The sequence below is a fragment of the Thermobia domestica genome, chromosome 10, assembly GCF_964235325.1.
Source record: "Thermobia domestica chromosome 10, izTheDome1.hap1.1, whole genome shotgun sequence".
Taxonomy (NCBI): Eukaryota; Metazoa; Arthropoda; class Insecta; order Zygentoma; family Lepismatidae; genus Thermobia; species Thermobia domestica.
The window spans coordinates 128,505,802-128,649,980 of NC_137463.1; the positions used below are offsets into that span (position 1 = coordinate 128,505,802).

General features: G+C 35.2%; 1 protein-coding gene across 1 annotated transcript; it reads right to left on the bottom strand.

The window, feature by feature from the left end:
• Positions 1 to 16,809: 16,809 nt before the first annotated feature.
• LOC145662705 (uncharacterized) lies at positions 16,810 to 106,606 on the bottom strand. Its single transcript, XM_081728556.1, has 7 exons — positions 106,462 to 106,606; positions 91,098 to 91,281; positions 84,528 to 84,676; positions 57,909 to 58,025; positions 49,374 to 49,511; positions 40,952 to 41,044; positions 16,810 to 22,557 (listed from the first exon to the last, which is right to left on the bottom strand). The coding sequence occupies exons 1-7, from the start codon at positions 106,514 to 106,516 to the stop codon at positions 22,052 to 22,054; spliced, it is 1,242 nt and encodes a 413-aa protein (XP_081584682.1). The 5' UTR covers positions 106,517 to 106,606; the 3' UTR covers positions 16,810 to 22,051.
• Positions 106,607 to 144,179: the final 37,573 nt, after the last annotated feature.

Here is a 144,179-nt window from a genome sequence, read left to right on the forward strand (position 1 = left end):
TCACCCTAAATTGGATCCACCTGGGCATGTCCTAGCAGTAGCCAGAATATATTATGAGTAATTAAAGCTCATCTGCACTCTTACTGTGACATTCTTTCATATTTTATTGGATTTTCAGTTCTTTAAAAGTAAATGAGATGTTATTTCAATAAATTAAAGAATTACAGAAAAAACTTTAGAATGCAATTGACAATTGAAGAAAGAAACAAACACACAATTTAATTAGGGTGTTCACAGGCACATACCACAGCTACGCACATGATACTGTTCCTTGGATTTTATCCGCTTGGATTTTGTCCGACTTACCAGAATCTAGCTTGGATTTTGTCCTCTTGGATTTTGTCCGCTTGGATTTTGTCCTCTTGGATTTTGTCCACTTGGATTTTGTCCTACACTCGTGTTCTATTACGTACGTGCCAACATGCCAACATCATTTTATCTTTCAAAAACTAATATCGAAGAATTGAGTAATATTGACCTTAAGCCTGTCCCTTTTGTTGGAGTGAGTAAACAGAAATAGAAAGATGTTCGGTCTTTAATGAAGTTCTTGTCAGCTGAAGACAGCAACTGGATTGAATATATATTGAATGAGTATGAACAGGACTAAATCCATAATACATCTAGTGCCATGGATAATAGCTCATATTTGCTTTATTTAGAATAAAGACATCATTGTGATGCATTAATAGTGAGCTATTTCTTCAACCAACAAGGATTTTCGAAAAAAGGGCACATAAGATTTTATACAAATATGTTTATAAATATTTAAAATACAATATTTTTTCATTTAATACAAGCTATTGATTAGGCAAACAGATCATTTATATTAAGAAAACGTGTAACAGGTATTTGCAAGCTTATGTTATTGCTATATATTCTAATAAAATTTTTAAGGCTCTTTTTCTCCATTTACGAAAACGGTCTATGTATCCTTCTTCCGGAATAGGCCTCAATTGCTTCCCTGCTCTCCTAAATGACGGCCCTGTATTAGAAAGTCATTACTCGCTATATTTTAGTTTGTGATCTACGGTGATCAAATTTTAAATCGGAAGAAGTAAGAAAAATGAAACACTTCCGGTTTTGTAGAGTGCTACGAGCGCAAATGATATGATTCCTTGAAACGCTGAACCGATTTCCAAAAACCGTCTGTCCCTATCTATTACCGTTTTTATGGTACGGCTATCAACGTTAAAATTAGAAATTGTTGATATTAACACTGACGGTTTCAATAGAAGGTTAACGGAGTAGATAGCATGTATTGTTGGGACGTTTAATCGATTCCAGGAAAACATTTCTCGGTATCTCTCGCCGTTTTTGCTTGATGGAAATCAATAATGAAACGAGAGGTACTAGTAAATTTCAACAATGTTCGGTTTTAGCAGAATGTTAAGAGTAGAGATGATATAATTTATTGAGATTTGATTCAATTCTAAAAATACACATTCTAGCCATGTATTATCGTTTTTGTTCTATGTCAATCAACGTAAAGCCCTAACTTGAACGGTCATACATTTCTACACTTTTATAAACTATTCCCAATGATCAGCAGTAAGAAATTCAAAGCAAGAATATTTATTTGAAACATATACTAGACAACTTTAACTGAAATAGCAGTGAAGTTTGGAGATTCATGTATAATTGTGCCTTTATATACCTCACTACCTGTGAAATGGAATCAGTATTTTAAAAATGAACTACTTAGTGATTTCCTGTTATTTTTAATGCGTGAGAAAGAATCACTTCCTTGGAGAATGTTTATAGTGATCTTAGAAGAAAAACGCTGATCGAAAGATAACGAGAAGTGTTGGGTCCACGACTGAGTGGACATCTGCACAATTTCTTATCTGATTGCTTCCAACGACATTCCTCGGTTGGATGAGCACAAGGAAGACTTTTGCTTTCTTTTTGAAGATTGAAAGAGATGATAAAATGTGACCCCTTGAAATGCGATATACCCGAAATGCGTCAGTGTTAATATCAACAATTTCTAATTTTAACGTTGATTATAACCCAATTCTAAATATGGTCCGTATGACCTTATTTATTGAGCACTAGTTCTGGGATCAGTTTAGAAGTAAATGCAGAGAAAACTAAATACATGGAAGTGCGTCGGGACCGTAATACGGCAAATTGTGGATGCGTTAAATTTAAATAATACTTTTGATAAAGCGGATAATTTCAAATATCTAGGATCAAAAATAACAGGCGAAAATCATATTCACGAAGAAATTAAATGTTGACTAAAAGCAGGGAATTCGTGTTACTATTCGGTTCAAAATCTCTTATCGTCGCGAATTCTGTCGAGAAATTTGAAACTTAAAATACACAAAACGATAATCATGCCTGTTGTTCTGTATGGTTGCCAAACATGGTCGCTTACTCTGAGGGAAGAACATAGACTGTAAGCATTTGAGAACAAGATCCTTAGACGAATATTCGGACCCAAGAGGAACGAGAATGGAGAATGGCGGAAACTTCATTACGAGGAACTACATAATTTATACGGTTTACCCAACATTGTTAGGGTCGTCAAGTCTAGGAGGCTTAGGTGGGCAGGTCATGTAGCTAGAATGGAAGAAAGTAGAAACGCTTTCAAAGTCTTGACTGGAAGACCAATCGGAAAACGAACATTAGGAAGACCTAGGCGCAGATGGGAGGACAATATCAAGATGGATCTCGCAGAAATAGGAATACAAAGTAGAAACTGGATCCAATTGGTTAAGGATGGGAGTCAGTGGAGAGCTTTTGTGAACGCGGCATTGAACCTCCTGGGTCCATAGGCCATAGAGTTAGTTAGTTAGTTAGTGCTAATTAATCACTACTTCGTGACATGAAAATTTTTGATTACTTTCCAAGTGGTTAGGCCAACTTCACATTTACCCCAAACATATATATGCCCTGTATACCCTTATTTATTTAGCACTAATTCTGGGACCATGTGGGATGAAGAGCACTAATTAAGCACTAATTACCTATATAGTTTAATTTGAATTTTGAAACAACTTTCAGAAAACGTGAAGTTTGCCCAACCATCTTAGAAATCAATATATCTTAAAAATAAATGGAGCACTAATTCGGGAACCATGTGGGATTTAAAGCAGTAATTAAGCACTAATTCGTGAGTTTTTTTTTTTTATTTCTTTCGAACTGGTTGGGCCAACTTCACATTTACCCCAAACATACATATTAGGGTGGACCGAATTTTTTTCTTTGAAACGCTATACTGCGGAAAACTCGCCTCTATGGTAGAGAAATGAAATGCAAAAGAAATATATTATTTTGTGTACGTCTGGCGGTAGGGCAACCACCCTAAACTTTGTGAAATTATACGATTTTCGTAACTTTTCCAATACATGGAGAAAATTCAAATAACTTCTATAAGTAGTAGTTATAAACATATTTCAATAGAGAAAATTATAGAAAAGATAAATAAATGGAAAAGGAATACATTTTACAATTTATTAGTAGCGTATTACATTTATATATATATATATATATATATATATTTATTTACAAAAATTGACATATGGAAATATATGACTGATTGAAACAAAAAGGTTTTTTCTGATTGTGTAACATTTCCGTCACTACCTCTGGTGATGGACTCTGTGTCTACTGTGTCTCTGTGTGTACTGTCTCTCGCACACCGCGGTGCACCGGAATAGACTGTGTCAACCACCGGCGCAAATTTGTCTTCAACATTGGAGGGGACGGGAAAGACCGTTCCCATATTTTTTTAAAGCGATGTTCAAAATATTTATGATGTTGAAAAACAATGCTTAATTCTCTTCAACAATGGGAGGTGGGCAGATTTGAGGTTTATCAATTTCATCTCACTTTCCTTTGTGGCAATCGGACACAAATCATCACATTTCTCCACAAAAAAACACATTTCAAATCGGATTATTGGGGGGACAGTCTCCCCAGTTCGAAGATGACATGTCCCCCTTATCCCATGGGATTTGCGCCAGTGGTGCCAGTCTACAATGAACTGTGCGTACAATTCCTTTCGTGAGCTCCGTGCGAAACAAAAGTTTCTGCCAGTAACGAGACTGGCTGTGTGTTGTTCATGTGAGTTTCTGTGGTGTTTGTTTAAAAACGTTTAGTAATTTGATTATACGTATTAACCACTGTGTCATGGCTGTTTCAAAGAAAATTACTTTCAGCCAGTTTAACTGGCGTTACTTGATAACCCAAAAGAGTTATCATTGAATAAACTTTCTACTTATGAAGACGTTCTTAACTAATTTTTCCATAGGGCTAAACATTACAACTTAGCAGTGAAACCAAACAATAGGTCAGTTAGTTTTTCTCAAGTTTCAAATATTGTGGCACGACAAGTTAAATATGTGTTTGATAAAGCTTCAATACCAACAGTAACGCCTTACAGAATTGTTCAGTTAATAAATGTATACCATGTCAGTTATCGTAATCTTTGAAGTCCTTTAAGCCGGATAAGGAAAAGTTCAAAAAGAGAGTTGAAGATTTCAAAAGAAAATCTTTATGTAAGTGCAAAATAACACTGCAATTGCCAAAAGGTCACTGATAGTGAGGTCTGTGAGTGCCCTGTGTCCTATCTGTAACTGCGAAAAAAATAAACAATAATAAAGATTCCCATCATTAACTAATATTCTTGTACTCCCAAAGAAAGTTTGGCATAAGTAAAATTGGAATTGTGGACGTAAAAGAAACAAAAAAGATTACCCAAAGATATGAAAGGAAGTTGATTGAACATAAAAGAACTTAGTCCAATGCTAATTTAATATCACAGCTATCTTGTTCAAAATATACAGATACAGAAACTCTCCTGTCAAAAGAGGTAGCCAGTGATTCGTCTGGAGAAATAGGAGATAGCAACGATGGAGTTTCGAAGAATTTAAGCCTGAGAGGAAGTCACCATGGTAGATGCGCATTAAATTGAAAAATACTGCTCTGACTAGCGATAGTTTTGGAGTATCAGAGAGAGCAACGGCAGCTATCGCTTCAAGTGTGTTGCAAGATTTTGGTGTTGTAACTGATGATAACCACATTCATGTTATTGACAAAAATAAACTTACCAGGGAACTGCACGAATCGGGCACTCGAGTTGCCGGACGAGGTGCATCACATGTGAAAGAGGATGTAAAAAGATGTCCATATGCAAAATTGTAGCGGCTGAGGGCAACATGGACGAACGTGAGAGGCGGAAGAAGTGGGGCCTACAATGGGACTTAATAACACAGAAATATGCAGAATCACACGTTTCGCTCCCGAATGGTGAAAGAAATGCATGCCAAATATATAAGAAGTGGAGCATGAGAAGAGGTGCTATATTGTGGGGGATATGAACATCATGGGCACTATCTTGAAAGTAGCCATCTTGAATTTGAATTCAAAATGTTAAATGAAAAGTGAGGCATGTGGTATATCAATTAAGACTGAAATTTTACCAGAAATTCGTTGGTGTGAATAATTTTACAGTTTCTTTATTGTGAGTTGAGAAATACGAACATGCAAAAACGTCTGGAGGGGATATATGGACATAGGCAACATAACCAATGTTTCATTTGAGTCCTGTTAAGGTACAAGTCAATTGCCCAGCAAAGAATACATGACAAAAAGATATACTATACGTATATGACAATGATCGTGTGGAAAACCATATTATCTAAACCATTCGCAGAATGTAGTCACTGGATGCATCTCTATAAGAAGAGTACAAAAAGTGTGTTCACATGCAATTCACTGGGAATGTTGCAGGGGATAAAGATTGCTGTCTGTGTGTGAACAATATACGTACTTGCCTAAAACACGTTTCATTACACCATGAGTCGTTTGAAATACAATAACATGAATCATAACATAGGCAATTACAAGTAAATATAGGGGCAAAAAGATACTGTACCAGTCTATGAAACACAGTTGATGTGGAGGGTGTCGATAAGAATGTGCTGGAAGCAAAAGACATTTTCGCAGTGTGCACACCTGACGAAGCTGGGATTAGTACACTGATCTTCCTGACAATCTGCTGCTATGTCAGAATCAAAACAATAGGTCATTTGAGTTTGGAATTTTCACGGATGTTCTTCAAGATATCCAGCTACGTAGAAGACATGCTTAATGAAATTAATGAACCGGGAAGCACGAAATTGAAAATGAGTGTTTTAGGCAAGTACGTATATTGTTCACACACAGACAGCAATCTTTATCCCCTGCAACATTCCCAGTGAATTGCATGTGAACACACTTTTTGTACTCTTCTTATAGAGGTGCATCCAGTGACTACATTGGGAATGGTTTAGATAATATGGTTTTCCACACGATCATTGTCATATGCGTATAGTATATCTTTTTGTCATGTATTCTTTGCTGGGCAATTGACTTGTACCTTAACAGGACTCAAATGAAACATTGGTTATGTTGCCTATGTCCATATATCCCCTCCAGACGTTGTTGCATGTTCGTATTTCTCAACTCACAATAAAGAAACTATAAAATTATTCACACCAATGAATTTCTGGTAAAATTTCAGTCTTAATTGATATGCCACATGCCGCACTTTTCATTTAACATTTTGAATTCAAATTCAAGATGGCTACTTTCAAGATGGCGCCCATGATGTTCATATCCCCCACAATATAGCACCTCTTTTCATGCTCCACTCCCTATATATTTGACATGCATTTCTTTCACCATTCGGGAGCGAAACGTGTGATTCTGCATATTTCTGTGTTATTAAGTCCCACTGTAGGCCCCACTTCTTCCGCCTCTCACGCTCGTCAATGTTGCCCTCAGCCGCTACAATTTTGCATATGGACATCTTTTTACATCCTCTTTCACATGTGATGCACCTCGTCCGGCAACTCGAGTGCCCGATTCGTACAGTTCCCTGGTTAGATGAGAAAAAAAGTGTTAACCGCTCAGAACTCCAAATGCAGAAAAAGGACAAGCATAACTCACTTGAAGGTCTATATTTTGATGGAAGGAAAAATGACACTCTCGTGATTGAGAAAGTAAATTCAAAGCAGTTTCGACAAACTATATAAGAGGAACATTACTGAATTTTACAAGAACCTAATTCTGTGTTCGTTGGTCAGGTTTCACCCTCTTCTGGATCTGCTTAAAACATCGCCAATAACACTCTTTCTTCTTTGACTGAAGCTGGATTTTCATTTCATGAACTCGATGTAATTGGTTGAGTTGAGTTGATTTTAGTTTAGCGTCCCTTTCAGCAGCGAGGCTATATGAGACGTGGACCTACTGATTAACGTGGAATCCGAACCACATGAGCACCCGCCGGGAATTCGATGTAATTGGATGTGATGGTACTGTTGCCAATACAGGGTGGAAAATGGGTATTATTTGCCAAATTGGAGAACAAATTAAAAGGCCACTACAGTGTGGTGTGTGTTTCTTACACTTTAATGAATTGTCATTCCGGACTTTGTTTTTGCACTTAGGAACACTGTTACACTTTCACCACCGCCTTTGCTGCGAATATTTACCGATCAACAGATTCGGTTACCGTTCAACAGCTGCTGAGTGGAACTTTGACAAACTCCCATGTCACACCCAAGCATTGGAACGATGCATGAAGCTGGTGACTGAGGCATCACAAAAAGTTGTCAGGTCCAATTCCAGAGATGGTTTTATAAGAAATACACTTTTGTTAAGATCTTCAATGCCAAGTTTCTTAAGCAAAACATTTTTCAAACTGCCAAAGGCTAATTCCATTTGTGACTTACACGACAACAGACGTCAGACGGCAGTAAATATTATGTATTACAAAAATTATAAGATATATTCATGGGCAAGTTTTAGGTTATAAATAAGGGGCAGTAAGTCCTTTATTCATTTTTATTTGCAGCATTTAAATATGTAAACAAAATGACTGAAACAAGTCTCTAAATATATACGTGACTTACACGACAGTAGGAGACATCGTGTTTCGAATAACGGTTAACTATATGAAAATTCTGTTCTTCTATTGCTGCAAGAAAACTAAAACTTTTCACATATATTAAGTAGATACCAAGGTATAAGACCGAAAGAAAATTATTATATTTTCTGTATTTATTTTAAAATATATGCTACAAATATAACGTGACTTACACGACATAAATTTGTGACTTACACGACAAGTCTAACATCATGTCTTCGTTTAATTACACTTTCAAAATCTTTTGGCGGACAGAGTGGCACTAATGATTTAGAGAGATAAAAGGAAGTTAACCGACAAAACAAGAAGTTAACATTCTTTTATTGGAGCAAAATTTGTCAAATTCTAATTTATGTCTGTGATCGACGTCTGTTAATGCAACATAGGCCTAATCTTTCTGTTGCGGCCAATAAAATTCTTTATCTTGATGGTAATGGCGAAGAAATGTTACATACAGTTGTTCTGATTCTTTTCTCCACATCTAACAAATATTTAATAGTTTTTTTTCGGCGAAGTGTAATAATATCCTGTCTCCAGTAGAGTATTCTTCGCTGCGTTTATTCCCTTCACATGCGCTAATGAACAGTTCTGGAATGAAATCGAACTTCCTTCGTGGTGAAGAAATATCTTAGATGAGACAACATTCAATAGTATACGCTGAAACACAATGAAAGTAGTGCTGGTTTCGTGTTTTTGGAATATTACATATTTCTTTCTTATGAAGTTTCCATTGGCTCATCAACTGAAATTTTTGAAGTAATACTCTTTACTGCAGTATATTACATTTATGTTCGGGCATAACTTGCGTGCTCTCTCAATAAATTCTAAAACAGATTGAGGATCAATTTGTCTTTGAGAGCCCTTTCCATAGTTCGTAGCCGAAAAATGCCAATACATTTCAACTTTCTGCAATGGTATTGAACAAAGTGAATAATGTTGTGCACCATCATCCGACTGATAATTCACATTGTTGATCGGAAAACCCGGATGACACCCTTCAAAATCTTCCGTAAGTGTAGACTTGAAATAAGCAAATGGAAACATATCTTGATGCATACAATCAGATATTACGCACGAATCATGTTCTGTGGTTTCCTTTTCTTCAGGAAAATATATTATTGCAGTTTATGTAGTACAACTGTGTGATATCCAGTGACCGGTTTGTATCTTTTCTTGGTACATAAAACAGTAATTTCCACTAAAAATCCATTTGATGTAATATGATTCTTTTCAACTTCTCTATCTATTTCCGCTTCCATTCAGCTTCTGAACTAGGCACATCTGAAAATGCAATAGAAAAGACAAGTGTTACATATTTGACGTCCTAATTTCATAATCTTCAAAAAAAAAAAAAACTTTGTTGTGACTTACATATTTTCGTTTGAGTAAGCATGTTTTCTACCAAGGAAGCGTGACAGAGTAGTAGCGTGCTAGATTTGGCTCGGTAGGTTGGGGATTTAAAACATATAGCTGGCAATTCTGACTGAGGTGTTCCTCATTCACACCAGGCAAATGTCGAGATGATATACTTTCAATAGATCTGAACGAATCCTTTCCCACATGCCCACCTCCGTCCTATACCGACCTAAGCTTTAGATGCCTAAAGGCAATAAATACCAATTTAGAAGCATGTTTCCAAAACAACGAAAGAGTACGAGAAAACCAATATTGGTATTAAAAGTAGCTGGGCTAGAAACTTCGGAACCACATATGCCGACATTGTTCCAGAGACAGTAGATACTTCCTGTCACGTTTTTAAAACTTATTTCTAGATCACATTGATTCATATTGTTTAACTTTTCATTCATTTGTTACATTTATAGTCCACTCAAGTACATTTTACATCCATACTTCATAATATTGCTTTTATCCTCCTTATCTTTCATTCTCTTACACTAAACATGGCACTTAATACATTAATTGAGTTATCAATTCACTATTTATACGTTTTACTGCAGTTAGCTACTATTGGCAGTGTGGTAACACTGCAACAAAATGTGACTTACACGACACGCATAATGTGACTTACACGACAGGGAAAGAAATGTGACTTACACGACATATTATATTTTGTATTTAAAAGAGTTACACGTATTATTTCAGGACTTTCTGCACGGCCTTTGATTACCGTCTGTCCAAATGAAGAAAATTTAGAATAACAGCTTTTTTGTTTAATTATGTATATAAATACATAAAGTTATTTATGTTTTCTTGTGACTTACACGACAGCCTACTTGAATAAATCAATTATTATAATTTTCATGCTATTATTAAATTATGTGCAAAACAATGTCACTGATGTAAACACAAACATTACCTTAATAAATGCCATACGCGATCTTCACTTACCTACAGGAATTAGCAGGAAAAAACTTCGTGTTAAAATCCAAACGTAGGTACGATATTCTGCGACATGAAAGTGGCCATATTTTACCTCCTGCAGAGCCATCTACAAATCAATGTTGGTATCATCTTGTTCATGTATGAAAAATTCAGCATTCTTAAAAAATAATTTTAATACTTATGTAGGCTAAGGTGAAACTTCAAACTTTTCCTTCGTAGGGTCACTTACCGCGGAATTGACCCAAAATAAACTAAAGACAAGTAAAACACTGTATTTCACTACAAACTGAAGTTTTACACAATCAGAAAAAAAATGTTTCAATGTAGATTTGTCTTCTTCGTTTTTTTTTAAAAAAAAGAAGAATTTTTATAAGTGTAATACGCTACTAATAAATTGTAAAATGTATTTCTTTTCCATTTATTTATCTTTTCTATAATTTTCTCTATTGAAATAAGCCAATAGCTACTTGTTGTAGAAGTTATTTGAATTCTCTCCATGTATTGGAAAAGTTATGAAAATCGTATATTTTCACAAAGTTTAGAGTCGTTGCGCTACCGCCAGACGTTCACCAAAAAAAAAAAAAAAAAAAAATCTTTTACATTTCTTTTCTCTACTATAGAGGCAAGTTTTCCGCACTATATCATTTCAAACAAAGAAAAAATATTTTTTCGGCCCACCCAAATACATATGACCCGTATGCCCTTATTTATTGAGCAATAATTCTGGGACCATGTGGGATGAAGAGCACTAATTAAGCTCTAATTACCTATACCGTTTAATTTGAATTTTGAAACAACTTTTAGAAACCGTGAAGTTGGTCCAACCATCTTAGTAATCAATATATCTCGAGAATAAATTGAGCACTAATTCTAGGACCATGTGGGATTGAAAGCACTAATTAAGCACTAATTCGTGGCATGAAAATTTTTGATTTCTTTCGAAGTGGTGGGGCCAACTTCACAGTTACCCCAAATATATATTATGCCCCGTATACACTTATTTATTGAGCACTAATTCTGGGACCATGTGGAATGAAGAGCACTAATTACCTATACCGTTCAATTTGAATTTTGAAACAACTTTTAGAAAGCGTGAAGTTGGTCCAACCATCTTAGTAATCAATATATCTCGAGAATAAATTGAGCACTAATTCTGGGACCATGTGGGATTGAAAGCACTAATTAAGCACTAATTCGTGGCATGAAAATTTTTGATTTCTTTCGAAGTGGTGGGGCCAACTTCACAGTTACCCCAAATATATATTATGCCCCGTATACACTTATTTATTGAGCACTAATTCTGGGACCATGTGGGATGAAGAGCACAAATTAAGCACTAATTATCTATACCATTTAATTTGAATTTTGAAACAACTTTTAGAAAACGTGAAGTTGGCCCAACCATCTTAGTAATCAATTTATCTGGAAAACAAATTGAGCACTAATTATGCGGCCTTGAGCACTAATAAGCACTAATTAAGCACTAAATCTTGACATAAAATTTTTTGTATTTCTACGATGTGGTTGTGCCAACTTCACGTGACTGTTTTCGAGATACATTTGGATTGAGTGCTTTTACCCGATGCCTCTCCAGAGGGGTGCAAAGTTGATGGGAGGGATTTCTGAAGGAATTTTCCCCCATATTCTCCCAATTTTCCCTGTTCAATTACGTTATGGACCCCAATACATAACACCTTTGGAAAGCTTATTTTATGCTGAAGAGAATGAACTATAAACCATAACTTTCCAATGAATAGTGTTGATGTAATAGCTATTTCACTGTGAGTCTACGAATTTCTTTATAGTAACAGGGTTAGTGGACCCCAGGGGCTTACTTCTTTGTCCATGGCACCTATTTTTTGTGAATGAACATATCTTTGTTATGTTTATCGAATGGACTAGGTTTGATTCGGAAATCCGAATGACATGTTCATGTCCCTTCCTTGTGAGAACATAATAGTCAATGTTTACGTAAATGTACTTTCGCTCAGAATTACACGAGTGAAACAGTAATAGAAAATTGAGTTTTCATAATTAGAGTAAATTTTTGATAGTTATTTAGTAGCAACTGAATATAGGAAATGTACAATTTTAAATAAATTTATAATGTAATATATTTTCACTGAACTGTTACATGACAGTCTCGTGTAAGAACTACATAACTTGAAGAACTTAATGAGTGCGGGGCAAGGAGGACTCAGAATAACACACACACACACATATATATATATATATATATATATATATATATATATATATATATATATATATATATATATATATATATATAACGAGGTCCTCTAAAAGATTCTTCCAATTTTTAGAACTATGGGGCCATGCCCCCTCCCCCCGCCCTAGGAAAATACCCTAGTTACGCCAAAGGAGTTGAGTTGATTTTGAGTTTAACGTCCCGTTCAGCAGCGAGGCTATATGAGACGTGGACCTACTGATTAACGTGGAATCCGAACCACATGAGCTCCCGCCGGGAATCGAACCCGGGTCTCCCACGCCAAAGGCGGATACGCTAACCGCTTAGCCACGGAGGAGCTCTTTACGCCAAAGGACATAAGGACTGAATGACTGTAGGACATTTAAGGGCGAAGCTGATTTTGTCTGTGGTAAAGTTCCACGGTGACATTTTGACGACACGTAAAGATCACCCGACGTTTCCTCTTTGATGTCACACACACACAAATCGAGAACAAAATCATTGGAATAGAGCTATTGAGGAGATTTGACGTAATATTTTCAAAAAGATACTTGGAGTAAGACCGTAAAGAGAATAACCAGACTGAGAGAGATAATTTTAGACTTCGTCTAGTGAGATGAAACCATAATTATAGTTGCAATATCCATTTATACCTTATAACCTTTATTAACTGCTACCTATTACTTTATTTTTGAAATGAGTTCATTCTATTAATGAAATTATACCACCTTAGGCTCTATATATTTTCAGTCTTACGGTGGTAACACTACAAAAATTGTATCAATCTATTCAGTAGTTTTTATACTATGAATAATGTTAACACTAAAACGGTAATTGAAATCAACGATTTTGGTGAACCAATGTTGCCCACGAGACTTGTGAACAAGGCACTTGATTGTTGGCAACACTATTTGTGAATATTAGGATGGTACCGTTAAATATAGACCATGTCGGTTTCCTTCCAGAATTCCTTTCCAATCTTTATACCTAATTGCATTATAGATCAAATATATTTCCAGATGACCGTGAACTTTGTTCATAAACGAGTACTAGGCAAATAATTATTTAAAGGACTTTTCTTTTAGAGCTGCAACTATAAAAATCAATCTTCAGAAACAAATTCCTGACGACTCGCTATTTCTTGCTAAATAATGAAAATCTTTCAGTTTAACGTACAACAAAGGCTAAGGGAAACGTATAAATAAGGCAAGTGAGTGATGATAGAAAAATTGGTGGAATAAGAATGTGGGAGGAAATTTGAATACCGCGAGAAAACCCATGGACACGATATTGTCCACCACAAACTTGCTTGACCGTGGATCGAACCAGAGGCAAGCACTTTACCACTCTACCACTGAGTCACCGTACCTCTCCCCTTCTTGTTAAATGAAAAACTACTATCGTACTTCACAGTAACGGATTTATATCGCAAAACCTGCTTCTGCTACCGACATGTATTACTTCCGTGGCAGCTTTATATGCACCATGACATGAGCATAAAAATAGTAGCTGAACTTGTATCATCTTTTTCGTTACAGTTTTGTTAAAGGTTAGTTTTACAGTACATACGTTAAGAATTAGGAATTATATTTCTAGGCACTCGGCATCTATGACCATTTTACCCCGTCACGTAAGGGAGACATATCTTGATGATCACACTAACCGGGGAAGTGGGGAAGGACGCGCCTGGATCCTTTTATAGTAAATACATTCCCGGAACTTTACTGGTGTGAATGACGAAGAAGCAGGAAAATCATCACTCAAAATGGCTTACCTAAAATAGCTTTTACACCTTTCCGACCGAGTCTCTCACCGAGAATCGAAGTCGGGACCGCTCATTTTATGTACGTAGTAGAAATGTTTCCTTTGATTAATACTTTCTTTTTACCTATTGTAAACTCTACAAACTGCATGCTCTCCTAGGTTCGATTTCAAATGTGGATACGATGAATAAATATTTTTCATGATCTACCTTAGTCCAAAATATCAAAATTGTCAGAAGCCCTCCCTTACGAAGGGATAAAGACAGGTCAAACAAAAGCTGTTCATACACTAAGAAAACTAGCAATGGATAAGAAATATTTTCTACTGGCAGTATGCAGGGCCGGATTAAGACCCTCAAAGACTCCAAACACAGAAAAAATTTTGGTGCCTCCATATATGTAATTCAAAATACAAACAATAATATACCATAGATTTTTTTTTTTTATCAAATTGAACAACATTTACAATAAGATGGAAAATAATGTATATTTTCCTATACTTCCACTCTATTTACAGCAGGTTGTCTAAAACCTATTATTCCTCCTGCAACATCATAATCCCATCGCTATAGAACTTCTGTGGTTCTGGTCAAAACATTGTGACATGTGGTTTCCACAGATCTCTTTTGAAAACCAACTAAACACCACTTAGGGAGTTCTGCAGAGACTAAAAGAAATGATAGTCTGCTGGTGCTAGGTTCGGGCTATACTGCGAATTCATTGAACCTTCCATCTAAGTTCTCGCAATTTCTGACGGGTCCTTAAAAATGTATGTGATTTGGTGTTGTCAGCGTTGTATACGACACCATTTCTGTTGACCAATTCCGGCCGCTTCTCTTGAATTGATAGTTGCACTCGCCCTCATTGTCGGCAGAATAAATTCGAGTTCATTGTTCTGTCCGGTTGCATCATTTTGGAATGTAAAACTCTTCTAATCCCACCAAATGCACAGTATAACTCTCTTGGAAGTCAGTGTGAGCTTTGCCACAGACTGACTGTGGAGTTTTTCTTCACTTCAATCACGAGATTTTTCACACATTGTTGCCGTAGATTATCTACTTTTCATCAATAGTGATCAATTGTTCCAAAAATGGATAGGGTTCGAAATGACTCAATAGAGATTTACAGACGGAAATTCGATCGACTAAATGTTAAGTCAAATCATGTAGTACCCAAGCGTCGAAGTAGCCAGCCTTCCCAAAAAAGTTTAACATGGTTTATGATAGATGGTTGTGTCATTAGTACTGTAACCGCTTACACATAACGGGCTTGCTCAACTTTTGCCAGATTATATTCAATTTTTGCTATGGTTGGTCGCCCACCGCAAGGAGTATTTTGGACATCGAAACTCCCAGAACAAAAGTGGCGGAATTATCTTTTTGCAGTTGCTTTTGATATGCCTTGCTCATAAACGACACAAATTTCTTCGCGAGTCTGCATTTGCGCCTTTATCTAAATAAAATTGTAAAGTTTAGTGCAGTATCGTAGAAAATTCATTCATCTTTACGACACAGTATCTTACGTCAAGTTATAAGAATTCCAACACTTTCTGCACATCTGCTTGCTTCAATTATCAGCTGTCAAATGACGTGACACCTGTCTCGCTGCGATTTTGGAATATTAATGCCATCTCATTCGCAAAAAGCTTAAAACGTTTTAGAGTACCTGGTATTTGGAAAGATTTTTTTTCTATTTTTTAAATTGCCAAGTCTTTGAGCAGATTTCCAATCATTACTGGTATCAAACATTACCTCTGTCATTATTATTATTTTTACTTGAGCAAAGATTTTTTTTTTTTTTTAATGATGATGATGTGTGTGTGTTTTTTACTAATGTTGTACAGAAAGTACACAAATTTCACAGACTGCATACAGTTCCCCCTTCTTTTATTTAAGCTATATGGGGATTTTTTCCCCTTTCAATTTCATGACCCTTGTGTGATGTTATTTCATATTTATAGTAGGAAAAGTTTAAGAAAAACATTTCTTCTAATATTTATTATTTAGCATAAAATGTTTATTTAGCCCTCATAGAAATAGAAGGGCTATATTTAGAAGAGAAACGTGGATATTCTATATTGGATTCAAGCCTATGTGACCAGCATAAAATGGGAAGTTATAAAAACGCAGGGAGAAACAGTGAAAAAGTTTACATATTTCTAACGGGTTGGATTATTCGCTTGAGCTTATCTTCGTGGTCTATCCTTGCAGAGAAGACTACTAGCTAGTCACTAGGCTTGGTGCAAAACATCGATTTTCATTTCATTTTCAGTTTAGCGTCCTTTTCACCAGCCAGGCTATATGAGACGTGGCTCTACAGCTTAATGTGGAATCCGAACCATATGAATTCCCGCCGGGGATCCAACCCGGGTCTTCCATGTCAAAGAAGTGTATGCTAAGCGCTTAGACATGAAGGAACTTGTGCAAAACATCGAGTACTTCATATAAGTTGTAAACTGAGGATACGAGAAAAATAACATTTTATTAACACTGCTACATTTTCTCATTAGAGTTATGGTCAGTCATCAGGGGAATTTCAACGTATCAGGGGAATTTATATGGAAATAAATACTACAGTTCTCACAGTCGAATGAAATATTTATTTACTATCCATAAAAAAATATTTTGATATTGCATTTCTGTTATTTTTATTACTTCAAAGCACACTGTTTTAAGATTTTATTATTCTCTTAAATTTTATCATATATTTGAACTACATTGAAACTTCCGTTAAAAAATAAAGTTTCACTACGGTAGTAAGTATTTTCATATCTGAATTCTTTCTAGTCGTTTTATTTTTCACTATAAAAGATAGTTTGCTAAAAAAAAAAATTCATACAGTCATTCTAAAACCTGTTACACAATATAGGTTACAAATAATTTGCTTAACAATACATCAAGCACAATTATCGAAATTTCAATTCAAACTGCAAATTAAATCCAGTATCTTTACATACTACCGGTACAAGTAGGAACATAGTTCTATAATGTTAAGTACATACTGGGCCCTATACTATTACAAGAAAACTTGCAAAACATAATAATATCAATATTAATATTACAAAGCAAAAACAAATAAATTCGTTCTAATTTTTTGTTAAATAAGTTATATACATGTAAAACAAAATCACAAAAAAAATATATGCCAAAAATATATGTATGTGTATGAGCAACGTATCTTAGTTAAAAACAAAATCAGTGATGCAAGAACCAACAGCAGATCTCTGGGCGTAAAACCTCCTCAGTTCGTGAATCAAACAATATATCTGAACTATGAAAACAAATGTTAACAATGGTATCTATTCCAACTATAATATAATATTTTTGTTTTTAAAAAATGTAGTTCCACGTGTTCCAATAACACTCCCACAAAAAGAAAAAAATCTGGAATGTATTCATGCACCACTGATACGACACAAAGGTACATGAGTCTTAACATTACTGAGTGCAAACAAAACTGCAGGTAATACAAAATTATTTAAGATTTAAAAAATAAAATATAGCTGCATCTCTCGTTCATCATTAGAAACAAAAAACACTCCGATATTAAAACTGTTAGTTTAATTTCTTGATCAAGTAATTTGTTATTATCTCAGGTAGCGTAATTTAAATATAAAATACAAGTAAAGAAAAACTTATTATCAGTGTGTGCTTAATACACGAAACAAAAACCGTAGTATACGCAATAAATATATATATATATATATTTTAAGTTTCATTATTAACCTCTTTAACTACACTAGTTGCACTGGGAAGAACACTTAATATAATTGAACAGCAGTATTTACTTATTTAAATCTCACAAATTCTCCTATTAACCTCATTAACTACATTCGTTGCACTAGAGAAAAATCTTAAAGATAGATGAATAACACTGTTTATTCACTGAAATCATTGAAATAAATCTCACAAGTTAGCAATGATGAAATACCCAGTTTAAATTGTCCCATTAAGAATTCGAACTCTCATTTTACGACTATCCCAGTAAAATATTTCATCAAGATTGCAGAAAAATAATATATCACTACCGGTATCATATTTCTTAGTTCTTTCTAGTAATAATACTCTTTTGGGAGTAATACTGAACAATATAAATTTACATACACAAATTAACAGCTTTTTGAAAACAAAGTTTAAGTAAATGTTTATTTAAAGAACCGCAAAACACATTTAATGTTACGGCAATCTCCTGCTTTAAGTGGGCTTTAGTTTACGTTCCAAAATGTCACCCCACGAATAAGAAAGCGGTATGTATTTCCTATAAATCTTTATTTGTAACAGAAAAAAAATTTAATATTTTTATTACATCATTGTCTTATTTGCTGGGCGTTTTCAAGGGTTCTATGGATAATTTCTCAGACCAGCAGCAAACTATATGCGCTACGCAATGAAAAGTACGATTTTTGTCTCTACCTGGAATGTAGTAAATGTGCTATAATAACATGATCCTATAACAAAGGTGGCTGACACTAAATACTAGAGATATTTCTCGTTTCGATGAATGACATATTTCAAACCATTCTATAACATCATAATATACATCATCGTGTCACCCTGATTTCCTCTAATAGAATTCTTCATTGTCCTTTTCAAGAATTTACGATAGTAGAATTGTGTTGTACTACAATATAGTGCTCATCTAAATCACATGTTATTTTCTTATATAATATCACTGCCTAGTTTTTTTCTCTAATTACAACTAATTGACGGTACAATGTGTGTATTATTACTGTAATTACCTATCTATTAATTACTAATATACTAACATTCCTGCTCTTATACTTCTCGAAGTTGTCAACACAAGCTCATACCGTCTCATACTATATCATTTCCCTAATGACCGAGACAAATAGACAATTAAAGTGGTTTTCAGTAGCCTGATTGATTTGTGCCGACTATACTTCATTTTTCACGCTAATGCCAAACATAAACATTACATTACGTTTACGAAAATTACATTCCAATTTAAAATCTGATGTCAAACATTCGTTGCAATTATGTACGTAATGGCAGTTACGAAACAGCACATGCTTCAATAATTCCTTAGAAAGTAATGGGGAATAATTTTGCTAGCGTAATATGTATATTCATGGAATTGTGGCTGATTAACTCATGCTTCATTTCACATACTTGAGTATTTATTTATGTTTCAGCACCAAAGTACCGTATTTACGCGTGTATGCCGCGTACCCCCAATTTCTGGAAGGTTAAAATTTAAAAAACTCGTGTAAGCAGAGCACATCAATTTTCTCAAAAAAAAAAAAAAAAAAAAAGTGCAATGTATCATTAATCATTAAAATCGTTATACACAGAGACAATCCAACAATACTGTGATTATTAACAGAAATCACTACCGTGTCTAGCTTTCTTCGTTGCCGTCATCTCCCGAGGAGCTGGAGCACGTATCACCATCGGACTGAATAAAGTCTTCGCTCCCATCTCTGGCATTGGAAATGCAGCATTTTTTAAAACTGCGGACGACAAGATCCTCTGGAATTGAATTCCATGCTTCAATAATCCATTCGCACAAAAGGCGAAGTGCAGTTTCTTAATTCGGCCAGTTGGCGTAGTTTCGTGTACTGCAGTCGCCATCATTCAGTATACAGTCGCCGCAAGTGGTTCTTGAAAGGCCGGTTGATGCAATTAGGAAAGATGAGCTCTAACTTGTCGTTTTATATTAAAACTTTTCTACTTTTGTAAAATTACTCACAATATTCCAGTATTAGGTTAATAAAAACTCACCGTGATTTTAAATGTTTGGTGGCTCAGTCAATTCTATATTTCCTTGTGTATGCCGCGCATCCTGTTTTTGTACAGAAAAGGTGCGCGGCATACACGGATAAATACGGTAGTTTGTAATTTAGATATTACGATTGATACAAATACATAAGATCTTTCACAGTAAGAAAACAAAATAAAGAAAACTACTGTTAAGTTAAATATTTCATTGCCACTTATGAGATAATCAAACTTTCAGTGTTCCTGGAAGTCTAAATCACCGTCTTTCACTCCAAACACTCAACAACATAAAAACAACATTGATATGTTACCATCAAGCGCAATGCCACCAACTGCCTTTATTTACGTCTCACAGTTGTGATTATGTAATGGTTTTACAACAAATAAACGGATACAAAATTTTATATGCAAATTTCAGTTTAGCTCTACTCTATATGTGGTAATACTCGTTATTCCTCATACTGAATACCAGTCTACTACCAAGAAAGTGAATTTGTAAGGCAATGAGTTATTATCTAATGGCAAAATGTTGTCTTCCTCTTTTAAGATACTTAACAATTCTTGATTATCTATTATAACAGAATTAGAAACTGTGTACACTCCGCCCATTTTCTACAAAAAAAGAAAAAGAAAAGTAAAGTAAAGTATGATGTTAAGCGTGCAAAAAATAGACGAATACAAGCATCAAGTCAACTAGGCTGAATATATAGGTGGTCGAATATATTTGTAAGAGAGATTTTAATTATCTTCATTACATATAGCATAACAATTTATGCAACTAAACGAAAGTATCTGTATTACGAAATAAAAGACTTCCTAAAAATGCAGCTATAGAACATTCACATAAAAAAAATAAATAAATTCTCCTGGAAGCATCATATAAAGATATCCTATCAAATGATGGCAGAGTGAACACATTTGTTAATTCTATCCTCTCTCTCTTCAGTTGCTAATTCATGATACAGCAAGTAGTCATGTCGTATCGTACTAACATATCCAGAAATTATTCTTTTCATGGACCCCAAAAATTCATAAAAGTATTAAAAAGATATAACAAACTTCGAGAGAGTATTCTCCGGGAAATGGAAGAGAGTAATGGAAGATACCGAAAAAGCCATAACGCTTCGTTTTATTTAGCGTAGATAAAAATTCACGTTCATCCTAGCTGTACTCTTTTATTTTTGACTTTTCTCAATTACTTTGTTCCTTATAACGCATTCTGTTATATATTAAAAAAATAAATAAATAACGTGCGTCAACTAGTTAGAACAGATTTGTACATCTACAATGCGGTAATTTCGACGGTCGATGATAATGAACTATAAAGCCAATAATATTTAAAATTATAAAGCTTCATTCACGAGTTAATATGGAAAAATTATAAAGCTCCTTTCACGAATTTTAATCTCAATTTTTTGCAGTAAATGCTTCCGAGATACTTTCATTGTTTATTTATTCTTGCTTTCAAGATACAGCTTATTGTTTACCTGTTTTTATTGTTTACATGTCCTATCATATATATAAAACATTTGAAAAGTTTGTCGTATCTTTCTAATAATACCCTGAATATTTTAACAGTATACATCGCGAGTATTATAGGCAATTATGGAACATAAAAATACAAAATACACATTTACCATGTAAAATTCTTATGTTTTATTTAGTAACAGTATTTTCTATGGTCAATCATTCGTTAGTACGTAAAACAACACATTTAGGTGTGGCAGTGCGCATTACACACATAACTAGGAAGACATCTCTCTAACATCAACAAGCAGTTACAATACGCATTTTTCTTATAATGAATGTATTACTTGCTACATATATAATATGTTCTTAATAGTCTACAAGTTTACATATACAAAAATAAACGTTCCGTTTTAAGAAGAAAAATGCTTCCTAACATCAACTGTCATGGTTGATAAACTTCAGAGATTCATATTCAACATTTGTAATATTCAAGGTTGTATGCTTCACTTCAAACAAGTAACACTGAGCATTAGGGATGATGTATATATATATTCACATACATTAATATGGCACACACAGTATCATTTCATATATATAGATAGTAGTTTTTCTACCTTTGTGTCTGCAAGGGCGTGTCTTCCCTGAAGCCATTCTCTCCACAATGCACAGCAACAGCACCCTGTCTACTGTGTACGTAACCGAGTAAGGCATCTGTAGGACCGCCCTCTTCTATTTCCGGCCCTGAAAGTTCGTGGGCAATGTTTTCCCGTGAAGTATATGGAGGAGGGGGTCCTTCCCGCGGGGGAAGGCTGACAATTTCAGAGTAAGGTGGAGGGTCTATTGGTTTGCCTACGAACTGTACGCCATTGTTGATATTGTATGTCACCAGTAACCCTGACGATGGGGTTGCATACGAAGAAATAGTCTGAGGGAAATCGCTCCCACTTGCTTCGCCAACTGGACGGTTCACATAAACATCTATATCATAGAATGGCAACTGCTGGTGATGAGGTGGGCGATTTCGTGGACACCTGGACATTACTGATTTCTTCATATGCACTCGGCAGATAGCGATCACCAAAATCGTAACGATTGACATAAAGGCCATAGCACATCCTGCAAAAACATAGAGAAGACTCAAGATTATTTTTAAAAATACAGAAAGATATGAGAATATATTTGCCAAACGTGAACTAACATCATGCCTTTCTTTGTTGCTAGATGCCTAACTACCTGTCAAATGTGTCTTTTGTCAAAGAACACAAGAAGAAACACAAATTCATTGATTGTTTAATTTACAAGGTAATGCATACTTCAATAAAAAAGATTTTACATATACAGTTCCTTATTTCCATACATTTACATACTTGTGTGCCTTTCAAGTATCGTATGAGTTCTGTAATAAGACAAGGAACCGTAAGATGCCAGCTTGTCAGACTTTATGGGTAAAGATTTTAGTTTCTTAAGCAATGAAATCCAATTGTTATGGATCTGCCTCTTGACTATATAAATAGTCTTGCATCAGTTGAATATACTTTGGCATGCACAAGTGAATCTTTGGATAATGTACCATTAGTATGCGGGATCAGTAATCCAAGTCTCACTCTATCTTTCATTTCAGCCTTTCCGTTAAATATAGTAGCTACCCTAGTACTGCTCTACTGGACTAGTGATCGTCCTACCTCTGTTAGCTAAATGGGAATTCGGTTTAGTTTTTGTTTAACGTTCGAAACCAAACCTAATTTTGTAATAATTTATGTAAGGTTTATAAAATAAATAGAAATATTATTTAAAAAGTAGTAAACAAGGAACATAGAGAGCATGATAAGTCATCAACTACCGTTGAGTTCATTTTTCCAGTCGCTGCCTTTACCTAGATTTTTGAGTAATTCAAATTCTGGTCATACTGTAATTTCTATGGTTGGCAACACTGAAAATTCTTCCGATTCGTATTTTCGGGAGTAGAATAACATTATCTATTACTATGGTAAGTTACATTTTATTACCTCTTTCCACTTGCGAAAAACGGGCAAAAGAAAAATTATTAGTTTTTCAAAAATATTTAGTAGTCTGCAGCCTTAAGAGTCTCTTTACAGCACCTACGCTATGTAAAGCGTGAACCTACAGTTAAGGTGGAATTTGAACCATCATAATGCGTTCATATTTCAGTGTTCTGAATCGAATCCGGGACCATATGCGCTAGCCACTAGACCAGCGAGGAGAGCTAGCAAAAATGTTTGTTTTTGAATTAAAGATAGGGGTGCTCCAAGAGGAAGCTGATCTTAACTTTCAAATTACTATTCCAGAAGAAGATAAGACGAGGAATTGACTTTAAAAAAACACAAAAAAAAAAAGCAGAGACGTAAGGGAGATATTCTCTCAATTCTCATAATGTGATTTATGTGCCAAATATGATACATAATATTTTGCAGTCTTACACAATTATCCCATCATTTTTCTGCTTTAAAATTAAGGACTTGAAAAAACCAACTAAAACATAGCCCATTTTTTCATTTATATAGATCCATCACGTACGAAGTAACCTGAAAATGTGAGTCATTTTCGAAATTTTGTTAAGAAAGGTCTTGTCCGTCTAATTACAGTATGTCAGAAACAAATTTCTCAGCCACGAACAATATCCGAGTATTTCTTTTCTCACTTGTACTTTGTGGAAAGCTAAAAGCAATTATATACTATTTTCCTTGTTTTGCACATCCTTTATTTTGAATTGAAGAAAACCCTATGGATAATTATTAGGCCAAAACTTTCTGTGTACGACATCACTGTATTCAAAGGAACCGTGGATGCCATACTTAAATAGATTGTACTGTAACGGCAATTTTATCATTAGAAATTACAGAAAAGCCACAAAAAAAAATAAATAAATAAAAGTCTGATATACGTTTCAAATGAGTTTGAGGGTTTGTGTTTTACGTTCTTATGCAAAACTGATTTTACTCAGAGAATCTGAACCATGACCGGGCCTTGAACTCAGTGCGATGGCGGGTGCAAACCATTATGCTAGATCAGTGATTTTCAACCTTTCTAGACCGACGACACACTTTACTGAACGTCCAGGAGTACACTTGTTTGATATTTTTATTATAAATAATAATAATAATCATCATCATACTGGTATCTATTATAATAGTGAAACCTATTAGTTTTTATAATGACTCTATATACCACTGAGCATTATTGTTACTGCTGGAGGTGTTGACTGGTACAGTCTGTCTCCATTTTAACAAACTATCATTAAATTCTTCATGATTTTTAAATTCTAAAATTTCGCGACACACCTTAGGGGACTGCTTGATACACCAGTGTGCCGCGACACATCAGTTGAGAAACAGTGCTAGATCAACTCTCCAAGCATAGGCCGTTCCGCTGGCTTACTGAATCATGCCAATAGTCCAGAAAAGAGGTTTCCAAGTTCAAGTTCCATGATTTTAACTACGCTGCTTCCATCCCTTTTTAATTTCATGAATTCTAAATAGCCTTTTGAATAACTTAGTGATAAATAAATTGGAGCTCATCTGTAGTTGTCAGAATACAAAACTCAAATAATTTAATGTTAAATTAGTTCATTGTTTGGAGTAATTACTAAATAACAAGAATTGTCAAGCTAAATCTGACAAAATTATACTTAAGTGCCTAATGAGTGTACCATTCAAAAATTGGTGGAATAAGAATGTGGGAGGAAATTTGAATACCGCGAGAAAACCCATGGACACGATATTGTCCACCACAAACTTGCTTGACCGTGGATCGAACCAGAGGCAAGCACTTTACCACTCTACCACTGAGTCACCGTACCTCTCCCCTTCTTGTTAAATGAAAAACTACTACTTCACAGTAACGGATTTATATTGCAAAACCTGCTTCTGCTACCGACATGTATTACTTCCGTGGCAGCTACAGTATCTGAACGTTTCATGACATGTCCATAAAAATAGCAGCTGAACTTGTATCATCTTTTTCGTTACAGTTTTGTTAAAGGTTAGTTTTACAGTACATACGTTAAGAATTAGGAATTATATTTCTAGGCACTCGGCATCTATGACCATTTTACCCCGTCATGTAAGGGAGACATCCCTTGATGATCACACTAACCGGGGAAGTGGGGAAGGACGCACCTGGATCCTTTTATAGTAGATAACATCCCGGAACTTTACTGGTGTGAATGACGAAGAAGCAGGAAAATCATCACTCAGAATGGCTGACCTAAAAAGGCTTTTACATCTTTCCGACCGTGTCTGTCACCGAGAATCGAAGTCGGGACCGCTCATTTTATGTACGTAGTAGAAATGCTTCCTTTGATTGATATTTTCTTTTTACCTATTGTAAACTCTACAAACTGCATGCTCTCCTAGGTTCGATTTCAAATGTGGATACGATGAATAAATATTTTTCATGATCTACCTTAGTCCAAAATATCAAAATTGTCAGAAGCCCTCCCTTACGAAGGGATAAAGACAGGTCAAACAAAAGCTGTTCATACACTAAGAAAACTAGCAATGGATAAGAAATATTTTCTACTGGCAGTATGCAGGGCCGGATTAAGACCCTCAAAGACTCCAAACACAGAAAAAATTTTGGTGCCTCCATATATGTAATTCAAAATACAAACAATAATATACCATAGAATTTTTTTTTATCAAATTTACTTATTGAATTTTTATCAATTTTATTAAACATGCCCATCACTTATATCATTCTTTTTCAACAATCAGATCTATCAATTATTAAATGTTTCATCTTCGGGCATGTTTCTTTTTATTTCTTTTTTTGCTGCTGAATGCCAATACGTAATATTGCAGAATATCTAGTACTTATTGTATGATGGTTTCATGATATTGGATTTTCCTTTACTTTCAAATGTACCAATTAGTTAGGAACCTTATCATTACCCAGAAAGTACACTTCCTTTCCAGAAGCCAACTTCATCACTAATTTATCTCGTCAATGGCGATCGAAAAACAAAATCACATTTCTAAAGTGCAACTCAGAAATTACAATAACTGAAGTAAATACCATGGTTGGCAAAAACCATGGTTTTTATTGAAAAAAAAAAAAAGGTTTTTTCGTTTAAACTTTTTTTTTTTTTTGTTGTTGTTGTTGTTGTTGTTTAAACCAGGTTCTTTTGGTTTAAATAATTTGCTCTATGTATTTATCTCACATATGGATAGAAATAAGTTTGTTTCGCCTTGGTGTTGTTGTGCAACAAGCGGGTTATGCTGAAAGGGGTCACATAAGTTTAAAGCGGAATCCAAACCGTTTCTCGGCTTACATCCGAGAGAAATTTTCCTCCATTTGAACTCGAAACCGGGACTAATTGGGCACAAATGCGATACGTCTGCCGACTCACTCAAGAAGGACTTCTGATAAAAATACGTTGTACTGATCTTTACATACTTGTTAATATACTTGTCAAGAGTCATTTCAGAATGACAAAAAGATAAACAGTTACACAAGTGAAACCATTTTACAGAATTACATATGGACAACTTCAAAATACTAGAGAGTACTGAAGAACTAACTTAGTCCAAGTTGGTTCGCTACGACTTTTAATTGTTCAAGTTAAAGAAATACAAAAACTTAATTTGCATATCAATAAGAAAAGTGAATAAAGATACGAATTATTTGAGTCCACTTTGGCTCTGACACATTTATACATAAATAAATACCAAATATACTTCTGAGATTTCAATAAACGAATCTCGTGGGATTTGTATGCCCCTCATCCCACACAAAAAAATACAGCCAGCATTTCGATGTATTTTATCAATAGTAAACATTAAAACAAAACAATATTTAGAATTTGTATATATATATAAAACATATATATGTATAAAATTGCTCTTGTAGTATAATCTCTTTCTCTTTGAGTAATGAATGGGTAATTTAAGTCTGAATATAATACGAATAATATACGGGAGTGAAACGTGATAACCTACAAATGTGTTTCATCAAGGGTTTACGAACACACAATTTTACGAACATTTTTCGTTTTTTGGTTTAAACCACCTAACCAACCCTAGTAAATACATTGTAAAGCATGTAAAAATACGAAATTAGACGGTGGTAATATTTGTGATCCATTATCAGAAGAAGAAATGGAATATTCCACGTATAATAGCCCGTTTCGGTACAGAAGTTTTCTACCTAACAAACAACCTTCCAGATGATATGTTATTCTTCCTTGTTAATATTATTTATAGCTTGTGTATTCTGTTATATATTTATTTCATTCCACTATGGTATTGTGATTCTAACAGTTATTGCTTTGAGTTCATGGTTTATGTAGTTATGCTGTCATATTTTTAATATGTGTATATTGCATTTGGAATTATGTAGCCTACTCTTGAACTAACTAAAATGATAGATATTATGGAATTCTAACTACAACAATTATAAAATACTAATTACTCTGTAAACATTTATCCATTACTTAAAGTTTTGGAAAATATACACTAACATTGGCGAAAATGGTGAAAATCGACTTAATATAACCAAATGTCGCAAAATGTTAAGGCAGTATACTTGTAACTGTTAGAAGCAGGGTTGGCAAAAACCATAGTTTTTATTGAAAAAACAAAAAAAGAGGGTTTTTTTTAAGTTTAAACCAGGTTTTTTTGGCTGAAATAATTTACTCTATGTATTTATATTAGATATGTGCAGAAATTAGTTTGTTTCGCCTTGGTGTTATTATGCAACAACAAGGTTATGCTGGAAGGAGTCACATAAATTTAAAGCGGAATCCAAACCCCTTCTCGGATTACATCCAAGAGACATTGTCCATTTGGACACGAAACCGGGATTAATTGGTCACAGATGCGATTGCCAACTCACTCACGAAGGACTTCTGATAAAAAATACGTTGTACTGATCTTTACATAGGCCTACTTGTTAATATAATTATTAAGAGTCATTTCAGAAGGACAAAAACAGTTACACAAGTAGAAACATTACACAGAATTATATATAAATCGGGAAACTCCCGCCTTAGCCATTGGGAAAATACTGTCATTACTTTAAATGCATTTGTATGTAAAATTTTAAGGTCAACGTATCATAATCACTACGCTAAAACTGAAATATTAAATTACAAATTTGGTACGTAGATATCATTCAATAAAATTAAAACAAAGTCAAATCCAACCTGATGTTGGAAACTACGTAGGCAGTTGATAAATGTTGCCAAATTTATATCAATATATTTAAGCAACCTTGGCTTCTTTATAAGACAACAGGCATTCATTCAAGTAGAAATATATAATTTGGTTTCATTTCGTACGTTTAGGCTTAACATCCTTATGAAATACCAAAGTTATCATGGAGAAGACTTTCGCTTAAAGGGACACCTCGAATCGTTACTTGGTTTACACTTAAAAGATGGGTTATGCTTTGATCGAGAATTGAACACGGGACCCCTTAATTAAAAGGTGAAAAGTAGATAAACGTAATGCGGATAGTTTGATATGTGGAAACGTCACCATGAAGTTCACACGATTTAAAGCATTTTTTTTAAACCAGTTGGTTTGAAAAAAAAACAGCTGGTTTAAACCAGCCAACCCTGGTTAGAAGTATGGTATCACTGTAAAGAGAACACACATCAGAAAATAACCTTAAAGGATGTCAATTTGTTAAACACGATTTATCTATCAACCGATACATGAATATTTTAATTAAATAGAAATTAAAGTTTAACAGTTAATCATACAGTAATTTTGGACTACATATCATCAACCATACTACGTTCTCTCATCGTATTAGTGCCATAATGAAAATTTTTAGAGAATATACTTCAGTGTTAGTCTCATCTTAATAGATGGAGTGGTTTTCGTTTACCATCAATTTTTGGGTTTGCGGAATAATTTGTTTTTCTCAATTTTCTCGAGAACTTATGGATGCGTTTTTACAATCACACATGTCATTTTGTTTAGCTTAGTAAGTTCTATCGAATGGTATATGTCTTATCTGTGGACATTCTTCCCCATTAAACGCTAATAGTAATGTAGCTTTTGTGTTTGTGTAAAATATGTATTTATTTTAATGTCTGTGGTAAATTAACATTGATTAACATGGTATGCAACATTATACGACTATTCATATTATGCTTGGTTCATATTATTATTTGGTTTAAACATACCAACGAGGAACTAAAAACCATTTTTGAGTTAACTATAACTTTATATATGCCTCAAGTTGTTATACTTTTTCTGCAGCCGATGGATCATCATTGACTAAGAGCGTACTTCGATTTGTGTGGAGCAACTAGTTCTTCAGACATGAATCAAAAACACAATTCGGTGAGCTCTACTCTACAATGAAAGTTTGATTTGATTTGATTTTGAGTTTAGAGTCCCGTTCACCAGCGAGGCTATGAGACGTGGATCTACAGTTTAACATGGGATCCGAACCACATGAACTCCCGCCGGGAATCGAACCTGCGTCTTCCACGCGAAAAGCGCGTACGTTAACGCTTTGTCACGAGGGAGCTCGGTACAATGAGTGTTGTGCACCTGAACTAAAATGCTACTTCCCAGAAATCAAGAGTGAAAACACACCACACATATGCTACGCTGAAACGTAATAATGTCCATCCAGGAAGATGAGACAACACATCATTTTTTTTTTCACTGCCCCGAAGTTATTGTACTTAACATCAACATGAATATTGTTATATGACTTACATTTTATTAAGTATTAAGTGTTAGAATATTTCCCAGATTATTTATACCATTGCTAGGAGATTAATTCTTAACATAAAGCAAACAACTTATAACAAACATTTTCGTTTGAAGTGTTGGGAAACTATAGCTATGAACCATAAGAAAGAACCGTTAGCAACTTTATAGACTATTAACAAATTATCATACAATAAACGAAATATTTATATATAAACTAGCAAAGCTGAGTGTAAACTCAGATACTATAAACTACCAAATTCAAATGTTACTGAGTGATGGGGATAAAGAAAAAAAGAAATACATATATATATATATATATATATATATATATATATATATATATAAACACATGTGACAATAAATATGATGAAGCACACACAGCAAAGTGAAACATGTCACACGACGTTCAAAAGAAAATTAAAAAAGAACTGAACCGAATAGAAGGAAATACGAGACTCGGACTTTACTCTCCGCAGAAAACAAAGCAGCAATATGTATGTGATTTATTGAAGAAGAAAGTTTGACTTCTAATATTCATAATAGATTAGAAATGCGCACAACGAGGAAATAGGTTGATTAGGCCAGTTGAATTAAGTATCGATGATGAACATAAATAATTTTTCCATTCACGAGTTTGTTGTAATGATCCTTCTCAGATGTACTAAAACTTCTTACTAATCTGACTTCTACTAACACCGCCATCTTAGTAAAATGGCGGACGAAGGAATACCTTCATTCAGTTCTGGCCAATTTCTCAAAAACAACTAATTTTAGAAATTAAATGAACTGGACCAACTTGAAAGAGCAGAAAATTTCCTATTAAAAACCTCACACATTTTTCCTAAAACTTACCTTATCATTCTCCACAAATAAGTGAGTTTCCGGAAAACTAAATTAAAAATTACGTGATAAAGTGTTTTTTAAAAAAGAATAAATTACTATTATTCTACTTAATATGTTTTATTATGAAGGGCAAATTTTGGGAATTTCTTTTTCTTAACGAGTGGGAAAATGTTTTTCCCTCATCTGGAACCACCTCTACTAACTAACTAACTAACTCTATGGCCTATGGAACCCGGAGGTTCAATGCCGCGTTCACAAACGTTCTCCACTGACTTCTATCCATAGCCAACTGGATCCAGTTTCTACTTTGTATTCCTATCTCTGCGAGATCCATCTTAATATTGTCCTCCCACCTGCGCCTAGGTCTTCCTAATTGTCGTTTTCCCATTGGTCTTCCAGTGAAGACTTTGAAAGCGTTTCTACTATCTTCCATTCTAGCTACATGACCTGCCCACCTAAGCCTTCTTGACGACCCTAACAATGTTGGGTAAACCATATAAATTATGTAGTTCCTCGTTACGAAGTTTCCGCCATTCCCCATTCCCGTTCCTCTTGGGTCCGAATATTCGTCTCAGGATCTTGTTCTCAAATACTTTCAGTCTATGTTCTTCCCTCAGAGTAAGTGACCATGTTTCGCAGCCATACAAAACAACAGACATGATTATAGTTTTGTATATTTTAAGCTTCAAATTCCTCGACAGAATTCGCGACGACAAGAGATTTTGAACCGAATAGTAACATGAATTCCCTGCTTTTAGTCGACATTTAATTTCTCCGTGAATATGATTTTCCTCTGTTAATATTGATCCTAGACCACCTCTACTACTGAACCTATATTTTGTATTCCGCTTTTTCTTTTTTTAAATGAAAACGAATGTTATTAATGTTTGTTTAAAATGTCTATACAATCATGCTTTTAATATTTTGGGTCGTGCTCGAAAGGGATCCAAGAGGTCAGAAACCTCCTCTCAACCAAATGATATTTTTAAGATGGCCACATAGCCCGGAAATGACGCGAAGATTACCGTAACACTGATGATAAGACCAGAATTAATACTGCTACGATGAATTAACTATCCTGTACTTAAATTAGTATATAAAGTTCAGGTATGCTCCCCTCGCAAATAGCCTGAGTAAGTACCTGACTTCTCGCCCATCAAAAAATTCCTGGATACGGTCGTGGTTCATATAAATTTTCACTTCACTTCACTTGTTTTTACTAAAACTCGCTAACCGGAGGACAACTTGCTTTTGCGTTGATGAGAGTTTGCAAGAGATTCAAAGAACTGTCGTCGCATTGACGTTTATACTGCGTTCGGAAGCCACTAAGTTATCACCATCCATTGAAATGGTAATACGAATTTAGTCCAAATAAAGTGCTGACAAGCGTTTGACGTAAGTCACTTCATTTCTTATTGTCTAAGTGCCAATACCTTTACCAAATTACTTCCGAATGCACTCAGGGTGTCTATTATTTCAGACAAAAAAAACTTCCCTGACTTTCCCAGGTTTTCCGGCAGAATACAAAATTTTCCCGACAGAAATGTTCTAATGAAATTAAGTAACCACCGTTAACCAACCACTCGTACTTTTAATTCGCAAAATATATTTGAGCTCTTTTAGATGCAACAGCTGTTATAAATATGTGAACAACGTTTAAATTATGTACTTATCTCCAGCAAGAACAATTTGTTAAGTATAACGTCCTTTTTAATAGCTTCCCCTCTCTCCTTATAGCTACTCCTATCTGCTCCTTGCTTTGATACAACTAGTATTATTTTCAAATACAGAAAGTATGAATGATAAAATATACATGACAACACATACAAAAATGCGTATGAAGATTTTACATTTCTCATCACGTACTTGTGAGGTACACTCAATTACATAAACTGAATTATTAAACGATTTACTTATACTGGATTTTTAGTATTCTCGGACATGAAACAGGCCTAACACATGCACACGACAATACATACATTATACATACAAATCCTGACAAACATTGTGGAGTTTAGAACTCTAGATTATAAAGGTATTCTATATTTTATATATCAGTGCTTGTCTCTTTTAAATTGTGTTAACCATTAACAATAAAATTATAAATTGTTAAATGTTATTTCGCATGAGATCTCCTATTATGACCACATTACTGCATCTTTTTCTCAAGATTTTTCATGTGTTCAGCAATTCCGTTGATTTCTTTTGCTGCCTTCTCAACGGTTCTTTCCTTCTTTTTCTTCAGTTCTTTTAACCCTGCAGCAGCTCTTTTTCTTTCTTTCGAACGATTTTTCTCTCAGTTGTTGGGCTCTTCCTCCTGAGAGCCTCTTTCCACTTCGCATTTGCATTTCTTCTTGCATGAATTAACTGTTTCGAGATTGACATTACCTAAACATCTCTGTGGAATGTGTCAGTGTCGTGTACTATTCTTTGCGAAACTAAAGACTACATGTGTAGATTATCAACAAGAAACTCCTTACTCACAGAGAAACTGCGTTCAACAGAAACGTTTCCCTGCGATAATACCAGAATTTTGTTTATAAAAACTGGAAAGTTGTTGCTGGTGTTAGTGCTGTCAAGAAAGAACCACAAGTGATCTAAACGATCGACGGTCACGTCAAAATTCTTCATTCTTGTGGTAACTGCATCTTGAGTACAAATTTCACTGCAGAGTCGTTTACTTCATCAGCAGCAGGACCAGACAAAGATGATTCTCTACAAGCACTTCGAGTGTCACGTTTATTCGTTCTTCAGTAAGCTTCTAGTTTAAAACTGAATCACGAGAGAGACATGCAGCACCTTAAGTACGGGTGTATTTCAATATCGATTTACAAAATCTTCTTGCACAAAACTGATAAAATATGCAAACAATTCCCCCGAAAACGAGGGTATGCAGTAGGGTGTATCGAAAAAAACTTTTTTTCGAAATCCGGTTACGGCTAGTGCGGATTTTTGGCCAAATGGCATCAATAAAACGTATAAAAAATCTCAACTCGATCAGACAACTCCTTCTGCTGCCGAGTAGAGCCCAAACATTAGAAAAATCAACAAAAGATTCACTTTTCAACTGATTTTCCAAAAAATATTTTTTAAATATTTCCTATATTTTTCGGTCTTTTAAATTATTGAAATAGCATTGGAAAGGAGAAATAAATACTTAAAACAAATTTATTACGGTTATTTCTGTACACCACAAGCATAAAAACCTAGTTAATTATTTGTAACTGATTTTCTGGCGTATCGTACAATTACATTTTAATATAAAATTATTGAAGTCTCTTGAATAACGAAGAAAACACTTTAGTGCTAAATTCTAAGAGCAGTAATAGTATAAATAATTTGCTCCCAATGCCATATGCATCTGCTTATCACACTAGATCACCTGCCGCCCATCTCTCCCCGAACGCCTCTTCTCTTGTACTTTCCCAGCTGAAAGGATATGTCTTATCAGTCGCCAGTAGTCAACCAGCTGTGTCGAACGTGATTGTTGCTGCTTGAGTTATTTATTAGTGCTGTAGGAAATTTTAACTAAATAATTTGTTTTCGTGTGAAGTGCAGTATGTAGAAGTGAGAACAGTGTTTCAGTTGTGTTAAGTACTTTTTATTAGGAAGAGAGTGACAGATACGCTGACGTTATGGCATCGACAAGTTTGTTACGGTCTGACGTTAGGAATAGCATTATTGGGACACCCAAGGAATTGGGTAGAACACAGCTACCAACCGTTGAAATGTATTGAGACAATACCGATGGGAGCGAGAAGAAAAAATTAGAATTTCGGGATCCCGGAAAGAGCCTTCAACAAAGGATTTACTTCTATTGTCGCCAGGAAGATTGTAGAAAATTGAGGTTACGCCTCAATCAGCAGCGAAGCAATTTTCAGTGTCAGAAGGATTGTTGCAATGATATTGAAGTACCATAATATTGTTTGTGACTTGCAAAACTCAGCAAAGTCCGGTTTCCAAACTTCTGCGAAACGAATTGCTGATTTTCAACAGTCTGCCAAATATATTTCATTTGATATAGCCTTTTGTAAGTGTTCCGATTCTCTTGCCTGCAACTGCGAAAAAGGAAGAAAAGTGCCAGTGATAGAGGCGCCTTTTCTTCTAGATCAAAGAACCACAAGATTGAGGCGTAACCTCAATTTTCTACAATCTTTCTGGCGACGATAGAAGATAAATCCTTTGTTGAAATCTCTTTCCGGGATACCGAAATTCTCATTCTTTCTTCTCGCTCCCATCGGTATTGTCTCAATACATTTCAACGGTTGGTAGCTGTGTTCTACCCAATTCCTTGGGTGTCCCAATAATGCTATTCCTAACGTCAGACCGTAACAAACTTGTCGATGCCATAACGTCAGCGTATCTGTCACTCTTTTCCTAATAAAAAGTACTTAACACAACTGAAACACTGTTCTCACTTCTACATACTGCACTTCACACGAAAACAAATTATTTAGTTAAAATTTCTTACAGCACTAATAAATAACTCAAGCAGCAACAATCACGTTCGACACAGCTGGTTGACTACTGGCGACTGATAAGACATATCCTTTCAGCTGGGAAAGTACAAGAGAAGAGGCGTTCGGGGAGAGGTGGGCGGCAGGTGATCTAGTGTGATAAGCAGATGCATATGGCATTGGGAGCAAATTATTTATGGTGCCTTCCATTTCAACTCAGGCAAAAAAATATAAAATTGTACCATCACCATCTCAGATATTGTTGAAACTTTTTTTATAGCAACTAGACATGTTTTTAAGAGACCCATATTTTTTTGTTTTGTCGAAAAAAATTTTCCCGCCAAGTAATGGGCCATCAAAGACGGGGAGTACAATTTATGAATTGTAGAAGACATGGAAAATGGTCAACTTCGGAGCCTCACCATTCGGCTATGGAGACAGGTAGAGTTATAATTCTTGTTGTGGTATGTACATAGGGATATAAATAAACTATATTTTATTATAGTTTGGTTTGCGCATGCGTATCTTTTTGTACATAAATTAACAAATGAACGTCAATTTATCTGAAAAGTCGAAGTTTGCGAATTTTTTTCGAGCACTTCCGGTTCGAATTTTAAAATTCTGTTTTCACAGTTGGTAAGACCTGGTTACCCGCTTTCCGAAAAATATTTTGTATCGCTTCTGTGTGCAACCGTTTTGTCGCAAAAAATTCAAGAAATTGTAAAATTTTCAAAAATCGCCATTTTTGGGCGCCATTTTCTCGAAAACACCATCTTTTAAAATTCTGAAATTTTGTCAGATGGTTCAACTTTATATGAATAATAAACACACCAAATACCATTCTCGACCAATGCTTCATGAATTAACTGCAGCCTTTTGAAGTTAGCGAAGTTTCGTGAACTTTGATGTCACAGTTAGCAACACTGGGAACAATAAAAGTGCAATGATTTGATGATGTTTGTGGTTCACATTCATTAAATGAAGAATAAAAGGTTTTCTTGACTTTTTTTTTTTTTTCATTATTTTGATCAAGAAGGCTCTCTGAAATAGTAAAATGAGCCTCCCCCTACTCCTCCGTTTTCTTAAACCGAAATAATCTGAGGTGGAAATTACGATTACGAAACGCAGAAATTTCAAGTTCACTTACTTAAAATGGTCTTCGGAAACAAAATTTCACTGATTTTTTTTTTTTAATTTTTTACATGGACCAATCATTTGCTTGATTGGTGTCTTCTTCGCTAATAGCATGTAACCGCGCAGGTGCTCTAATAGGTGTTGGCTCACTCACAACTCGTCCAGGAGTGGATCTAGGGGGAAGAAATTTTTTTATTTTATATATAAATAAAACCGATCTCAGAGTTTGGAGCTCGTAGCTCTAAGTAGCAGTATTACCCTCCCCCCCCCCTTTCAGAAGTCCGTCCTGGATCCGCCCCTGCGTAGCACATTGTCGATAGTCACAAATACTGAAGGTCCATGTGGAAGTATAAACAGCACTTCAACTTCATGTAATTCATGATTTATTCATAATATTTCTGCTACGTACCACTGGTTATCATACATATAATATGTAACAAAATTCCTTTTTTGCAGATTTCTTAAATCTACACTTTGAATTGCAGAAGTTCGATTTTGGGGGAAGCATGAAGTTAGTTCATGGTGACCCGTTACTGCCATAGAAACTTCGCTATTTTCCGAAAGCCAAAGATGACTTCGCTGAATACCAGTTACCGGTCGCATACTTTCCCCTTTTTTCTTCCGGAAGTCGTCGAATTCAGTTCCAGGCAACAAAACGAGAGTAATACCCGGAGTTTGTACTTGCACTATACTCACGAATTCTTCTGCGGTTTTAGGGGGGCGCGGTGGCTCAGTGGTAGAGCGTTCACTTCCGGTGCTTGGGGTCCTTAGTTCGATTCCAGATCGCGCCGTGTGGGCTTTGTGGTGGACAAACACCGTGCTCGTGGGTTTGCTCGGGGTTATTCCGTTTCCTTCCACTTTCTGCATTCCACCATTTCATTCATTTCTCACAATCACCGTCTCCTTTAGCCTAACCGGCATATTCGTAAAACTTAAAGATTTCATTTTTTTTCTTCTGCGGTTTTAATACTGTGTATTTGTATTTGCCTAAGGTTATGCCGCGTTGCCACATTCTTTACCCCCCCCCCCCCTCAATACCGTCGCAGATATGCTTGCATGGCCGGTTTCACTGCAAAATCACTGCTTTATCGGACCTGTCTGCATTTCGAACATCTGAAAGCGATTTTTAAAGTGGGATGCAGCACCATCAGAAATCACTGACACGGTTTGGGAAATTGTAGACACTTTTTTTCTTGTATTCAAACCTTTTTCTATAAAATATATTTTCGCTTTTCTTCGAGTATTTTTAGAATCTTGTCTATGGCTATGAGTACATGAGCCGAATCGTGTGTTTTATCATCGTTTATTACAACAAAACTGTCCGTTGTTTCATATTCCGGTGATAACTCTGAATTTCACTTTGCAGAATAACAGTCCAGTTTTCAGCGAAGCCCACATGAAGTAAAATAGAATTTGTATCTTGAAATTTTATACGGTGCTTTTCGGTAGCAATTAATTCTCTTTGGATTTTCTTGATGTAGTCATGAATTACAATTCTTAGTTAAACAAGCAATGTACGATACGAAAACAGAAAGTGGCACAGTTTTTTAACGAGATTATTGTTTTTCCATATGGCATACGTAACACTTTCATTTTCATTAGGATCAATAATTAAAGACTCTACACTTATTCCTTCCACTCCAGGACATTCACCACATTCTTGAAGAAGACAGTTGTCATTTTCTACGGATCATACTACTAAAGCAAATAGGTCACTCATGACAGCTTCAATATAGGCTGTACCTTTGATTTGTAGCAACGCAGTAGCAGCTAACTTAAAATTTGCACAATACACACACACACACACTTCCCTCGCAGGTTGCGGACTGGCCCACTTTAGTCGAATACTGTAAAATTCCGAGTGACCCATTCTTATGTTGGGATTGTTCTGTTTAAAAAGTCAGTAAATTTCTTTGGAACGCGTACGAAGACGTTTCGATTTTTTTAACTTTTTGTTCTTTTTCGATCACTGTAATGACATCGCACTTAATTGAGACTTTGCCTGGAGCATTCCAAATCATCACTGAGGTAATATTTTAGGCTTTTTGTAAATCATCAGAATTTTTTGAATGGCCATTTCAAGTAAACTTAAAATTTGTGTGTTTCGTAATCGTAATTTCCACCCCAGATTATTTCGGTTTAAGAAAGCGGAGGAGTAGGGGGAGGCCCATTTTACTATTTCAGAGAGCCTTCTTTATCAAAATAATGAAAAAAAAACAGTCAAGAAAACCTTTTATTCTTCATTTAATGAATGTGAACCACAAACATAATCAAATCATTGCACCTTTATTGTTCCCAGTGTTGCTAACTGTGACATCAAAGTTCACGAAACTTCGCTAACTTCAAAAGGCTGCAGTTAATTCATGAAGCATTGGTCGAGAATGGTATTTGGTGTGTTTATTATTCATATAAAGTTGAACCATCTGACAAAATTTCAGAATTTTAAAAGATGGTGTTTTCGAGAAAATGGCGACCAAAAATGGCGATTTTTGAAAATTTTACAATTTCTTGAATTTTTTGCGACAAAACAGTTGCACACAGAAGCGATACAAAATATTTTTCGGAAAGCGGGTAACCAGGTCTTACCAACTGTGAAAACAGAATTTTAAAATTCGAACCGGAAGTGCTCGAAAAAAATTCGCAAACTTCGACTTTTCAGATAAATTGACGTTCATTTGTTAATTTATGTACAAAAAGATACGCATGCGCCAAACCAAACTATAATAAAATATAGTTTATTTATATCCCTATGTACATACCACAACAAGAATTATAACTCTACCTGTCTCCATAGCCGAATGGTGAGGGCTCCGAAGTTGACCATTTTCCATGTCTTCTACAATTCATAAATTGTACTCCCGTCTTTGATGGCCCATTACTTGGCGGGAAAATTTTTTTTCGACAAAACAAAAAAATATGGGTCTCTTAAAAACATGTCTAGTTGCTATAAAAAAAGTTTCAACAATATCTGAGATGGTGATGGTACATGCTCTGCCTGAATTGAAATGGAAGGCACCTTATACTATTACTGCTCTTAGAATTTAGCACTAAGTGTTTCTTCGTTATTCAAGAGACTTCAATAATTTTATATTAAAATGTAATTGTACGATACGCCCAGAAAATCAGTTACAAATAATTAACTAGGTTTTTATGCTTGTGGTGTACAGAAATAACCGTAATAAATTTGTTTTATGTATTTATTTCTCCTTTCCAATGCTATTTCAATAATTTAAAAGACCGAAAAATATAGAAATATTTAAAAAATATTTTTTGGAAATCAGTTGAAAAGTGAATCTTTTGTTGATTTTTCTAATGTTTGGGCTCTACTCGGCAGCAGAAGGAGTTGTCTGATCGAGTTGAGATTTTTTTATACGTTTTATTGATGCCATTTGGCCAAAAATCCGCACTAGCCGTAACCGGATTTCGAAAAAAAGTTTTTTTCGATACACCCTAGTATGCAGTTGTCGAAGAAACTGTACTATCTTTCGACAGAGATCTGGGCACACTTATCGTCCCAAGCCCTTAGTAGGGCGTCAACGCTTGCAAAACGCTATCCTTTCAGTTTGAGGGTGTTGACTGTATAGACATTTTAAAGAACAACATAAGTTAACATTCGTTTTCATTTAAAAAGAAGAAAAGAAATGACAGAACATAAATATTAGTTTAGTAGTAGTATCAGGTCTTTTCTCTGCTCGTGACATTTCAGGATCCATTCTTTACGTTACATTTATTAGTGGTATGTATTCCTTGTTTTACACCTTTTATCTCCTATCCGTTTTTATCCGAATTATCTTGCCCCTGAAGAAGGAATCAGCGTGGCGTTTGAAACGTATGAAAAATATTTAGGCTTCCAAGGGAGAAATTCATTGGTAAGTAGCCAATTTTTTGTTAATTTGAATCATCCTCTCATGCGATCATATAATGTTACATAAATTGATAATCACTTATGGAGAATGGTAAATCTTAGGAAAAATCTGAAAACTCGATATAGATGTTTAACAGGAAATTCTCTCTTCTTTTAAATTGGTCCAGTTCATTTCCTTTCTAAAATTAGCCGTTTGAGAAATTACCCAGACGCTGAATTAACGGTGGCTCTTCGTCCGCCATTTTAATACGTGGTGCGCTAGTACAAGTCGGACCAGTACGAAATTTTAATGTGCCGATGAGGAAGACAGAATAATCCTATGAAATTAATTATGTCCATGAACACCATGTAAATGAGTTCTAATTCGACTGATCTACATGATCAAATAAAAAAAAAAAGCTATGTTCAGTCATGATAGCTATCAGGTTAACTTTATACCTGTTATTAAAAATGTGTCAAATGCGAACATTATATCTGAACGTTCTTTTCTTATTTATTTCTCATTCAACACCACTTACCAATAACAGTGTAGATGGTAGTTTGTAGAAATCCCATGTCACTATACTGCTGCTGTGAAAGTGAGGTAAGCTCCAAATCACCAATCGAATTAACTGTAGAAAGAAATATATAAGTTAATGAATAAGCCTTTTATGAATTATCTCTTATTTGAACATTTTTAAAAAAGACCATCTATTGTCACATTTTCTTGTACAGGGTCCAGCAAAAAAAAAAAAAAAAAAAAAAAAAAACGTAGTTTGCCAATTGAAATTGAGACTAGACTGATATTTTCACAAATGATATTTTAGTTACGAACTGAATTATAATTCAAAGTGTTGAAACATACTGCTCGTACTTTTTGAAAATTACATTTTTCTAAAGTTGTATCCATTAAAAATATTCAAAATGTAACTGCAACGAAGTTTGCGAATTCTCTTATCAGCGGCACTTAATGGCTGTACCACAAAAGTTTGTATGGATGGAAGTTAAGGTCCATATGAAATATTCTGCGTACGGAGCGGTCAAAAATTCCAAGGGCACTAGCAAATTTTACTGCAAATCGCTATGAACTTTGCAGAACAGAGCAACGCACACGCTTAATATTCTTTTGAGTTCGAACGGTACGCTGTTTTCCTAAAGGTCTCTTCTTTACGGCTCAAGCTTCTTCCCAAAATTCCCTAACCCACAACAATATGATATTCTGTCTTGGAACAATGTGATTCTGATAAATGGAACTGCCAATGAAATGCACGCTGACTAACAATCACTGACACATTACAAAAAAAAATCTCCAAGATGAATGCTCGATGTTTTGATGCACAACGCTACATGGCGACTAAAGTGTCACGGCAGGCTGGCTACAATGTAACAGTCAACCTCAACAATCAAGTCTGCGCAGAATTGACCTTAGAAAAAAAATTAGTTACACCATTCATACGGCTACCAGACACGGGGAAAATATCTGAAAAATGTAAAAATGTTTTTCAAAATGTAGAAGTGGTGTTTCATGCGTAAATGTTGTAAGCAAAACACTGAGTTAAAGTTCGATTCGGAAGTAAAATACTATATGTGAAATAATCAATCTGGTCACAATTTGAATTTGAAAACCGTCAGATTATTCTCCCGAACCCTGTATTATGATTAGGTACTAACTTTTCACTTTAAATAAAATTTAGACTATTTTCCTTACTCTTTCTTTCAGCTGAAAGAGAGAGATAAAGGAAAAGAGTTTAGTTTAACGTCCCGAGGCTATATGAGATGTGGACTTGCAGTTTAACATTAAGATCTGAACGACATTAGTTCCCATCGGGAATCAAACCTACGTGTCCCGTGCCGAAGGTGTGTATACTAAGCATATAACCACAAGAGAGGTTGAATGTATTTATTCCCGCATTAGGTGCGTGCTGATTTCATATTTAAGAGTCATATCTATGACTGAGCTACTTACAAAATGTAAAATAGGAATAAATTTCTTTTCCGATTTTAAACTTCTATTTTTACCTATATAGAATATTTATTTTCTTCAAATATAATGTTATTATGATTTATGACAATTTTTAACACATATCTTTAGTACAAATAGTCCTTAGTTCGATTTCCATAGTGGATAGTTTTTAGGGGTTGATAGTAAAGTGTGACGGATAATTACATGGATCAAGAGATAAGGAGCCGCCGTCTACAAAACCAGAAAATAATGACAATGCAAGTTGATGCGTTTACCATGCATCACCCAGCTGATTGTGTATTACCTAGTCACTCATATCTCTTCGTAGGCAACTGTACCAGGAAGTTTTAATTTAATTTATGGTGGGTATATTATGGGGTGGGGTGGGAATCAAGTGACACACTGCTTTCAGGGATCCACAATTTCGACAGGTTTCGGAATAGCTGAATTAGGTCAATATTGGATTTCAAACAATTACTGTTAGTTTTGAAGAACATGCCAAGTTTGGGGTTGCTCGGTTACACTAAATCCAGTTGGAATGTTATGTCTTCTACTCAATAAAATACTTTCAGAGTTTCAACCACGAGAGGTAATCTGCTTTGAAAGCATGAGCTTTTCTCACTAAATCAAAAGACATGGAACAAGGCTAAATGTTCAACGTTTTCGCTTTCTGTATGTAAGATTGAGCTCGATTCCCAACGCGAGCCAATAAGGTTCGGATCTCACGTTGAGCTGTACGTCAATGTCTCTAAAACTGGAAAGTGAGTGCTAAATTTCAAGTAACTAACTAAGTGGAAATTAAACTGACCCTTGTGGTTAATTCAGAATTTGCCTGAAGTGTCTCAAGCCACTGAAAAGTCAGCAAAAAAATTCTGTCAGAATGTCACCAGGTATTAAACCTAAATCTTCGGAATACGAAGCAAATTGTTCAGTGGAAGTTTCTGCATAAATATTAGTTCCTCACTACTCAAGGAACAGATGACAAAACGATTTTCTGAGATTAGTTTTAAATTACTACCGAGAAAGCGTAGGCTAGCGGTTAAATACTTGCTTCATAATTTCGAGATTTCGAGTTCGAATCTGGTGATTGGTCATCTTTTTCCATGATTTTTCGTCAGTTCCACCAAGCAAATGATGGAATAGTGTTTTCCAACATAGCAAGGAAGATATCTTTTTTACTTATTTTTCCACTGTTATTGTTATTGATTCCTGTGTTAATTGGACCCACAGGCCGTATCTTATATATATATAAATAAATAAAAATAATTATCACTTTTCCTCTAAAATCATACATCTTCTATTTTCAGTATTTACTTTGCTTTCTTTTTATTCTCTCGTTCATTTGTTTTCCTGCTTCCACGTTTAAAATTTCACTTAAATTTAATTAATACTTTAGCAGCGACTGAAGATAAGTTTAAAACATCATGCAATCCAAGAAAATGCAGCCATACGCAAGTACCAAAATAAGTGGTGAAAGAACAAACTCTGCCTCTAATTATTAGTTTATTTTGATAGTAGTTATGAAGTTCAAAACGGCATGAGCGATGACTGCTCTTATAAGCGTATCACGAGTGATAAACTTTTCTTAGAAAAAAAAAATCAAAATTCAGAAATCACGCACATGTAGAATCAAATATTCTAGAGCTTGTGTCCATTTATGAATATTTTGTCAGTAAATAACAATAACTATAATATTCAGGACTATACCCTGAATAACAACCAGTGTCTCGAAAGCACTGATTATTTTACACAACAATAATTTCTTTACATTCTTCAATTATACAACATTTGTCTATTTTAAACTTCTAATAGGGAAGATAACATTATAGAATGGGAATCAACTCTATACACTTGTTTATGATTGCACCTAAAATAAATCCTCGTGTTGGAAACGGAAGCTATAAACATAAGCAGCAACTTGCTTTCCAATCTCGACTGTGCAAGGATTTTAATAATAAAAAAATATTATAAATCGTCTTTTGTAAATTGTTACCTAAAATTCTTTAGATACATATCTTCTATCTTCCAGAACAAAATGCCACAACAGAAGAGGTAAGTGAAGGCTTCATTTGCTAAATTGATATTTCATTATTTCTCGTAAGCAGAAGCACTGTGAAGGATCTAGTTTCTTGACACTAAAAGAAGTCTAGTTTTCAATTTTTTTTAAGGATAGGGAACCTGGCATCCAATCTCTGTTTAACACCTTTGATAGTTTCACCTACTTACGTCAGAAGAATGTACAAAACTCACCTTCAGGCAAAATATTTAGAAAAGACACAAAAAATTATTTGTCACAAGATGTGAAATAAAAAAAAAACAGGAAGAAAGTATCATCATAGATATTCTGCCCTTACTGGCAAGTCACTTGCAGCAGCTGAGAAGCTTCCATGCTCCACGGTCCTCCGCTAACCTCTTCGTCTTCACGTATGATCTTTCTGTTTTTATATCATCCATTAATTGTAATCTCCTTCGCCCTCTGCCTCTTTCCCGCCACCATACCCTCTATGACGTCCCTTATGATACAATTTCTTCTTAGGCAATGTCCCAACTAGTTTCTCTTCCTCTTCTTAACAATATCTAAAAGTGTTCTTTTCTCCCCCACCATTTCTAACACCCACTCATTCGTTTTCCGCTCGACCCAACTAATTCTTTCCATCCTTCTCCACATCCACATTTCGAATGCTTCCAGTCGTTTTTCATCACTTTTATGTAATGTCCACGTTTCCGCTCCATAGTACAACACTCCACACAAAGCATTTTATGAGGCTTTTTCTCAACTCTCCATTAAAGGTCCCACAAAACAGACTTTTCTTCCTCCTAAAGGCTTCTTTCGCCATTCCTATTCTTGCTTTTATTTCACGTTCGCACTCATGTCATTACTAAGAATAGTACCCACATATCGAAAACTATTCACTTGTTCTATTTGCTCCCCTCCCACTTTTATATTTGACACAAACCTCTTCGTTCCACTCACCATGTTTCTTGTTTTTCTAACATTTATTTTCATTCCATATTCTTCAAAGCCCATCCTCAGGTTTTCTAACATTTTATTGATTTCCTTTTCAGATTCTGCACCAAGCGCTATATCGTCTGCAAATCTTATGCCTCTAATCATTCTACCTCCTACCGAAATGCCGTCATCATCATGTAAACTCTTTTTCACTATCTCTTCTAGATAGACATTAAATAGTGTTGGCGAGAGGCAGCATCCTTGTCGAACTCCCCTTCCAATTGCACTCTCTTCCGTCAGTTCTTCCCCTATCCTAACACTTACGTGTTGCTTCATGTGTAAGTTTCTTATGAGTCTTCGATCTTTCCATTCCAACCCTATCTTCTTTACAACTCCCAACAACAATTTCCAATTCACACGGTCAAAAGCCTTTTCTAGATCGATAAATACAACATACACCTCTTTCCCTTTTTCTATAAATCTTTCACCGATAGCCCTTAATAATTCAATAGCATCTCTTGTGCCCTTACCTCTTCTGAACCCGAACTGCTGCTCCTCAACTTCTTCATTTGTTCTTCCATATAACCTTCTGTTCAGTATTCGGAGCAAAATTTTAGCTGCATGAGATATGAGACTAATAGTTCTACATCTCTTTGGGTTCGATTTCTTAGCCATCGATATTATGATCGTCTTCAGAAAGTCTTTTGACCACTCTCCTGTCTCATGTATTTCATTGAACAGTCGGAACAATGCTTTCTTTCCCTTGTCTCCTATATTTTTAATGAATTCGATTGGTATATTATCTATCCCGTTTGCCTTTCCATTTCTAATCTCGCATATAGCCTTTTCAAACTCATCCTAAAGAATACTAAATCCTTTATCATCCTCCCCTACTTCATTTTCTACTTCAACATTTAGGCTACACGGTCTCTCCCTACTCTCATGTAAGTCTTCCACGTATTCTTTCCATCTTTCTATAACCTCATTTCTGTCGCTGACTACCTTCCCATTTTTATTTTCTACTGCCATCGGAAGAAAGTATAGAGTATAATAAATACTCTACCAGAAAAATAATCACAAACAGCAATGAGTATATATAAGTTGCAAATTCTCTCTTATCCTACAAGTAAGTTACATTTAATCGTTTGAAAATGAAGGTTCAACGTACAATAATCTACTAGCCCTATTTAAAATTTTGATTTTTCTCCATACGCGTCCTACTGAAAAAATAAAGGCAAACTGCATTTCACTGAAATGCCAACCTAACTACATGTTCAGTATCATGCTATATTTTTATGCAACCACTTCCATTATTATTCTTATTTCGATACGTAAATGAAATCTTTAAGTTTTACATCCCACGGTTATGCCGGTTAGACTAAAGGAGACGGTGATGATGAGAAATGAATGAAATGGTGGAATTAAGAAAGTGGGAGGAAACTGGAGAACCCCGAGAAAACCAACGAGTACGGTGTTTGTCCACCACGGTGTGAGCGGGGATCGAGCCAAGGACCCCAAGCACCGGAGGTGAACGCTCTAGCACTGAGCCACCGCGCCCCCTCGAAACTGCTACGTGTAAGTATGGAATGTCTTATACGAACGACTCTGTCTCTCGACAGGTATCTCAGTAAATGGGCACTTATTTATTTATTTATCTGTCATATAAAGGTAAACAATGAAGTTCTGTCGCTTTTTGTAGAGGTTTGTGTTCAATTGGCTCTCACACCATGGGTTGAATGCGAATGGAGATAATGCGAAAATCAGTTGTTGGTGTGGGTATATCCAGCCTGGTTGTGGCAGTTCAGTTGCACCGTGAACCTGTGTATGGAGAGAGAGAACATGGGACATTCACCGAGCGTCATACGGGCGAGTTCAAATTGGGGTTAAACGCCGCTGCAGCTCGGCGGAAGATATGCCAGGCCTTTGGTGAGGGTGTTGTGACTACGCAGACAGTGAAGCGGTGGTTTAACAAGTTTAAGGACAGTGACGAAACACTCGAAGACGCACCATGTGCCGGAAGACCAACACACGTACAAAGGGAAAATCTGCAGGCAGCAACTGAGGCGAACAGTGGTTAGACATGTGAGGAACTGGGACTACAATTCAGTGTGAGTGGAGAAACCATTTGGCAGCACCTCCATCAACTTGGGAAGCACTACAAGTTGGGTCAATGTGTTCCACATGATTTGACTTCGGGCCAGAAGACAAGGCAAACACACACCTGTGTTTATTTGCTGCCTTGTCTGAGAAAGAAGACATTTCTAAACAGGGTAGTGACACGTGACGAGAAGTGGGTCCTGTACGAAGCTACACGGTGCCATCACCATTGGTTAGCATCCCGTGAACCGGTTCCAAAACAGCCGAAATCAGCACTGCACCAGAAGAATGTCCTCCTGTGTTTTTGGTGGACAGCTCTCTGAATCGTGCATCGGAAATTGCTATCAGCTGGTCAGAGCATCAATACAATTGTGTACTATCAGCAGTTGAGCCGTGTTCAAGAAAAACTCAAAACTCTGAATCGCAAAGGGGTCCTCCTGTTACAGGACAACGTGGGTAGGATGACCCGGGACACCATTCTACGCCTTGGATGGGAAACACTATTGCATCCGCCATACTCCCCGGATATTGCACCATCCGATTATCACCTGTTCCATTTCTTGGACAATCATCTTAGAGGACCAGTAAAAATCCCTAGTAGAGGTGCAAAATAGACTTGGACTCTTCGCTTCACGGCCCACCAAGTTCTACCGCGATGGAATCCATGGCCTTCCAGAACACTGGCAGGAGGTATTCGATACCGATGGAGATTATCTTTGATCTTCCAGGTACATCTTAAGTGACATATCGATGTTCGAAGGTGGCGAGTGAAAAAGCGACAGAACTTTCTTGGTTACCTTTATATTTTATTTAATGAATTCAGCGTCCCAAGCATAGATTCCATCTCTGCCCTTATTCTTCTATTAAAAACAGAAGTGGTGGATATTTCGATTTCAATACTATCGTAATTTCGGATAATTTGGAAGCCTATCGTAGTTTCAAAATGTGAAACGAAACTCATTTGTAATGAACTTTTCCGATCGCCTGTCAAGCTTCTGAACTGCAAGGAGGGAAATAAGTTTTATACTGGAAATGAAAAGAAATCTTTTAAGTTTTACGTCCCACGATTATGCCGGCTAGGCTAAAGGAGACGGTGATGATGAGAAATGAATGAAATGGTGAAATTAAGAAAGTGGGAGGAACGGGAGAACCTCAAGAAAACCCACGCACACGGTGTTTGTCCACCACAAAGTTCACTTGGGGGGAAGCGGGGTTTGGACCCGGGACCCCATGCACCAGAGGTGAGCGCTCTACCACTGAGCCACCGCGGCCTCCAAGTTTTATACTGGGTACACATCATCTCGAATACTACATGTGTTTTAACTTAGGTTCATCTTTCTGCTGCCTTGATCTCTTTAAAATTTTTCTTCCTTCTAAGATACTTTCCCTTTACTCAGAGACCTTGCGTTATATTGGTGATTCATTCTTGTAACAAACGAAAGTGACTTTTGCAGCTGAGCTTTCCTGGTTTCCTCTTTTTAATGTAGAAGCTTTCGAACTCTGGAAAATGTACAATGAAACATGCTGACTACGCAGAAAATAAGCACCATATGAAGACTGCATGAAAGGGTTGCACCTTAATAGAAGAGAATGGAAAGATATTTATTGAAATCCCTTCGTAATTTATAAATGTATATGTTGATGTACTATTAAGAAAATATAAAATCAAGATGAAAAAAGATCAAGATCAAATCTTACGATTTAAGTAACAAGAAGTTTTACACACGCGCACAGAAATTTAAACCTTGGTTTTACCTAAGGAAGAAAGCACATCCCACATACAGCAAGAGTAAAATAAATCAATGAATCCCCAAGGTTGCGCATAATTCTAATTTACTGGGTTCTTTCCTACCAAATCAACAACTGGTCTCTGTACTTTTAAAGTAAATACGTGTAACATAATAAAGTAACAATACATTCACCAGTAGAATATTTCAGCTATTACACTTACATTTTCTATTCTGTTGGCGGCAACAGTCCATTTCAACTTTTACTGTACAATTAGGTTCACGGAAAGGATTGCAACACCAGTGCTTGGGTATGCATCTTCCATCGTCACACAGAATCTTACCATCACACGGATCATCACCTGAAAAATCCCAAAAATTAAAAGAACGATTTAGTATGTAGGTAAGGATATAAAAATTAAGATTTTGATCCAACCATAATCTACTCGTAGCTTAAGCTACATACGAATCAACAACTTCTTTTCCATGAAATATGCTTTATATTGGGCATCTGCAAAACCGTAACTTACCCAAGATTGTTCATAATCGTCACATAATCAATGATTTCTTGCCATTTTGCTGGTAGGAGGTGAATTACACATTGATATAAGTCCTAGAACTGTTGTAAGGCAATTGTAAGGCCTCCACATCATCAAATATTTTGCGAGTAAAGGCGTACCTCAACGCGAAACACATAATACGGGGTTTGTCCGTAAAGTAATGAGACTGGCCGCCACGACTTGAATATTACCAACTTCTGGCCTCTAAACTGACAGCAAGGGGTGATCAAAGTAACTTTCCACTGATTCAAATTATATTTTTCTTAGTTGCTGAACTGTTTTTCTTTGCAGTTGACATTCAGGGTTGATTACTATCATCACCATATGCACTCGGATCTGCAGAAGTATTACATGAACAATCGTCACTAACGTCTAATTCAAAAGAATTACCTAACTTTGGTGTGTAATCTGAAAAATATATATTAGGGATGGCCAAAATTTCCCGGAATCCGAAATTTCACTTTCCGGATTTCGAAAAAGTTCCGGAACTGGCCATCCTTAATATATATATATATAGATAAGACAGATAATTTTTTAAAAAAATACAGAAACGAGGAGTTCTGCAGTGACACAAAGACGTTTTCGTGCACACTTTCATACAAAATGAGCTCCATGTAAACAAACTATTCAGATTGTATCGTCAATTTGAAACAACTGGCTCTGTGGTAGAAAACACTCAAGGGCGCGAACCAAGTGTCCGCACCCCTGAAAACATTGAAGCAGTTCACGTTGCTCTGACACGAAATCCTAGCAAATCAGCAAGGAGGACGGCTGCTGAGTTAGGAATATCTCGTCGGTCCATACAAAGGATCTTGCATTCTGATCTTCACATGTTTCCTTACAAGATAACAGTTGTCCATAAATTAACAGCAGAGGACAAGCAACGAAATATCAGTACGCTTCATGGTGAGCGCAAGAGAATCACGTTCTGCACAACACGTGGTTTCCTGACGAGGCGTATTTTCATTTAAATGGTGTAGTGAATAAGCAAAATGTTCGTTTCTGCACAAGCGAACATTCTCACATTCTGCACGAAAGGGAAAATTATGGACAAAAGGTCAGTATATGGGCAGCAATTTCATCCCATGGAATCATCGGACCATTTTTCTTTGATAAGACGGTAAACAAAGATCGATATAAGGACATGTTGGAAAAAGATTTATTCAAGAACTCTTGGCAACAGGTCTCTCATTACAAACTCAATGGTTCATGCAATATGGAGTCCGCCCACGCACTGCGAATGTTGTTCTTGATTACCTATTTGACATGTTTGATGGGCAGGTAATGTCACATCGGCTTCCTGAGCGTTCCCAAGGTGAGAGACAGTGGCCCCCACATAGACCTGACATCAATTCGTGTGATTTCCTCTCGTGGGGCTACTTGGAAGATAATGTCTTCGCAAGGAAGTCTGCAAGTGCAGCTCAACTCAGGACTCTCATCGTGCAGTTGTGCCGTCTAATTTCGGAAGACTTGTGCAGGAAGGTTGTAACAAGTGTAAAGGTTCGCTTGCAAAAGGTTATGAAACAAAATGGTGATCACATTGAACACATACTACATTGAACTAAATTTCCATGCTCATACAATTAATTTTGCACTAATTTTGTAATATTTTGGTGGTAAATACATGTGTAATGAACAAAACAAATGGTATGACATTTCGTGCGTCACCCTGCATATATATATATATATATATATATATATATATATATATATATATATATCAATATATATATATATATCAATATATATCAATATATATCAATGTCAATCTCACACTTGCACGACCACACTGAAATCAAGTGCACCTATTACGTCATCATCGCTATATTCAAGAGTTGCTGCGCCAGCCACCCTCCGGTGTTACTCTAAGAATAAGCAACTCTTTCTTGATGTTAGAGTACACGATCGGTTGCTCGAAAAAATTTAATAGCGACAGTTATAACCAATTTTAATTACTTATTAATTATTGCTTCATATGCCTACCAGTATCATCTGTTGAAAACAATATTCAAGAATTTGCTTACATGTATGGGATATGGGACAAAGATAGCTAAAGCTAAAGTCGTCCTTACCCGTTAATACATTAATGGATTATTTCCATTAACGAACTAGGCGAGGAGAGAATCACTATACTTATCTGTTGCGAAAAACAGAATTAAACAATTCGCTCTCATGTATGGATATGGGCTATAGACAGTCACCGTTATCCGTTAAGATGTTAGCGGATTGACTCCATTAACAAACTAGATCGACATGATCGCACTACCCATCGATTGCGAAAATAGAATTTAAGAATCATTCTCATGTATGAGATATAAGCTGCAGACAGCCACTGCTAAAAGTCGCCGTTATCTGTTACGTTGTTGACGGATTTACCCGATTAACAAACTCGGCCCAGATAATCGCTCTGGCTATCTGTTACAAAAACGGTATTCAAAAATTTGCTTACTTTTATGGGATATTGAATATAGCTAGCCACCATCCGCTAATTCTTTAATGGATTGGCCGCATTAATAAACGTGGTTGAGGTAACTGCTCCAGCTATCTGTTCCAAAATACACGATTCAAAAATTCGCTTATATATATAACTAACTAACTTCGCTTATATAACTAACTAACTAACTAACTCTATGGCCTATGGAACCCGGAGGTTCAGTGCCGCGTTCACAAAATCTCTCCACTGACTTCTATCCTTAGCCAATTGGATCCACTGTCTACTTTGTATTCCTATCTCTGCGAGATCCATCTTAATATTATCCTCCCATCCGCGCCCAGGTCTTCCTAATGGTCGTTTTTCGATTGGTCTTCCAGTCAAGTTTTTGAAAGCGTTTCTACTTTCTACCATTCTAGCTACATGACCTGCCCACCTAAGCCTCCTAGAATTGACGACCCTAACAATGTTGGGTAAACCGTATAAATTATGTAGTTCCTCGTTATGAAGTTTCCGCCATTCCCCATTCCCGTTCCTCTTGGGTCCGAATATTCGTCTCAGAATCTTGTTCTCAAATACTTTCAGTCTATGTTCTTCCCTCAGAGTAAGCGACCATGTTTCGAAACCACAAAGATCAACAGATATGATTATCGTTTTATATATTTTAAGCTTCAAATTCCTCGACAGAATTAGCGACGGCAAAAGATTTTGAACCGAATAATAACACGAATTCCCTGCTTTTAGCCGACATTCAATTTCTTCGTGAATATGATTTTTGTGTTAATATTAATCCTAAATATTTAAAAGTATCCACTTTATCAAAAGTATTATTTAATATTTTAAGGCATCCACAATTTGCCGTATTACGGTCACGACGCACTTCCATGTATTTAGTTTTCTCTGCATTTACTTCTAAACCCATGTCCCTGCAAGCGTTCAATAAGTTCTCTGCATTTCTTTTTATTGTTCTCCTATCATTCCCTATTAAATTTACATCATCAGCATATGCCATAACCTGGTGAATACCGTTCAACTCTAGGCCCTGGTTGCTCTCTCTGATTTTCCTTATAGCGTATTCCAGCACAAAGTTAAATAATAATGGCGACAACGCATCTCCTTGTTTCAGGCCATTTTCGACGTGAAAGCTCGTGGACAAAAATTTTCCTACCCGGACTTTACTTTGGGATTCATTTAAACATATCTTAATTAATCTAATTAGCTTTCTCGGTATTCCAAGTTCTCTAAGAACGTTGTAAAATGTTTCTCTCCTAACCGAGTCGTACGCCTTTCGAAAATCAATAAATGAAGTACCGAGGTACTGTATTCCCACTTTTTTTCGAGTATTTGACGAATGGTAAATATCTGGTCGATAGTTGATCGATTTCGTCTAAATCCGCACTGATAATCTCCAATAATTTCATCTGCGTATGGAGTCAATCTTGCTAATAGAATATTTGAAAGGATTTTATAGGATGTTGACAGAAGAGAAATGCCTCGATAATTATTGCAGTCAGTTTTTTCGCCTTTCTTGTGAATTGGAACAATGATTGGTTCTTTCCACTCTTGTGGCAATTCTTCCTTATTCCAGATAAGGAGAATGAGTTTGTGTATCTTGTTCCACAATTTTTCGCCTCCAGCTAAAATTAACTCAGCCGGAATTTCGTCTAAACCCGAAGATTTGTGTTTCTTTAATTTTTTATAGCGGTTTCTATTTCTATTTGGTTGGGTTCTAGAATATACGTTTCTGCGGTGTTTATCTCCTTTTCTCCACGCACATTAGTTTTTGGCTGCGTGTTCAGCAAATCGTCAAAGAAATCTTTCCATCTATTTAAGATGCTATCCGTATCAGTGAGAACTCTTCCGTCAGATAGCTCGAAGTTGATAGCTTTTCTTAAATTCGTTGATTCCCTTATACATGTCCCGAATAGTTTTATTTTTACTATCATCTTCGAGTTCCTTAATTTTAGCTTTCAAAAAATCGCGTTCCTTTGTTTTAAAAGTTTTGGAACTTTCCCGCCTGATATTTGCGAAAATTTTGTGTAGTTATTTCATTCGGATTTTGTAGCCAGAGTAATTTTGGCTGTTTTCTCTTCTCTGCTAGTTTAATGCATTCCTGGTCGAACCGTGGTTTGTTCCTACGTACTTCCACGTGTCCCAATTTTTCTATTGCTGAACTTTTAATACTATCTTTAATTTCAATCCAAGTATCCTCAACACTAGTACACTCCGAATCTTCTAAAACCGAGAATCTGTTCGAAACTTCAATCTGGTATTCCTCTCTTACCTGGCTCTCTTCTAATGTCTTTAAATTAAATCTTTCCGTTTTCGGACACTGAATATTACCTTTATTCAACGATAATATCTCTCGGATTATCGCTACTGCCAGGTAGTGATCAGTGTCCCAATCAGCCCCTCTAAACGACCGGACATCAATCATGCTAGATTGCCTTCTTCTATCTACTAAAACGTGATCAATCTGATTATGTGTTCTTCTGGTTATGTGATTATGTGTTCTGATTATGTGTTCTTCCGATTTCCGTCTGGTGATGTCCAAGTGTATTTATGAACGTCGCGATGTGGGAATTTTGTACTCTTCACGATTAAGTTTTTGGATGTTGCAAAGTTCACTAGGCTAACACCGTTGTCATTACTTTCCTTATGCAGACTTTCGTTCCCTATAATCGGTTTAAAAATATCCTCTCGTACTACCTTCGCATTGAAATCCCCTAATAGAATTTTCATATGGTGTCGCGGAAGTTGGTCAAATAACCGTTCCACTTCTTCGTAAAAACTGTCTTTTATATCGTCATCCTTATCTTCAGTTGGAGCATGTACATTTAAAACAATAATATCACACCACCGTCCCTTAAGAGTAATAAAAGCAAGTCTGTCAGTAAGAAATTCATCCCGTTTAATTGCTGGTAATATTCGTTTGTGAACGAAAAACCCTGTTTTTAACTGGTGATTTTTATTTCCTTCCCCGTAAAAAAAAAAAAAAAAAAAAAAAAAAAAAAAAAAAAAAAAAAAAAAAAAAAATCCGGAATTCACAGGTCTATTTCCTTCCCACCTAACTTCCTGAACTCCCACTAGGTCCACCCTGCCTTTGGCGCGGGAGACCCGGGTTTGATTCCCGGCGGGAGCTCATGTGGTTCGGATTCTACGTTAATCAGTAGGTCCACGTCTCATATAGCCTCGCTGCTGAAAAGGGATGTTAAACTCAAAATCAACTCAACTAGGTCCATCCTGTATTTCTCTAACTCACTCGTTACGGATTTTAACGCACCTGCCCTATACAGACTTCTAATATTCCATGTTCCAAATCTCATGTCCATTTTCTTTTGCTGAGGTCGTGCCAAGTTATCAGTCCTTGTCCGAGGCTTTTGTGAATGTTTCTGAACAAGTGCCTTTTTTTTACAGGATGAGGTTGTCAGCCTTACCCAAACCCCCAAGCTGGAGGACCACTCCTAGTCGTCTGTTCGCGACTGCTTATTCAGTATATTCGCAGCTAACCTCTATATCTAGAGGCCTTCTCCTCGATCCGCAACCTGAGGACGCGCCATGCCGTGGTGACAGGAACCCACGTTACACGATACAATATATATATATATATGATATGAGTTGTAGATGGCCACCGTTCAAGTCGCCGTGATCCATTAATACGTTAATGGATTAACTCCACTAACGAATTCGGCACAGACATCGCTATATCTGTTTGTTGTAACAAAAGGAAATTCAAAAATTCGCTCATATAAATGGGTTTAAACAGCCACCGTTAAGTCTTCGTTATTCGTTGACGAATTGACTCCATGAACAAACTCGGCCGAAATAATCGCTGTTGTCATCTATTGCAAAAGGAAAAAAAATCAATTTTTTCACCATTATTCATTTATACTTATCTTTTGACTAGTGTACCCTACAGAATTGCAACATGAGAAATTATAGTATCTTTCATTTTTCGTACCAGCATAATTATCGGAACACGGAGGCTCAGACTCTTTCGGCCCCCCTCCCTTAATACTGTCGTTGAGGGGACTGAGCTCCCCAATGTTTCAGTATTGCTCTTTTCTCGTGTTCCAGGGCTCATAGTGGTCTGGTCCCTTCTAAATAGTTGAAAAGTGACCAAAAGCACATGAAAAAGTGACCAAAATCTTATAAAATGTAACTTTAAACCTTGATGCCAAACTTGGGCATAAATTCAATTTTGGAATTTTTTTCTTCAACCAAAATACGCTGAATCACAGCTGAAATACGTAATGTTTTAACATGTTAAAATTGAAAATTATTTTACTTAAGTTTGTCAGCTAATAAAATAATTGGATTAGCTGTATTTAGAGGTTCATTATTACATACTTTGCACGGTTTGTATTTCAACTTTGATCTGGATGGGGTAAGGCCAAATTCCTATGTCCAATAGTACAAATTAAAGCACTGCAATTAATACATAGCATCTAGATTGCCATTAACTGGTAATAACATTTTGTCTCTCTCAAAAACTCACCTTGAGAGCTTAAGCACCCACCAACTACCCACTGTGCTTTAGAAAGAATAAAGGCTGAACTGAGAATAAAGCTAACTTAGTTCACATGTGGCAACACAGCTGCACATGGCAACAAGTACTGAGGTTTTCAGAAGAGTAATAAGTAACAAGTTTCTGCCTTTTACCATTTATTTTTATGATATTTTTCTGAGAAAACTGCCAATGCAAAACATAAATCACACGAAAAAATTACTTTCCCCACAAAAAAGTAACTTCTAGTGACAAATTTTAAAAAAAGTAACTATTAATGACCAACTTGAAAAAAGGTAACTTTTAGTTTAAAAAAGTGACTCGCTATGAGCCCTGGTGTTCTTATTTCTTCAATATAATTAATGTCCTGGCTAAGTTTTAACACGCGGCTACTAAGATGCATTTTTAATCTAAGAAGCTCCTATTTACCTTTCATAGTCATCTACTTCAGGTTATTTAAATAATATTTGTATTCTCAGACAACTATTTTCTTTCTTCCAGAATTTCTATCGACAGGTGCTGTTTCCCTGCTCTCAGCTTCAATTATCTAATAGTGACTGATAAGCACTGTTAACAAGTAAATTACAACAACTCAGTTGTATTTCGCTACAAAAGACTGTGTTAAAGATTTCTTTTCCTTCCGGCATTTCAATTTGTCAGTAATGAAATCCAGTGTCAAGCCTTTGCTATGAAAAAGTAGTTCTTCTTTGCTCCATACAAATCTGAACCAGGATAAAAGAATGTCAACTGAAGTACAACTTAGTTTAGACTTACACTATTACACTTGTCTATTACGTATAATGAAAAAATTAAAATTTAGTAGAGTGATATCTATTCTACAAATAAAATATAGGCAAAGGGAGTCTTGTGTCCATGAAGAGTTGAAATATAAATATTTACACTTGGTAAAATAAGCGGAAACCATTAAGCGATAAACTAAAGTTACTGATTTACCCCCCTCCCTCCCCAATAACATTCTTCCGATCCTTCGTTAAAGATCTCGACTTTGAATGTTTCAATAATCTAAATTCAGCCACGCAACAGGAGGGAGGAGGAGAGGAAAGAAATATAAAAGTGATTAAAAATTACCGATGTCAGAGAGCGCTTTAGTAATAGTAAAAGGATTCACGGATTTTTTTTAATTATTATTATTATTATTAACCCAGTGAAGCGGGTAATTGATGCTAGTGAAGAATAAACATGAACACCACTGACTGTGAGTAAATTTAACAGTTAAGAACAAAATGTAACTAGCACTTACCACATTGATCCTCATCTTCATCGGCACCTCCTGGACAATCATCATAACCATCACACATGTAGCGTCGCGCAATACATATACCAGGGGAACAAAGAAACAAACTTTCAGAACACACTCCTATAAGAAATAAAGAAGTAAAACATAATTTAAATACTCAATTTACTACAAATATATTACGAGCCACATGTCAGAAAAACAGTCGTTTTAAGCAAGAAAATGATAATGGAAGAAATTTATTGTGATTGATATACAAGTGCTATTTTTCGACGTGATCACCATAAACCTCCAGATATTTCTGACAGTGTGGCACAAGCTTCCGTACACCCTCTTTGCAAAGGAACCAGTTAATGATGTCTCGAGCACTTCACTGTCGTTAAAACGCTTCTATACAAGCAACTTTCAGATGAAGAAAAAGAAAGAAATCGCTGGAGACAAAATCGGGGTTGTAAAGGGAATGAGTGAATAGGTTCCACCGAAATCTTTAAATTGTCTCAACACTGCGAGCAGCTGTGTGTGGGCGGGCGTTGTCATGGATCAGAATTCGAAAGCGTAGCATTCCTCTCTGTAGAGGAATTACACTTTTTGGTCCCAAAACACAGATGCCATGATTTTGTAAACTGATGGTGTTTGTTTGAATTTCTTCACCTTAGGAGAACCAGAATGCCACTATTGCACTGACTGCTATTTCGACTACCTAGCGTACGATATTCACGCTTCATCTCCCTATACTATATGAGAAAAGAGGATTATGATTATGATTTAGATTTCTGGGCTTTCAGCATCTACGGCCATTTAGCCCGTCACGTACGAAGTATAAGGTCCCTCGGTGAGCATACTATCCGTAGAAAGGGAAGGAAGAAAGGATGGGAGGGAACGAAGCGGCCCGGGATCTATATGTTAGGTACTATCCCGGTATTTGCCTGATGTGAATGAGGAAAAACTCATTCAAGATGGCTGGCCTGAAAAAGCTTTTTACTTTTTCGACCGAGTGCCCCCACCGGGAATCGAACCCGGGGCCGCTCGCACCTATATGATAAACGAGATCATTCTCATCCTCTTCCCAGCAGGTCAAAAAATAACACGCAGCAGCCATTCTTTGTAAATGTCTGTCAGCATTTTTGGCACCCCTTCTCGCATTAGTTTGTCAGTCACAATTCGATCAACTGTTTTCGCAATACTTCTGTAAACTTGAAAACACTTTGACAAGTTCAGTTATTGTGAACCGGCGATCGGACTGCACTTTCTCGTTAATGTGTTCTACCAGATCGTCCGTCTGAACATTAGGCCTTCCGCTACGCTCGTCATGACATTTCAACGCCCTTCCTGAAACTCTCTGCACCACTGCCTGATCATCTCTTTATTCATTACTGTCGGTCCACAAATGGTACACAATTCCCGATGGATGTCAGCTGCTTTCTGTCTTTTGGAGCTCAGAAATTGTATGATGATCTCACTTCACATTTGGCGGGATTTTATATTATGGTACCCATTTCACCTTACTGCTAATCGCATGTACGCAACTCCATTCGTAATTCTATCTCTGTTGCAAAACTAGGACATGTTAGTTTTCTAGGTCCGGTCCGGTCTAGAAAGCCAGAAATACCAGCGATATTAGTCGATGTTGTCCACTCTTAAATAGCTAAAAAAGAACATTTATCCGGCCATAGTCTTTTTTGCCAGATTGTTAAATGTACTAGATACACAAAAGTGTCGATTTTCAATTTAAAATATTAAATAACAATTCATAAATATATAACAATTCAGTTGCTGAACATCAACGACTTGGTGTCGCTACTTTAGTTCTATATAGGCCTAACTTGAAAATACACATTCCCTGGAAATATATGCTACATATGAAATTATCAAAAACAAAGGAGCTGTACTTACATTGTATCAATAATTTTCTGATACTATCTGGACATAGATATTATCAGTGAGGATTCAGAGGAAATCGACCAAATATTTACCATTCGACAAATACACGAAAAGAAGTGGGAATACAATACCCCGGTACATCAATTATTTATTGATTTTAGAAAGGCTTACGACTCGGTTAGGAGTGAAACATGGTACAATATTCTTACAGAGTTTGGAATACCGACAAAGATAATTAGATTAATTAAGATATGTTTAAATGAATCTCAAAGTAAAGTCCGGGTAGGAAAATTTCTGTTCACGAGCTTTCACGTCAAGAATGGCCTGAAACAAGAAGATGCGTTGCCGTCATTATTATTCAACTTTGTCCTGGAGTACGCTATAAGGAAAATCAAAAATAGCAACCTGGGGCTAGAGTTGAATGATATTCACCAGGTTATAGCGTATGCTGATGATGTAAATTTAATAGGGGATGATAGGAGAACAATAGATAGAAATGCAGAGATCTTATTAAACACTTGCAGGGACATCAGTTTATTAGTAGAGAAAACTAAATACATGGAAGTTCATCGGGATCGTAATACGACGTCTTGGAACTCACAGCTGGTTTCTTCCTCAGTGGTAAGGTGAAAGGGATTAAAACGGATAGGGGATAAAAGGTGTAAAACAAGAAATACATACCACTAAATAAATAAATGTAATGTAAAGAGTAGATCCTGAGATAAACGAGCAGAGCGAAGTGCAAAAGGAGTGGACTGAATTAAAGAAAGCTCGGTGTCTTTGTTACGTCACTATGGTCACATTCAAAGTAGGCATCAGAGGTAAATACTCAAGTTCTATCAATGTTACCAGTATCAAGGTTCAATGCAGGTTTGTATTTACGAATAAAGAATTATTGTTTAATCTCCCGTTGTTCTTTTGTTTTTGGTGAACCTATTGCATTAACCTGTTTTATATTATGTATATGTTGTTTTAAATGAAGCGCCAAACCCGCATGCCCTCTTCTTATGACTTTTTTTATTTTCTAACATGTTCCTTAATTCAAGTGTTAATATTGCGTTTCGTTAGGCCTATACACGAGAAGTGACATTCTAAATGAAAGCGGTAAATGCCTGACTTATTTAGTGGATCAACAAAATAACTTTTAAATCCGGTGAGATGTTTTTGTAGACTTTTTGGGGGATACTTGAAGCAGATATGTTACGCTTTGCAAGAATAGTTGAATTTTTGTCGATAATTGTGGAAAATAAGGAATTCCTATCCAATCATTTGCTTCTTTCGAAGTGACTGTTTTGGGGCTTGCAACGATCTACGTGTTTGATTAAACCACTTTTGTAAAATACACAACTTATAACCGTTTTCTTGTCCCATTTTGTATAAAAACTGTATTTCGTCAGTAAGATCTTTTTGACGATCACAAATTAATAATGCTCTGCGAAAGAAATTCTTCCATATATTTGCTTTGTACAGTGGCGGATGAGCTGACTGTCGATGTATGTAGGTAGTCCCTGCATTAGGTTTTCAACATACTTTTGTTATAAATTTGTTATGTGATCGGGTAATCAGTAAGTCTAAAAATGGAAGACAGTTATCAGATTCACGTCAGCTTAGGATGCTGATTGTTGAATTGTTCAAATATTTGTACAAGTGTATTTTCGTCACGTACAAGTAGTAAAATGTCATCAGCATAACGGTAATATCTAATATATTTAAATGTATCCTGCTGTAAAACAGAAGTTTCCATCTGACTTAAAACAATATTGGACAATATTTGGAACCCATAGCTGTTTAATTTTGTACTCCATTCGTAATCTCGAATGCAATATGTTCTGTAAAATATGTGTGTATAACGGGTCAGTACTAGGGATGGCCACATTTTCCGGAAAAACGGAAAACGGAAAATATTTTTTTTCCGGAAACCGGAAAATCGGAAAATTTTCCGGAAAATCTGAAACAGAAAATTTTCCGGAAAATCGGAAGGCGGAAAATTTTCCAGAAAAACGGAAACGGAAAATTTTCCGGAAAATCGGAAACGGAAAATTTTCCAGAAAATCGGAAGGCGGAAAATTTTCCGGAAAATGAAAATGTTCACTTGGAATAGTGACATTGGTCGTCTTACATTAAGAAATATAACGAAACATGCTACGCGAAAACAACCTGTAAATGAGGCAATGCTCTTCACCATCTAGTGCTAAAGAAACGCAACTCAAACTTAACATTGGACAGGAGAGAAAAGGTCGAGTAAATCAGCGACGAAACATTCCTTCCTCCTACATCTATTTGTACACTTGCTTAATCATGTACTTTTTTTTGTTTGCGTGAGGGCTTGCAGATCATTCGTTTGCACCGGGAAATTCCCATCATTCGTGTGTTTCGGGGAATCCCCGATTATGCGTGTACCTGAGGGCAGAACTCTGGCAGTAGAGCTGGCAGTGTGTTATTAATACAACTGGTATGTTTATATTCCAACCATTTCTTCATTGCTTATCGTGATCACTGTGATCTATCAAGGTCACAGATCCTGGGGGGCCGGGGGCAGCCCCCTCAAAGTTCATGTGGACCCCGCATTTTATTTATAAATATACAATATTTTGCACAATTTGACTTCAGTTTGTCTTAAAACCCTCATATATACCTTCTAGGGATGGCCATTTCCGGAAAAAGAGTTTTCCGGTTTCCGGAAATCACATTTTCCGTTTTCCGTTTTTCCGGAAAATTTTCCGTCTTCCGATTTTCCGGAAAATTTTCCGTCTTCCGATTTTCCGGAAAATTTTCCGTTTCCGTTTTTCCGGAAAATTTTCCGTCTTCCGATTTTCCGGAAAATTTTCCGTTTCCGTTTTTCCGGAAAATTTTACGTCTTTTCTTTCTAATTTTCCAGTTTCCGGAAGAACTATGAAGAAAGACTATGAAGAATGAATATCAATTATGTATGACGCAACAATACTCTTTGAGCAAGAATTATATTCCGTTTTCCCTGAAAATGTGGTCATTCCTAGTCTGTAGAAAGTTTAACCTTTTTAAGAGTTCGGTATATATATATACTATGGCGTACTATCGTCTTTGACCGCTTATTTAGGTTCTATAACAGGTATTTAAGCCGGGATTTTTTTTTTTATTTTTCAAGTCAAGGATGGACCAAAGAACACCGCAGATGCGGTTTGGAACCGGATGGTCAACTTGGCGGCGCCAAGTGGTGCGAAGGGACGTGACTTTTTTTCTTAAGGCAAATTTCAAAACTTTTTACGCCTTTAGTTTTCAAGATATCAGATTGAAACTTGCATAAAGATTGTGTGTACCTTTAGGTATTTATCAATTTTTTTAGATCCCTACGTAAAACCGGGGACGGGCCCGAGGGGCGGAAGTGTTACGAAGGGGTGATTTTTTCAGAAAAATTCCGGTTTTTTTTCGATTTTTCCGGTTAAGGTTTATGATACCGACACGTGGTACCGTTGGTAAGTATGCTCTATCGTGAGAAAAACGAGGTATGAACCATGATCCTACGATAAATAGTAAGGAAGCAGTAGCTGTTTGAGTGAAAGTCTAAAATTTTGGATATCCTTAAAGGGTTAAACTTTTGCAATCTGACGTCTTTGTTACATTTCTATCTGATAATTCATTGTTAAGAGCTCTTCTTTGTTCTATCAATCTCTCAAGCATTTCATGTATGCTGTTCCACCGAGTTTTAACTTGCTGTATAAGGAAATGTACTTCCAATCCTAATAACCTTTACTGTTTTTCCAGTTCTGACGTTGCCAACGTACTATATTTAAAGTGGGAAACGATCCGACTAACAACACATTACATTTTCTCGATTTTCTCTATTGCAAGACCCTTATTTATAGAGAGTTGTAGGGTCTGAGCAAAACAACATATGCTTGCATACGGAAGTTCTCGTACCGCACTTGTGATATTACTAGCATTGTCATAGACAATTGCATGTATGTTATCTAAAATGTTCCACTACTCTGCAACATGTGCTAAGTGCTGAAGGTTTACCCTTGTGTGCCTCACTTCTATTTCAATTACTTGAAGGACTGAACTTATTGAACTTAGATGGAAGCATATAGTGGGCTGTGATTGTAATATAACTTTCCGCAGCCTGCGAAGCCCAGCTATCTGTTGTCAAATCAATCGATTCCGCAGCCACACTTCTCCTTAGAAAACAAGGCCTCAATACAGCGTCAACATTTGTAAAACATTTTTTCTGGGATCTTTCTGTTAGTTTAGATACATTTGAGCGTGCGCCAGGTGAAGCGATAATCTGAGATATAGAGGTAGCAGCACCTAGATTACCATCTATGTTTATGAAATAATAATAATAATAATAATAATAATAATAATAATAATAATAATAATAATAATAATAATAATAATAAAACACTTTGATTGCATTAGGAGTTCACAATTTAGTAACAAAACATGAATGTAGAATAATAAGTAGAGCAACCCACATTATGCTTTATTTTTTTTCCAAATTATGCTTTATTATTAATTTCAATCATTGTTTTACATTAATCGTGTGTAACGTATAATATTTACTATACATTAAATATTCTAAATATCTTGATCTATTTATTAATATTTCATGCAACCAGTTTCTTTCATAATTAATGAACTTTCTACCTAATGCACTGTAAAGAGAGGCTTTACTCGAGTCAGTTTTTTTAAAAATCACTTGTGTGCGACTTAGAGGTGCATATATACAGAAAGGGAAAGTAAAAGATGCCACCAAAAAGTACAGAAAGTGCTCAACTTCAAGAGGTACACAGTATAGTGTGGAGTTCTTGTGTACTATTCATTGTTGGTGGAAGTTTTCTTCTTTTTGTCCTTTATTCTTTTCTCCACGTCAAAAGATTAGACCAAAAAGTTTACAGAAATAAAATAAGCTTTTCATTGTTGCATTGTTATGTTCTCAATGATTTTGCATTGTAAATATTGTTTCTTAAAAATATTAATACAGTATGTTAAACTTGAAGTTAAAGAGATTTTTTAAAGAATTGTGCTATATCTTTTAAATTATGCTTTATGCTTTATTTTCTAAAATTATGCTTTTAAAATTAGTTTCTTCTGGATCCTTAGACAGCCACAACCATGTTCAAGGTACCAACCATATGTGTAAATAGCTATTATGCTTGGGTTGCTCTAATAATAAGAAAAACTTTCAAATGCATACAGAAACATAGATAATAAGTCAGCATTGAGAACTGAATTGATGTATCGATGACTAGGTGTAATCGTCTTTCAGTTTAAGAGAAATTAGCGGAAAAAGTTACGAAGAGAATTATGTGGAATAGATCATTATATGAATAGCTGGCGCTAGTTTCAAGTAGTGCTACATACTATGGTATTTATAATCAATAGTACCGGTATTTGGAATTCGTGACGCCTATAATTGCAAGATGGTAACATTAGGGTAAAATTGAATTACATCAGTAAAATTGAATTTATCTTAGGGTTAAAAAGTCTATGGCACAGGTCGGATGTAACTGAGTAATAAACTTACAGAAAAAAAAACAGTCGGGACGATAGGGCGCTCGAATCGAACATCGGCCTTCTGAATGTTAATCCGATGTTCTAACGCCTGAGCTCAGTTGGAATACGTAGTGTACTTCCGCCAATACTACTGCGTGTGGATTCTATAGAATCTAGGGCGCCGATTTCTCTGTAACTTTGGGGATCCATTCAGATGCAGAAGGTATATATGAGGGTTCTAAGACAAACAGAATTCAAATTGTGTAAAATATTCTATATTTATAAATAGAATGCGGGGTCCACATGAACTTTGAGGGGGCTGCCCACCAGGATCTGTGACCTTGACAGATCACCGTGGTCACGATAAGCAATGAAGAAATGGTTTGAATATAAGCATACCAGTTGTATTAATAACACACTGCCAGAGTTCTGCCCTCAGGTACACGCATAATCGGGGATTCCCCGAAACACACGCATGATGGGAATTTCTCGGTGCAAACAAATGATCCGCAAGCCCTCACGCAAACAAAAAAAGTACATGATTAAGCAAGTGTACAAATAGATGTAGCAGGAAGGAATGTTTCGTCGCTGATTTACTCGACATTTCCTCTCCTATCCACTGTTAAGTTTGAGTTGAGTTGCGTTTCTATAGCACTAGATGGTGAAGAGCATTGCCTCATTTACAGGTTATTTTCGCGTAGCATTTTTCGTTATATTTCTTAATGTAAGACGACCAATGTCACTATTCCAAGTGAACATTTTCATTTTCCGGAAAATTTTCCGTCTTCCGTTTCCCGGAAAATTTCCGTTTCCGTTTTTCCGGAAAATTTTCCGTTTCCGTTTTTCCGGAAAATTTTCCGTCTTCCGATTTTCCGGAAAATTTTCCGTCTACCGATTTTCCGGAATTTCCGTTTCCGTTTTTCCGGAAAATTTTCCGTCTTCCGATTTTTCGGAAAATTTTTCGTTTCCGTTTTTCCGGAAAATTTTCCGTTTTTCGTTTTCAATTTTCCGGTTTCCGGAAAAAATATTTTCCGTTTTCCGTTTTTCCGGAAAATGTAGCCATCCCTAATACCTTCTGCATCTGAATAGATCCCCAAAGTTACAGAGAAATTGGCGCCCAAGATTGATTCTATAGAATCCACACGCAGTAGTATTGGCGGGAGTACACTACGTATTCCAACTGAGCTCAGGCGTTAGAACATCGGATTAACATTCAGAAGGCCGATGTTCGATTCGAGCACCCTATCGTCCCGATGTTTTTTTTTTTTTTTTTTTTTTTTTTTTTTTTTTTTTTTAAAGTTTATTACTCAGTTACATCCGACCTGTGCCATAGACTTTTTAACCCTAAGATAAATTCTACTGATGTAATTCAATTTTACACTTTACCCTAGTGTTACCATCTTGCAACTATAAGCGTCAAAATTCCAAATACCGGTACTATTGAGATAAATACCATAGTATGTAGCACTACTTGAAACTAGCGCCAGCTATTCATATAATGATCTATTCCACATAATTCTCTTCGTAACTTTTTCCGCTACTTTCTCTTAAACTGAAGGACGATTCCACCTAGTTATCGATACATCAATTCAGTTCTCAATGCTGACTTATTATCTATGATTCTGTATGCATTTGAAAGTTTTACTTATTATTAGAGCAACCCAAAAGCATACAAAAGCATAAAAAGCATAATAGCTATTTACACATATGGTTGGTACCTTGAACATGGTTGTGGCTGTCTAAGGGTTCAGAAGAAACTAATTTTAAAAGCATAATTTTAGAAAATAAAGCATAAAACATAATTTAAAAGATATAGCACAATTCTTTAAAAAATCTCTTTAACTTCAAGTTTAACATACTGTATTAATATTTTTAAGAAACAATATTTACAATGCAAAATCATTGAGAACATAACAATGCAACAATGAAAAGCTTATTTTTATTTTTGTAAACTTTTTGTCTAATCTTTTGACGTGGAGAAAAGAATAAAGGACAAAAAGAAGAAAACTTCCACCAACAATGAATAGTACACAAGAACTCCACACTATAATGTTATGTGTACCTCTTGAAGTTGAACACTTTCTGTACTTATTGGTGGCATCTTTTACTTTCCCTTTCTGTATATATGCACCTCTAAGGCGCACACAAGTGATTAAAAAAAAAAAACTGACTCGAGTAAAGCCTCTCTTTACAGTGCATTAGGTAGAAAGTTCATTAAATATGAAAGAAACTGGTTGCATAAAATATTAATAAATAGATCAAGATATTTAGAATATTTAATGTATAGTAAATATTATACGTTACACACGATTAATGTAAAACAATGATTGAAATTAATAATAAAGCATAATTTGGAAAAAAAAAATAAAGCATAATGTGGGTTGCTCTACTTATTATTCTACATTCATGTTTTGTTACTAAATTGTGAACTAATGCAATCAAAGTGTTTTATTATTATTATTATTATTTCATAAACGTAGATGATAATCTAGGTGCTGCTACTTCTATATCTCAGATTATCGCTTCACCTGGCGCACGCTCAAATGCATCTAAACTAACAGAAAGATCCCAGAAAAAATGTTTTACAAATAAGGGAACATAGTAGTACGTAAGAAACAGAAAAGAATTCTGTCTTATCTCAGAGACCCTAAACCTCGTTCTTCCGCAAGAGCAGAGGTGCTTGATAGTAAAATAAGTAATACGGTACCAAAGGATTCTTCTTCCTTTGTCTTTCGTTGAAGCAATTCGGTTTCTTGAATTTATGAATGAAGTAGAACCAAGTTACCACTCACCATCCAGGCAAACTGTAACTCGCCGTATTGAGGCCTAGTTTTCTAAGGAGAAGTGTGGCTGCGGAATCGATTGATTTGACAACAGATAACTGGGCTTCGCAGGCTACGGAAAGTTATATTACAATCACAACCCACTATATGCTTCCATCTAAGTTCAATAAGTTCAGTCCTTCAAATAATTGAAATAGAAGTGAGGCACACAAGGGTAAACCTAACTCAGCACTTAGCCCATGTTGCAGAGTAGTGGAATATTTTAGATAAAATACATGCAATTGTCTATGACAATGCTAGTAATATCACAAGTGCGGTACGAGAACTTCCGTATGCAAGCATATGTTGTTTTGCTCAGACCCTACAACTCTCTATAAATAAGGGACTCGCAATAGAGAAAATCGAGAAAATGTTAAGTGTTGTTAGTCGGATCGTTTCCCACTTTAAATATAGTACGTTGGCAACGTCAGAACTGGAAAAACAGTAAAGGTTATTAGGATTGGAAGTACATTTCCTTATACAGCAAGTTAAAACTCGGTGGAACAGCATACATGAAATGCTTGAGAGATTGATAGAACAAAGAAGAGCTCTTAACAATGAATTATCAGATAGAAAGACGTCAGATTGAAAGAAATTTAACCCTTTAAGGATGTCCAAAATTTTAGACTTTCACTCAAACAGCTACTGCTTCCTTACTATTTATCGTAGGATCATGGTTCATACCTCGTTTTTCTCAACCAACGGTACCACGTATCGGTATCATAAACCTTAACCGGAAAATCGAAAAAAAACGGAATTTTTCTGAAAAAATCGCCCCTTCGTAACACTTGCGCCCCTCGGGCCCGTCCCCGGTTTCACGTAGGGATTTAAAAAAATTGATAAATACCCAAAGGTAGGTCTACACATAATCCTTATGCAAGTTTCAATCTGATATCTTGAAAACTAAAGGCGTGAAAAAGTTTTGAAATTTGCCTTAAGAAAAAAGTCACGTCCCTTCGCACCACTTGGCGCCGCCAAGTTGACTATCCGGTTCCAAACCGCATCTGCGGTGTTCTTTGGTCCATCCTTGACTTGAAAAATAAAAAAAATCCCGGCTTAAATACCTGTTATAGAACCTAAATAAGCGGTCAAAGACGATAGTACGCCATGGTATATAAATATACCAGAACTCTTTAAAAGGTTAAACTTCCTACAGACTAGGGATGACTACATTTTCAGGGAAAACGGAATATAATTCTTCCGGAAACTGGAAAATTAGAAAGACGTAAAATTTTCCGGAAAAACGGAAACGGAAAATTTTCCGGAAAATCGGAAAACGGAAAATTTTTCGGAAAATCGGAAGACGAAAAATTTTCCGGAAAAACGGAAAATGTGATTTCCGGAAACCGGAAAACTCTTTTTCCGGAAATGGCCATCCCTAGTCAGTACGAAAGCTTAAAGACATCCACATCAAATAGCAGTCATTATTAAGCCTGTTTTCTAAAAAGTACTTTAATCTAATGATCTGATTTAGTACTCTACTCTGTGCATTGTAAACAATGTTATGTAAAGATTAATTAAAGTCTAATACTTTCCATTTTAAAAATTTTTGGATAAATAGAGTGAATCTTGCATGACTTTAAAAACACTAGGTCAAGAACTGCATCTTGTAATTTAATCCTTACACTTTCAAATGAGAGTCAATCCGCCAGTTTTGGTGGACAACATTATAATTATATGAGCGCATGAGATGATGATTCAAATTAACAAAAAATTGGCTACTTACCAATGAATCCTCCCTTGGAAATCCTGAACACTTTTTTTAGACGTTTCGGAACACAGCTGATTCCTTCCTCAGTGGCAAGGTGAAAGGGATTAAAACGGATAGGAGATAAAAGGTGTAAAACAAGGAATACATGTTACTAAATAAATAAATGTAAATATTCTTTTGTTAATTTGAATCGTCCTCTCATGCGTCCGTATAATTATAATGTTTTAACACCAAAACTGGGGGATTGGCTCTCATTTGAAGGTGCAAGGATTAAATTACAACATGCAATTCTTCACCTAGTGTTTTTAAAGTCATGCAAGATTCACTCTATTTCTCCAAAATTTGTGGACAAACACCGTGCTCGTGGGTTTTCTCGGGGTTCTCCCGTTTTCCTCCCACTTTCTTCGTTCCACCATTTCACTCATCTCTCATCATCACCGTCCCCTTTAGCCTTACCGGCATAATCGTGGGACGTAAAACTTAAAGATTTCATTTCATTTATTTCTCCAAAATTTTTAAATGGAAAGAATTGGACTTCAATCCATCTTTACATAGCATTGTTTACAATGCACAGAGTGGAGTACTAAATCAGATTAGATTAAAATGTCAGCAAAAGAAAAATTGGAAAACAAGGAAATACATAGGAACAAACCACGGTTAGACCAGGAATGAATTAAACTAGCAGAGAAGAGAAAACAGGCGAAATTACGTTGGCAACAGAATCCGAATGAAATAACTACACAAAATTTCGTACATATCAGGCGGGAAAGTTCCAAAGCTTTTAGGAAAAAAAAACGCGATTTTTTGAAAGCTAAAATTAAGGAACTCGAAAATAATAGTAAAAATAAAAACATTCGGGATATATATAAGGGGATTAATGAATTTAAGAAAGGCTATCAACCTCGTGCTTATATATTACAGAAAGCTGACGGAACAGTTCTCCCGGATACAGATAGCATCTTAAATAGATGGAAAGATTTCTTTGACGATTTGCTGAACACGTAGCCAAAAACTAATATGCGTGGAGGAAGGAAGATACACACTGCAGAACCGTATATTCCACAACTCAACCGAATAGAAGTAGAAAACGCTATAAAGAAATTAAAGAAACACAAATCTCCTGGTGTAGACGAAATTCCGGATGAGTTAATTTTAGCTGGAGGCGAAAAATTGTGGAACAAGTTACACAAACTCATTCTCCGTATCCGGAACAAGAAAGAATTGCCACAAGAGTGGAAAGAATCAATCATTGTTCCAATTCACAAGAAAGGCGAAAAAACTAACTGTAATAATTATCCAAGCATTTCTCTTCTGTCAATATCCTATAAAATCCTGTCAAACATTCTATTAGCAAGATTGGTCCCATACGCAGATGAAATTATTGGAGATTATTAGTGCGAATTTAGACGAAATCGATCAACCATCGACCAAATATTTACCGTTCGCCAAATACTCGAAAAGAAGTGGGAATACAATACCCCGGTACATCAACTATTTATTAATTTTAGAAAGGCATAGACTCGGTTAGGAGAGAAACATAGTATAACGTCCTTGCAGGTTTTGGAATACCGAAAAAGCTCATTAGATTAATTAAGGTATATTTAAATGAACCCCAAAGTAAAGTCCGGCTAAGAAAATTTTTGTCCACGAGCTTTCACGTCGCGAATGGCCTGAAATAAGGAGATGCGTTGTCGCCATTATTATTTAACTTTGTCCTGGAATACGCTGTAAGGAAAATCAAAGATAGCAATCAGGGTCTAGAGTTGAACGGTGTTCACCAGGTTATGGCCTATGCTGATGATGTAAATTTAATAGGGGATGATAGGAGAACAATAGAAAGAAATGCAGAGATCCTATTAAACGCTTGCAGTGACTTGGGTTTAGAACAGGGTTGTTGGAGTTTTCCTCAGCCCAAAATTCCCCAGTAGGTTTTATTGGGTAAAACTAACATAAAAAACCCACAATAAAACCTAAAAAAGCCCACCTCAAAAAATACACTTCAAAACTTGGATTGAAAAATTAATCGTAATATGATTATAATTAGTTCCTTTAATCGTACTTCTTAGTGTATGCCTCGATTCAAAATTGGCTTAATATATGTATTTACAACCAGAACAGAACTGAACACCATTGAAAACAAAAAAGATTTGGGAATCATTCATAATGAATGTTATTTGCGCTCGATCAAATTCGCCGTAATACTGTTCAACTGTAATCTATTATATAAAAAAGAAAAGAATTTTGTTTGTGCGCGCAACACGGGAAAACGGTTGAACGGTTAGGAATGAATTTTTGGATGCAGCTATCACGTACTTCGAACTAGGTGTTTAATCAGGTTACTTTGATTAAAATGAGGGGAGCAGATGGTCAAAATCTATGCGAAAATCTTAGTATCTCTCGATCCTGTCAAGTTAGGAAGATGACATTTTTTTATGTAAACTTCCCACTAAAAGTCAGTGAACCCGTGTTCCAGTACTTTTGAGAGTTTCCATTTTAAGTAGGAAAGGGAAGCATTTTCTATCATTTGAAAGCGATTTTACCTGTTGTTTCTGATCGCATCACACGGGAAAATGGTTAAGCAGTTTGAAATGAATTTTTGAACATAAAGTAGTAGTTAGTTCCTACTCTGAGCTGGGATTTTTATATTACTTTAATTCAAGGGCGAATCCTAGGAGAAGTTCAAAAGTCATGTAAAAAAAAAAGTCACGAGCTCGCCAATTTAGAAAGATTAAACTCGGTATATACACTTTTCATTAAAAGTAAGCTGGCATGTGTTGTAGTGTTTCTGTAAAATTTCCGCTTTAAGGGGGAGGGGTGATTTTCTATGATTCCTTTGTTGACATTGAAAGCGATGTTGTCTTTTGTGATCACGTCACAGGAAATACTTGAACAGTTTGAAATGAGTTTTAGAAGATATTTAGTACCTTCCTCAAGCTGGGATATTATTATGTAACTTTCCTTAAAGGGCGTAAGGGAAGGGGAAGGTAACTTTCCTAAGGGAAAAAGGGGTTAAAAATTCATGTCAGAAATATAATATTTTACTACACTTTCATTGACATGCATATCCTAAGGGGCAGACGAGGCTCAAACATTTTCCCTGAGCCTAATTCTCTCCGTACAAAGAACGGGCACTTCAGCTAGTATGGAATCAAAAGTAATGCAGCCATATTTCCTTTGTTTCTGTTATATACTTGGGTATTAATATAAAGAGATAAAATGTCTTTCTCCATGTGTCAGTTAATTACAAATCGAGAATGCTTCACTTGAAAAAGGAAATTACTAAAGATACACGTCTATCTTCTCAACACTAACGGCAATCTTCTCAACACTAACGGCAATCAGATCGTGGAACTCCCTAATTCTTCTTGCGTATCTGATGGAGTATGTGAAACACAGTACAATTATTGTATGCTACAATACCCCTTTAATCCTAATATATATCGTAAAAAACCAAACTGGCAACTGAAAATGAGAAAAAAATCCATTTCCATCAGTTGAGAAAAAAATCCATTTCCAACATTTCAGTTTTTAAAAAAAAATCTAGAAAACCATCCATTCAATAAAGTCATTTTTTTTATCTCTAGCTCCTGAACTTGAGATACTATCCCAGTATTTGCCCCGCGTGTTTGAAACTCAGGACGGCTGGCTCAGGGATTTGAATCATAAGTGTAAGAGGGGATTTTATTCCTATTCTGTATTACGTAAATCTATCGACCTCTTTGTTACTCTAGAAAATTGTGTACTTCCTTCTTTCTAGAAATAGAAATATAAGCGAGTGTCAATGGCACAAAGTGTGTCTCACGAAACGCGTATGGGACTTCACGGATTCCTTGGGCATTATTATTATTATTATTATTATTATTATTATTATTATTATTATTATTATTATTATTATTTGTTATTTCTACGCTTAGTTCAATGTCTCATGATTATGTACCACGGCTAAGGGAGACTGTGATTATATGGATAATAATGGTGGCATGACGAAACCAGCCCGAGAAATCCATGCACAGGATGTTTGTCCACCACAAAACGCACTTGGCGGGAACTGGAATCGAATTAGGAACCCGCGCCAAACGTGAACTACCGCAGTCTCAGGGAATTCCATAGTTTCATGTGTACAGTAGAACATATATGCTTAAATGGTGTATTAAGTACGAATATGGCTTTAAATATACGTACAGAATTTAAGAAAACCCAATAGAACCCACTGGGCTGGGCTTTTAAAAAAAAAAAAAAAAAAAAAACTGTTTTTCACAACCCTGGTTTAGAAGTAAATGCAGAGAAAACTAAATACATGGAAGTGCGTCGGGACCGTAATACGGTAGATTATGGATGCGTTAAAATATTAAATAATACTTTTGATGAAGTGATACTTTCAAATATCTAGGATCAATATTAACAAACGAAAAAATTAAATGTCAACTAAAAGCAGGGAATTCGTGTTATTATTCAGTTCAAAATCTCTTGTCGCGAATTCTGTCGAGGAATTTGAAGCTTAAAATATATAAAACGATAATCTTGCCTGTTGTTCTGTATGGCTGCGAAGCATGGTCGCTTACTCTGAGGGAAGAACATAGACTGAAAGTATTTGAGAACAAGATCCTTAGACGAATATTCGGACCCAACAGGAACGGGAATGGAGAATGGCGGGAACTTCATAATGAGGAACTACATAATTTATGTGGTTTACCAACACTGTTAGGGTCATCAAGTCTAGGTGGCTTAGGTGGACAGGTCATGTACCCATGATGGAAGAAAGTAGGAACGCTTTCAAAATCTTAACTGGAAGACCAATCGGAAAGACCAAGGAGCAGTGGAAGGACAATATTAAGACGGATATCGCAGAAATAGGAATACAAAATAGAAACTTGATCCAGCTGGCTAAGAAGAGAAGTCAGTGGAGAGCTATTGTGAACCTTCGGGTTCCATATGCCATACAGTTAATTTAGCTAGTTAGTTATCTCAGGCTTTCCAATGCTAATGGGGAAAAAATATAGGAAATCAAGTCGAAAAAATATGAAAAAGGAACATTTCATGAAGCTATAAAAAAGGAACATTTCAATTATCCAATAGGTAGAAATACAAAACACATGAATCACAAAACACATGATACAAAGAATTGGTTTGTTAAGTATCTAAATTCACAACTGCATAGAGAACTTTGTGCATCTAAGGAAATATATACAACAGTAAAAGTATTACTATTATACGAGCCATACACTGACGTATTTTCCGCCGTAGCCATAAAATTTCATGCGCTAGTCTTGTTAGCAGCTGTCAATACGTTAGTGTATGGGACCTGGCGTAAGTTTACGTACCGAATTTTCATACGCTGGAAAAGTCTGGCTGCTTTTAACTTCGAGCGTAAATACGGCTCAGATGAAAGGGTTTTCGAGTAGCAGGTGGTCTCTTGCCTTCTCCCTGGTCTGGTCTTATTGTTTTCAGAAGAGAAAACCGGTTCTTGTGTTTTCCTCGCGAATCGTTGCTGAGGTTTGCTGGTAGACTCACCAGAAATCATCATTCCAATCTAGTTTGTCTTTCCATACAAGATACGGTTTCAGCTAAACTAATATTTCCTATTGCACAAAACGATACATTATTTCCTAACTAAAATTCATAATTAATTTTGAGTGCACAGAGAAAAAGGTATTTAAATCCAATACTTCCTAATCTGAATTCGCAAATTATGAGAGCTCCTCCGTGGCTATATAGTCGGCGTACGCGTCCTCTGTGCGGGCGCCCTGTTCGATTCTAGGCGGGAGCTCATGCGGTTCGGGTTCTACTTCTCATATAGGCTCGCTAAACTTATCGAACCTGATGCCTTTCGACTAGGAATTTAAGATTTAATTTAATATTTGGACATTAGTTTTTTTTTTTTTTTTTTTTTCACACAGGTAAAGGAGCATATAAAGATGAAATCACACCTTCATAGTTACCCATGTTGTGATACTGAAATGATATCTTTGAGTTTAACTTCCCACGTTTATGCCATTTAGACTAAATAATACAATAATTAAGGCAAGTGAGTGGTGATGAGAGAATTGGTGGAATGAAATGTGTAAGGAAACGAGAGTACCCTGAGAAAACCCACGGACATGATGTTGCCCACACACACTTATTTGCACGGGGGTTGAATCAGGGACCCCATGCACCAGAGATAAGTGCTTTAGCACTGAGTCGCTGTGGTCCTCTGTTGTGATATTTTAAAAAAAGTATGACTGTCAATAGCATTTGACCAATTCTTGCCGAATTAAAAATTATCTATATATCATATGTTGCTCCCACTATTAAGTATTGTTCTCCTATCTGGTCTATGGCCTGTCCTACTCATTTAAAAAATTAAATTCCGTAATTAATTTCTTTTTTGCCATTGTATCCTACCGAGTGCCTCACCTCCGAACACTTCCAAAAAATAGCGTTTTAAAATATCTCAGTATCAAACCTCCCTAGTGACAAACAAAATTGCTGACCTAATATTTTTGCAAAAAAATTGTAAATGGCCACATATGTACAGTTGTTAAGTCAGATCAATTTTCGCGTACATTCTAGAACAACATGGTCTAGTGATCTCTTTTACACTCGAGCGGTAAGAGTTAATATTGTCCAAAGATCCCTTCTAAACAAAATTATCAGTACCTATAATCAGTTACCAGAAACTGTAGACGTTTTTTCAAGTGAGTATACTTTCAGATCATCTATAAATAAGATATTTTTGTAATGTCACTGTTGTCTTGTACCATCTTGACCTCAAATTGTTATCAAATTGTTAAAATTTTTCAGAGTAAAATGGCCTAGTGCTGTATCTGAAACCTGTTATAAATAAATAAATAAATAAATGATGCCACGCTATTTACAAAAACGAAGAAGAAAGAAAGAAAAGAAAAGAAAAGTGAAAGATAAGGTTAGCGCATCCAGCAGCAATGTTTCTTCCAGCATACTTGCGGGAACATGGTTGCCTCCGGCCGAACACAAATAAATCTGATCCCAATAACAAAGATAAATTACATTTCATTCTTGTGCAGGACACTCCTTCACCAACTAATGCATTTTTTTTTATCCGACGCTTCCCTGAAAAAATTATTCGAAGAAAGCATCACCAGCATTAAAGCTATAGCTACCTACGAAGTAAGTTTAAATAGTAGCCTAGTAATCCTGACCTTGAACAATATACTATCCGATATTTCCCTGATAACACAGAGCAAATAATTGAGTTCGAATATCGAAATTCGATGACGATTCTTGCCATTTTGACAATGTGCTGCTTGTTATTTTAAGTACTTTCTCAACTTTACAAGAATTTATAGCGAAATAGGTTCAGAAAGTAACTATTTTTTCACGTGATCTTGACATTACTCCGGTAAAAAAAGAATTAATAAACCACGAGATATAATGTTTCTTTCTTCGTATATTATTCCAAACCTCAGTTTGTGCAAATATTTAAATCTAATAATAATCTTATTTCACCATTAATGCTTACATACTAAAACAAATAGCAAATCGTTGTACAGCTTTTTTGTGTGTGGTTGGTTCCCAGCCGTAAAAGTTCTGGTTCAATTCGAGGTACCGGCCATGTTGAATATTTTTCAACATTGTATTATATCTCATCATGATGGGGATATGTTTACGAACACTTACCTGAAAAGTACAATAGATGTAAGCCCAAAAGAGATCATAACTAAGACCAGAATTGAAAATTACACCCATTTACAGGAAATACACTCATAAATTTATATTAACTTATTAAAGCATTTCTCAATCTCAGTGTTGGGAGTACTATCAAACCTTCCTAGATAAATGTCAACTTGGTATATTGCCATAAAATATTATGTAACACTTAATACTTGTCATTTAAATAATTTATTTCACTAACAACTCAATCGTTTTACTATGTTTGTAAGTAGTATATGCATCATTATTAGATCTGCTACTTAATAGTGTATATTTTTCATAGATATTACATATTGAACATAGTAGAAACTCATCTTCAAGACTGCTTCGAGTGGATGTTTCCATATTGCAGGATAGTAATTAAACATTTATTTATGAAATATGAACTATCACCTAGGCGTTTTTCAGAAATTTGAAACAAATTCTCCCTCAAGAGTAAACTACCCGTTGTGGATCTTTTCAGGAAAAATTAGTTATGTCATATTGTACGGTTATTAATAAACCATTTATTTATCAATTACGAACAAAATTAAAATTTGAGAAAATATCTCGAAAAAACTCACAGGCAAGAGTAAACTAACCTTTTTGTATTTTTACCACAGAAATAACTTATGCCAGATAATAAAAGTGGTAATAAAATATTGATGTACGAGCAGAATCGTTAGAGTCATTTTCGATAAAATCGCGTTTGTCTTTTTATTTTCATCTATCAGTGAACTTCCTTTATTTTGGGGGATAGAAAGAAAATTCGAAAACCTTCCCTTGGAAAGCTGATAAAAGTATTAAGTTTAGAAACTTATCACTCGAATTTAAAGAAAATTATCCGATGTTGAGTTCGCCCTTACTACTACTCAATTGATTTGTATGTATATGTGGAAACCCTCAAGTTCGGGTGGATTTTACCCTCCTGTCACATACCCGAGAGCAAGAGCGAAGAAAAAAGTCATTAAGTGTTTAAAACATTTTTTAATACAGTAAATTACTAAAGACTACATTTAAAGAAAACATGAAAATAAACAGTGATAAACTGGCAATAAACGAAAACCAGAGTAGAACTGAATTTAACCTAACCCCGCATGCTAACACCGGGCGGCGGTAATTTTGTCACCGGAATATTTATCACGGTAATTTCGTCACCGGTAATTTTGTCACCAAAATATTACCATATAGGTAATTTCGTCACCGAAAATAATGTCACGATAATTTCATCACCAGTGTCTTTTAGAACATAATACAAGTACAATGAATGAACTTCAAAAAGGTTTTTGAAATTGTTTTCTTTAATCTTCAACTGAAGCAAAACTATGCAGCATAATCAAAATAGATTATTATTATTAAATAAAGAGTTACATATTTTAGATATCGTATTTGAGACAAGAGATAAAAGTTTCCAGTAATTCTATCTCAGAAAAATTGTCATATAGGAAATTTTGTCGGTTATTTCTTCACCTTTGTTGAATTAAATAGAGACAAAGCAAACGATCAAACAGCTTATGTTATTTTAATAAAACTTAGAAAACAATTCAGTTGGTGTTGAACTCTGCAAAATTGAAGTTTCTGGTACTCGACGCAAGAGCAAGCACCAGTACAAGAAAATAATGTCTGCTTGACCAAATGTTAAAAACACAGGCAACATGGGGTACTAATGGATTCATTATTCACTATTTACAATTATTAAATTTCGCGAATTTCAAAATTTCAGAACAGAAAATAGCAAACAAATATGGGAAGATACGCCAATCTGTTAATTTTCCCGCAGAATAGACGAAAATTTTCATCGTTCTAGTACCGTTCTCTGAGCCCAAACTCTTGGACTTTCCAAGTTAATAGAGTCATTTGAAAAGAGTGGCTTTTTTTTAGGAGCTATTAAAAGAATTATATTATATTTCAACTCTGAGTAAACATTGGCGAATTGTTATTGGATATACATATGTGAAGAGAACAAATTTCTATAAAGGAAGAAAAAGGTATAAATATTTCTGGATGTTTCCTTTAAATATAGCCTTATGAAGCTATTAAAAAGTGAAACATGGATGGTGAACGCCAACTTTTCAATGGCTTAAAAAAAAAAAAAAAAAAAAAGGAGAGAGAGAGAGAGAAAGAAAATAGTGTATGTTATTTGAGGTGAGACTTCCTTTACTAGGTATACGCCCTAATGTAGACCGACTCAAAATTCATATGAAGAACTGTTTCGTGCGGTGGTGCATCAGTGTAGTGAATTTAGTGAATATCCGGACCTGTAACTATGGTAATGGATTTTGATATAGCGTAAATGCTGGCTGTAAATGCAACTTTTGGAGATTCAACTCGTTTATAGCGTTACTTTTTTCACCTGACTCAGTCGACATGGAGGAAGGTCCAAGAGCTTGGACTCTTAGAACGGTACAAGAGCAATGAAAATTTTCGTCTATTTTGCGAGAAAATAAACAGATTTGCGTTGCTTTCAATAGCAGATGTGCATCGATTAATACAACTGCAGATGTGCATCGAGGAAGAGCTGGAACTTCTGGACTATTTTGATAGCACTTACGTGTCAAACACGTATCGCCGTGTTAAAGGTCGGTCTGGGAATATTTGTTTGCGTAATGTGCCCCGTCTATATCCCCCAGACAATTGGAATGTTCACCAAGCTACCTTTAACAGCAATTATAGGATAAATAGTATTTGTGAATTGTGGAACTAGAAGTTTCATCATCTATTAGGAATGTCCCACGCAACTATTTGGAAGCTTATTCATGAAATTCAACAAGTTGAAGCAACGGTTTCAGCTGTGCTTCATCAAGATGCTGTGGGGCAACCACCCAAACAGCAAACTAGAAGAGTGATTCAAATTTTTCAGAAACGGCTCTACTCTTTGTGCTTAACGTATAGCACTGGAACTAAATGTTTGAAAAAAAATTGCTTGTTGTTTCCTATAATGTTATGAATAGTAGAAAATGAACATGTAAACCATTTATTGCATTAATACAAGTTATATTTTGTTTGTTAATTTTCTGTTCTGAAATTTTAATATTGCCAAAACTTAATATTTGTAAATAGTGATATATAAATCCATTACTGGCCCATTTTGCCTGTGCCTTTAACATTTGCTGAAACTGACATTGTGTTATTTTAATGCTGTTTGTTCTTGCTTCGAGTATCCGAAACTTTGATTTTCCAGAGTCGAACACCAACTGAATTGTTTTCCAACTTTGATTAAGATAAAGTCAGCTGTTTCGGTCGTTTACTTTGTCTCTACTTAGTTCAACAAAGGTGAAAAAATGACCATGGCAAAATTTCCTGCACGCTAATATTTTGGTGACAAAATTACAAGTGACGAAATTACTATGTCGAAATTTCCGGTGACGAAATAGCCTACATGCTAATATTTTGGTGACAAAATTACCGGTGCCGAAAATTCCGGTAATGAAATTACCTAAGTCCGCTAACACCCAACCTTTCAATAAATAAATATTTAAATGATTTTTAACAACTAGATAAAAACTAAATGGCAAGATAAACTTTGAAATAAAAGAGGTAGGTGGAAGCAGCGGGGAGGATCCCTTCAACTTACAAAAGCCGAGGTAACAAGGATCAAACTATTTCTAAAGAATGGGGCTGGAGGTAGTTGTATAAGTCTTGTTTTTCCTTTCTGGCCTATTTTTGAGCTGTGGATAAGGTAGTAAAAATTGGTATCCCGTGAGGGGATAATTTATTCTATTTGTTACTACTATATTCTTCGTTAATTTTGTAAGAAAGAAAAACAAACGAAAGCTGCAACCATTAATTAATCATATTTTCTTTAAATTGAATTTATCATTCAGTAGCCCACTTTTTAACGACCAAAGTCAACAGCCTAAAACATTGTATAATAAAAAAATCAATCAATTATTCAACTATCGCTACACTCCTTTACTCCCTTATTCTTTGTAAACTGCAGTTCCAAACAATAGGCTTATTTCGGAAGGTAAGAGGAAACCACACATCAAGCTCGTTCAGATTGTATTAAATCATCATTGAGTCTGTTTAGAAATTTAAATGTGTGCAATCTATATCGTAAAAAATTGAATATAACTTTTTGCCTGTCCTGTGTCCTCCCCCTTCGAAGTACGATTTATATAAATATTTAGTGATCTCAGATCACTAAGTACAATGATCTAAGACTGTACCAAAAATAGGCCAAATGGATTGAGCTGCTTGGACGTAATATGATAAATGTGAATTTTTAATCCTCTTCGACGTGGCTCCCAGTCTGTTTCTTCTATGCTTTCTTTTTATTCTTTTACTTAACAACACAATGTTTATAGCACTTGCACTTAAAGCCATGGCCTTAGATAGATCCATCTTGTTCAAGCAACTTGAGTAAACTAGAAAACGACCATGTGCTCAAACAACAGGCAAGAGGAAGAGCGAAAAATGACCGCTTCTTTTTCTTTTTCTTTTACGCGCCTATTTTTACGCTAGGTTTATGGGCCAACTTACGGACCGAAATTTACGACATCATTTTACGGACCGAAAATGCGCGCTGAAAATACGCTAGTGTATGTTGGCCTTTAGTTACACTTTCATTTTCTTCAGTACCTGAATATGCTTATTTGCCATCTTCCATTTCTCTTTGCTCTGCTCGTCTTGAATTTTTTGCAGTTCATTCATCTTCAAGGATGCAGTCTGTTGCATTGCCTGGGCAACGCTGTTAGCCATGTCACTTTTTGATAGCGCAGAAGAAAATCTTGTTTGAGCATCTTTCATCAGTCTAGTAGCTATTTCTATTTCCTTCTGTACTGTTTCGTCCATTTAATTTAATTTATTCAGAGACGATTCACTCTTTGAAACTTCCTTTGATATAGCTTCTTGCTTTGCATTTCTTAACTCACTTTCTTCTCTGGAAATCTTTGTTACTGCGGTCTCTTTGGATCTGCACCCTTCTAAGTAATCTTTATACTTTCTCCAGGCGTTCTGCATAGCATCTATCCCTTGTTTTGTAACAGTTAGGTTTTCAATTTTTCCTCCATATATTCTAATGCTGTTGTTTACAGTCATCAGAGTCTTTATACTCTCGTGTGCAAGATGGGGTCGGTCACTTCCTAAAATATGTTTGTTCTCTGAGAAACCCCGTTTCACATCAGCACTACTATGAAATACTGACAGGCAAGCTTTGACCACTTTAGCCATCATTGGATATTTAATTGTTCCACATGAATTTCTTATATCACTTACTCTTGCCCAGTACTGATCTACGAACAAGTATCTGACATAACCACACTCAGTTTTCTCCATAAACCAAGAATCTTCGATAAGTGGCTCCACAGAATAGAGTTTCCACTCGTCGATGAAGACATCGATGTTCTTACAATCTGCAAATACATTTTTTTTTTTTTTTTTTTTGCCAAATTCCGTGCAAGGGATAAACAAGTTATCTCCTTTCTGAATAATGGATGTAGACAACTGCAGGTACTTCAATAATGGTTTCGATATTGGTAATTTCTTAAACAGGTTTGAAACCACACAAATGTAGAATCGCTTCACATCCTCCCTGAATTCCCTCTTTTGTAGCTCTCAGTAGTTAGCTATTACAATTTGCGCTTTCACTCTAACTTCAGGTTGCCACAGATGGTATTCACAGTTCTTGAAATCAATTGCAGATAAACCAGTATCCTCCTTCTCCCCCAACTTATCTGGCTATACAAACCTCAATAGAAGCATTCTGACTAGCTCAGATAACTCTGAGTAAAGTAAATGAATTAGCGGGTCCTTGCGTTGAAAAAACAGAAATTTACCAATAACTAATATACAAATGATGAAATGCAGTTTGGCTTCAAACAATTTGTCTTTCAGAAATTGTTTAATCCAGGGACGTCATGTACATTGTTGTACACTTCTCTGTTTGGAGTTTTTAATGTGTCTCTTTGTAGACGCGTGCTGTACAAGAGCACTCTTTACACGATTGCTACTGAGAAGTATTTATTACAAGCGCTTTGCTTCCGTTAATGTTTTTCCTTCACAGAATCATCGTTCACATCAGTTTAATCTAATCACTTCACGGAAAAATGGAATGTTCCACCAGGCATCTTTCCTTATGAAGTACAAAAATATAGGAGGTTTCGTTAAAATGTAGGAAATATAGGAGTAAGAATAGACGCAAATATATAGGAAATATAGGAGCATTGGAAAGCCTGTTATCTGGATATAGGCTTCGATGTAAACACTAAAACAATAACCAGAGATACCAATGGTTTTAAAAAAATGAAGGTACAATATTTAAAGTTACATATTACGGAATAACAACCTGCAAGCAGAAAATTATTTACTCTTTTTTGAGCAAACTATGACAAAAATTAAAAGAAAATATTGAAAATGATGTGCCCAATATTATTTCCAAGTTACACATACAAATAGATGCAAGGAGACAAAAAAAATAAATAAATAAACATTTAAAAACAAATCATTAAGCTTTTATTTTTAACATTATATTTTAGTCTATCTTATTCTTGAAAACAAAGCAAGCATTTACGAATTTTGTAACTGATGCATATAATGAAGAAGCTTACTTGACTCATCGCTTTTTTTTTTTTTTTTTTTTTTTTTTTTTTAATCGCATAATAGTTCCGTCGTCAGAACAACCAAACGCAGAATGAAGTCGTGTTAGTTACAAAAGTATAACAGTACAAACTAACTTGTATATAATATCTTCAATTTTAATTTCTAATATCTAGTATACAGTATTTATAGTGATGATAAAACTCTGCAGTAAATTTTCAAATAGGATAGCAGCCAAAGTTTACAATAGGAAGGAACAGGTCAACATGTAGAGAGTAGAAGTAGAAACTACGGGCACAAAAACTCATCGATTAGAAAAAGATGGGATTTGCCCAGAAACTGTCATCGGAATTGATAAAAAAAAATTGGAAGAACCAGGTAAGCTTCTTCACTGTAAGTATACACTGTTTTAATGAATATTACGGCGAGTTAACCAAACTGGAGTTATCAAAGTATTCGTCGCACTATGAAAGTTGCACTTACTTTTTATGATGTTGAATCATTACTGTCATGTAGCGAAATCTAAGGCATAGAAAAGAGGACCATACTCACTTGATTTTACATTAACAGTAATATTTCCTATCAACATTTCGGCATCGGACCTCGCTTCGCATCGATAAAGACCAGTGTCTGTAGATTTCAATCCGTATATCACTAAATTAACCATGTTGTATCCAGATTTACGCTCAATACGATGTTGGCTAAAAAATAAAAACATAAATAATAAATCATGTACAATGTAAAACATAACAATGCAAAACACTTTTTTAAAATAATATTGGAATATCTTAAAATTAATACAACCTTGCCGAAGAAACGTATTAGGGATGAAGGAGCATAACAGATAGAACGGCTAATCACGTGAATTTACAGAAATACTTGCAACTATTATTCTTTGATTTACTTTTATTTAAATGTCTATGGGATGTAACTAATTCTGGTAATGCCTTTCATTGTCGGTAGAGTCTATGATGCTGGATATGAATATGACGTCTATTTATGACCATTTGAAACAACAGCTAGTAGTGGAACAGCACATGACAGACTAATACAACTAATAAATAAGCCTAACGTGTCTACGGATCAACTGTCATAAACACATAGTATCACTAAGAGAGTAATATTTTATTTATTTTTCATAAAAAAAAAAAATAATAATAAACTAGTAAACAATGATCATTGTACTTTAGATTTAGTGCAAACAGTACATTTCTTTCTGACAATAAATTAAACGCAATGAGAAATTGACGTCCATTTAAGATTTTTAAACTTTTTTTTTTTTTTTGTAGCATTTTATTCCATTTACTTACAAGATAGGGTTCAAAGAAAGAAGAAGCTTCCGTTTATTATATTTTATCTAGAAAAGAATAACAAACTCTCATCCACGAAGCCTTGAAAGGGTTATGCAAATCAGCTGGCGACCTGAGACTGAAGAATGTGTGGTCACGCTACTATTAGTTCTCTGGACAAAAAATGCTTCTCTTTCGTTCAAGTATCTCCCCAGTTGTCCTCACTGTCAACACCATCTAGCTTTTCCCAATGGCCAGACTTCATACAGTTTGAGATTTCACCAAAACCAGCAAATCAGCATTTCGAGAATACATGCCATGTAAGGTGACAAATCAAGAATCTCTGTGACCGACATGGCCATTAAAGTCAATATCTCCTATGCACCAGTTACCTGTGTATGGAGCAATGAAATTAAGAACGAAATGTAACCTCACGAGATTGAAAATCCTTAAGGAAAGTTGGAAAATCTCAAGAAGTAGATACATCCATTCATGAAATATGATCCATGAACTCGTCAAAATATTCGTCATTTCCTCTCGTCTCAGTGTACTTGGATTAAGTCCGCTTCTTTACTCGAAAGTGAAGAAGTCAAGATCACGCTCGTCGAGCAGAGTGAAGCAAAGACACAACCTCCAACTCTTTTACAGGTAAAATAAGCTTCCTAGATCACACAACAATGTATCTAATATGTAAGCTGCGTCGTTCAGTAATTTCCCAGACTAAAACACAGATAATGACAATGACCTACCTTGAGGACATTTTGCCGTTTGCGTTTCGGAAAGAAAATCGTAGACCTTACACTGCTTTCCTTGCATCATTTTTACGGTGTGTTCTAAAACTAGAATCATCAAGTAATGAGAACTCCACAACATTTCACTTTTAATAGTAGTTATATCTACTGGAAAATTAAAATGCACAGTAATGAAGTTATGGCCTTTACGTGTTCTGGACAAGTTAGGGAAACAAGTTTTTTATATATATATATATAAAGTAAAACTTACAGAAAGACGTTAAAAGTAACGCCAAATTTTTCACCATGCTTATAGGAGTACTTTCAACAAATAATAACAGTGACATTCTCAAGTGAAATTTCCACGCATGAACAAAATTCCAAAAGTGAATAAGTGTGGGTAGTAACAAGTGACAACCAAACTCAACTGTTTTTCGGATGATCATGTTTTCTTTAAATTTTCAGAGATACGTCTCTCGAAGATGATCTCAGAGATACACATACGCGATAAAGAGAAATGATGCTGAAGAAGGTTTTAAAGATAATTGATTTTATACAACAACCAAAGATTTTCACAGGATACAGAGGAGAGTTTACCATTTAATTATATGATATGTATTCTATAGTGCCCATTAGTAAATATTCTTTGATCACAGTAAAGTTATATGGGTTTTCACAGGGTGCTCTAATATGTTGGTCTTCTTACCAAATGTTTGATAATTGTCAGTTTTCACAGCGATGGGTTATACTAACAATGCCTTGAGCAGTAATTTATTCTAAACTTTTCGTAGGTGGACTTTCTGATACTATTACCACTAGATTATGACGGATTCGCTTCGGTCAGCTTCTCTTGATTGAAATCCGGAGATGAAAAGCGGAAAGACATTTTTAAAAATCACTAATTGATCTTACTGTAAAAAAATGTTTGGTAAGACACAACATGTCATGTCATCCTCTTACGTATGAAGATGTAGAGCAAGTGAGAATAAACTGTGAACAGTACTACAAAATCAACCCTGCGTGTTTCTCGACAGCTGGGCGTCCCACACATGAAAGTTTGGCGTGTGTTGAGAAAACAGTTGCATCTCAAACCATACACATCACAAGCGGGGCTAGAATAGAGTTGCTCGTAAGCGGTTTGGCAAGAAATCGACTTCAGATGGGATGTGTACCGCATCACCAATGGAAGCCGCATTGAACCTTTTTAGGTATAAGGTAAAAAACTTGATTTATTTTGCTACAAAATGACACCAAAATCATATCTGTAAGCTAAATAAATAAATCAATATGAGTTTTCAAAGTCGTAAAGTAATTTTGATACACCCTGTATTAATTCGTAGAATTTATAAGAGTTCTCATGAAACTCGTAATCTCATTTTAATTTAGAAAATGGCAAAGAACCACTCATTACCGTATTCTGACGAAAATCATCCATAGCCTAAGTCTGAGTATGAATATGGTTTGACTAAGAAATAAAGACACTAAACATTATCATCACAAAATGTTTCCGATCAAAACATTAATAACATAGTAACAATCCTGTCATTCACCTATGTTCTCACTGATCTACAGCCAAAGACTAATAATAATAATAATAAGAAGAAGAAGAAGAAGAAGAAGAATCTATTGAAATGGGTTAGAAAATTCGACAAAAAAAAATCCACAATTCAACATTTGGAAGGTCAGATTCGCATGCTCCAACAATAGGTCGCTACGACAAGAGTTCTCAATTTCAGAGGTAATGTGGTATCGACCGACGTAGATACTAGATCATGTCGTAAATCCCGTGGAACCCAAATATCAGGCCAGCCCTGTTTTCAATGTAATTGGTTTAACAGCTTCTCATACCTGTATATTTGTGCATCGGAAATCAGAACCAAAAACAGAGGAGCAACAAAATTGTTTTTAGGGTGCTGATAAAGTTAAAACTTTCCAGCAATCAATATCTGCTACACCATCTTGCTCCAAGCAACAAGAATAGCAAATGTACAATATGTAGAGGATTGCTGAACATCGCTTTTAAAGAACGTTTCCTAGAAACTTCAGTACGGTTTTTCCTATACTAAACACCCGTACACCCACCTAATGAAAATACACGTGCAGCAGAGAACGAAGAGAAGTTGGACAGATCGTTTGTTCAAATGGCATTTCAAAATTCTCAGTTCAATTCAAAATTGTCAAGCTAAAACGTGCAGTGAAGTGGCGACTATAAAGGATCATGATCCACGTGCTGAGGCAGAATTCAACAGATATAATCATTGCAAACCTAATTCAACAGAAGCACAAATTGCAAAGCCAAATGGATTGTTTGACCCAAGCTTTCAAGAAGAGGGTAGAAAATTAAAATAAAAAACAAAATTTATATATATATATATTTCTAATGATGTTATATACAGTGCAGTAATTACGAAACGTGTAAAAAAAATGTATAGCAAGTGGAATCAGGTTACCTCGATTTATTCGAAAGAATCTCCTTTGTTCACACACACAGCTTTGCATGATCCATTAAGTCATGGACTGACTTTTGAAGTTCTGGACTGTAATTGTGTTCAAGTTCCTCGTCACAGCTTTGTGGATCATGGAACCATCGTCACAAAAGCAACCCCTTCAGTGGTGCTATTAATTTGGAGGGAAGGAATGCAAACGCAGAGAGACAGGTCTGGCGAGTATGAGGTAGGTGGTACGTACAAACACTTTTTTGGTCCAAAAACTCACCAACAATCATAATGCACATCAATCTCTAGTCCTTCGTTAACCAATGGGTAATGAAACATGCACAGTTTCAGTTTTTGTAAATCTTCCGTTATTACTTGGAGAAAAGTCTCATTCACCTCTATCAGAGCTGATATTACCCTAATACTTGCATTTCAGTCATTCAAAATGATGTCCTGAACTTCTCTCAATCACTTCAATTGTTCTGACAGCCCTGCTTGTATCTTCCATGGGTTCCCTTTCAGTACTGGCCGTCTTATTCCATTCAGAAACACAGCAATGAGAAGGGCAACTGTCATAAATTTTTTTCGATATCTCAAATGTCTTCGTTGCAGTTTTCCCTAAGCGCGCACAAACTTTGATATTTACTGTTTGTTTCATTGTTGAAACAGTTGTCACCAATACTAGTCCATACTTAACCGCGTCACACATCACACTGCCGACCGGTGGAGCTGGAAATTCCTGCATGCGATCCGAAGGTCACAAGCAAAATTCGCCACTATGAAAAACTTCAGTGCCAAAACAAAAACTTGACAGCAATTTTACAGAAAAAAAAGAAAGTCCTGCTTCTTAATTGATAAACTCTGTATGTTTTGTATATATATATAAATGGGAGGGAAGAGTGGCAGGAAATGTCGAAACATGTACTAACTTTGAAACTTAAGAGTTGTAATAGTTTTGCAGACTGACACGGTACTTAGTGAATGACTGTGGAATGTAGAGTTGTGGTTGTATTTGGGTTGAGATTAAACCCCGATCTGGAATAAATAATAAGCAGAGTGGTGTGCCTGTTCTTCATAGCTTCCTAGTGATAAATAAAATATATTAGTCATAAATACATAGCATACAGCAAGTTGCTACGATACGGTAGCAATACAGCAGTGATACTCCATCTCGCCTTCTAGTAACTTAGGTAAGATCAATAAAACAAACATAATACCTAATTATTCATAAATAGCACCAACTACTATTCGTTTTTTTTTTATCAAGGGACTCGAACCTAGGGGAAAGCGCACAGAAAGCAGCAAACGCACTAACAATTTACCACCCCACAAATTGGACTTATTAAGCAAACAAAGAACTACATACTAAAGAACATTCTCAACAAAATGAAACTCACATCTCACTTGATTCCTCACAACTTGAGAAAGAACAAAAAAATAGCACTGAAACAACTGTTGGTATCTTTCTGATTAATACTGCAATGAAGGGCATGCATTCCTGCAATGTATTTTGGCTCCTGATGACACCTAGGTACAGGCGCAAGGGCGAGCTAAAGCGTAATCGAATCAACTGCGCCAGCCATTACTGCAACCTGCAATTACGTTTGACAGGAATACAGTAGAGTGAAAATATCTTGAGAGTAACTCATAACAATGAAGCTGATGCACTCTGAGATGAAAAACCACAATCACAGTAAACATAATGAGTTATCGTTACTTTCTTAAACATGATCTTCGTCCGGATATGCGGCACACACATTCACATTTTCCTCGAAATACTTTACAGTAGTTTTGCATGGCTATGCATGTTGATGTGTAGCAGAAACTGTGACCACCATGTTGCAAAGGTACCATTAAGAGATCTTTAAACATTTTCCATAATCTTCTGACACGAGTCCTGGCGATTTTGTTAGTTTTTCTGGTTTCCAAATTGAAAGAAGCCTCAGAATGGATCGGTAAATAAAGTGCTCTGTCACTGATTAACAGGAGATGTAGTTGATAACATCCACCGGTTAAGACACATTTAGTAAAAGGTCCAGAACTTCATGGCTACTTTTACTGAAAAGTATGATCAGAATTTTGTATGTGAATACAATGTATTAGTTGTACTGGCTATGTTGCCACTACTTTAACTCAATTCCTCATATATGAGACCGGTTAAGTCTAATTACATGATAGAGAGCCATAAATTCTGTGGCTTGGGTCTAAAAGGGCCAATGTCACTTTTTGGCAAAAATGAGATACTCTTCAATATTAACGTCTATAAACAGATGTTTGCTTGTGCAAGAGCAAGTGTCAACACGAAATAGTTTGGAATATATACTATCCATATTAACATTTTCTTTTCTTGCACAAGAAAATATCCATTTATAGGGGTTAAAATTTGACGAACATCTCATTTTTGTCAAAAAGTGGCATTGGTCTTTTTAGAGCCAAGCCATAGAACTATAGGTGATGAACTGTACGTTCTTTCTTCAATTTGTGTTTTTCTTAGATTGTTGCGTAATAAAATCACCTCATGATGGGAAAACTCATAATACTATTTGCGACGAATGACACTTTACATAGTAAGTATATTTTCTTTACACATATCTAATTCCTTCACATGCTATGTTAAGATAACTTGTTAACAACATTACAACAAAATCATTATCAGTTACGACGTACCTATTACTTGGACTATCCGGTAAATACCACGACATGCGATATTTAGGTAACACCACATCCTTGCTGGCAGATAAAACGATGCATGTCAGGTTCAGAGTGCTATCAACCACTGTGTTAATAGTAGAGATGTTTGGGTCTCCTGGCGGAATGATAACAAGCTTCCCAGATGATTTTGCTTCAACATCTGAAATAACCACATAAAAATTACCTTATGTATTCTGCATCAATGGGCAGCAAGCAAATCAAATGGGATAGTTTGAAAAAATAATATTCCAATATTCACATCCTGCAGCTTATATGCATGAACAAAACAAACACATTTTTAGGAAAGTCACGAAAATTTTGATTTATTCCTGAATAATAATCAACTGCAATAAATGTTTAAATACGTTCCCGTGAAGCTAATTGGAGTTCATGTCTGGCGGGATGTTCGAAGTTCAACTCTTGGAAGTCGGTCATTAGTGTGAAGTTTGTATCGCATGAAATTAAAATGCAACAGAGCAATCTTACCATAAATCCTTACTAATGTCCCTAGAAAATTTACGACTGATCAGTTACACTAAAAGTCAAGGGAAAAAATATTAAAATAAATATAAATTAAGCGATTTTCCTGGTGGGTAAATTGTTTAACACAGAATTTCCAATCCTGAAACAATTGGGAAACTGCTTGAATTATGACAGAGAAGACCGTGGTGTAGATTTAAAAAAGTAAGAAATAATGATGCTATGAATCGAAGTTCTGATTGTTCACCGAAGTTCAAGGAAGTATATATAACAGGGACGTGTAGTGCGTATTAAAAAGTAACAGTTCTGTCATTCTTGTTTTTATATTTAACAGCATTACAAAAAAAAAAAAAAGTTTGCATGTCCTATGCCGTATCTCAAGCGTAAACGAATAAAGGCAACACGCCAAACACGGACAGTGTTGATACTGTAGGTAAGTGAATCTCAATAAACTCTAGAAGCATTCTCAGCGTGGGGGGGTGAAAGCACCCTGTAATCTCATATTTGGACTTCCGGAATGGTCTTTATGTTACCGTCCGACTGAGTAGAACGGTAAAGAGTAGAAACGACTTCTATCAGAAACAAGGAGCAGAATTCATTAGCGTATGTGTTTCATTATTCCGTTACGTTTGTTTCTCGACTTCAGCGACTGAAACTCTGTGGTTCTTCCCATAGTCACTACAATAATTTCATTGTCTGTACACAACACTGAACACTTTCTACTGCGCCTTCCGAAATCCATTATTTATATGCTGACATCCCGACTTCATATGTTAATACGTTGTCTTTAAATTTTAATGGTATCCTATAGTAACAAAAATAAGAAAAATGTGCAGCGTAGACTATTGTAACAAACAAATTTAATACAGGTTTACTTCGATTCAAAATGAAGTTTCATTCCTTCTTTCTTTCTTTTTTCCACTTGATCGTTCCGAAAATATTCTCACAAGCAATGACGAGCAAGCTTTATTTATTTATTTATTTATTGAGAGACAGAGAGAGATAGAGATAGATAGATATGAAGAAACAGATTTTTTTAAGGGACGGAAGCTATTTCCTGTATGCCGAAATGAAGGATAGTTTTATACTACTTCACCTATATTTTAATACGTTTAGGGGAGAGATGCTTGTCTCCTTCTGGCCTTGGCAACACTCACAAGTATTAGTTCCTTCATACAATAAGAACATCTACTTTTTTAACAATAATTATGTTGCAACAAATACAGTAATTCTGTACCGAAAATATCTCTTTTCAAGAAAAACTGAATATCCTAAAAGTACCAGAAAATATGTATTAAAAAAAAAATTATATTGCTTACCAAGCAGTAATTAATTTAATCCATTAAGCCTTTGCCCAAACTTGTACAAAATGCTTCAATAGTTATGAGAAATGCTTTTGAAATGAAAGAAGAACACTGACTGTTAATTCAAGTATTACGGGAAGTATTAGAATTTTATTGTTGTTTTAATAGTAGAAAACATTAAACAGTAGTAGTCTGAAGTCCGAAGGGTTTGCAATTCAATTTCAGACTTTTTATGTATAAAGTGGAAATTGCATTATTGCATTTATTTTTCCACATAGTACTCTGCCACAGTCACACATTTATACTAGAATGTAACTAATGCTTGGGTGGTGTTGACATAAAAAGCTTTCTCAGTACGTCTGAATCACTTGGTCACTAATGTGGACATACTGACTTTTGAAGCATTCTTTTGGGGTTCAAACAGGTAGAAATCAACTGGCGCTAAATGTAGATAATAAGGAGCACGTGGTAATTCATAGCAGACATTAATATCTCTGTAATGGTCAAAAGCGGAAAGCCGTTTTGAAACCCAGCATAAATTGACTTTTCGGAACAGCAAATGGTCAAGAATGATTGTGTTTACTGTTCCTAACGAAAGATTATACACCTCTGCAATTTCACGATAGATTATCCGACGGTTGTCAATGATAAGCTGCTCCAGCGCTGAATGCTCCCAACAATGACTGTCGTGGGCTGGGATCCACTATGACTAGGACCGCCAGTGATAGCCATCTCTGAAGCGTTTGCATCATTCAAATGTCTTACTACAGCTTCGTGTCTCATCACCGTAATGACTGAAATGTTCTATAATTTCAGCTGGTTTTATGCCTCGTTCACTGAAACCTTCCATCACCACATGTTGTTCTGTGTGCACGTTCATATTGTTGTCCGCGATCTCAAATAACACAGGTAAGTTGTAAGAAAACAGACATAAAACGCCCTGAACACAAAGAGAAAATATATAGGTTGTTCCAAAAATTGTGGTTTGCGACACAGTACTTTCACAAGTTTTCTTTTTACGGGACAGGACGTTTGGGCGCGGACGTTTCGGCGCTGCCGTTTGGGCGCCGGATGTTTGGGCGCAAAGCCGTTTAGGCGCCAGACGTTTGGGCGCGAGGTACATAGTAAAAATCACAATTTACGACATATAAAGTAAGCTAGGCACTGAAAACTAAGCGCGAATCAAGATATATACATTTCCTACACTTCTATCTTTATCTCACCTCATTTATCTGTGTATTTTCTTTCTCTATCTTATTTATTCATATAAATTAAATAGTTTAATAGGTTTGTGGCATTTGTTGCCTAACCTCGTCATGGATTGATTTTTCGCTTGTTCATGATTCTTGTACTTCTGATCTAATGTTGATCTAATTTTTGTATTATATAAGAAAGCTAGGAAATGAAGGAATCAGACGAACTGTTAATAATTTTCTTAATGTTAATTAAAACATATTGATTTAATTTTTGTATTTTTTTTAAAAAGTTAATAATTACATACTTACGAATATTAAAATTTGTTTTCTTTCGTATTACGTTTGCCAAATTCTTCTCTTCCTTAAGTCCAATAAAGAACTACCAATAAAAGATTTCCGCGCACTTGAATTGAGAGAAGTGGCCCCGCGTAGAGTAGTCGCTAACGCTCTCGCCTTCGGTGCGAGCGGTCCCGGGTTCGATTCCCGGTAGGGGCATTCGGTGGAAAAAGTGTAACACGCTCTTTCAGGCCAGCCACCCTGAATGAGATTTTCCTGGGTTTTCCTCATTTACACCAGGCAAATGTCGGGGTGGTACCTAATTTATAGGTCCAGGCCGCTTCCTTCCTTCCCCAATCCTTTCTTCCTTCCCTTTCCCCGGATAGTGTGCCCCCTCAAACGACGGGCTAAATGGCCTTAAATGCCGAGAGCCCAGAAATCTAAAAATCCTAAATCCTAATCGAGTTGAGGGAAAGATGTTAATACAGGGTGTCTAAGACATTGAGTTTAGGAACTGCAGTATGCCGTATTTCTGGTATCACTTTTTTTTATTAACATTCCAATATAAAAATCAAAACTTAAGACACTTTTTTTCGTCCCATTGTAAACATTTAATCTGCATTAAAGAAAGTGGCGAAAGAAAAAAAAAAAAAACGATTTCAAAGTGAAAAATAATTGTTAAGTGTACATATATTGGTTATTTAGCCACTAGAAATGTGTTTGACATTCACACTTATTGCATAACTACAGTAGAAGTCCTAGTTTTAAGTTTTTTTTAATGGAATAGGCTCACTATGTACGTAATGCAGTCAATCATATCTAGTCTGGTCTACTTACCTTTGGCTTGAAAGTTATCAACTAAAAAGCACGCTTAACTTTGGTTGAAACTTAAATTTACAAAATTTAATTGTTAATTCAGTTTTTAGAATTTTGAAATTCCAGTATTTCTAGTATGTAAAACAAAATCCAGTATAATTCAAGGACTTCCACTACAGTAGACACCTTGTGATCTCTTGATTCGAACTTAGTACTCAGCGCCTAACATCATGACTTTTTAATTTAACTCGCGCCCAAATGGCTTCGCGCCCAAACGTCCAGTGCGCAAACGGCGGGGCCCAAAAGTCCGCGCCCAAACGGCGGCGCCCAAACGTCACGTACCGTCTTTTTAAGTTGAAAGTAAAGCCACTGGACAGAGGGAGAACATGAAAATGTATCCTGAAATTTTCATTCTGGAATCATAATAGCAAAAAATATTTTAAAAAGTTAAGAACATAATGCAGTAACTATATCCAAGTCCTAAGATAGGGGTCAATGGTATCACATGAAAAACTGATCTGATATCGGAATGTACGTAACACAATGGGCACTTCCTTTCTGACCAAAAGTTGTAATTTAATGATACCATCGCGTAGGCCTAGCCTTCAATATAACACATACCAAAAATCCCAGAAAAACATTTCTTACTTATGGAGATACGAAGTTTCAAACAATGAAAAATGCGCTGCTTACGTCGCGGCAACAGAAACGAGCTGTTTTGGCGTGATGTTATACATCAGTTCCCCTTTCTGAGCCGTACAGAAAGCTTTCGGGAATGCTTTCATATTGCAGCTCCTTACTGTAAACTACAAATAGGCCTAAATTTAATGGAACAGTAAAAGAAAAGTGACAAATTACCTAAAATGCTTACTGTATACAAAAATGTGGTAAACTGTAATCTTATCATTACAAATATTTTATACACGTATTAGCAAGATTACTTTATTATACGTTTATTTCACGTTTTGCAGTCGATCGGAGTCTTTTGTACTGTTCTCTTCCCTGAAGATTTTACAGTCGTCTGCAAATAACAAGATTCTGCTGGAGGTTGAGTTTAAGCTACTAGCCATGTACAATATGAATAAGAGAGGTCCAAGTACACTCCCGTGCGCTACACCGGATACCACAGACAGAGGGTTAGAAACTGATTCCGTCAAGATGACTTTCTAGGGTGAAGTAATTTCAAACATTTGGCCACCTCTGGAGACAAAAGGTAGTAGTCCTCCGTAAGATACCGCCAGACATAGAAATCATGACGTATGAATCCTACTTTATTAGAAAGAGGGAGACGAAATTAAATATAATCCAGATATCGATGGACAAGAATTGAAATTATATCATCAACATAGGAAATAATAAAAGTCGTGTTCAATATAGTAAGTACTAATTGTGCACAAAAATTTATCATACTGAAACAATTAAAAAAAAAAAAACTTCAGCAAGTTTTCATAAATGAACAAATTAAAGTGGTTGGCCACTAGGAATCAAAGTTGAATGTGGAATCCATTATTATTCTTATTAAGAAAAAAATGTGCCTTTTAAAATTTATTTAAAAAGTTTTAGGAATCTTGCAATTTTTGGAGGTTTGTCCCGTGGAATACTGATGAAGAAGGGACCATATAGCCAGTATGTGATTGGTTTCTCGACTTGTTGTTTGAGGTGCGAGCGTGCGACTCACGAAGAAGCCTGCACTTCATAAAGCAAGTGTAATATTTGGAGAGGGGAAGAACAACATATAACACTTCTGCACAGGATACGTAAAAAATTGTATTTCTATTATTACTCCTTTGGTATTCAAGACAGCATTCAAGGTCGAATTTTCTGACCACAAAATATAGGTTTGTGACCTACTACAGGGAAAACGATACGTTGAAACATGTTAGCTATGTGATTATTTACGAATGATTTAAATATGCTATCCATTCGTTTCGGAAGAAATTCCAGCACTTTTGTTTAACAAATATGAAACTGTGCGGTAGCTTTATGATCATTTTGATGGTGCGTCTTCGTAATACAAGAGTAAGAAACAATTTTTTAAAGTTTGTCATCACCAGGCTGACTTCCATGTGGATGCAGAGTGGAATTTCTGTATCTGTTACCGTGGTAAAGGTCCCAGTGATGATCTTTCTGGTTGTTTAAGAGAGGGGCTGCTATAACAAGAATACACCTTGACACCTAGGCACTTGCTCATTTGGGCTGTTAAATCATCCCACCAGTCTACCTTTAACCTTGGACAGTGAGTATGTTCAAGATGAACGACTTCTGGTTTGAGATATTTAGTCACATTAAAACCGCTTCTGGGACATAATCATATCATGCTGTTATTCCCACTCCGCAAGATAAAACTGTAGTGAAATCTATTCCATGTCTATTGGGAGCACGGTTTTGTCCCTTACCACGGAAAATGCAGGGATTTGCACGTGGTTCCGAGTTTGGTTCTCGGTGGGAGAGCACAATAATTTAATTTCATAATCATTCACTTTCATTAATCATTTGTCTCCTTTACCCTAAAGGGACTATCGCCGGACGTTAAAGTAAAAAATTTCATTTTATGTAGGTAAGACAACTTTCGGTGGTTAATCTGTGTACTGTCAGAAGATATTGAACTTGAAACAGTGACACTTAGTTCCCTATATCCATATGGTCCGTCCAATTCACACTGCTATCCCAACAATTATGACAGTTCCATCAACATCAATCATGCTGGCTGACTATCACAGCAACTGGCCTTACACACTGGATCAGTGAATCTGATTCCAATAGATTTTCTAAGAAGCTACTGTGCAGTGCGGTCCCGTTAGTTCTTGCAGCTCGACGTAACAAGAGTAAAATTAAGAGTTTGGGGATTTAGAACTGACAAGCTCATCTAAGGATTCTGTAAACTAAAATATTTAGAACCAAAGTAATGTGTTCCTGACCTGGGTTTCTTAACAAATGAAATTGAATACTCTCTAATTAGAAACAGATTGTGATGTAAGTGGGTGAAAGAGAAAGGACAGGTAAATTTGCCGCTGGACACGATATCTTCACACTACAACAGTGTCTGTACGAGATTAGCACCTTCATCGCATTTCATGACTATCTGTCTAGTTACACAGATTTCTTACCTATATATTTAAGGTTTACTTTCGCTCTGTAGTTACTTACATTTCAAACACGCTCCCCAACTTTGCGGACATGATTCAAACTTTATTTTTTTTTCTTTCTTTTCTTTAAAAAGCTTTTTCCCATCAGTGGGATTATGATAAACGAAATTCAGTTTATGCGAACAATTCTGAGACACCAGTGTTGCCAGGTCTTATTTCAAATAAGTTTTTGCGTTGCGCACATCCCAATCATATCAATTTTCCCAATGATCTCATTAAGTGCTCATCTTGACTTGGTGGTAATCGGATATACATACCGCACTATGTTTATACCAATTTTGAAGAAAGTTTGAAAGATTATATTTTCACGATTCCAATATGAAAATTTCAAAACAAATTTTTCCCATTTACTTTTGATCTGACATAATTTCTAAGTAGATATAGATACGTGAAAAATTAATGATTTTACAAAACTTTTCTGAAAGTACTGCGTCGCAAAGCATAATTTTTGGAACACCCTGTATGTGTTCAGAGCATTTTATTTGGTGTTTCCGGGGTCGCGGTGGCTCAGTGAGACATCGTTCATCTCCGGTCCTTGAGGTCCCTGGACTCTCGCCAAGTGAACTTTACGGTAGACAAACAAAGTGTGCGTGGGTTTCCCATTTCCTTTCACTTCCTACATTTCACTATCATCATCCATCACATCATGATCATCGTCTCCTTTAGCCTCGGACCATACTCGTGAGATGCTAAACTCTATTTTAAAAATGCCGTTTTCTTAACACTTATTCCAAATCATTGCTGCATACAGAAGTTCAGAACAAACGATGATGGTTATTTTTTTAAAGATTGATAGATGGAATATCCCAACTATAGCTCCTATTGAATTACTTCAGTGGCTTGATGCTGAGATGTAAATAATGCTACAGTGCATCTGAATTTATAACTATTCAAAAGCTGCTTGTGGGATTTCATGGCAGATGTTCTTTTAGGCAATAGCAATACATGCCTGAACACTTTTCATTCCTTAAGTCTTGCATGTTTTACTTGCGTAGTTTGGAATAGGTCTATAACTAGGAATACACTTTGAAGGACCGTTTGGTAATTCATGTAGTAGTATTGCAAAACATCTGGCACAACCAATTCTGAACTGTGGACACAACATTACGATGGACGATTTACTTCCCTCTATTGGACATGTAAAAGAAGTTGAAAGAGAGCACAACTTTACCTCTGTTGAAATAATAAGAACCGTACATTAAACGTGCGAGTTAGCAAAGAACTAAAAACCGGAAGTGAGAGAAACACTCATCCTAGAAAAATAATATTTTGATGACACGATTAACGATGCCTTAAAAAAATTCAATACAGAACGCTGATCGTTTAATATGTCAAAAATTATGGTGGTTCTTCCTGTTAATATTCTGAGTACGGTTTTTCCTTATAGTTCACTGTTTTTATATATTCAATTTGTCTTTTCCATCTCCACCCCTACTCAACTATGAAGGTTTTGATATCAAGATAATAGTTCGGCATAGCAGACCCTATTCAAGATCATTTTTAGCGTCGTATTAGGAGCTTGAATAATGCGCGATGCTAACTTCCGCATTTAAAAACAACTTAGTGAAGTTAGCAATGGTTTCTATGAATGAAAATGAAAAGAAAGAAAAAAAAAAAAAAACAGCGACGACTTTTCCAGTTATTTGTGCAAACTTCACTAGCATGTTTATACATACGGAAGTTAGCATCACGCATTAGTCGAACTCTTATTACGACGTTAAAAAACTATAGTGACTATAGAGTCTACTATGGGTGCTTGGTTTAGTTTTAGCACACCACATTTTGCAAAATTTCCACGTAAAATTCTGTACTCTGTATGAAAAGACGTATTTATAAGGAATAAATTTCTGCAGGCGACACAATTAAATACAAATACAGCTAAGTTTACAGTGTAAAATCATTACAAGTGCTTTACGACGGATAAAATACGTAAGAATATATGAAAGATGACTATTAGATGCTATTTTCCACCGGCAGTACATTTCTACACAGTGTACAAAACCGGTATCGTATGTTTACAAGTGGAGCATGATACCATGACATGACGACAAGTGCTATTAAAACTCGTATCATTGCCAAAACCCCACTTCTTTTCAGTATCCTCGCTTACGCGTATATTCACTGTCGCTGCCGAGCTTGCTCCCTTCGGATGCACTCCCGCGCAGGCCCTAACATTTGTGGTTTTTAGTAACCATCTAGCACAGACTGTTTTGTGTTTTATGCACAGCAGTTTTTATGCCATAAGTTATATTCGAACACCATACTTATACGCAAATCGTAATCGGAAGGTTTTAGAACAGAGGTCCCCCTGTATAGATTAGTAGCTAGGTTGGTTCCTTTCTATACCAAAGTTTAATAATTAATTCACTTAGTATTGCCGAGCGAGCGTCAGCGAGTGAAGGCAGGTTGGGTCCCCGCATGGCCCGTTGTTTTGTCTTTATTACAGCTAAATAGGAAGGGGGACCTGTTTTCTAGAATATTGTCGTAAAACAATTATAACTTTTCAACAATTACTTCTGGTGCCCCCCTTGAATTTAATCTATATCAAGTAACATATTTTCATGTCGTGCAGCGCAAATCATTTAGGAGAATATGAGAAGGAAATCAGTGAAAGAATTATAATATTTCATCAATTATTTCGAGTGATGTGGCAAAATTAAACCTGCATGCCAGTATGTTTTGATTTGCTGATACTAAGTTCGTGGTTATATGCTTCTGTAACGTTTCATATGTTTCATACATTGATTGGTCTCTGACGTAATGTTAATGTAAGAACATGCGTGTTTGCTGATAACGTTGTCACCAGCTGTGTGAAAAGGACGTTTTTTAGTACGATACTTCTGTAAGTGGGTAGGAGAAGGCGTACCGCGTTTATGTAGAAATACTGCGAATGCTTGATATTCTATGTTCTTATTAGTAACAGAACGGCACTACTTTCGCAGACAGCTCTACTGAATATAGCCCAAATTTTTCATATTTTCCCACTTGGTTGGCCTACAGTCACCACGTTTAAATTTGATAAAATCTTTCCTAAACTTTTATCTTGGTTGGCTACCACAATACCCAATTCTACCTGTAAATGTTTTTATTTGGTAGAACCGTCTGCGACAGCCAAACCGCAGAAACGATTTATTTGAATATTGAGATAGGCCTAGTTGTGTTTTAATTGTATTTTTGAAAGATGATTGTTGAAATTTTTGTTTATGAAAAAGCGATTACGTCACGCCGTATTACAACTTTGTGCATTGGGGTCAGTCCATGTCAATTCATCCAGGTCATGAAACCCATAGTCTCAGAATGGCATGAAAATTTTTCTGTTTACTCTACTTGCCATCCCTATTGATCACACCAAATTTTAATTTGATATCTTATATACTTTTTTAGTTAAATTTTTTTTTAGTTTGGTAAAATATACGTTTTTGTTGTTGCCGAGGGTTAAAGAGATTACGACATTGATATACTAAAAAGATCATAACTTTGTTAATTCTCATCATATCACAATGATTTTTTCACTAAAATAATCACAATAAGATACAGAATAAGGTAAAAATACATTCAGCTACTTGTACTTGAATTGTTGTAGTACATATTACCTCAAACCTGGATATTACGATTTTTTTAAAGAAAAAACATAACATTTTAAAATACAGTAAAAACTTAAAGGCACTACATAAACCAAAGTATTTTATATGTATTTATAGGCCTAAAGGCATGAGTTAATGTGTTCTGAAAGAAAAACTGTGGGTTTTTAACTGCAAATATTTTTAAACCATTTATCTTTAGAGTACGGCCAGGTATTTCAAGAAAATCGTAGACCTTCATGTTGGCAGCCCTGGCGTTGTCCCTAATTGTCACAGGGACATGAACCATATCTCGCTACAAAGCTTATGGAACAGAGATTCCAACAAGGTAACTTCTGTGCCCCCTTGTTTCCAACCCACAGAAGAAGAAGAAGAAAAAAGTGCTTTTTTCAAAAAAAAATTTTTGTCGGACCCTGGCAACACTGTTCATTGTCATACGCAGGAAAAAAATTTTCGCATACACATCAGACATTGGGTGGAATCATATAAAAAATAAAGGGCCTAGGTGCAATAGCTTGCGAGATAAAAATTCGAAATCTCGTATATACTATGGTCAACCTGTATATATTTTACGAAGGAACTGTGGTCTACCCTCAGGTTGGCAACCCTGGCGACTTCCCTAATTGTCACAAAGACGCGAATGATACCTCGTTGCAAAGCTTACGGAATACTGGTTCCAATGAGGTAACTTTTGTGTTCCCCCCCCCCTGGTTCCCAACCCACAAAAGAAGAAAATAGCTATTCACTATGAGTTTAATGAATTATACATATTCATCACATACAACAGATTGAATATAATCAGTGAACGAAAAAAGAATTTACCAAATCATCTTAAAAGTCCTGAAGTGGTTCATTTACTATTTACACCATAGAGGTCCTGAAGTGGAATTACAGAAAATGTTTAAATAAAACACTAACAACATTTTATTTCTGGGCTTGCATTTGTTTCAACATCTTGTTGCACTGAAGATTGATTGAACCTATTTCCCTTCCGGAAAAATAATACATTCTTCCGGATGCTTTTGTGACTGGGAGGGGGGGGGGGGTTACACATGAAATTATGTTACTCATAGGAATCCAGCAAACATCTTCTTTTGGGGGCCAGTGAAAAGATGGAGCAGGCCCATGGGGATGCATAAATTTAATTTTAACGTCTCCTTCATCTTCATGTTTTGACAAAACTAATCCAAAATACCACCGGTCATTATAAAGGCATGCAATGTAATTGTGCACACCCACAACAGGCATTTTCACCGAATGATTTTCTCCAGAAAAGTTGAATATTGTGCAAAAGTTGTCATCTAAACTTACTCGTTTTGTTCCAGTGGAGTCTTCAGATTTGGGCTCAAACTGATGAAGACTACGTGTTCCAGGTACTGTCCTGGCTTGAGTGAAACGCCCTTCTAAGTTTTTTCGTGCCTCTATCAAGGTTTCTTTTCTAATCATTGTGAACTTTATATTTTCTATATTTTCCTTGCAAAAATAAAAAAAAATAAAAAAAAATCGGAATTATCAATAGCATTACCAGGACTACGTTGGAGACTTGCTTTTGTCACGATGCGCTTGACAGTGCCACCTATACCGTCACAAGGAGACTTCCCATGGCTGGTGGCAAAAAAACACCATGTAGCTTTTAATCCAAAGTTTTTCATGAACTCATGTGGTTCGGATTCCACGTTAATCAGTAGGTCCACGTCTCATATAGCCTCGCTGCTGAAAGGGACGCTAAACTGAAATCAACTCAACTCTTTTTCATGAACCTGAGGTCTGTAGGATTCGCACTCCTCAAGATACCGAACGAAATTGCTACCTAAACTGATATAAGATTCCAACGAACTGTTTTGATTTGTGAAATACTTTGTGAAACATTCTTACTTTCTAAATACATTAAATATATTTTTAATTTATTAAAAACTAAGACAGTTATCGAAAGCGCTTATGAGTAAAAATAATAAAATTATATTTTGGTTATTTGATTTTAAAGTTTACTGTAAAAGCTTATGCGCAGTTGTATTAGTTCTAGAACATTGATAAATTTACTGCAGCTTAAATAATTTAACATCTTCAGCTTGATTAAAATGTCATAATTTCATTACGCCTTACAAGTAAATCATTCAATGAGTTTTTCAGAAAGTAAAATGTGCACTAGTTTAACCCTTAGAAGATGCCTGGCTCCTTAGCGCCAGTACTTCAAACCTCTGTTGCTCGGCTCCTAATGAATCAAGACTGTGCTTCCCATGCCGAATCCGTAGGAGAAAGTGATTTTTCTTTTATGACAAAGAACAGTGTTGCCAACGTCCCACAAAAGTCAAAGATGATTTTCATCTTTTGTGGGTTGGGAACCAGGGGGGGGGGAACACAAAAGTTACCTCATTGGAACCAGTATTCCGTAAGCTTGGCAACGAGGTATCATTCGCGTCTCTGTGACAATTAGGGAAGTCGCCAGGGTTGCCAACCTGAGGGTAGACCACAGTTCCTTCGTAAAATATATACAGGTTGACCATAGTATATACGAGATTTCGAATTTTTATCTCGCAAGCTATTGCACCTAGGCCCTTTATTTTTTATATGATTCCACCCAATGTCTGATGTGTATGCGAAAATTTTTTTCCTGCGTATGACAATGAACAGTGTTGCCAGGGTCCGACAAAAATTTTTTTTTGAAAAAAGCAATTTTTCTTCTTCTTCTGTGGGTTGGAAACAAGGGGGCACAGAAGTTACCTTGTTGGAATCTGTGTTCCATAAGCTTTGTAGCGAGATATGGTTCATGTCCCTGTGACAATTAGGGACAACGCCAGGGCTGCCAACATGAAGGTCTACGATTTTCTTGAAATACCTGGCCGTACTCTAAAGATAAATGGTTTAAAAATATTTGCAGTTAAAAACCCACAGTTTTTCTTTCAGAACACATTAACTCATGTCTTTAGGCCTATAAATACATATAAAATACTTTGGTTTATGTAGTGCCTTTAAGTTTTTACTGTATTTTAAAATGTTATGCTTTTTCTTTAAAAAAATCGTAATATCCAGGTTTGAGGTAATATGTACTACAACAATTCAAGTACAAGTAGCTGAATGTATTTTTACCTTATTCTGTATCTTATTGTGATTATTTTAGTGAAAAAATCATTGTGATATGATGAGAATTAACAAAGTTATGATCTTTTTAGTATATCAATGTCGTAATCTCTTTAACCCTCGGCAACAACAAAAACGTATATTTTACCAAACTAAAAAAAAATTTAACTAAAAAAGTATATAAGATATCAAATTAAAATTTGGTGTGATCAATAAGGATGGCAAGTAGAGTAAACAGAAAAATTTTCATGCCATTCTGAGACTATGGGTTTCATTTGATATTTTAGCTGGATGATTTGAAATGGACTGACCCATTGGTTGTTTAATCCGCAAGTTGAAACTAGTTTCTGTCTTTTACATTTTTCTTTTATTCCTATATCAAATTTTGGCGATTTGTCACAAATATAAGTAGGCCTAGTTCACCAGTACAGCTATTCAGGGAAACGATTTCAAGTTTTGATTAATAAAGGAAATATGCCAACTAAGGAAGTTTACCTGTTATTTCGCAACTTAATGAAACGTCTAAAGATTTGTTAAATTTAGTATCTATTTCTTCTCGTCTATCCATTCATAGTTTGCACCTAGCTTAAAATTAGTAAAGGCCTATGTTTAGCAGAAGGGGTCCAGCTCTTTTCTCTAAAAAATGTTACAATTCGGTAATTTCTGTTCACATTCGGTAAGTTTAGGGAAGGTTATGTTAGTTTAGACTAGCTTAGGTTAGGTTAGTTTATGTTAAATTAGTGTAGGGGTCCCGCATAATTTTCCAAAAAAGAAAAAATGAATTCGCTTATTTCTATAATATTGGGTAAGTTTATGTTAGGTTAGATTTGGTTACGTTATGTTACGTCTAAGTACTTACATCATTCATTTCTCCTGTAAATTTTGTGTTTTTTACGTGCTTCTGGACCCCTTGTACTATACATACTCCTTAGTAAATATATGGAAGCAAGGAAATACTACTTCTAACAAAGTAATAAATGCAGCGAGCTTCCATCCACTGTACACCTGCTGTTCACACTCCAATTCACACATACCAAGCTACACGAACACACATTTCAGATTTTAAATTTTGTATTAAAGAATTTAAGTATATGTTTGAAAGAAAAATAATAAAATCTATCAATTTAATTCGATTTGATTTATGCAAATTTAACTCGATGACAAGACTACTTTCATTGAACTTAAGAATGTTTTGAAAGTAACACAATTTGACTTCAACAATCCATAAAAACGTACTGAAGGCTTTCATCATTACCACCAGATAATAAAACTACTACATAATACACTAAATACATAATTTCGATTTTAAATATCCATTGGAATCAGAAAGTCAATGATCTTGGCATTTCATCCAAATCTGAGACATTAAGTTTACCTTATGTGTATAATTATTGTACATCTATATTCAAACATGTAACATTTTCTACAATTCCAAAAACAACCTAAGAACACAAATTTCTTACCTTTCACTTGAAGAACAACGCTATATAAGGCCAAAACAATAATAACAATCTCCATGTTTACTCATTGTCCACCCCCCTCCCCCTTGTAGGTAACAATCTGAAACAGTATTGCCAGATACGTCCTACAATTATTCTACAGGTTCATCAAGTAGTTCGTAACATAATATTATGAATTTTCTTGAAAATCGTTGAAAGGAGACGTATTTTATTCGTACTTCATTACGTGAGCTTACAGCTGGTATGATAGTATATAACGATACACTCACATTCATTGCCATATATGGTGGTGACCACCCATCTACAAAGTACCATAACATATTCCACAAAATTCTCCTAACATATTCACTGACGTTTTTACGTGTGATTAGAATCAAACTATGTTAACTTCTGTATTTCGAAACACATGTTACGTTTTCACGATTTATAACGAAACATTCTCCCCGAAACATATAACGAAAAACGAAAAATAACTTTTTTCCGGAAAAAGGAAAACGAAAAATGATAAAATTTCCCAAGAAACGGAAAACGCAGGCTTGTAGCCAGCAAGTTTATGTAGGGAAGCCGTCGTTTTTGAGGGGGGGCAGCTACAAAGCCAAAAGAAATTATGTTGCAGCTAGTGTTTTTGAGGCCTGAAAAAACCGGCAAATTTTTGTTTCCTTCCGGGAAACTAAAAAACACTGGTTTCTAGTTTATTATTATTATTATTATTATTATTATTATTATTATTATTATTATTATTATTATTATTATTATTATTATTATTTGCTTTTTGTCCATAAACTATATTCCAGGTAGTTTTTATCATGTTTAACCAATAATTACTGTCCCAGACCAAACGTTATACCTTTGTGCATAACTATTTTAGTTTAAGCCCTTGCACACAGAACCTATCTACATAAAGTTGATTTTCTTTGAAATTTCACTTATTTTCTTTAAGATTTCCTGACAAAAATAATTTATTATTATTTGTGACTAAAAAAGACATAATTATTTTTTTTAACACCAATGTCTCATTTCCTGTTCTAGGGGCCGTCCACATATTACGTAACGCTATTTTTGACCAAGTTTTACCCCCTCTCTCATGCTTGTCATACTTCGTAACGCAAAGCCGAACCCTTCCCCTTTGTTACGTAACGTGATTAGCAACGTTTGACACTTCTTTCCTTTACAGCATGTCCGGGAATCCCTCCGTTCCTTTGGGGAATCCCGTGCGCACGCATAGCTGCGTTTCCAAACATGCATTTTTCAACAGAGTATGTATGACTTTCTAAGTAACGTTTTTAACCGCACTCTTTATGATGTATTGTTTTTAAGCTGTTGGCCTCTGAAGTTCATGTTCTCACGCTTTCGACACTCTGTCACTCCTAAACGGGACGGAATTTGTCCCATGTTCACTACGACTTTTTTTTTTCCTTCTTGTTAGATGTACTATCACCCACCCAAATTTGTCCACGTAGTTACCGTTCACCCTGTATATACATACATACATACACACACACACACACACATATATATATATATATATATATATATATATATATATATATATATATATATATATATATATATATATATATATATATATATATATATATTGAAATGACTACATTTGTAACAACTCTTGAGCCACCCGACTGATTTCGATTAAATTTTCAACGTAGATGAGGTTCGGGCCTGGCATGGTTTTTATAGCTTTACTTTGAAGGTGCACTTTGAAGAGAACGGTAAGATATACAAAAATGATCGAAAATGACCAATATTAATGTCGAGTCATAGTTTTCGGAGTGGCTGATATGAACAGTGCGACTTCCGATGCCGTTTAAATCCAAATTCAGTCCCCATAAGTACTCCTAAGGGGGATGGTGACATGTAAAAATAATTGAAAATTACCGATTAATTGAAATCCATATTGAAAACGTTTTTCACCACATTTTTCATGATATAATTTTTTTTTTTTTAATTACTAGTTACAGTATATTAAAAATGTGATGCAGGCCTACTTACAAATCAGTTTAGTACCATTGTTTTATGGTAGTATTTACAGTACCTTGTTGAAACGTTTGTCTTCAAAGTGTCAAATATAAATCGCAATATATTGTGTAATCTGCTGTAAAAAAAAAAAAAAAAAAAACTGTTTTCCGGTAGGTATAAGGAGCAGATACCATACTATTTTTCCATTAGTATGGTAAAATTTTAAAGATACAGTGTGCATTAGTATAACAAAACATAAGTAGGCCTACATGATACATGGAAAGTTTTAAAGTAAAAATAATAATAATAATAATAATATCCAGAGAACAACATGTTCATAGAATAGAAGACTTAAATTAAATATATATATATATATATATATATATATATATATATATATATATATATATATATATATATATATATATATATATATATATATATATATTCGATGGATTGTTGTACAGAGAAAATTACATGTAACATTACCAAAAAGATTTACAAAAGAAAATATTACCCAGAAGAAGAAAAGGATGCAGAAAGAAGGTTTTATTTAGTGGAAAAGATATCCGTCATCTTTTGATTCCTGGATACCGGCATTTTTCATAAAGATCAATAAAAGTAATGAACCTTGATAGAGATGTTTAAATTACTCTTCCAAGTATTAGTCCTATAGATTACTACTAAACAACACCTGAACATCATACATTACTAAATTTCATCGAAGAATGGAACATCGTGAATAGAGGAGCATGGCTATAATGGAATCCTCATTTATTATTAAACATGAACGAACGATACAATCCTTTTTACAAATTTTCACAGACTGAAGATGAATGGAATTTCTTTACTTAATTCTGTCAGCTATTACATTGATATCTACAAATTAATTAATATTGTTAATACACACAACAGTAAACCCTGCTCCCGCCAAGTGAACTTTGTGGTGGATAAACACTGTATGCGTGGGTTTTCTCGGGGTTCTCCCGTTTCCTCCCACTTTCTTCATTCCACCATTTCATTCATTTCTCATAATCACCGTATCCTTTAGCCTAACCGGCATAATCGTGGGCCGTAAAACTCAAAGATTTCATTTCATTTTACACACAACAGCGACAAACTTGCATATTTGGCATAATAGTGAAAATGAGGTTTATTTCGTGAAACGCCTTCAAAACAGGAGCATCATTTCAGATTTTGCTTGGGGGGGCAAGACCCCTTGATATAAGTAAAATTTTGCGTATTACACTGATTTACTACTATTTTATTGATAAAATCTCAAACTCAGGGGGACAATTGCCCCTTCTTGCCAACTAAATGACGCCCCTGCTTCAAAAGGACAGAAATATATCAGTTGCATTGTTGCAAGGTTTAATTTGATTTTAAGATTTGAACCGAAAGCAGATTTACGGAAATGCAACAAAGAAATTGAATTTCAAATATACGTTTAGGACTTAAATCTAATCAAATACAGTGATAACATTATTATGTCAGTAAACATAAATCGTGGCCAACGAGAGAGGACTCCTCTCTGGTTCGCCACGTTTGAATCATAATTTTGCAAGGAATTCTGGAGAAATCTTTAATCCTGCACATTATATACCTGTAGAAAAGATACGTTTAGAGTACATAAAATAGTTGTGAGATACAATACTGACTCTTGTCATTAACTCTTAGAACTATGTGTGTCAATCTACGTTTCCGACTAGTGTGATAACAATAACAATTACGAATAATCCAATATCACAGATTAGCTCATTCTAGAACTGGAAACGTTTATGTTGGATCACCTTACCTGTGAATTTTTTGAGGATTCTTTTGCTCAGTCTACATTGGCCATACATGACGAGTGGGAGTGGGGGAACCTAAAACCACATGTGACCACCACGAACACCACCTTGAAGTTCGCCATTTTGAATATCACTTGAATATTTTAAATTGGAAGGTAGGCATGCGGCACATGTTTTATGACTGTTTCTGCTCAGGAATGCAATGCTGCTTTTCATTTTGTCATATCACTAACTGTTGATGAATTATGGTCTGTTTTATCGTTGCAGATTCCATTGACTGAACAATGGTGATGGCGATCAAGGAACGTATTGAGATCATCCTGATGTGTGGAATCAATCGACAAAATACTTGAATTCAATGTAATAATCATAATATAAATCACAGACATGTAATAGGTAAATTTTATTAGCAATGTTCTTAAACAATAAATCAATGTAAACAAATCTTGGATATAAATTATTTTAAAAAACTGATAATAATAATCAAATATTTCTGTTTTTTTTTTTTTAATACAAGTATCAAAATTCACTGCTATTAACAAAATAGTAGTACTTTTTAAAATTCATAATTATTTAATATAACGGGTGAGCACAGAAACAGTCCCAGGTTTCAAATTAGTGTAAATTTAATATGCGAAGGAATATTTTGCTGAAATTTTGAACAGTGATACATAAACTCAAAAAGTTTTTGTAGCAATAATTGAAATCACAAACACTCGATGTGCGCGCCACCTGTAACGCGGGAAATATCGATGCGGTAATCTAGCTCCAACCACACGTTGTGAAGCTTATCCGGTGTGATGGAGTTGACAACATCACTGATGCGTTCTTGGAGATCGTTCAGAGTTGCGGGTAGTGGAGGTGCATACACTTACCATTGTTTGTGGCATCTGCAACTCTCTGCTAGCTTTACGTGTAGAGTTCTGTGGGCTGTGTACGAAGGCTGCTCTTACGCGCTCCACAGTTTCCTCGGAGACTGGACGTCGGCCTGAATGTCCTTTTCTTTGATCACAAATGCACCCCGTCTCAATAAACATTCTATGCCACTTCACAATGGATTTGTGTGTGGGTGGATCAGCATTAAATTCTCGTTTGAAATCACGCTGCACTCTCACAAAATTGCTTGTTTTTGCAAATTGTAAAACGCACCAGCTTCGTTGCTGTGGGGTGAACGCCCTCTAGCTGCCCTGGTAAGAACTAGGATTCTGAAAAGATAGATGGGAAAATACTTTGAGTTTACTGAGCTCTGTACAAACTTTCATGTAAATATTCAACTAACGTAGCATGTTAATTATATGTCACTTTAAAATCAGGTACTGTTTCTGTGCTCACCCTGTATTATCACACATACACTATTTTTAACTAAAATTTCTATCATATTTGAACGAATCATGCACAAACACAGATTTTTAAAATAAAACATTTCATTTGACTGCATTTTTATTGGATGGATTGGTAATAGACTATTATTATGTCTAATAAATATTATTGTGTGGAAGATTGTAGCTAGTTTATTCTTTCAAATGTCTCTCTAGTTCGTGTCTACTTCATCAATATCCTCCAAAGAGTGCGTGTCATTTCCAACCATTGGTTGTTTGTATATACAACGATATGTTGTATTTATAATTGTATTCTTTGGGCAAAATGTCTGGTCTTGTCTATAAAATATGCACTAGCCAGCTAGGTTAAGAAGAAGAAGAAAAGAAAATATATAATATAAATCAATGTATTAAACCAATGAATGTGTTGTTGTTATCACCAAGACGACATATTTATATATTACTATGGTAACCGAAGTAAGGTTAGACATAATGTCAACTACCTTTTAAGAATCATAACGTTTATAAAAGGAAGGTATACAATAAACGACATTTTGCATTATGTCAATTTAGTGTATTCATTGTGTGGCTCAACAAGATAATAATATCGCTAAGGATCAGGAGGTGGTATAATATCAGTTAATCTGGATTACTACATGATTGTTTTCTACGTAAGAGATGGCATGCACTTGTGGCTCAAACCAAAACCACCAAAAATTTTGCGAGCTTATTTAATTACGACAAATAATTGATCAGGATAGTCTTTCCATTGTTCAAGTTATACCCTTTCAAAACCGGTTGAGGTATATCAAAACGTGAATTTTTAACAGTGTTACCGCCATCAATAGAAATGTTCTCTCTCTCTCTCTCTCTCTCTCTCTCTATATATATATATATATATATATATTCATTCTTCTTATTCTAAGTATATGTATCTACACTATTCCCCCGCTGGAAAGATTATTGCACTCACACTAAAAGACGGCTGGAAAGTAAGATAGAAGAAGATCAATTTGGATTCCGGAAAGGGAAAGGCATCAGAGATGTTACTGGATTGATGAGAATTACATCAGAAAGAGTTCTTGATGTAAAGGAAGAGTTGTGCTTGTGCTTCATCGACTGGTGAAAAACTTTCGACCGGTTCAATGGAACGAAACTTCTGAAAATACTTAAAGAAATCGGAAACAACTGGAGAGACCGACGACTCGTTCAAAACCAGTGAAGTTGCGCTTGACTGAAGGAAAAACCAGTAGTGTGGAGATTGGAAGAGGAGTTAGACAAGGATGTAGTATGTCGCCCCAATTATTCAACATTTACAGTGGTGAACGATTAATGAAGGAAGCATTAATGGGAATTCGGGATTTCAAGATAGGAGGGCATATCACTAACAAGACCAGGTATGCATATGATACGGTTGTAATAGCTAGAACCGAAGGAGGACTACAGGAGATGATCAACAAAATAGTTGACACTGGGAAACTATATGGAATGGAAATCAACATCGAAAAGTAGAAAGTCATGAGAATATCCTGTGGAAACGCGACCTTACAGGTCAGAGTAGAACAAAGAGAACTTGAAGAGGTTGACCATTTCAAATATCTGGGAAGTATCTTGAGGAGAGAAGCTTACCAAAGAGATCAGGTCAAGAATTACCATAGCTAAAGAAGTTTTCAACAAGAAAAGATAACTCTTAACTAACAGGCTCAAAATTGGACTTAGGAAGAAGTTGGTCAAGTGCTATATATGGTGCATTGGACTGTATAGTTCAGAGTCTTGAACACTACGGAAGTTAGAGAAAAAAATATTTAGAGAGCTTCGAAATGTGGTGTTGAAGGAAAATTAAATCTTTAAGTTTTATGTTCCACGGTTATGCTGGGTAGGCTAAAGGAAACAATGATGATAAGAAATGAATGATAATGGTGGAATCAAGAAAGTGGGTGGAAACGGGAGAATCCCGAGAAAACACACGCACACAGTGTTTGTCCACCACAAAGTTCACTTGGCACGAGCTGGAATCGAACCAAGGACCCCCTTCATCAGACGCGAGCATTCTACCACTGAGCCACCGCGGCCCCGAAGGAAAGTGTAGAAGATAAAATGGACAGTCAGAGCAACAAAGATATTTTAAAACGGATAGGGGAGTAGGAGAGAAGACACTTCTAGCCAGCAGCCTTCCTAGGAAGGCTAATTGAATTGGACACATCTTGCGAAGAAATTGTCTTCTTCATACCGCCATAGAAGAAAAGATGGAAAGAAAGCGAGGAACAGGAAGAAGAAGAACACAACTGATCGATGATTTTAAAACTAGACGAAAATATTGGGAGTTAAACAAGGAAGCTGAAAATCGAGAAAAGTGGAAGAAACATTTCTAGGCCCAAACCTAAAATTGAAAAAAATAAATCCTCATTAGTCCCAGAACCTGCCGAAAGACAGAATATTTATTATTATTATTATTATTATTATTATTATTATTATTATTATTATTATTATTATTATTATTATTATTATTATTATTATTATTATTATTATTATTCTAAGTATGAGGTAAAGTACACAATGTGTTTCTTGAATACTATTATAAATAAGAAAAGTTTAGAAGAAAAATAAGAATTTAAATTTAAATAAAACTTTCAATTTATCTTGTTCTAAATTGTAGATGTCTTATATTCATCATTTTTCGCTACTTCATTTCCATAACCAGTGGCGGATCTAGCCCTGGGCCGGGGGACCTAGGCCCCCAGTTTTTTTGAGTGACGAAAATAATTTAAACTATTATTTATATATATTTTGGAACTTTATACTAAAGTCATGATACACCTACCATAGTATGGATTCTGGTTCCCCCCCCCCAGTTTTCACCTTCTAGATCCTCTTCTGCCCATAACATAGGGCATCCTTCGGGAATTTGCCGAGCCTGAGATTTCAGTTAATTGTCTAAAGGCTCTCAGCGCCCATGGCCTACAAATTACAAAGGGGAAAGGAACCTGAGGAAGATAGCATTAAGGTAAACAATCGTCGAAGCTTCCTTTTCATAGAGGATTTTATTCCAGGGCGCTGTTCCCCTTCCCTCTGTTGCCTCTAAGTAATCTTAACAGCCAAGTCTAAGCTAGCACATCTATATAATGTAACCGGCCAGTTATAAACTTTTTATTTGTGTTGTACTTTGGTTCTAAATTCAACTCTTAAAGATGAACAAAACAGGAAAAGATTCCTTTACCTAAATACAGATTAAAACTCTATAATAAAATGTTAAGAATTATGTAATTTGTCTGCGAATTCGTTTTATGTGCTGAAGACAGTTTGACTTACATAATGAACTTCCTCATTATGTAAATCTTGCGTTGACAGATTTCTTCGTCTGAACCAAATTCCGACTTGTACATGAACCCGAGTTTCTGGGTCATGCCATGGATCTACGTCACTTTGGGTAACAACCTCAGCAAAAGAAATAGTATATAACCTCACTATATTTCCGGGATAGAGAGAGAGCAACCAGAGATTACATCGTTGATAGTCTCAATGTAACTGAGTTATTTGAAACAATTTTGTCTTGAGACTTCGAACATTAAATTCTACATCAGATAAAATTTGGAAAGTTACTGTTGTGTCAATAAGGACTTGGGCTGAGATTGGATCTGGAGTGACTGTCGTGGGACAATAATCTTCAACAAGAAAATCAGGTATGTGCTTAAGAAATCTGTCAACTGCCAAAATGTCTCTACACATAAACCAATTCACAAACATCTCATGACTTCACTAAAAATTAAAATCAATCACACATTTGAGGCTTGTATCTTTTATTCACGCCTAGAATTTCCTAGTTTATCTAATGTTACATAACACTTTTATCAGGAGTATAGGACGGAGTTGGTTATGTTTAAGAAAGTAAACCTCTCGCAATGTACCCCCATTAGGATAAACCTTAAGCATAACCACATGGTGGAAGACGCGTTAGGCTTACGCCTTTTTCAAAGATCCTAGGTTATTGTAAGATCTTAAAAAAAAAAAAAAAAAAAAAAAAAAAGTGAAATGAATTTCAATCTTTAATAATGAAACAATAATATAGGTTTAATTTATAAGTTACTTTAACATGTAGGTGATTATTATAATGTTAAAATGGTATAAGGGATTGACTCGTATTTTAGGTATACAGGTTTATAGGTTCAAGGTTCTTATTTTATTAATGTTCTTAGGTGAATGGTATGTCTTTTAGACAAGTTATAAGGAAACAAAATGAAGCAATAGACGAATTAGACAGTACATTAGATCAGATTCTTCAGTGTGTTACTCCTCCTAGACAGAGAAAATACGTAATTACTCAGGTATCTGATACACGATTAACGTTTAGAAGTACGAACAATTCTGGCAATATTAGTAGCGATCAAGGTCACTCAAACATGCAGGCTAATCCAGTAACGGTAAACATACAAGCAGATTTATGCAAGCTACCGCGTTTTGATATAAAGTCAGGAAATGACATAGTTGCATTCTTTGAGGAATTTGATGACGCATGCCAAATTAATGGTTACGATGATAATAAGAAGAAATTGTTATTGCCAGCTGTTTTCAAAGGTCAGTGTAGGCAATGGATAAAAATATTCCTAGACAGGAAGGATGTTGACAATGCACAGTACAATAACTTGAAAAAGGAGTTAATAGAAGAATTTCGAAATTCAAATTTTGCATTAGACATTGAAGAAAGAATTAGGGATAGGTTGCAGAAGGAAGGAGAGCCTATAATAAATTTTGTATATGACATGTTAGCCCTTATAGAGAAATTTGACAAAGACATGGACGATACGAAGAAGATAGGGTTAATAGCATCAGGGTTGCTACCTTACTATATAGACAAAGTAGGAATAAAGACATACGACACTATTGATGAGTTTATAGAAGATTTGTTAAAGGTAGAGAAAAATAAATGTAAAATAGAAAGAAGGAAGAAGCGTGAAAAGGGAAAAGAGAAAAAAGAGTCAGTTTCGGTACAGGAATTAATAACTAGAATTAAGAAACCAGTTCGAATAGGAGATTCATCAGATAGTGATACAGATGATGATAAAGTAGTGATAGCTAAGGAATCAAAGAAGTCTCAGAGTAGTCAAAAAGACTCAGTAGAAAATAAAGAAATGAAGGTAGAACCATCATCTAGTACGCAAATGGCGCGAATAGAAAAAACACTAGAAGAGTTAAAACTAACAATGATTAGTCAGGCACAAACAGTAAACAATACAGAGAAAGAAAATAATTCGTCTCAAAATTTTCGAGGTGGAAAGCAAAAGAATTTTAGAGGCCAAAATAAGCAAAATGGTCAGAACTCGAATAATGGTAGAAATTCGAATAACAGAGGAAATTTTAATCAGAATAAAGGGAACTGTTCTCAGAATAGAGGTAATTTTAATCAGAATAGAGGTCGTGGTAAAAGACGTTATCAAAATAATTACAATAATAGACAGGGTTGGAATCAATGGAACGGACCACCACAACAGTATCCTGTGTATTATCAGCCAGTACAACCACAGGGGCATAACAGTAATTTAAATTACAATGCTGTACCTTTTGTACCATATGGCCAGGGTTGTTCCACATGTAAAAACTGTCAGAATAATTCAATGCAGGGAGTTCAGCAAACTTTAAACTAGAAAAGACTGTAAATGGTAGAGGCGCATTTACAGGTTGTCTGGTTAATAAGAAAAAACAAATATTAGCCTCCATTCAATGTGAGAATGAAATGATATTCTTACCAGTTTATATAGAAAATAGACGAATGAAAGCTGTCATAGATTCTGCATCCCAATTGTCCATAATAAATGAAAGTCTAATTCCACCCGATGCAGCAGTTAGGAATATTGAGACTAGGATTAAGGGAATAACTCAGAATTCTATTTCAGTAAATAAAATAGCAATTGTTCGGTTTTCCATTGCTGGGAAAAATTTTCACCATAGCTTTCGAGTAATAAAAGCATTTCCTCACGATTTGTTACTAGGCAATGATTTCTTACATCCGCACGAAATGAAATTAGATTATGGGAACAAAACTTTGACTTTACACAGATTTGGGAGACCACCCAAGAAAATAACAAAAAGTGACAAAACACCACTTCCGGTTTCTGAGAAAGTACATGATATCTTAAAAACATGTATAGTGCCAAAATTTGTTTTGAGTAAAACAGTGTATTTTCCACCTAGAAGTAAAGTACATGTTCCTGTAAAATTAATAGATTCATGGTCAGGAAACGAATATTTGTTGGAGCCAAACAGAAAGCTAGAACATGATTATAAGATATTAATACCGAGAACTCTACTATCTAAAGAACAGAATTTGCTAGAAATTACAAATCCTTTAGAGAGGAAAGTAGTTTTGAAAGTGAATACAGTAGTAGGTTATGGAGAAGACTATGTCAGGGAAGAAAAATGTTATACAGTAAATAGTGAAGACTCAGAAAATGAAATAGAAAAAGAAAGGCTAAAATTTGATGAGAAAAAACTAGTGATAGGAGAAAAAGCAGATCCTGAAGTTAGAAAGAAATTAGTAGATCTCTGTTATGAGTTTAGTGACATATTTGCATGGGATTCTAGTACTATTGGAAGGGTAAAAAACTATGAACATCACATAGAACTTAAAACAAAAACACCTTTTCACCGTCCCCAATATCCCTTACCGGCAGCATGTAAGTCATTGGTTCGTGACCAGATTAACACACTTTTAGAACAAAACATAATAGAACCTGCGTCTAGCCCGTATAATAGCCCAATGCTATTTATAAAGAAGCCAGATAACTCGCTCCGGTGTGTTTTGGATGCCAGGGTTCTCAATAAACATGCAGTTTTTCATTCAACGTCATTACCGCCTATACATAATATTTTGTCAACAATGGGAGGACATCTTTGGTACTCAGTCTGTGACGTAAAATCAGCCTATTTTAATATCCCAATTACTGAAGAATCTAGAGATTGTACAGCATTTAATATACCAGGCTTAGGGAGTTACCGTCATGTAGTTCTACCACAGGGATATCTATCAGCGCCCGCGATCTATACCAGAATTATGTCTATAACGTTAGCAAATGTTGCCCCAGAGAACGTATCGTTCTATATGGATGACATTTTTGTATATTGTAACAATCAGGAGCAAATGGTGGCCATTTTGCGTAGTGTATTTGAAAGATTAAGGAAAGCAGGTTTGAAATTATCAGTAGAAAAATGTAAATTCTTGCAAAATCAAATAATTGCTCTCGGACATATTGTTAGTCCTATGGGTTTTCAAATCAGTGACAAAATTATTAATGCTATCAAGTGTTTTCAAACACCAAAGACACCCAAACACTTAAAATCATTTCTTGGGTTGTGTAATTATGTAAGAAAATACTGTAAGGATTATGCCTCTTTGGTGGAGCCATTACAAATTATGCTTAGACGAGGAAAAAAATTCGAGTGGAAGGAAGAGCACGAAACCGCGTTTCAAAATTTAAAAAAAGTACTCATGGAAGCTCCGATTCTCTCACCTTACGTAGAGGGAAGACCCCTACGATTATGTACAGATGCATGTCAAAAATCGATCGGAAGTTGTTTGCTACAAAAGCAAGAAAATGGTCAATGGACACCATTGGGGTATTACAGCAGACTATTAAGACCAACGGAACAGAAACGCCACATAGTAGAGCTTGAATTATTATCAATTTTATCAGCTTGTAAAGCGTTTAATTTTTATTTATACGGGAACGAATTTGAACTTTACACAGACTGTAAATGTTTGACCTACCTTAAAACCGCCCCTAAATTATCCCCAAAATTGGTTAGATGGGCATTACATTTAGAAGATTATAAATACATACCAGTGCACGTGAGAGGCGATCACAATCCTAGTGATATATTAAGTAGGGACACGAATATAAAACCAACAAAGGAAGACTTTGATTTTGACGAGTTAAATACATTCATGTCATTTGAGGAAGGAATAGATGTAGGAAAACTACAAGAAAGTGATCCTCACTTTGGGCCAATATTTCGTGCTCTCGAAAAACCAGAAGAATGTGACGGACGGATGGAAAGACAGGCATCTGCATTTGAAATTAGGGATGGCCGATTGTTTAGAAAGCATCGTTTCGCAAATAAAGTGAAATACTTGCTTTGCATTCCTTATTCATTACGCGAATATGTTTTTCAAAAACTTCACACAGACCATTACGGGGGAGGTCACTTTTCTTTCACAAAATGTTATAATAATGCATTAAAAAAGATCTACATGCCAAACATGAAAAAGTTTTTGCATGATAAATGCGCAACTTGCATCACATGTCAGGTTAATAAGAGAAGACCGGGGAGAACACCATTGCACCCCCAAACTTATCCGCAATACGCGCCAATGGAGTCAATTTGTATTGACGAATTTGGCCCTCTCCCATTATCAAGCACCTACAGGCATAAGTATGTGTGTATAATGGTCGACATGGCTACACGCTTTACCATTGCTAAATCGATACCAGACTTAAGCGCCGATTCCATTAGTCAAGTTATTTATGATGAAATAATTTTAAAATATGGTATACCAAAGCAAATAGTATTAGATAGACTATCTGCACATAGGGGAAAATTGATGGAAGAAATGGCTGAAAAGTTCGGTATTCACCTAAATTTTGCAAATACAGGGGCACACTATTCTGCAGGTCTAGCTGAACGCATGAATGACGTAGTACAGAATTGTCTAAAGCACTATGTAGACAAAAAGATGACGAACTGGGACATTTTATTACCGTCTATTATTTTTACATTGAACTCTCATGTTCATGAAGGAACGAAACACACTCCGTTTTTCTTACTACACGGTTTCGAACCGAGGACACAATTAGATGCTTCTTTAGATATTTCATGCGAATATGAAGAGAACGAAATGCGACTTGAAAACTTAAAGGAGGCACGAGATTTAGCATACAGGAATCTTCAGCGAAGATTCAAAACCCAGAAAAAATATATCGAACAAAAGTTCAAATCACAACAATTTGAACCGGGTCAACAGGTTCTCATTCAAGATATTGCACAGAAGCCGGGTGTTCCTGCATGTTTCGGACAGAAATTTAAAACGCGAGGTGAAATTTTAGAAAAAATAAACGAGAATTCGTATCGAATCAAATATCTAACAGACAAAAATGAACAGAAGGTTGATACATTCGACATAAGAAGAATAAAACCATTCAATGTTGCACACGCTGAAAACGTAAGATGATTTCTAAAAAAAAAAAAAAAAAGCGTACTAAAATCATTGATGTATTAATTTATTGGTATAACTAAACATTTAGTTTCATAAAAAAAATAGTTTCATTATAGTGAGGATAGTATTTTCTACTTTTCAGGGAAAATGCGAGTATTAGAAATTCTATTCTACTGCATTATGGTAATGTATACTACTGCCAGTCCACAACAGTTTACTATGGAAAAATTAGGGATAGCCGTATCGCAAAATTCTTTTGCAGTGCACACAACAGAAGACATCTACACTACTTTAAAAATACATATAAACTTTCATGAGGCAATACCGATAGTTTCAGAATGTCCTGGACTAAAAAATATACAAGAGGGAATTCGGAAAAATGAAAGACTTTTTAGGGAAAAAATTATGAATACAATTCCATGTGCGTTTCAATATCAAAACGGTAAAGCATCTTGTATACATTCTAATAGAAACAAAAGATCAATATTTTCCTGGATTTTAGGACTTGGTTCAATTGGGTTATCTACATACAACTTAATACAACAACAAAAATTATCGTCTTCAATAGAGGCATTAAGGAAACATGATGAATTATTAACTGGAGAAATCCAAACTTTAAAGAACCGATTTAATGATCAAATAAAAATAATTCATAATGTAGTAATAACAGTTAAACATGTTCTTTTAGATTTTAGAAATCAATTGGACTATATTTTTTGTAGAATATCTGCTATTCAACAACAATTGCTTTCTAATTTTTTGATGCATACGGCGCAACAACATATTCTGGAAATGTTTTCAAATATTATGGCTAATGAATTTACATTCCATATTTTAAATAATAATCAGGCGCTCAGATTTTTAGAGGAACACGATATTTTGAAATCAACACTTTATATTCATGATTTAGGCCTATTTTATAAACTGTCTAGTATATATTTAGTACGCTTCGATTTGGAATCAAATAATCTAGATTTGTTATTACGAACACCAATTATCTATTCATCAAGCATATCAAAAATGTACGAAGTAAAATCTTTAGGTTTTCTCATTGGCAACAAAAAGTACCATTATGATTTACCAACAACAGCTTATTTGTCAAATGGAAAGTTTCATAGTCTAGAAAAAGGGTTATGTGAATGGAAATCTTTTCTTTATTTTTGTCATACTACAACTATTACTATCACACCTCAATCAGAATGCTTAAATAATATTGTACTGAATAAGACCTTAGAAGGATGTACATTGTTATCCGAAACATATAAAGCTAAGCTGATTTTTCAATATACGAATGCAGGAATATTATATTCATCTCATATTCCAGGATATAAAACAATAAGACTAGATAATCATATATTAGAATCGAAACAATTGGAATATGGAAAAAACCAATCTTATTTTCTAGCATATCATGAATTTGATAGCTTAATATTTAATAATACAGTCTTACCGACACGAAAATTAGTTGAAGTTAAAAATAGTAAAATTAATTTAGTGGGAAATTGGTCAATGTTTCATTTAAATCTTACAAATTCGACCTATATTTTAGACAAGTTGGCGGATGATTTATTAAATTTACAGATCAATTCAACAATAGTGGCATTACAAATATCTCATTCAACTATGACGTTTACTATTATAATAATATTAGTTTTGGTAGTGTTGTTGATAGTGGCATCAATCCTTACTTATATAAAAGTAGTCAGACTTATAAACAAATACAAAGTAAATAATATAGAATAACTGGCACCTACTAGACAATAAAGTGCAAGGTAGTATTAATCTAAGTCGATGGAACAACTGTAGTAAATATGTAAAAGTAAAAAAAAAATAATAAGAAAATCCTAGTTCATTATAAGTAACAGCAATTTTTATATTATTTATAATAAATTAGAAAATTATGTTAAGGCACGTTAGCTTCCTGAACTAATTGTCAATTAATGCAATATTTTAACATAATAGTCTAACATTATGAAACTAGTCAAGTTCAACATCTAGGTCATCAACGAGAGAAGTATTTTGCATTTTGGTTTGGGCAGCGAGACGGCCCGCTGCTTTATCTACCAAAGGCCCATCGAGATTAGACTAAATCCTAATCTCCTCATTTCTTGAAAATCAAAATGTAAAATACATATATGTTATTATGTACAAAAAAAAGACTACTACCGCCACCCTAAAATGAAAATAGAAAAATAGTACTAGACTTGAATACTAGGGAGAAACTAGAGAGGAAAAGAATAGAAACACCTGAGTTACCTTTTAATTATGTACGTGTACACAAAGTAATTTACTTTAATAAAGTATATATATATATATATCAAATAATATTTTAGCATATGCATATGTAATTATTTATCTAGTATTATATACGTATGATTATAGTATTATATTTTAGTAAAACATATTATTTAATGCATATAGACTTAGTATTCATTAAAAAAAAAGAATTTATTATTGACTATAGAATAGGTTAATATAATTTAATCACTCGTACTTGTACAGTAGATTGATCTCATGTGGTTTAAATAAATATGATTCAAAGAATCATTCAAGAAGTACCACATACCTTAGGTTAATTTTATAGATATGGACTTAATTTACGCAATTCAAAGAATTGACATGGTTCATCCATATCAAAAGCTGGATAAAGAGGCCGATTTTATTTTAAAAAGTCACTTAAAAAGAGACTACGGATAGGCCATGTAAATATTCATTTAAAAAAAAAAGAATGAAAGAAAGAATATATACAAGTTCATACATTCCTCCATTTCTTTTATTTTCAGAATGGAGACTTCAAAGATATTGCTATTTATCTCCCTTGGTCTTGGAGTGTTCGTTTTTATAAAGGTATTAATATATATAATCTGTATATGTAAGTCTAGGCGGAATAATATAACTACATTCAAAGAACAAGCTTCAAAGCCACATTCAAAACAAACACTACAAACTGGAAATTCCATCAAACTCGATATAATAGATTCATCGAAAACTAACACGAATACTAATACGCAACACGAGGTTCGAACATCTGACCCTCCATACGCCACTATTACAAAACATATCGACACACACACACAGACAGAGACAGAACATAATACACGTTCACCTACACGTACACGTGGCAGTTGTGGACTTGAGCACATATATATGGATGTGGAATTACCATCACCACCTAAATCTCCAGTTACAACAAATTACAATGCTCAAATAAAGAAGGAACTTCATATTCCTCCTCCTCCTCCTCTTCCAAAAACTGGTATTTCAAAACCTATTAAGTTTGTGGGAACTAAATCGTCAAACACGGACAATGACAAGGAACAGTATCATCTCTCTTCAACTAAAAATAAACAAATATGTATAGCAAATCTTCCTCTCTTTCGTTAAACAAACAATGAAAAAAAAAATACTTACCTACTTGTGCGTCCCGTATTTACGAATTGTGTCTACACCACATTGTGTTATTACGATCGATCAACAGTGTTTAGTGTAGTGAAGTGAATTCGAATTCAGTGTCATCATGATTTAAGTGTTTTCTTTTGATTTAATATATAAACAAAATAAATGAAATAATAATTTAACAACATCCTCGCACTCAGCTCACTGTGCACCGACTTTTTGTATTTTTCTCTCTCTGAACGATGTGGAAGCATCCCGGAGACTGTGTATGAAGCTGAGTCGCTGAGTCAAACTTGATACGAATATGATGCTTACTTAATCAGCATTCTTGTGTGAACTGAACTAATAAACTTGCTTCTGTCTCTTGTCTCTGAGCACAAATAAGACGTCTAAACATTTAACATTGGAACTGATTTAATAATGGACAAAGTTATATTTGCCTTACTACAAGACTAGCACGCATATTGCTTTGTGCAAGCAGAAACATTTATGATTAAAATTAATATTTTTTAATTCCAGATTTTGTATTAGGGTTTCGCTATTATTATTGTTTTATTTTGTGTACACTATTATTGCACATTCTTATTTTTTATTTTTATTTCAACTAACTGTTAACTTACTTCTGTTATTAATGTAAACTTATTTATTTCTACTCCTGTATATAAATATATTCTGTCTTGCGTAGCAACACAGGATTCAGGCCCGGAGATGTAACCGGCCAGTTATAAACTTTTTATTTGTGTTGTACTTTGGTTCTAAATTCAACTCTTAAAGATGAACAAAACAGGAAAAGATTCCTTTACCTAAATACAGATTAAAACTCTATAATAAAATGTTAAGAATTATGTAATTTGTCTGCGAATTCGTTTTATGTGCTGAAGACAGTTTGACTTACATAATGAACTTCCTCATTATGTAAATCTTGCGTTGACAGATTTCTTCGTCTGAACCAAATTCCGACTTGTACATGAACCCGAGTTTCTGGGTCATGCCATGGATCTACGTCACTTTGGGTAACAACCTCAGCAAAAGAAATAGTATATAACCTCACTATATTTCCGGGATAGAGAGAGAGCAACCAGAGATTACATCGTTGATAGTCTCAATGTAACTGAGTTATTTGAAACAATTTTGTCTTGAGACTTCGAACATTAAATTCTACATCAGATAAAATTTGGAAAGTTACTGTTGTGTCAATAAGGACTTGGGCTGAGATTGGATCTGGAGTGACTGTCGTGGGACAATAATCTTCAACAAGAAAATCAGGTATGTGCTTAAGAAATCTGTCAACTGCCAAAATGTCTCTACACATAAACCAATTCACAAACATCTCATGACTTCACTAAAAATTAAAATCAATCACACATTTGAGGCTTGTATCTTTTATTCACGCCTAGAATTTCCTAGTTTATCTAATGTTACATAACACTTTTATCAGGAGTATAGGACGGAGTTGGTTATGTTTAAGAAAGTAAACCTCTCGCAATGTACCCCCATTAGGATAAACCTTAAGCATAACCACAATAATTGAGTGCTAGTAGTGGTATATAAGTCCTTTCTGCCATTGCTAGTAACGTTTTTAGTCTCAACGCCACTAAAAAAAAAAAAAAAAAAAAAAGGGATCGGAACCACACTCCGCGAGTAATCGATAAATGATTAAACACAGAACGTCACTTTCTTAGCAACCATTCTAATAGTCAGGATAAAATTAGTTTATCAATCCTGATTTTATTGTTAATGCAATAATGTTTGTCTTCCGGAAAAGAAATTTCATGCTATCATTTTAATTATTATCACTTGCACATAATATTTAAATTGACGTGAACAAGAAGTGGCTATCCATTTTAATTTCTAACATCGGATGATACATTAAAATCTAAGATGTAATGTCAGAAATTCAAAACAGTTCCTATTTTCAAGCACCAAATTAAGTAGGGAAATGCAACAACCATCACCATGGGTGGCGATTAGAGGAGCAAAGGGGGCAGTTGCCCCTACTTTTTTGAAGTGACACATTAATATATATAGATTAACTTCGAAATGTAAAGTTATTGTATGTATTATTGATTCATAGAAAAATTTATGACCCCTACCGGTGCGTGACTACGTATTGGTTGTCTTCCTGTGGAGTTAAGAAAGCTGCAGGAATTACATTTTAATTGCCACAGAAAATGGCCGAAAAATAACCTATCGGAACGCAATAATTCCAGCGACTTTCACTTCTTCTTACAAGGGTTCGATATGTTAATCACCAGCTTTGAAACTAATTGAAATGACATTTCGCAAAAATGGAGAAGTCTTTCACAAGTTTTCTTTAATTGCACAAAAACTGAGTTCCTAAAATGTCTTTTCTTCTTCTAATAGTAAGGAATATTGATTAAAAAGAGAGTAATAAGAAACATCTACTTTTCCCTTGTTTTTCAGTGTAATATACGAGTGGAGTGGTGTGTTTAGGGGTGTACGAGTGTATATACTATTAAGTTTAGTGAATTCAACATAATTCTAGGTTTTAGGATTATTTTGTATAACTGGAGTGTGGAGTGATTCTAAGTATTGTTGGGTTTTGATGTATTCCAAGAAAGTGAAAACTGCATCTAATGGCAACGAACATGTTTCGGGAAGCTGTAAAAGCAAATATTTCTTTAATACTCTGGGCACCAAAGTAAAGAACCTCTAACCTAGTGGGCATTTTCGAGGAGAAGTTTGCATATAGCATTTTAGCAAAATTCAGTGTCTAGATAATACAGATGCACCGTATGCCACCGAATTTAGGTCTCCGTTATTTTGTAATATTAACCAGAAAAGATGTAGGCACTGCGCAATCGAGATTGACAGGTATATTGGAGAGTTATATGAAAGTCGCTAGATGGCATTAGACTTAGAACCTAAGTTCTCTACAACTAACATTACTCACAATAGTTTTTTAATTAACAAAGTATCAATTACTTGCTTCTATGGGTTAAATGAGGAAAAAATAGTAATATGTTCCGTTAGTCAGTCATTTTTTACTATTACTAAAACGCTCTCTGATATCGGTCAGTTTCGATCATTTTTATATTTCTCTCCCTCTTTCTCTCCCATGTTATGTGGCTGAATTTGGATTTAAACGGCATCGGAAGCGTCACTGGTCATCACAGGGACCCCGGAAACTATGGATTTGACACTAATATCGGTAATTTTTAATGATTTTTTATATATCTCCCCTATCCTATGTTGCGGAGCACGGCATCGGAAATGTTACTGTTCTTCTGAGCGACCCCGAAAACCATAGATTCGATACTGAAATTGGTCATTTTTGATCATTTTAAATATCTCCCCTTTTTCCAAGTTGCAGGGCTGAATTTGGATTTAAACGGGATCGGAACTGTCACTGTTCACCTCCGCGATTCCGAAAACTATGGATTCGATACAAATATTGGTCATTTTTTTTATCTTTTTATGTATTTCTCCTCCCCCTTTCCCAACTTGCGGGGCTGAATTTGGATGCAAACGAGATCGGAAGTGTCCTTGTTCAACCCTGTGACCTGAAAACTATAGATTCGACATTAATATTGGTCATTTTTGATAATTTTAAACGCCTCTCTCCTTCCTCTAACCCTAGGATGGGGTGGTTCAAGAGATCGGTAGGGTGGTTCAAGAGATTAAGAGTCACAAACATAGTCACTTTCAATTTTCTAATACAGATAAAGACGGGATATGATATAACATTAGAATTTTTAATAGAATAAACTTTGAAATCCGCATTTTGTTAAAGTTGTTAGCATCTAGTTACAGTAAGATTAATATCAAGTCTCGCAGATTAGTGTACTGAATTTCCATGCTTATTATCTTGGTTTAGCTTCTGTCATTAAAACATTTTAGAGGTGATTTAGGTTACGAAAGGTAAAGTGAACGTTATCATTAGTCTCCAGTTCTTTCATTCATAAGTGCTGGTGTCATTACCGTAGTTTCGGATTTTGTTGTGTTTCTGAATTGACGACTTTATTTAGATTCCAATAAGGAAGCTGTTTACAGCCTGAAAAGGAATGAGAAGCCCGATGTTAAAGAATGCCTTATGTGTCAAGAAAGAAGAAGTGAGATTAAAATGTGGCACCGAACGAGGTCTAGAGACGTTAAGTCAAGCTCCCCAGACAACAAATATACCGCTTGACGCTAATATACTACTTGTCATTTCTCAGGAGGAAGAAGAGTCTTGCTCCATCGCTGCATATCACGGTCATTATAACAGTTCCTTCGAATGAATCCACATTGCGTTAAAACTAAGAAGTGATATTCTGGCGCAACCCAAGTACACTGGATTTCTTGTCAGTGAAAATGAAATGATAGACTGTGTTCCGGAGAGTCTATTCAGGCTGTGTTCCGGAGAGTCTATTCATGTTCATTCGCTTGATGTTTGGTATCTTCAACATGCTGGAAGAAGATCCAGAGGATTATGAACAAATAACTTTGGACAGGGAGCTCATGCTCAGAGAAAGATTCTAAGTATAGCCCAATTTTGTCTACAGCATAACTGGTGGAAAACACTGGACACCTAAGGATGTCAGATTGACAATCACCTTGCATCAAGCAAAGCGATCAAAGGAACTAGTGTCTTTGTTTCACAATGCAGGACATATAATCAGCTATTATGGGTTGTTGCAGGTCGACACTGCTATGGCAGTGAAAACGCTGCAGTACTACCATCACTTAATCAAGACAGGTGTAACGGGATAGACGTACCTCCCGTAAAACATACCCCCCGGTAAAAAAGTACTAGGATAGATATACCCCCAGGTAAAACAGTCCTGGGACAAACGTACCCCCGGTAAAAAAATCCTAGGACAAATGTAACTCCCCGGTAAAATAGTCCCACAGATAAACATACTCCCCGGTAAAACTGTCCTAGGACAGATATACCCCCCGGTAAATCTATCCTAGGATAGATATACCCCCCAGTAAAACTATCCTAGGACAGATATACCCCCCGGTAAAACATCGCCAAAAGAGACAACAATCAAATTTTTCGATGAATCTTATTCACAAAAGGAAAAATTGTTTACTCACAATAGGGGGTAAATCTATCCTAGGATATTTTTACCCCCCTGTCGGTTTTCCTTAAACTCAAAGAAAATGAAGACAAAAGATATATTAATACCATATTGAAGTGTACATCTACATCAGTGAACATATACCGAGGGGTAAATCTATCCTAGGATATTCTTACCCCCCTGTCGGTTTTCCTTAAACTCAAAGAAAATGAAGACAAAAGATATAATATTAATACCATATTGAAGTGTACATGTACATCAGTGAACATATACCGGGGGGTAAATCTATCCTAGGATATTCTTACCCCCCTGTCGGTTTTCCTTAAACTCAAAGAAAATGAAGACAAAAGATATAATATTAATACCATATTGAAGTGTACATCTACATCAGTGAACATATACCGGGGGGTAAATCTATCCTAGGATATTCTTACCCCCCTGTCGGTTTTCCTTAAACTTAAAGAAAATGAAGACAAAAGATATAATATTAATACCATATTGAAGTGTACATCTACATCAGTGAACATATACCGGGGGTAAATCTATCCTAGGATATTCTTACCCCCTCTGTCGGTTTTCCTTAAACTCAAAAAAAAGAAGACAAAAGATATAATATTAATACCATATTGAAGTGTACATCTACATCAGTGAACATATACAGGGGGGTAAATCTATCCTAGGATATTCTTACCCCCCTGTCGGTTTTCCTTAAACTCAAAGAAAATGAAGACAAAAGATATAATATTAATACCATATTGAAGTGTTCATGTACATCAGTGAACATATACCGGGGGGTAAATCTATCCTAGGATATTCTTACCCCCCTGTCGGTTTTCCTTAAACTCAAAGAAAATGAAGACAAAAGATATAATATTAATACCATATTGAAGTGTACATCTACATCAGTGAACATATACCGGGGGGTAAATCTATCCTAGGATATTCTTACCCCCCTGTCGGTTTTCCTTAAACTCAAAGAAAATGAAGAAAAAAGATATAATATTAATACAATATTGAAGTGTACATCTACATCAGTGAACATATACCGGGGGATAAATCTATCCTAGGATATTCTTACCCCCCTGTCGGTTTTCCTTAAACTCAAAGAAAATGAAGACAAAAGATATAATATTAATACCATATTGAAGTGTACATCTACATCAGTGAACATATACCGGGGGTAAATCTATCCTAGGATATTCTTACCCCCCTGTCGGTTTTCCTTAAACTCAAAGAAAATGAAGACAAAAGATATAATATTAATACCATATTGACAACATACTACTGATAATAATTATTATGTTGTCATGGTGGAGATGCTTTCTAATAATATCGCAATTAGTATAAAAACAAGTTTAAAACCGAAATGGGTACTAAAACATAACGTAAAGTTGTTACCAAAAACTAAAACAACTGTTAAAGTCAACCTAGTCAACTCTTGGGCAAACAACAAGTACCTATTAAAGCCTAATAAGTTGTTAAAAACACAGTACAATGTGTTTGTACCTAGAGCGATATTGTCAAAAAAAAATCGAAGTCTAAAAATAATTAATCCATCAAACAAGACAATCATGTTAACAAGGAATTTGAATGGTGGAGGCAGCCTTAGGTTCAATTCCCAAAACAATATGTTAACAATATTGAAGTGTACATCTACATCAGTGAACATATACCGGGGGTAAATCTATCCTAGGATATTCTTACCCCCCTGTCGGTTTTCCTTAAACTCAAAGAAAATGAAGACAAAAGATATAATATTAATACAATATTGAAGTGTACATCTACATCAGTGAACATATACCGGGGGATAAATCTATCCTAGGATATTCTTACACCCCTGTCGGTTTTCCTTAAACTCAAAGAAAATGAAGACAAAAGATATAATATTAATACCATATTGAAGTGTACATCTACATCAGTGAACATATACCGGGGGTAAATCTATCCTAGGATATTCTTACCCCCCTGTCGGTTTTCCTTAAACTCAAAGAAAATGAAGACAAAAGATATAATATTAATACCATATTGACAACATACTACTGATAATAATTATTATGTTGTCATGGTGGAGATGCTTTCTAATAATATCGCAATTAGTATAAAAACAAGTTTAAAACCGAAATGGGTCCTAAAACATAACGTAAAGTTGTTACCAAAAACTAAAACAACTGTTAAAGTCAACCTAGTCAACTCTTGGGCAAACAACAAGTACCTATTAAAGCCTAATAAGTTGTTAAAAACACAGTACAATGTGTTTGTACCTAGAGCGATATTGTCAAAAAAAATCGAAGTCTAAAAATAATTAATCCATCAAACAAGACAATCATGTTAACAAGGAATTTGAATGGTGGAGGCAGCCTTAGGTTCAATTCCCAAAACAATATGTTAACAATATTGAAGTGTACATCTACATCAGTGAACATATACCGGGGGTAAATCTATCCTAGGATATTCTTACCCCCCTGTCGGTTTTTCTTAAACTCAAAGAAAATGAAGACAAAAGATATAATATTAATACCATATTGAAGTGTACATCTACATCAGTGAACATATACCGAGGGGTAAATCTATCCTAGGATATTCTTACCCCCCTGTTGGTTTTCCTTAAACTCGAAGAAAATGAAGACAAAAGATATAATATTAATACCATATTGAAGTGTACATCTACATCAGTGAACATATACCGGGGGGTAAATCTATCCTAGGATATTCTTACCCCCCTGTCGGTTTTCCTTAAACTCAAAGAAAATGAAGACAAAAGATATAATATTAATACCATATTGAAGTGTACATCTACATCAGTGAACATATACCGGGGGGTAAATCTATCCTAGGATATTCTTACCCCCCTGTCGGTTTTCCTTAAACTCAAAGAAAATGAAGACAAAAGATATAATATTAATACCATATTGAAGTGTACATCTACATCAGTGAACATATACCGGGGGGTAAATCTATCCTAGGATATTCTTACCCCCCTGTCGGTTTTCCTTATACTCAAAGAAAATGAAGACAAAAGATATAATATTAATACAATATTGAAGTGTACATCTACATCAGTGAACATATACCGGGGGGTAAATCTATCCTAGGATATTCTTACCCCCCTGTCGGTTTTCCTTAAACTCAAAGAAAATGAAGACAAAAGATATAATATTAATACCATATTGAAGTGTACATCTACATCAGTGAACATATACCGGGGGATAAATCTATCCTAGGATATTCTTACCCCGCTGTCGGTTTTCCTTAAACTCAAAGAAAATGAAGACAAAAGATATAATATTAATACCATATTGAAGTGTACATCTACATCAGTGAACATATACCGGGGGTAAATCTATCCTAGGATATTCTTACCCCCCTGTCGGTTTTCCTTAAACTCAAAGAAAATGAAGACAAAAGATATAATATTAATACCATATTGACAACATACTACTGATAATAATTATTATGTTGTCATGGTGGAGATGCTTTCTAATAATATCGCAATTAGTATAAAAAAAAATTTTAAAACCGAAATGGGTCCTAAAACATAACGTAAAGTTGTTACCAAAAACTAAAACAACTGTTAAAGTCAACCTAGTCAACTCTTGGGCAAACAACAAGTACCTATTAAAGCCTAATAAGTTGTTAAAAACACAGTACAATGTGTTTGTACCTAGAGCGATATTGTCAAAAAAAATCGAAGTCTAAAAATAATTAATCCATCAAACAAGACAATCATGTTAACAAGGAATTTGAATGGTGGAGGCAGCCTTAGGTTCAATTCCCAAAACAATATGTTAACAATATTGAAGTGTACATCTACATCAGTGAACATATACCGGGGGTAAATCTATCCTAGGATATTCTTACCCCCCTGTCGGTTTTCCTTAAACTCAAAGAAAATGAAGACAAAAGATATAATATTAATACCATATTGACAACATACTACTGATAATAATTATTATGTTGTCATGGTGGAGATGCTTTCTAATAATATCGCAATTAGTATAAAAACAAGTTTAAAACCGAAATGGGTCCTAAAACATAACGTAAAGTTGTTACCAAAAACTAAAACAACTGTTAAAGTCAACCTAGTCAACTCTTGGGCAAACAACAAGTACCTATTAAAGCCTAATAAGTTGTTAAAAACACAGTACAATGTGTTTGTACCTAGAGCGATATTGTCAAAAAAAAATCGAAGTCTAAAAATAATTAATCCATCAAACAAGACAATCATGTTAACAAGGAATTTGAATGGTGGAGGCAGCCTTAGGTTCAATTCCCAAAACAATATGTTAACAATATTGAAGTGTACATCTACATCAGTGAACATATACCGGGGGATAAATCTATCCTAGGATATTCTTACCCCCCTGTCGGTTTTCCTTAAACTCAAAGAAAATGAAGACAAAAGATATAATATTAATACCATATTGAAGTGTACATCTACATCAGTGAACATATACCGGGGGTAAATCTATCCTAGGATATTCTTACCCGCCTGTCGGTTTTCCTTAAACTCAAAGAAAATGAAGACAAAAGATATAATATTAATACCATATTGAAGTGTACATCTACATCAGTGAACATATACCGGGTGTAAATCTAACCTAGGATATTCTTACCCCCCTGTCGGTTTTCCTTAAACTCAAAGAAAATGAAGACAAAAAATATAATATTAATACCATATTGACAACATACTACTGATAATAATTATTATGTTGTCATGGTGGAGATGCTTTCTAATAATATCGCAATTAGTATAAAAACAAGTTTAAAACCGAAATGGGTCCTAAAACATAACGCAAAGTTGTTACCAAAAACTAAAACAACTGTTAAAGTCAACCTAGTCAACTCTTGGGCAAACAACAAGTACCTATTAAAGCCTAATAAGTTGTTAAAAACACAGTACAATGTGTTTGTACCTAGAGCGATATTGTCAAAAAAAATCGAAGTCTAAAAATAATTAATCCATCAAACAAGACAATCATGTTAACAAGGAATTTGAATGGTGGAGGCAGCCTTAGGTTCAATTCCCAAAACAATATGTTAACAATATTGAAGTGTACATCTACATCAGTGAACATATACCGGGGGATAAATCTATCCTAGGATATTCTTACCCCCCTGTCGGTTTTCCTTAAACTCAAAGAAAATGAAGACAAAAGATATAATATTAATACCATATTGAAGTGTACATCTACATCAGTGAACATATACCGGGGGTAAATCTATCCTAGGATATTCTTACCCCCCTGTCGGTTTTCCTTAAACTCAAAGAAAATGAAGACAAAAGATATAATATTAATACCATATTGACAACATACTACTGATAATAATTATTATGTTGTCATGGTGGAGATGCTTTCTAATAATATCGCAATTAGTATAAAAACAAGTTTAAAACCGAAATGGGTCCTAAAACATAACGTAAAGTTGTTACCAAAAACTAAAACAACTGTTAAAGTCAACCTAGTCAACTCTTGGGCAAACAACAAGTTCCTATTAAAGCCTAATAAGTTGTTAAAAACACAGTACAATGTGTTTGTACCTAGAGCGATATTGTCAAAAAAAAATCGAAGTCTAAAAATAATTAATCCATCAAACAAGACAATCATGTTAACAAGGAATTTGAATGGTGGAGGCAGCCTTAGGTTCAATTCCCAAAACAATATGTTAACAATACTGAAGTGTACATCTACATCAGTGAACATATACCGGGGGTAAATCTATCCTAGGATATTCTTACCCCCCTGTCGGTTTTTCTTAAACTCAAAGAAAATGAAGACAAAAGATATAATATTAATACCATATTGAAGTGTACATCTACATCAGTGCACATATACCGGGGGTAAATCTATCCTAGGATATTCTTACCCCCCTGTTGGTTTTCCTTAAACTCAAAGAAAATGAAGACAAAAGATATAATATTAATACCATATTGAAGTGTACATCTACATCAGTGAACATATACCGGGGGGTAAATCTATCCTAGGATATTCTTACCCCTGTCGGTTTTCCTTAAACTCAAAGAAAATGAAGACAAAAGATATAATATTAATACCATATTGAAGTGTACATGTACATCAGTAAACATATACCGAGGGGTAAATCTATCCTAGGATATTCTTACCCCCCTGTCGGTTTTCCTTAAACTCAAAGAAAATGAAGACAAAAGATATAATATTAATACCATATTGAAGTGTACATCTACATTAGTGAACATATACCGGGGGGTAAATCTATCCTATGATATTCTTACCCCCCTGTCGTTTTCCTTAAACTCAAAGAAAATGAAGACAAAAGATATAATATTATTACCATATTGAAGTGAACATCTATCTCAATGAACATATACCGGGGGGTAAACGTATCCTAGGATATTCTTACCCCCGGTCGGCTTTCCTTAAACTCAAAGAAAATGAAGACAAAAGATATAATATTAATACCATATTGAAGTGTACATCTACATCAGTGAACATATACCGGGGGGTAAATTTATCCTAGGATATTCTTACTCCCCTGTCGGTTTTCCTTAAACTCAAAGAAAATGAGGACAAAATATATACTATTAATACCATATTGAAGTGTACATCTACGTCAGTGAACATATACCGGGGGGAAATCTGTCCTAAGATATTCTTACCGTCCTGTCTGTTTTTCTTGAACTCAAAGAAAATAAAACAAATCTCATTTTTTCTTTCAGTATCATGTGGTGTTGTTTGATTCCTTGGACGTTTGTATTTTCTATGCACTGGAAAATTTGACATCCAACTAGGTGTTTTTTTTCGTGATTTTGGTTTCTTTAGTTCAGGTGCATAGTCAAGTGGACGTCATTCCAGCAGGGTGATACGTACACTGTCCAGCTAGAGTAATGTATCCGATTGTTTGGACAGTTCTCTCGCCGTTTGAACAAGTCTAATATATTATCTTATGTTTCCTCTCACGCTAGTGAACTCCTATAGTTATTGCTTATGAGATGTGTTGTCATTGCTTGTCAGTTGATTGCCTCCTCTACGCATTCGTCGTGTTGCAGGTTTTCTGAAAGCAAATGCTTTGCTCACACGTTATTAACTTTTAGCAATTCTGCTTCACTGTGGTTATCTTGTACTAATTATACTAAGCGGATACTGTAATATTTTAATGAAACCTTAATTTATCTGTCTTCTAAGGTTGGGCTGCTATCTTGTCTTCTTCTTAATGTAACGTTTGTAATGACGAGCAGTGCATATTACAATTATAATACATTTAAATGTTCTTCTGTGTAATGTAGCTACGTGATACTTATTCAGTTCTTGTAAACTTATCTCCGTGAATGATGATTTTCAATGTCCTGAATCAGAGGTGGACTTGTCCGCCGGGCAACCGGGCAAATGCCCTTTTCGTTTTCCACTTTATGGTACCCATTTCCCACGAAAAATGTTTAATAATGAAAACCAAATGAATAAATTTTCCTGATATATTTAAACTATTTTTCTGTACTAAAACAAAATAATTCGCGTATCCTGTGAATCTGTTGATAATAACTTTTCAAGGCGCGAGAAAAAATGAAATGAAATCTTTGAGTTTTACGTCCCACAGTTATGCCGCGCGAGAAAGATTAACTGATCTGAAGTTACAAATGTATTGGAAGCTTTAGTGCGTTCTTAATCGAGCATCAAAACGAAATAGCACTTTTCTTTCAAGTATCTTTATTTCAAACATGCAAAGTATGTAAAATACCGTTTCTCACACGGGAAGAATACGTTTACAGAAAAATATTTGGAAGGTATTATGAAAAATTTTCTCCCAGTATTTGAATCAAGATGAAATGTAAAAAAAAAAAAAAAAATCAACTTTATTAATTGACCCATATGATACAAATGTAACAACCGGTGCAGCGAATATTACTTGAAAAAATTGTTCTGTCTTTCTCGCTTAGGATACACATTTCAGTCAAAAAGAGCCGAAAAAATCCCAGGTCGACCCAAGTACTTTGGTCAAAACTTTATTTTAAACGGTTAAATCACTTCCTCGCTTTAGCCATTTCGTATGTATAAAATGAGAATATATTAGAAATTGTCCAGTTTTCTCCTTTTGAAACATAATTACCGAATACTTCGAATGAGTTAACCAATATTTAGAAAATAGTTTTTAAGCAAATCCATGTATTTGTTATTCTGTGAATAAATACAGGGAAATTTTAATATTATAAATACTGCTCACTTTCCTCCACTTACGAGCCGAAGTATCAAAAATGCCAAAATACATATTACATTTTTTTAGCTAACTTTTTAGTTGCCAAATTTCGCACTTACGCTTTAAGGAAATCTTTACATTTTTACATTTTTCTCGATACATAGTGGGAACGTTACCATAGAAAGACCGAGGTGTAATCTGACACATGGAAGACCAAGAGGGTCAATTTTTTGCCCGAGGTTGTATAAACCATTTTAACCATTACTAATATAATTTCAAGTTGTTTAATGACCTACTAATAAGTATGAGTTTTAAAATTATATTGAATCTTCTGAAGTTTTATTTTAATACGAAATATTTCAAATATATATCTTAGTACAGGCTACAGACATTTGTTTAGCAGATATGAAGTGCCATTAAATACATTATCATTTGTGGACAAATTACAATACTAAATCTGCCAGTGTTATGTTTGATCAATATCTGAAAGTAGATTTTATTAGCTTAATCATGAATTCAATGAACATACAAGATTACAAAGATATTACTGGAGTAATACCGTAGTTCTCTAATCAATTCTATGTTGCTTACAAATGTATTGACCAATCACCTGCGCTACATTTTTTTCGTAAATTACCATGATAGTATACATTCTAGTACAGCGGGGGACACTTCTAAATGGTACACCTTAGCCGTAAATCTCCATATGGCTGTACCATTTAGAAGTGTCCCCCGCTGTACAACTAAATTTAAGTTAGGACTAACAGAAGAAAACACAAAAAATAATCAAACATGTTCAAAAATTGATTTTTTCAGAGCAAAGAGAAATAGGAAGTGCGGGCAAATTTGACCCACCTTGGTCCTCCTAGAGTTAATATGATAGGAATTGTACACCTTTTCCCCTTAGGAGTGGAATTTCGAAAACGCTGCACACGTATTCAATTTTTTCTTTTTGGTAAGAGTTCAAACGAATTACACACCTCCAGCTTAAGTAAATCCTTATATTTGTTATTTTCTGAGCGGATAGAGGGTAACTTGAATATCCATGAAGATACTCTCTTTCACTACTTAGGAACGTAACTTTCTGAAACACGTAATATGTTATTTTTACTGAGCTTAAATGCAAACATTCACATGTCCAACTTTAATGAATGCTATTACTTGATATTTTTTGAATACATAGTGGGTAATTTTAATATTCAAAAAAATATTCCCTTTCTTCCCATAGGCTCGAAATTTCCATAAATGCTTAAACACGTATGCCACAATTTTTAGATAGTTCAAATACCAAATTTAATACTTCCAAATTAAACGAATTCTCACATTTGGTATTTTCTGATTAAATAATGAGAAACTTTAATATTCAAGAAATTGCCCCTTCTTTTAGGAGCGAAACTTTTTAAAACGCTGAAACACGGATTTCATTATTTTCAGTTAAGAGATTAAATGCGAACTTTTTCACCCACAATTTTCACGAATCCTTACGTTTGATGTTTTCTGAATAAATAGTGGCTAATTTTAATATTCAAGAAAATATATGCTTTATAATTTTAGGTGCGACACCTTAAAAAATGTTGAAACTATAATTTTAGGTAAGAGAGTAAATGCCTAATTTCACATCTCCAACTTAAATGAATCCTTACATTATTTATTTATTTATACATATTTATAAACATTACTCTCATCTACGGCCTTAAGCCCGTCAAGTATGAGAGAGGACGCCTCTAGGCGAGCGCAATATCCGGGGGAAAGGAAGAAAGGATTGAGGAAGGAAGGAAGCAGCCAGGGACCTGAATGTTAGGTATTATCCAGCTATTTGCCTTGTGTAAATGAGGAAAAACCAGGAAAAACGTCCATCATGATGGCTGGCCCGACAAAGCTGTTATAAACCAACCCTATGAACATCAAACCCGTGACCTTCGCACCAAAGGCGAGAGAGTTAGTAACTACGCTACGCGGGACCACACGAATTCTTACAGTTTACATTATCTGAATAAAGAGTGGTAAATTCTACTGTACTTACAGTAATTTTGCCTGGACGATAATGGGTCATTCAATTGTCCTCTTTTATATCTACGTACGGATGGAAGAGTTCTTATGCTATAGTTACTACTAGTAAAATCAAAAGTAGTTGCAGACATAATATGAGATGTCTATAGCAGCAAATGTCTATGAATGGCGCAATACACCCCCTCTGACCAACTGGTATGGCTCACTCAAAATACCTGTGCTATCTCCCTTTCCGTGGAAATGGTCCAACTCTGTCCACAATAAAATTAAACCACTTCAACCGTTTAGAAATAAAAAGTAATCTCAAGTGTGCTCAGTGCCGGATTTAGGATTCATGGGGCCCTAAGCTGTTGAAAGTAATGAGGCCCTTTATACAGGTATATCTAGTCTTTCTTTTTCAGCGATAAATATCGCCATGTTGGGGACTTTGAATATATGCTATATGGTTATTTATGAACCTAATATATATATATATAAATACATTATAAATTTCTGAAACAAAATCCATCATTTTGACTTTCCCTGTACATAACATTATTAATAAGACACTATGTGAAGAATGAGTCAAGAGGATGACGGCTGATTTGAATGTTATTCGGGGCTCTTTTATTTTGTTTACCAAGTCCTTACTATAGTGCTTCACCTTCCAACCTTTTTATATCAACATTTTATACCAATCCCAGCGCTCCTTTCTCTCTTCGTGCTATATATACGAAAATAAAATCACAGAATAAGGAAAGAATGGGTACGATATGGAGAGAAAATACGTCATTAATAATTATGCCAAAAAAATATCACGAGAACGCGGTTTATTAATTAGAACAATTAGGTTGAGCAAATGAAAAAAACAAATTTTCTTCGAAAATCAAAAATCTTTGCTATTAAGACTTTTATTTCCGAAAAATAAACAGAGAAAGCAAATAATTCAATGCACGTGTATTGATATCCTAGGGGGCTCAGCCCCCCATAAAAAGCGCCGATTTCTCTGTAAATTTTGGGGGGCATTCAGATGTAGAAGATATATATATATATATATATATATATATATATATATATATATATATCAAGATTTAAAGACAAATTCGAGATATAAAAAGTATTTTGCCGCTTAGAGTTGTCCAAAAGACAATTGGTACTAAGGATATTTCGTACAAAAGACAATTGGTCCAAAGGACATTTCGTCGAAAAGACAATTGGTCCAAAGGACATTTCGTCTAAAAGACAATTGGACCAAAGGACATTTTATCCAAAGGACAATTGGTCCAAAGGACATTTCGTCCAAAGATATTTGGTCCAAATGACATTTCGTCCAAAAGACAATTCGTCCAAAGAACTTTTCGCCCAAAGACAATTGGTCCAAAGGACATTTCAACCAAAGACATTTGCTCCAAAAGGCAATTGGTCCAAAGAACATTTCGTCCAAAGGACAATTGGTAATTGGTCCAAAGGCCAATTCGTCCAAAAACATTTGCTCCAAAGGATATTTCGTCCAAAAGATAATTGGTCCAAAGGACATTTCGTCCAGAGATGTTTAGTTCAAAGCACATTTCGTCCAAAGGACATTTCGTCCGGTAACGCTTGGGGGTCTGGGGTTTCTTTCTATTAGAAAAGTAAAAAAGTGATGCCTATAATATTATGACTCAGTAGCTTCTTATTTCTAAAGGAAATTTGAAATAGAGATTTATTCCGCAATTTTCATTTCGATAGAACAAATATAATCTGAGATATTCACAAAAACGTAAACGCCTGAGAACAAATGTCCGAACAACAGAAATGAGGAAAAGGTTGGAGTGTGAAGTATGTTGCTGCAATAAGTGCTAATATGACATCTAAAGTTTTAATGTTGTGAACAGTGATGAAAGTTTTCCGATTCATAAAAAACATACTGCACTTATTCCTACATCGTTGTTTAGCCGTGATGTGAGCTGGAAAGCTTTCTTCCATATTTTTCCGGAAAATTTTCCGTTCTAAAAAGTAGCAGTGATCAAGTAACGATTCCTCAGTAATCATAAAATTGATAGAATTCATGAGTAGAAATGGTAAAAAGTGAAAGATCGTTTAAAGAATCTGAAAATTTTCATGGCTCAGAGAATATTCAGTACTATGTAGGAACAAGTGAAACAATTTTTCATGAATAGAAAAATTGGTAGCCTGTATGAAAAAATTGTAAAACCTTTTATGAGTCGGAAAATTGTCATCATTTTGAAGCAAAAAGTAAATCGAAAAGTTTTATTGCTTTGAAGTAACAAGTGAAAGGAATTTTCATAGATCGGAAAATTTTAATTCTGATATACAAACAACTGAAAAAACTCTTCACAAGCCGGACAATTTTGGACATTTTGTACAGTGATGTTAGGTAGAAAATTTTCCACTATATTTAACTGCACATTCAGCTAGAAATTTGAATTTTTGTACAGTAAAGTTAGTTAGCAAGAAATTATAATTCTCCAATAAGATTTCGGGAACCGGAACATGTTCTAAAATTTCAAGTTGGGAAGGAAAAATTTACATAGTGTTTCTCATTTTCTCTCCCTCTCTCTCTTGTCTTCCTCTCTCTCTCTCCCTCTGTGTATGTGTGTGTCAGTGTGTTTGTGCGTGTGTGTGTGTAAAGTGCAAGGAAAAAACACCAAGTTCGTAGAGTACAAATATCACGCTCTATTATTTAAAATTTAAATTTATTAAAAGTGATCAATATTTGACGATTCATAAAAAAAATTATCTATTTATTCGAACAACGTTGTTTAGCCGTAAAATTAAATGGTAATAAATATTTCCAATTGAGCTGGTACACCTTACTATGCTATTAATATTATATCTTTTATCTTCATTTTCTTTGAGTTTAAGAAAAACCGACAGGGGGGTAAGATTATTCTAGGATAGATTTACCCCCCGGTATATGTTCACTGATGTAGATGTACACTTCAATATGGTATTAATATTATATCTTTTGTCTTCATTTTCTTTGAGTTTAAGGAAAACCGACAGGGGGGTAAGAATATCCTAGCATAGGTTTACCCCCCGGTATATGTTCACTGATGTAGATGTACGCTTCAATATTGTATTAATATTATATCTTTTGTCTTCATTTTTAGTTGAGTTTAAGAAAAACCGACAGGGGGGTAAGATTATCCTAGGATAGATTTACCCCCCGGAATATGTTCACTGATGTACATGTACACTTCAATATAGTATTAATATCATATCTTTTGTCTTCATTTTCTTTGAGTTTAAGCAAAACCGACAGGGGGATAAGAATATCCTAGGATAGATTTACCCCCCGGTATATGTTCACTGATGTAGATGTACACTTCAATATGGTATTAATATTATATCATTTGTCTTCATTTTCTTTGAGTATAAGGAAAACCGACAGGGGGGTAAGAATATCCTAGGATAGATTTACCCCCCGATATATCTTCACTGATGTAGATGTACACTTCAATATGGTATTAATATTATATCTTGTCTTCATTTTCTTTGAGTTTTAGGAAAACCGACAGAGGGGTAAGAATATCCTAGGATACATTTACCCCCCGGTATATGTTCACTGATGTACATGTACACTTCAATATGTATTAATATTATATCTTCTGTCTTCATTTCCTTTGAGTTTAAGGAAAATCGACAGGGGGGTAAGAATGTCCTAGGTTAGACTTACCCCCCGGTATATGTTCACTGATGTAGATGTACACTTCAATATGGTATTAATATTATATCTTTTGTCTTCATTTTCTTTGAGTTTTAGGAAAACCGACAGGAGGTTAAGAATATCCTAGGATAGATTTACCCTCGGTATATGTTCACTGATGTAGATGTACACTTCAATATGGTATTAATATTATATCATTTGTCTTCATTTTCTTTGAGTTTTAGGAAAACCGACAGGGGGTAAGAATATCCTAGGATAGATTTACCCCCCGGTATATGTTCACTGATGTAGATGTACACCTCAATGTTGTATTAATATTATATCTTTTGTCTTCATTTTCTTTGAGTTTAAGGAAAACCGACAGGGGGATAAGAATATCCTAGGATACATTTACCCCCCGGTATATGTTCACTGATGTACATGTACACTTCAATATGTATTAATATTATATCTTCTGTCTTCATTTCCTTTGAGTTTAAGGAAAACCGACAGGGGGGTAAGAATGTCCTAGGTTAGACTTACCCCCCGGTATATGTTCACTGATGTAGATGTACACTTCAATATGGTATTAATATTATATCTTTTGTCTTCATTTTCTTTGAGTTTTAGGAAAACCGACAGGAGGGTAAGAATATCCTAGGATAGATTTACCCTCGGTATATGTTCACTGATGTAGATGTACACTTCAATATGGTATTAATATTATATCATTTGTCTTCATTTTCTTTGAGTTTTAGGAAAACCGACAGGAGGGTAAGAATATCGTAGGATAGATTTACCCTCGGTATATGTTCACTGATGTAGATGTACACTTCAATACGGTAGTAATATTATATCATTTGTCTTCATTTTCTTTGAGTTTAAGAAAAACCGACAGGGGGTAAGATTATCCTAGGATAGATTTACTCCTCGGTATATGTTCACTGATGTAGATGTACACTTCAATATAGTATTAATATTATATATTTTGTCTTCATTTTCTTTGAGTTTAAGGAAAACCGACAGGGGGGTAAAAATATCCTAGGATAGATTTACCCCCCGGTATATGTTCACTGATGTAGATGTACACTTCAATATGGTATTAATATTATATCTTTTGTCTTCATTTTCTTTGAGTTTAAGGAAAACCGACAGGAAGGTAAGAATATCCTAGGATAGATTTAGCCCCCCGGTATATGTTTACTG

Excerpts from the sequence above, each read along its gene's own strand:
- LOC145662705 (XM_081728556.1), bottom strand. The coding sequence starts at position 106,516 with ATGGAGATTGTTATTATTGTTTTGGCCTTATATAGCGTTGTTCTTCAA. Across the intron at positions 41,045-49,373 it reads CCGCCAACAGAATAGAAAAT|TTAATTCGATTGGTGATTTG; the intron begins GTAAGTGTAATA and ends TTCTTTCTACAG. Across the intron at positions 22,558-40,951 it reads TACCATCTACACTGTTATTG|GATGTGCTATGGCCTTTATG; the intron begins GTAAGTGGTGTT and ends ATGTTTTTGCAG.